The sequence below is a fragment of the Arachis stenosperma genome, chromosome 4, assembly GCF_014773155.1.
Source record: "Arachis stenosperma cultivar V10309 chromosome 4, arast.V10309.gnm1.PFL2, whole genome shotgun sequence".
Taxonomy (NCBI): Eukaryota; Viridiplantae; Streptophyta; class Magnoliopsida; order Fabales; family Fabaceae; genus Arachis; species Arachis stenosperma.
In genome coordinates this window covers 13,819,370-13,963,548 of record NC_080380.1, presented here as the reverse complement: position 1 = coordinate 13,963,548, position 144,179 = coordinate 13,819,370, and the positions used below count along the sequence as shown (strand labels likewise).

The following is a 144,179-nucleotide window of genomic DNA, read 5'->3' as shown; positions in this document are numbered from 1 at the left end:
ACCAGAATTTGGAGCTTTTATGTGAAAGTCACCATTATGCCAGATCTAAGAAACAGATTTACACAAAAGTCACCATTATGGATTGGGATTTGGAATTTGCTGAAGTAAGTTGAGGAGTGCTTCTTTTTTAGTTATTACCAGCATCTGATGATGATGTTGCTTGGAACTCTATTATCTACAAAGTTGTGTAATTATAAATAAATTTTAATTTTAATTAATATATAAATTTCAAAAAATAGATCTAACAGTAATTTATCATAATACAAACTGTTTGGTTACAGCTGCCTCTGAATCAAATGCAAGAAAGCGAAAGCAAATAGAGCAGTGAGGGAGAAAGAAGAAGGTTAGATTGAGAAAGAAAGGAGGAGGAATGAGGCAATGGCAGTAATGGAGGCCACTGCTTATGCTGGATCTCCCACCAAAGTAGAAAGTCGTTTGAGAGAGGGGAGCTTCGAACGAGGCATATGCTACTCTGTTGTACGGAGAGAAAATTTTTTTTTGGAAAATTGATTCGCAACAGTGGATCCAAGAATTACATGTTTGTTGTGGTGTCCGATGAAGTCTCTGATTGCCTGCAACCTCCTCCAGGTAACACTATCCTTTATAATTTTTTTTCATTGCGTTTTGCATTTATGTTGTTATTAGAGGAAGAAAAATATTTCTGCACTTTATGCCTCATTTGGCATGATTGATAACATTTTTATCAAGTCCAAATATATTTCATCTTGGAGTTTAATTTAACATTATCTAGACCTTCTCAATTATACCGGTACTTTGATCAAAAGTTCAAAGCAATTTTTTTCTCTATCATGATTTCCATGGTTCCTTTGAAAGAAGTGGTTAGTTTAGTAATGTCATCTATTAGGATCCTAATTGCTTTTGCTTGACCCTGTAGGCTTAAAAATAATACTTGAGTCGCATCAAATGTAACAGTCAATTCAACCTGGTGTTTTAACTATACCATATATCTTTTTCTTCTATCTTTCTTTTCAGAATTTGAATGAATTGAATATTTTATCTTATTTTTATGGCTTTCCTGGCTATATGTCTTTAGATTATTGTATATTTTTTTAAGCTTTACTCATTTTGATCAGTATTCGAAATGTTACAAGCGCTTTTACTACTATCTCCGACCTCTTTTGTCTAAACTGAAGAGGTCGGAGATGGTAGTGAGAGTGCTTGTAGTATCTTCAATCTAGCCCATTTACACACAACGAAAACGTGTATTTCATAAAAAAATATTTATTTTAATTATTGATTTCTTATTAAAAACACATATTTTTTGATAAAAAAATGTGTCTAATCAATCATATGATTCTTTTTTTTATAATAACATACTTATATATTACAAAATTTACTAATGTTAAATTATTATAGAAAAAATTATATAATTAAAACTAAAATTTTAAATTTTTTTATGAAAACACTTGTATTTAAACAATATATAAAAAAACAGAATTGAAATTAGTGCATCCAAAATATTAAAAATTTTAAATTTAAAAAAAATAAAAAAATTAATGAAGGGACTAGTTTGGTGTACGACATTCAATTTCAGGGACAAAAATGAGTCACTTAATGCAAAGTGAGGAACTAATTTGGTGCATCTACAGTGATGACATAATGGACGACACATGGCACAAACGGACACGTGGCCAAATAGCATTGTGACACATGGGACAACAATCCACATCAGCATGCCATGTGTCACTAGTCACCACATCATCATACCATTACACGTGGCCAAATCATGGAACGACACGTGTCACTAATAGCTCACATCATCAAGTCATGTCATCACGTCGTTAATAGAAAATGGGTCAAGGACTAACATTGTGCACTTTTATCAATTTCAGGGACGTAATTAGTGCAATTGAAATCTCAGGGACGATTTTAGTGCACGACGCCAATTTTAGAGACCATTTTGGGGTTTAACTCCAACAGACACTGATAAAATTAACGATGAATCATTTAAACAAGTATTGTAAATGTTTATATTCATTTGACAGTTGTAACTAAATGTTAATTTAGTGAGAAATATCATTAGTTCTGATCTTATGTAACAATAAACTTTTATAATAAGTGGCCAATAATGATGTTAGTAATATCATTTAATTTTTTTCTCCTTCTATTAATATTTTTATTCTTCTTCGCATTTTCTTCATCACCAAATCACAACTCTCAGCAAGACAAGTTTGACGAGAGACCATAAATAATTTTGAAGAAAGTGTCAAGACGTTAAATGATGAACTCGCCTACATCAAATCGAATGCAAGTTTTAGTATCGCAAAAATTCAATTGCAACGAGAAAGAAAGAGAAGAAAAATATAGACAAACAAAAAAGAACCACGTTATAACACAAATTTCCGTAATCTTAACGTAGCAATGACAAAAATTCTTAGCTTTTTAATCTCCCTAATTGTGATAACACAAATAGGGGAAAAAAAATAAAATCAAAACATAGTCTTAATGCAAAAAACATTCACAACACAAAAAAAAAAAAATGAAAACAGACTGAAAATACAAAAGAACACCTCAAGTAAACCAGCATAGAAAGAAAAAAAATGGTTTAAGAACTGTCAAAAAATTGCAAATAATGAAAACACAAATCCTAACTTCATAGTCACAAAAGCAACAATAAACTAGCATATGCAAAATCAGACCATAATATTCAAATATCCATGTTTGTGCGAGTGCATACCTTTCAAAATCTAATCGCTAATGTCTCCAACTGGGTCTTCCTCCTCTGTGGTGATGCTACAACAGTTCAAGACTGCACTTGCGACAGTGAGCGACACCCAAACTCGCGCACGATGAAGGCTTGGGAACGATCATGTTTCACTGAAGTTAACAGCGACTATGGATCACCAATGTGTTCATCACTTTCTATTTCGCGCGAAACTCACACTCACTCAGTCACTCTCACCTACCATTTTGAAAGAGGGGTTAGGGATAACTAAACATTTTTTTTTTCAACTCCGCTAGGTAGACAATAGAGAATATGAACAACGTGAACAATGGGCTACACTTTTAGCCCACAGAAGGTGAAAAAAAAAGTCCATCACAAAATACCCTCCCAAAAATTCTACTTTCACCTTTTACACTTTACCATCCACCTTCTAACCCTTTTACCACTGCATACCTCTCTCCAAACCCTCACCGCGCCGTCGGTCTCTTCCTCACTAGCCAGCCTCAGCGTCGCTGAACTTTTTCTCCATCAAGTCATCGGTTTAGAATGAAAATAACCCTCCACATACCTAGTAAAATGAACATCCATCAAAATTTATTATATCTACTTAAATCCAATCCAAATTAAATAAACATCCACTTTAGAATGAAAAATAACCATTCACATACCTAATAAAATGAACATCCAATAAATTTTATTATACCTAATTAAATCCAATCCAATTAAATAAACATCTACTTTAGAATGAAAATAACCATCTGCATACCTAATAAAATGAATAACAATTCAAAGAGAGAAGAGGACGTGAACAACAATCATCTATCACTATCAGCATCACCTATCATTCTCATTTCTCTATAAGAAAGAAAGAAATAAAGAGTTTTATTTTATTATTTCCGAAGGAAAAGAAATGGGTACCTTTGTTGTAGCGTAGTTTTTGGTTTGAGTACCTATCATTATTCATGCACATATCATATTTCCTAAGTTCGTTATATTGATCTCACGCCGATCCACGTTATTAACAAACAATTGTATGTGTTTTTGATATCTTCTTCTCCTAAATGCTTCCTCGCTTTTCACAATCACAGAAGAATCTCGTTCGTAAGAGGACAAACGGCGGTTTCAGTGTGAGACAAACGGCAGCGTCGACGTGAGGCTGCGGCAGCGGCACAGGCTGCTGTGAGATAGTGGGCTTCTACTGCGTTTGAACGGGGTGATGAAAAAAGGCGGCGTTCTGCTACGTCTGAATGGCTTCCTCCTACGACGACAGCAAGTTGTGATGGGGTACTGGAGAGGGACCATATGGCTATGTCGCAAACATAAAAATGAGGTTATAACAGAATTGCGAGTAACCGGACGCAATATGAATGTATTTATGTGCTAATCCTAATTTTTTAAATTTTAAAATCTATTAATAATTATTTAATTAATTAAGAATCTAAAATTTAATTTTAAATTTACCTTTTTTTTAAATCGTTGTTCACATTATTCATAGTATGTATTGTTTATCTATACTTTCTCTTTTTTTCACTTATTAATATTTTAATTTCCAAAATAAAATTAATTATTGCCACATAAAAGAGTAACGGTCGGTTAGGATCATAACTAACGACGTTTTTCACCAAATTAACATTTAATAGTACTGTTAAACGAATATAATTATTTATAGGCACAATATTAATTAAAGGATAAAACATATTTTTTTGTTTTTAAAAGTATTTTTAAATTTTATTTTATTTTAATTTTGTCCTAAAATTTTTTAATTTGAATCAAATATATTTTTGATAGCTAATTTTTTAAAAAAACTAAAAAAACTATTTACTTATTTAAATTATTTATAATTAGTTTTATCAGTAAATTAATTTTTTATAGTTAAAAATGAATATTTACTATAAGCTTTATGTTTTGGGTTTTATATGTTAATAAAATATTATTAATTAATTTTAATAAACTATTATAATAATTTTAGGCACACTATTAATCTATAAATATGTGATAACAAACAAAAATAGAAGTCAGCAAAGAATCCACAGAAAAAAAAAGTTAATAAATTAATATTAAATAATATGAGATCTTTACCTATGATCTATATCATATTTAATAATATAACAATATATACGGGCTAAATGAATTGTCCCTTTATTATATATATATATATATATATATATATATATATATATATATATATATATATATATAAATACGAGATTTGTTGAAATGAAGAAGTTTATAGATTAATTAAAAAATCTGGAGTAATTTGAGTACTAAAAATAATAAAAATGTATTTTTTAATGGATATATAGGACGAAAATGATATTATGAAGATAAAAGTCATACACTAAAATTCTTCTTATTCACTATGGCTTTATTTGGTAATAAAAACACAAAAGAATAGACAGAATACAATACATAAACATAAAAATATACACAACTTTTTTATTGTATTTACTAATAATTTACATAACAGTATACTAAATTTTTATTCATATCAAAATATTAAATTTATCATCATCAATAACACTACTATCACCACCATCCTCAACATCAACTATCACCATCATCTACAACCATCGATCTCTATTACTGTTATCATCATCATCATCATCTTCTATAATTAACAAAAAATCTTAAAATAAATTTCTTAACAGTAACCAATTATCTACTTAAAAAAAAAGACTGACAAAGAAAGGCAGCCAGTAATCACAATAACAATCAATTAAAATTAAAAAAATCAAGAGAATGAGAGAGATGGGATGACGCCAATAGAAAGGAAAAAGAAGGCAATGGTGGTTGCGAGTTGCTGGAAGGCGATGACAGTTGCGAAATAGAGGAAGACGGATATGCATGTCGCACGAGTGTTCTTATGTCGGAAGGGGTGGGCGCTGCGAGTTGTTGGGTCGCGAGGGGTGGACGATGACTGTTCTGTGACGGTGCGGCAATTTGCTATCTCGTGAGGGTTGGACGGCGACAACACTGCGATTTATTGTTTTGCGAGAGCTGCGTGGCAATAGCGCAACAATTATTTCGGTAGTCGGTGACAAATTTAGACAAATGACAAAGAGGCGCGAGCAGTGACGGTAGTAGAAGGAGGAGTGATTGAGGGAAAAAAATAATGGCAGAAAAAGGAAGAGAAAAGATGAAAGAGAAAAAGAAAGAGAAATACACTATATTAAAGTTTAGGGTAAAAATTAAAATTTAAAATTATTAAAAAAATAAGTGTTTAGTGTTTTTTTTTATTTAAATAAATAAAGAAAATAGATTAATTTTTTAAATATCCACGGATAAAAATTATTATTAAAATGCGCATAGCTATTTCAGCTGCAGCACACGTGAAATAGATTATACCTTCAATTCAAGCATAGAACCCACGAAATAGTCCTGATATGGCAGAGTCACTTCTCTCCCGACTAACACGAAATGGAGAAAGGGATCCAAATTAATGTTGGTACCCACGAAATGGGAGTCAAATCTTTGATACTTCACACATAGAGAAGATTGATCTTCCAGAGTTTAATAAAGCTTGCTTTACTCATTGTTGGGTACCTGACTGATAAATAAAATGTATAAATTCATTGATTATATATATATATATATATCCCATTAATTAATACCTCTTTTTTGGGGATTATATTATTGTTGTTACAACTATCATACTTTAGGTAGTCAGTTGCCTAAAATAACATTGAAAACATGTTAATTATACATACATGAATCAAAATAAATTTTTTTATATAAGTGTAAAATGACTTTCAAATGAATATATTACCGAAGAAGCAAATGTCTTTGCATCTTGGATTTCATGTTCCAGTGATCCAGGCATAATTTTGCTATCTGATCTCTACAAAGATATTATTGTAATTAAAAAATTAAAAATAATAAATTTTTAATATTAATATTAATATTGTGTTTAATCTGAGATACATATCTAGCACCGGAATAAATTTTCAACTTTAAATTTTTGCTATGAACATAATAAACTAGAGCCTTAATTCTTGAAGGAAATGTTAAAGTTTTTGCAACCAAATTGCCCTGCCACAAAAAAATGAAATGAAACATTTTATCATGTGAATTTTCTCGTGATACTTGATATATTTAAGTAAGTGTAATTTTTTAGCATTAATTTTTGGATCAAGACTCAAGAGTCATATTTGGTTTCACAAATTAAATTACTCAGTTCATCATAAAAAATTACACATTTACATATATTTTATACAAAAAAGGTCAATGTCATAATGGAATTGTGACTTACAATTAACTATGGTGGAAATTTAGGTGCAGTCGATTTTTAAAAACTCTCAAGTATCAACTTCATGTAAAGTCGACTGCACCTGAGTTTTCACTATTAACTATTAAGATACCTATTTAATTTATTCAAGAATGAAAGACCTTATTATTACGATGAATTTCGAGCTCCAACTAATCTCAATTAATGTTAACATCAGCATTCTATATTTTATTTTTATATTTTTGTTTTTTTCTTTTATCATTAACTTCATATATAGCTTACTTGCAATTTCCAAGCATAACAATTTTTTTTAATTTTAATAATAATAATAAATAATAAATAATATTATTCATTACCTGTGAATCTCGGTTCAATTCTTCCCAGTAATCATCTAAAAAAAATATTAATATTTTTCTAGTATACAGTAGATGAATTGAATAATAGTTATTGGTAATCACATATAATAATGTTTACTCCTGTATAATAATAATAATAATAATAATGTTCACCAAAAAAAATAACAATAATAACTATAAATTTTTGTCGTACCTATGTTGATATAATGGTATCCCAAAGCAGAAAGACCCGTTGACACCATTGCATCAGCTGCATATTGACAGATACACAACATATGTTATTGGTTTCTAATTCTATCTAAAATACGTCCAACTGTGTTAGAAATAAAATATTTTGCATTGATTTAATTTAATTTAAAATCATTTGAAATGAAAATAAAACATTATATTTGGAATTAATTATATAAAATAAAAATATTTAATTTAAAAATTGATATAATAACTTAATTTATAATTTTATTATTATTTCACAAAAAGATAGGCATAAATTCGCGGCGGTTTTTTTATGATTAGCAGCGGTATTAAATTGCCGCAAAATTAAAAGCTTGCGGCTCACCAGATCATCCTGGTTATGAGCTCAGGGATTAGGTTTGTCGGCGGTTTCCAGCAACCGCTGGTATAAACGCCACAAAAGGGGAGTGCCACGATGACTAGTATGTTTACTGGCGGTTTTAAAACCGCCACTCTTTACTGCAATAATTTTAAGTTTGTGCCTGGCAGTTTTAAAAACGCCGCAATCCCGGACAGACTTTTCAATTTTTGAGACACTTTTCGGCGATTTAAAACCGCCGCTAAATTAAGAAAAATAAAAAATGCAAAATTTAGGTTTTTCTTTAAAAATCGCATAATTATTTTAAAATATTATAGAAATTTTTTTTGCTTTTTGGATTTATAATTATTATAAGAGTTATTATTTTCAACCTTAGAATCTAAACTTGTGGCAAAAACAAAAAAATTATCTACAAAACAAAATATATTTACGAAAATATCAAGAAAACAAATCTCTTACAAAAAATTGCATAGTCTACTTCAAAAAAATATTTGCTTTAATCCAAAATATCTCCAATCCTAATATACTATATTTCACTCTATCATTCCACTGAACTCATTCCTGCAGCGATGTCTGGTGGCAGCTCCTCACCCTACCGTTGAAATAGATAAATCTAAGCACTCTCTGTCACCTTCCTCCTTTTCTTCTCTGTTGCTGCTTCATCCTCCATCGCCTTCTTTTAATTTTCAACTTCTCGACTTCCAGCTCTGCCTGTAGTTCATTCATCAGCTTCCTCTAGGTCTCCTCTACTTAGACTCCGTTGCTCGACGGATGCGAATTTGGATCGAAGAGTTGATTAGGAGTTGGTCTAAAACCCACACCACGCACTCTACCCGGTTTCTCTTTTTCGAGAACTTAAGCAATGGAATCATTTTGAGACAACACTCTGGAAGACTCATCCTGTTGCTCAATCTCCTCAAGTCTTTCCTATAGACATAAATCAACAATATGGATCCGATACAAATACATTCAATTTAATTAAAACTAAAAATATAGCTCAGCATACAAGGAAGAGGCAACTAAGAAGCATCAATTGAAAAAGAAACAAACACGGATATTTTCACTATCTATGTATAGATAAGAATCTAAACCCCAAACTTTGTAGCCTTATTCCACTCGTAGCAAAAGATTTTTAGTATAACGCTACTGAAGTGAATTTCGAAATCAATTCCTTTAATCTAATTCAAACTGTAGCCTCAGAATTTCACACAATTTGTGGACAACCAACAGAAACTTCTTTGGGTCCAATTTGACATAGAAGATGAAATTGTGGTGAAAAGATGATGAATTAGGACTAATAGAAACTCATCTTTGAATATTTTATTGATGTTTCCAATCCAATACAAACCAATTTATGAAGTAAACTATTCAGTAAAGAAATAAAAAACAAAATAAAATATAGAGAAGTAAACTGTTAACCCATTTGAGATCATAATTTTGAAGATCAATTATAATTAGTACTTACACCAATTGCTCTTGCTTCATCATTGATATAGGAGCCATCCTTTTTTTGTGCACTTTGATCCATAACTCTCCTTCCTTATTGTTCCGAATGTAACAACAAAGTTTATGCCATTACTGTATTCCACACAATCAAGGAGAATGTAGAGATAGAGATAGTCTAAAGAGTGAATAAAAAAAGTAAAGTACAAGTCCAAAGAGTGAATAAAAAAGTAAAGTACCTCTTTTTTCCTCCACCATGCGAAGCTTTTCGAACCGCCAATGTAGGTATAAAGTTGTTTTGATCGATTTATCGTTTTTTTTTGCACTTCTCCTATTAGTCCATCAGAGATAAAGGGGGATTAGAAACTGATTTAAGAAGACTCAATGCAATTGTGATTGTATTGTTGTGTACCAATGATATACTATTTTTACCTGCATCTTAGCTTTGGCGCGATAGTCAAGGAACCATCTCCAATGCTTTCGATCAATTCCCGGCGGACGGTTCTCAATACTTTGTTCAGTCGTTGATGTTGGCTCGTAATGAGCATCATACAACCTCAGCCTTGTATCCTTCCAAGAGTTCCCTATACTTTTCAAAATATTTTTATTGATAGTTCTTTCACTATCTTCATCAAAGTGGAAAATTTGCTACATAGATAATACAATTTGTTAATACTTGTAACAAATAAGCAGATTTAATTCAACACGGATATAAACTTTTACCTTGACACATTCTTTATAAACCTTGTCTTTAGTGGTAATCTTACGCCAACTTTCCTCACAAATAGAAAATTTTTCATAGTCAGATCTTAGCAGACTAAGAACGCCACTCAACAGTCCGCCTTTGTCTCCAATTGCCTGCTTTTCGTTGTTGAACTTAAGCATGATCCTTCTACCGTTAGGCCGTTCCATAGCCTCCCTCACACTTAATTTTTCCGGCTTAATTGTGCCATCAAAATCTATAAGCCAAATATAAATTTTGCCGGCTTGATTGTGCCATCGAAATCTATAAGCCAAATATAATACCTTATATGTGTCTCCATTATGGACAGCATGCACGAAGACTAATAAATAACATAGAGTCTAGCGTAAATTGATCAAAGAAAAATTATTAAATACGTTACTGATGATCTTAACCATCAAAAACTCTGTAGTCTTGCGTCTTTTGCGACTCTGAGCATCAAAAGCAACAAAGAGGTCATCAACTTTTTGATTAAGAAAATCTACCTCGTTTGCATTAGCGTCCAAGTTTACGTGGCCTATCTCTGAGTTCTGATTGCTATTTGTGCTCGTCTGTGGAGCAGGCCTTGGTTCACTGCGCGATAAACGAAACGGGCGTGAGGTTGTAAGAACACCATCACCGTTGGCCGGGGAAATTTGAGAGTCATCGTGGTGAAAAGCTGAAGCCAGAGACGGAGTCGTTTGAGGTTGCTGACATCCTGATCCCAATTTTGGTTTTTTCGTGTAACGACCTTTCCTAGTCATTTTAAATTCCTAATAACAGGATGCAGAAAAAAAAATCAATCACATTATCTCCAATAATACATAATGCTGGTAAGTTATGTTTATACAAATTAACCAGAAAAATACAATTATACAATGTAAGGAGTTAACCAGCACAACACATAGTTATAAGCATGTATACTCTTTATGTTATTTTTAAAGGAAACTAAAACGGAAACAATAAGGAAAAAGAAGCCTAACAACCCAAATAAGCATATAACCGTGTACTTAGACTATTTTTTCAGTATCTTCGAGAATTTGTTTTGCTAGTTAATTATTAGTTGTCTCGCATTTTCTCCATGGTAGGCAGTGGGCACCTCAATTTTTTTTTCCGCTATTCTTAATCATCCCCACAATTGATTTGGATTTTGAATCCTACTTAAGATGATTTTCAAAAAATGACAGAAGGACAAGTAATCACAAATTGACCAAATATACAAATCAAAGAAATAGATGGGCGATGTTGCTTTCGGTTATAGAGGAGATGATTAATTGGAGTATGCTTTCATCAAAATCATCTGTGTATGTTGGTGAAGTTAATGGAGTAGGATTTCATAAAAAAATGAGACTTGATTAATTGAAAGGTTCATAATAGCATTGGTTATCATAATAGGAATTTGTTCAACTGTCTCAACTCTCTAAATATTACCAATTTTGATCAAAAGATAGAGGAGCATCGTACAAAGATCGATATATGCACAAAGTTCATTGACTATAAGAACACCTACCATAATCACATTTTAACATCACAAATTGAAAGAAATATTGGTGCTTATTGGAGAAGAGAGGACGGGCCAGCAGTAGATCGGAACCGACGATGACCACGCGGGCAGAGACGGCGATGCGACAGACAACTTCTAGAGACCGAGATGGTGACGGGAGATGAGCAGTTCTCATCGGTGACAATAAAGACAGGCAAGAGCACAAGAGGTGAGAGCTTCTCTGGGTGAAAGGTTGGTTCACTGGATTCATGGCTGAGTTAGGGATGTGGTGGAAGACAGAGTATAATGATTGGGGCGCACTGAGGCTTATTTCAAAACAGAAATAGCATATATATATATATATATATATATATATATATATATATATATATATATATATATAAATAAAAGGCTGTTGTTATTAACTGTGTTAGTGTTTTAATAATAATAATAATAATAATAATAATAATAATAATAATTACTGAGATAATATAAGACACCATACTAAAAAGTTATAATACCAATGGTTTAGATTGCTATAACATTTATTTGATTTTAGTTTTGATTCTTATTAAATAAGATTATTTTCAATTTTTATTTTGGTTTTGTTATTTTATTTTAACCTTTTATAAGCAGCTTTTGTCATATTTTATTTCATTTTACTTCAACTTTAACAATTAAATTTAGTCCCCTTCAACTTTTGATCCCTTTAAAATTAGCAATTTATGGTTTTAGTTTCTGAACATATATTCAGATCATCCCTAAAATTGATCTCTACCATCATCTTCAATAATAATTCAAAACTATAACCTACTAATTTTACATGACCAAAAAACTCATTTAATCCTTTTCGATTTCTTGCCATGGCTACTTGCTACATGCTTATAATCTTGTACAGTAATGATAATAGTATCTATTTTCTTTTTCTTATGATGATTAGCTGGTCCTAAGAAAATACATGAGTATATGAATGTGCCAGGAGTCACAAAACAGCATGTTTCAAGCTATTTACAGGTTTGCTCTGTTCTAAAGTACAACACTCTTCCTAAGTTTGTTTTTAATATGCAGTATGTTTTTGGAACATGATTTATGCATATTCAACTAGTTTTGGTGCATTAAAATTGCCATGGGAAGGATAGCATGACTACTCAGAGAGGTACTATTGGTAATATTGCCCTTTGTTATATTTTCCTTTGTCAGGGAATGAGGGAAGTGTTTTCAAACATGGATTATCTTATTACATTGAAATTTTCATTTAGTTTGATTTCAGTAATTTTGATGTTAATATTTCTATAAGTCATGATCCTGACATAACAATTGAGCCTAAATTCAACCTTGGTCAAAGCTAGATATGCACTGCAGTGGGAGTTCCAAGAATCTGATTGCTGTGAGCACTGGAATTCAGGATTGGCTTACTTCAAGTAATGGTTTATGGGGCTATAATCTTGTACAGTAATGATAAAATGGCTAAACAAATTATTAGTATTTAAGTTGTGCTGGATATGCTGAAAATGCTCTTCAATTGGCAATAGGACTTGCAATGGAGTAGTTGATGAAATGAGGGGCAATGATGACTGTTCTGAGCACACTTTTAACTCCAATATCTTTTTTTAGTTTATCACCTCTGCAATGCAATTCAAAGAGTTTGAGTTTTGAAATATAGGGATTTTTTAATTTTTTTCATGAATTTAGAATTGAATATATTTACTTCTTTTTTATTTTGCTGAATTTTGTAACTAAAAAAGGATTCTGAAGAGGCTACCCTGATAATGGAAGGAATCACTCTGAATAATGCAGTTACTTGAAAAGGTGGAAAGGGTTGAAAGAGTATAAAAAGTTAACCAATACCTTATGATGTTTCAATGTTCATTTGTTATTATTTTCATTAATTTTGTACTTTGGAGTTGACAAAATTGTCATACTGATTCATTGCTGGTTTTTACTTAATTTTGATCTTTAAATATAACTTTCCTATTATCATCAAAACCTGGCTGTTTAGGCATCACTTGCACAGACCATAAGGAAATTATTCGCATCAGAAAATTACTTCCTGAAACTGATAGCAAGACATTAGTAGTTAAAACAACTTCATTTCTTCATGGCAGGTCAAGGTATACATTAATTAGGAGCTCCACGGTAATAATAATAATAATAATAATAATAATAATAATAATAATAATAATAATAATAATAATAATAGTGTTTTAACAAATTGCAAAAATAGGTTAAACGGTAGACCAATGGTCTTCAATGAAGCATAATAACAATCCCTAATAATAGACTGAACAGTTATAAAGTCAAGACAAATTCAACAAACAAGTCTCAGCTATTCTATACAACCTAGACCAAAATTCTTCATCTAAACTACTGCACTATCCTCAAGGTTCAAGTATTGTTTAGCCCATATAGCCAAGTGCCACACACTCTTTTTCTCAGGAGACATTCCACTATAAGGATATTCATTCTCTTCAGGCGTTTTATTGAAGTCATATGACAGTATAAAAACCTTTCGTCCAGCAGAATCAGCCTCATCAAAACTATCGGAAGAGACAATGTCCTCTTTCTCCATTAAATCTGGAACCACCTCCTCTGGTTCTTCAGATTTCTATTGAATCTTGTCTTGAGACATTCTTGAGAGTTACATCATAGACAAACAAACTCGGGATAAGAGGAATTAGTGTGTGAACATAATCAGATTACATAAACATCGTAAAAGTAATGTCTTTCTTACTGTCTCATAGACACATAGTCATTCAAAACCATGTTCTATGAGTTTGAATTCCTCTCGTGCTACAATATCTAGCTCAACAACAAGAGAGTTTTCATAGCATTCCTGCACAATATACCATAATTAATGTATAAATACTGTCTGAAAAAAAATTCATATTCGAATCTTGATATGATAATTGGCATAAAAAAGAATCAATAATAATAATAATAATAATAATAATAATAATAATAATAATAAGAAAAACACACAGAGACCAATTATCAAATAAAAAGAGATTATAATTTGATAATACTCAAAGGTTTAAGAAATTGCTCAGTGATAACTACATAGTTTTAGAAGCCTTTATGATACAAGAACAATTTCATAATCCAAGGCTGGATTGAATATGTAATTCTAGCCCGTTATAAAGTAAGATACATTGTCTGAATGTTGAATAAACAAAAGATAAATTACAATAAACTTCAATTACAAAAAAAAAGTACAACAAACAATTAGCTCCTAGCTTAAGTCAAAATATAATGACAGTCACTCAGTCAAAACAAACTACTTTTCTTTTTTTGTTTGAGAAAGTTTTAATTGAAAAATAGAATACTTCTGCAAATGCAAAAATTGGTCCCTTCAGGTCTGAATTTTTCCTGTCATCAACCCACTAAAGCCCCTTAGCAAGGATATATTGTTAATCTTTCACAATTCAATATGATTAAATAAGTCACCGTTAAGGCAAAATTGGGAGCTTACTTTGAGCAACCTCACATCATGCTAATACAAGCAATTTAGCAAGAGTATATTTATAAACCAATAGATTTTTAGAGGATAGAGACATGCAGGCATTTTAAAGGAGCAAAGACCAACCATTTTTGTCTTCCACAAAAAGATTTCTATTTTATGCCATTAAGTTTCTTCCAGCAAGGGCAAATAGAGTTTATCTTGTTCTATAATATACAATTAAATTATCCCACCTCAATGGTGATTTGGCTTGTATTTTTATTATCAATATTTGTTGTTATTTTTGCACTTAAACATAGCAAAATAAATCTAATGTATTAATTTTACAAAACTGAAATTAAAATTTAACTATATAGTTAAAGAACTTTTATATACGCTAGACATAGATAAATACAAAAGTAAAACATGAATATTTACCTTCACCTTCTCAAGTATTTTCTGTGAGAACTACATGTCTGTACTTGTTATAAACTCATCCAAATTTAGTCCTGTATCTTCGGTCCCATTGAAGCAATTCCTAAAATTTTAACATAACCACCTGAAATGGTTTTCATCCAAAAATATGAAAAGGATGTCAAAATTAAATTGGGCAGCAGCAATCAAACCTTCATCATTGAAGCAGGCGCATGACGAATGGCATTAGTGAGGTGTATGTGTTCAGAGAAGGCATCCAGCCATGATTGTATACTTGACTCTTTAAACCACAGCTGTCATGCAAAGGATGTTGCATGGTCCAATGAAGAGAATGGAGATGCATCTATCATCTTCTCTGTGAACCTGATGCTTTTGCAAACCAAAAAGAAGTCTCGACTCTCCAATTTTTCTGATAGGCCACAGACATAAAAAGAATGTACAAGGATAGAAGAAAAATGTGGTTGCGCGAAGATTTGAATAAAAAATCACAGCACTATAAAACACGAGATAAGTTCTCCGCTTATGTCTGCAACACTCTACTATCCTAAATTCAAATTCTTGGTCTGATTTAGACAAAGTTTGAGAAGATGCATGATCACATAATCAAATTTGTAAGTGATACTATATTATTGTGCTATAACTCTCTAAATGTTCTTACGTCCATCACTCTCTTAAATATATATTTTTTGCCAAAATTTAGATAAAAGAGCTTTTTATGAAAGAAAAAAATTTTTAAATATCTAAAATATATTGATCAATTCAATCTATTGTCTAATGATGTGACTAAAATACAATCCACTGTACATCATTGTTGAAGCATGATAGTAATATATATGCAGAATCTCCTATGAATATGAGCTACATGCATGATGGAGAAATGTATTTATGAATCGGCGGCCTCATCACAATCTTCAATGCCGTCATTAGTGGATTCTTCTAAATCACCATCTCTTGTCAACTGTAGGCCTTCGACATCAAATTCAGGCAAGCTAGTCATACAAGGCTGGGGATGAAGGTCGACCCACAATGTTCATAATCTTTACCCATGTCAAACAAATCTCTTGGCTTCACATGGACTACTACACTCCATCCGTTGTCAACTTCATCATCCACGTAGAGCACAATACATGCCTCAGATGCTAAGATGTATGGCTCGTCGTCTTCTCGATCACCGGTGTGAATCAGAGTGGCAAAGTTGACACAGGTGTAGCCCAAAACGTCTTGTCGTATGCCTCTGCCCGACGTGATGTTTGCCCAAAGACACTTGAACAAGACTACCGTGAATTGACTACTGTAATTTAGCTCAATAATGTCTACTAATCTCCCATAATACGAGACACCACCAACGGCAACATTGCTATCCTATTTGCTTGCATAATTTCTAGTATCTGAAGTGACATAAACCCCACTATTTTGTGTTTTCATCCTTTCCTCCCTCGACATGGTTCTAAATTTAAATCCATTGATGTTGTAAGCCTTAAAACGTCTGGCCTGAGTGATGGGACCACAGGCAAGCCACTGCAACTTGTTCGAATGACTAGTGCTTCCAAATGGGACCTGGCATGGAACAATTAGCCGCAAGATAGCATCAAATGGTCGTAGGATCCTGAGATATAAGGGATTATCTCATGCCTGAACCAGTTGAAAAATTCTCAGTACACAACACTATCTATGTGAGATTGGGACCTTGTTTCATTTCGTAGCTTTCTCTTTGTGATGGCTCTGAACTCACTGTGCACATAAAAAGTTGATTCAAGGTCAATACTCTCAATACCATATTGTCTCACTTCATACTTTTAGATCTTACACTCCATACTTACTCCAATAATTTCTCTACAGTAATGCAATTAACTAGTACATGACGATGTGCTTGAAGGTTTTCGGTTGCTCTTAGAGTAAAAAATGAAGTAGCCCCGACTGCCTTTCCAACCTTTGGGAACATGCTAAATCTCGCTCGGTACAGCTTTGCTCGGCTGATCATCAACGCGCGTCGGCCGGTTGATCCTAGTCTTGACATTATCTAGGTACCTTGAATAGAATATGAGATTCTCCTCAGATAAGTAGCCCTCTGCAATTGAGCATTCTGATTGTTCCCTATTACGCACGTAATGCTTAAAACGACATAAGTACCTTCGAGAACATAACAAGTAAACTAGTAGGTTTAGGCTATCTTAATAAGACAGATCGAAAATGCTTATTTATACGATTACCTTTTAATTGGGTACATCCACCAGTAATGCACTGGGCCACCTCGACCAGATGCACCGTTAGATGAACCATGACTGTGAACAAGGAAGGTGAAAAAATCATCTTCAGGTGGCACAAGGTATGGACCACATGATCTTAAAGAAGAGGAAGTTGCTGAAGCTCTATGGATTTACTGCATATTTGTAAAAAAAAATGAGGATAACTCTGCCAAGATGGCGGACATTGGGGTGGGCAATACATGTTTTGACGTAATTAGCAATAGATGTTCCATTAGAATGTGGCAGTCATGACTCTTCAAGTCCAACAACTTGTGCTTTTTTAAATCAACACAGCGAGAGATGTTGCTAGAGTACCCATCTAGAAAGACTACATTCTTGATAGTCCTCAAAAAGACATCCTTCTGTGGATTGGACATGGAAAAGACTGCAGAGAGATACTTTTCATCACCTTCAAGTGGCCACATATCATGCCTGATTCCCATCAACTGAAGATCTTTTCGAGCTTTTAGGTGGTCTTTGGATTTACCACTCACGTTCAACATGGTGAAAATAATATTGTCACACACATTCTTTTCTATGTGCATCACGTCAAGGTTGTGACGTAATTCATTGTTCTTCCAGTATGGGAGATCAAAGAATATACTCCTTTTTTTCCAAGGAGACTCGTCTTGCATTACAGTTTTCTATCCGCACCTTCTTTTACCGTCCATTACTTGCACCTTGCCAAGTGAGACGTGCACACCCTCCAACTGTCTCAAGATATCCTTGCTAGTCAATTTGACAGGTGGGGATCTATCATCTACCTTACCATCAAACCTACTCCGGTCCTGTTTATATCCGTGATCATGATTCAAGAAGTGATAATGACCCATGAAACACCATTTCTTACTGAAGGTGAGTTGCTTAGTCTCGGTATCCAAATTGCACGTGGGACAAGCTCTCCCACCGTACGTATTCCAGCCAGATAAATTGCCCAAGCCCAAAAAATCACTAATAGTCCATAGCAACGCAGCATACATCTTGAATATTTTCTTCTCACTAGCATCGTACGTATCAACACCAGCCCACAACTGCTTCAACTCATCGATCAGGGGCTGTAGGTAGACATCTATGTTATTGCCAGGCATTTTAGGACTAGGAATAATCATGGAGAGAATATATTTGGTTTGTTTCATGCAAATCTAGGGGGTAAGTTGTATGGAATAAGAATAATTGGTCATATTGAGTACTTTGAACTCAGATTTCCAAAAGGATTGAATCTATCACTGGCCAAGGCTAAGTGAACACTGCACGGACCGCCAGAAAAGTCAGTATATCTCCTATCAAATACTTTCCAGGCCTTGCCATCCTTGGGATGCCTCAAAGAACCATTAGAATTAGTTCCTCTCATGTGCCACAACATGTCCACAGATGTCTTGTTGGACATGAATAATCGCTGCAACCGTGAAGTCAGAGGAAAGTAACGAAGAATCTTCGCCGCTTGAGGTTTCCCATTCTTCTTGACAACAACGTTGATCCTTACTGAAGAATTCTTCCTGGTCTTTTGCTTCTACTTAGATGTCCCACACCGTTTGCATCTAGACAGGTCTTGGTCGGAGCCCTGGTATAACATGCAGTCATTCGGACATGCATCCATCTTCTTGTACTTAATATCGAGCTTCCTTATAATCCTCTTGGCATCGTGCAAGGTCTTCGGAATCTTTGCATACTCAAAGGCATCCCCCAATAGCTCTAGAATCAAACCGAAATCCTTGTCGCTCACTCTATACATGCACTTTACATAGTACAGCCTCACCAAGAGAGACAGCTTCGAGAATCTTGAGCATCCCGGATATAATTCTTGCTCGCTATCCTCAAGCAAGTCATAAAAGCCATGAGCCTCGTGGCTAGGTTGGTTAGATAAGCATAGCAACCCCTCCGCACCATCTCCGACATGTTCATTCATTGAGTCTTCATCATCACCCTGCAGTCCTGGGAAGTTGAATGCCTCGTGGACCATATCGCGCCTTGGATCTCCTGAGTTTCCAATGGGTTCCAATTCTTCTCTACCGTTGGAGCTCTCATCTACGATCTTCTCACCGTGATGTAACCAAAATGTATAATTAGGGGAAAAGGTTTCATCAAGCAGATGATCGTACGTATCCTCTCTAGTTTGGAAAATCTGGAACCCACACAAAGGACATGGATAATGTATCATTCCATCGGACGATGCATTGGCAAATGCGAAGTCAAGAAATCTATTTAGACATTCCCTTTATTCTGCACTATCTCGTGGCTTTTTAATCCAACTCTTATCAATATCTAATTTAATGAAATAGTACAAACAAATGAATGAACAGTAAATCAGCACATAAAACTAAATTTTTTTTTAAAAAAATGGGCTGTGTCAGAAGAACCAATCACAGTTTATCACAATTATGAGATGGGAGAATAATATACGAGTTAAATTCGATAATTTATTACAAGCAAAACCATGTAGGGAGCGACCGAATAACTCAAAACAGAAACAGAAACAAAGTTACTTGCATCTCGGATAACATGTAGCACACAAAAGGTATTAGGGAGGAGGCTTACTCATTGCAAAATTCTGTGCTTTCTAAAAAATGAAAAGATAAAGAAAAGCTTCCTTAAAAAATGAAAAAGAAAACAAGAATAAAAGTTAGAATTAAAAAATACTTAAAACAAAAATATAACTAAACAATCATAATGTACAAAGAATAGAATCTTCAAAATATCTTCAAAATGAAAAAGAAAACAGGAGTGAAATTTAGATTTAAAAAATAATTAAAACAAAAAAATAACTAAACAATTGTAATGGATAGAGAATAGAATCTTGAAATTGTAGATATATGATTTTAAATATGCTTCTAAGAAATTCATATTATAGTTTCTCTGTCCTGTCTTCTACCGTGTAAGTACAAATAATTGGTTCAATGAAAAAGAACATAAAACATAAGAATAAAAAAGGCATGGCAAGAAGAGTTAGACAAAAAAAAAAGGAACAAAAAATGGTAGCAGGTTTTTAGTATCTTTTTCTTCATAAGTTGTAGCCCCAAAAGCATACAAAATGTAGAAACAAGCCAAAAGACACTACCTAAGCCAAAAGGTTCATCAAAATAATAAGAACACTTAAACAAAAAGGTCCAAAACATCAACATTGATAACTCCCCAACAAATCAGGCTAGTCCATCAACATAAAACACATCATTGATATAATTTACTCATTTAATATTTTTTTCTAACCCAAAAAAATAAAAAGAAGAAAGCCCTTGAGTTGGTCTTTGATGATAACAGAGCGCACAACCAAGGAATTAAAACTAGAGAGCGATGCTGCTTGTGAGTGACACATTGTCATAGTAATTAATGCTTAAGGGTCCATCTCTTCTTGCTTTTTGGACATGACAAAATTACAAAGGCTTGTCTATCATCATAATTATTGGAACATTACTTCTTAGTTAAAGAAGGGAACATTCATCACTCCAACAAAATTCACATATCGGTATGTTGACATGCATGCCTTTAATCAATGAACTTTACTCAACTTCTTTATTCTGTACCATTTTGTTAAACATAACAGTTACCAATCAGACAAATAGAAATGGGATAAAGGGTCAAGTGTCTATATGTTAGTTAGAACTTAGAAACTCCTCTTCACTTTAACATTCCATTCATCAATCAGATGATAACATGCATGAATGCTGCAAAACATGGAATAGAACGAGGTTCACAATATACACAAAGTATAATCAATAAGTTTCCATATTTTCAATGAACCGGACACAATAAACCAAATACTCTGATAATGCAGCTATCTTAGAAATTACGCAGCAAGAAGAAATAAAAATTGTACAATGACAGGTAAAAGCTTCAAAGAGATTCAACTAAGCAAGTGGTGCGCGAAAATTAAACTCGCACAACTTCGCCGGCAAGTGCATCGGGTCGTCTAAGTAATACCTCAGGTGAGTGAGGGTCGATCTCACGAAGATTGTTGAATTGAGCAAGCAGTAGTTGTCTTGCAGGACTTAGTCAGGCAAATAGAAAAAGAGTTGTTGTTGAATTCGTATAAAACAAGAAAATAAAGAAAAGCAATTAAAGATTGGTAAAGAGATAATATATGGAAGCAGTTAAGGCCTCAGAGATGTTTATCTTTTCGGATTAATACTTCTTACTAACTATTTTAATAATGAATGATTCATTCCATGGCAAACCATAAGTGGTTAAAACCTAATGTCTTAGCGAGTTAATCTCCCCAAATCTTACTAAAACGCCACAGACAAAGTCAATTCTTTCAGATCAGGGGGTGAAGTTCAAAGATCTAGTTTAGTGCCACAGAAACCTTCATTACCCAAAATTGACAGGATTTCATGTCACATATCCCAATCAGCCGCAGGTAACCCTCAGTTTAGGAGGAGTGTTTTCAAGCTTTAGTTTAAGCGAAATAGCTCTGTCGAGAATCACAAGTGCTCATGTAGAATGGAGGTTATACTGTCGTTCCACCCCAGATTCATAGGATTAAGAACGAAAACAACACCTTAAAATAGAATTAAACATTCATTAAAATAGAAGAATAATAATATTAATCCATAGAAATAAACAAAGCTCCTAACCTTAACCAGGAGGTTTAGTTACTCATACTTTACAGAGAAAATAGAATAAACGTAAAAGAAGATCTGAAGTAATATTTCTCCTCTCCTGGGAGGTGTGACTCTCAGGAGGGAGGAAGTCCCTTATTTATAGTAAAAACCTCTCAGACTAAACATAAAAGATGTTAATTTAATTTAAGAATTACAAAAATATAATAAAATAAGTCTAATGAGTGCTAAAATCCACTTTGGGGTCCACTTGGTGAGTGTTTGGGCTGATGCCTAGCATTCAACTTGGGATTCGGGCGTTGAACACGGAGAAGGGGATGAATTTGCTGGCTTCTGATCCCTGGCTGGCGTTGAACGCCCAAGCTTGGGGTTTAATGCCAGTTTTGGCAATCATTCTAGAAAAGAAGTATAGACTATCATATATCGTTGGAAATCTCTGGAAGTTAACTTTTTAACGCCGTTGAGACTGTATCAATTGGATCTCTATAGCTCAAGATATGCTCGTTAGAATGCACGAAGGTTAGGATTGACAGCATCTGCTGTTCTTTTTTTGTCTTTGAACAAGACTTTGCCAAATTCGCCCAAAATTCATCTAAAATCATAAAAATAACAAAACACTCAAAGTAGTATCCAAAGATGAATTTTGCACTAAAAACATAGTAAAACTTAGTAAAATATAACTAAAAACACTATGAAAACAACTAGAAAAAGGGTATAAGATGCTCACGCATCACAACACCAAACTTAAACTGTTGCTTGTCCTCAAGCAACCAAACACAAGATAGGATTAATTAGAAGAGAAAAATACATCAGGTTTTAGAGTTGTCAATAAAGTTGAGTTCCAATTACTGATGGGGCTATTAGCTCTTTATCTTTGAATAGTTTTGACATCTCACTTTTCCTTGGAGCTCAGAAATATTGGCATCCTTTAGAACTAGAATCCGGATGATATTATTGACTCTCTTCTTTAAGTTTTTCTTGATTCTTGAACATAGCTTTTGCTTTCTTTTGGTGCTTTTAACCTTTGAGCCTTGCCGTGACTCTAAGTGTTATTTTTTTCAAGTATTACCACCTGATACATAAACAACAAAAGCACTTAACTGGGGGAACCCTTTGGATTCGAATTTAGCTTTACTAAAATTCCCAGACAGTGGTGCTCAAAGCCTTAAATGTACTCTTTATAGCATTGAATCACGACTTTAAATGTTCAGTCTCAAGATTTACTTGACACCTTTACACCACAAGCATATAGTTAGGGATAGCAACTCTTTTGAGCTTTTTAGGCCAATTTTGACCCTCTTAACCATTGATACTCAAAGCCTTGGACCTTTTTCTTTTGTTCTTTTTCTTTTTATTTTTTTTGCTGCTTCTTTTGCTTCGAGAATCAATCTTTTTTATTTTTCAGAGAATCAATAATACTTCTCTAAATTCCTGTTCCTTAAGAGTCAATATGCCCAACCCCAACATCAAGTATGCTCAGTTAATTCATACATTCCTAAAATAAAGATCAAGCCACCACATCAAAGTAATCAAAATAACTGATAATATAACTCAAGATCTTATGTATTTTACTACTTCTTTTTTTTCAGAAATTTTCTTTTTAAGCTTTAGTGAGTAATGAATGAGACATCTTCTAACCATAAAATTTTTGAAATTGAACTACTAGACTAGAAAGCAAAGAAAATTCTAATAGTGATCATGCAAAAACTAGAATAGGAACAGGAAATAAGATAAAGGAAGGGATAATGAAACTTAACCACCTCAGTTATGGTGGCTACTGATCTTCCATGAAGATGATTTACCTTCCTTGAGTGCCATTGATGATAATATAAATCCAGAGCTCGCTCTGCAACACCAAACTTAAAAAGTTTGCTTGTCCCCAGGCAAAGAAAACTTGGTCCCTTGTTGGCGTTAAACGCCAGGACTACTTGCCTCCTTGCTGGCGCTAAACTCCCAACCTGGCGTTTAGTGCCAGAGCATTCTTGCTCAAGGGCACTCTGTTCTTCCATTCTGAGTTCTTCTGTCCCTGTTCTAAGCACTGTATATGATCACAAACATTAGAAAACCTAGGAAAAACTTTGAAAATTAAGACAAAAAAGAATAGAATAAAAAAAATAAAACTGAGATAAAACTGAAATAAACTAAAAGATACTTATGGTTGGGTTACCTCCCAACAAGCGCTTCTTTAATGTCGTTAGCTTGACACTTGATTATTGAATTTTCTTCCTCTTCTTCTAGTTGGTTAAAAGAAATGACTCCAAGGGAAAAAAGGAGAAGATAAGTGCCCTCGGATTTGATCCTCCTAACAAGCTTTCTTTTATTGTTATCACCTTGATTTTCTTTGCTTGTTAGGGTAGGGGTTGTATTGTTTCTTGCTGGCCTTCTCTTTTTCATAGATATCATCTTTTGTTCCTTGGTCATGATCCCCTTTTCAGTACATTCCTTGATTATCTCTACTACTCTGGATTCAGGATTTGGGTGTTGTGTGATGGGTGGAGTGTACCCTTCATCAGGAACCTCTGGAATTGGTGGTTCAATGAACTCACCTCTATGTAGCTCTCTGCTTCATTGGAGTGTAAATTTCCATAATTGTTTTTCTCCCCTACAACCTTCTTTGTTCGTGCATCTTCTTTTTCTTCCATGTGTGAGGGTAGAGAGTTCTCTAATTCACTGGGGTATGGACTCCTTTGAATGGTTCCCCCACATTCTTTTGTAGGAATTTGCATTGCTTCTCTTGTGAGGGAGTTTGCTTGCTCCTCTGCGCAACACTTGGTAATCACCTCCACATGTCCCTCTACATTTTTGACACTCATTCTCATATCATGTATGCAACTTTGAGCGGCCTCACTTAATTCTTTCATGGTAAGCTTTAAAGCTGATAGTTCTGAATAAGGAGATGATGATTCTTGATATGAATAATAAGATGGTGGCTCTTGATATGAGTAAAAGAAGCATGGTTCTTGGTATGGATAGAGAGATGGTGGTTTTTGGTATGAGTAAACAGGGGATGAGGATGAAAATTTTTGCAAAATTTTCTCTGTTATTTGCTCCAGTTCTTGGCAGGCAAGATCAAAAGATAATGGTTCTTGATATGAACAAGAAGATGATTGTTCTTGATAGATGGAATATGGGACATTGACATCTTTTTGCTCTTGACCTTGCTAACCAAAATTCGAGTAGTTCCTCTATCCACAATAATATGAATCACTTCTTGAATGTGAGTAATAACCCATGTTATCCCTCTCCATAATTGTTCCTCAGCACAAAACACCAAACAAGATTAAATGCACCATGTGGTAAACAGAAAGGCAAGGAAGACATTTTTTTAATTCGAAAATAAATAAAAAAAGTAAAATACTAATTCAAAAATTAAAAAGAATAGCTAGCAATTTCGAAAAAGTTTTAGAAAAATTTAGAAAGAAAGGGGTTTAAAAATTTTTGAAATTTAAAAAGAAAGAAAAGGAAAAATTAAAGAGACACCAAACTTAAAAATAAAATAAGTTAAATCAAACAATTAACTAAGAAGATTTGAAAATAAAAATGGAAGATTTGAATTGAAAATTTTCGAAAATTAGAAAGAAAAGCTCAAATAAAAATTTTGAAATTCAAAATGGAAGAAAGAAAAACTAAAGAAACACCAAACTTAAAAATTGAATTTAAAATAAAGATAAGATAAGATAAGATAACAAAATTTCAAAATCAAGAAAAAGATAAATAAGATAAAGATCAAGAATAAAGAAAGATAAACAAGATATGATTTGAAAATTTAAAAAGAAAATTAATTAAAAAGAAAAAGAAAAGATTTGAAAATTTCGAAATTTAAAAAGAAAAAGGAAATATTAAAAGACACCAAACTTAAAATTTAAAATTAAATCAAAATAAGATAACAAGAAAAATTCAAAAATTAAAAAGGGAAAGACAAACAATATTAATTTTAAAAAAATTTAAAGGAAAAACACCAAAGGAACACCAAACTTAAAAAATTTGAAATGAAATAAGAGATAATAAGTAAAAATTTGAACAAGAAGAAATTAAACAAGATCAATTTTCAAAAATCAGGAAGAACAATAATTAAACAAAAACTACTAAGAAACACCAAACTTAAAACTTTGAAAATAAGAGAAAATTAATAATGAAAATTTTTGAATGAAAAACAGAGAAATAAGTAAACCTCAAAAGTTAGAAACTCAAAAGGAAATACATAGTCAAAAACTGATAAAAGTACCTGATCTAAGTAACAAGACAACTGGTAGTTGTCAATCACGAACAATCGCCAGCAACGGCGCTAAAAACTTAGTGCGCGAAAATTAAACTCGCACAACTTCACCGGCAAGTGCACCGGGTCGTCCAAGTAATACCTCAGGTGAGTGAGGGTCGATCCCACGAGGATTGTTAGATTGAGCAAGCAATAGTTGTCTTTCAAGACTTAGTCAGGCAAATAGAAAAAGAGTTGTTGTTGAATTCGCATAAAATAAGAAAATAAAGAAAAGCAATTAAAGATTGGTAAAGAGATTAGTCACAAAAAAAAAGATTGGTAAAGAGATCATATATGGAAGCAGTTAAGGCCTGAGAGATATTTATCTTTTCGGATTAATACTTCTTACTAACTATTTTAACAATGAATGATTCATTCCATGGCAAACCATAAGTGATTAAAACCTAATGTCTTAGCGAGTTAATCTCGCCAAATCGTACTAAAATGCCACAGACAAGGTCAATTCTATCAGGTCAGGGGGTGAAATTCAGAGATCTAGTTTAGCGCCACAGAAACCTTAATTACCTAAAACTGACAGGATTTCATGTCACATATCCCAATCATCCACAGGTAACCCTCAGTTTAGGAGGAGTGTTTTCAAGCTGTAGCTCAAACAAGATAGCTCTGTCGAGAATCACAAGTGCTAATGTAGAATAAGGGTCATACTGTCGTTCCACCCCAGATTCATAGGATTAAGAAAAAAACACCTTAGAATATAATCAAACATTAATTAAAATAGAAGAGTAATAATATTAATCCCTAGAAATAAGCAGATCTCCTAACCTTAACCAGGAGGTTTAGTTACTTATACTTTACAGAGAAAACAAAATAAACGTAAAAAAAGATCTAAAGTAATGTTTCTCCCCTCCTGGGAGGCGTGATCCTCAGGAGGGAGGAAGTCCCTTATTTATAGTAAAAATCTCTCACACTAAACCTAAAAGATGTTAATTTAATTTAAGAATTACAAAAATAAAATAAGAAAAGCATAAGGAGTGCTAAAATCCACTTTGGGGCCCACTTGGTGAGTGTTTGGGCTGATGCCTAGCGTTCAACTTGGGATATGGGCATTGAAAGTGGAGAAGGGAGTGAATTCGTTGGCTTCTGATCCCTGGCTGGTATTGAACAGCAGTTCTGGGCGTTCAACTTGGGAGGTCAGTCCTTCTTGGGCGTTAAACACCCAAGCTTGGCGTTTAACGCTAGTTTTGGCAGTATTCTGGAAGAGAAGTATAAACTATCATATACCGTTGGAAAGATCTGGAAGTTAGCTTTCTAACTTCATTGAGTTTGCATCAATTGAACTTCTATAACTCAAGATATGCTCGTTGAAATGCACAAAAGTCAGGATTGACAGTATCTGCTATCCTTTCTTCGTCTCTGAATGTCCAAAATTCACCTAAAATCATAAAAATAACACAAAAACTCAAAGTAGCATCCAAAGATGAATTTTTCACTAAAAACATAGTAAAACTTAGTAAAATATAACTAAAAACACTATGAAAATAACTAGAAAAAGGGTTTAAGATACTCACGCATCAGCAAATAAATTTAAAAATATTCCATCAATGCCATTTGGATGTATCAAAGTTATCCTATATAAATTTTGCTGAAATAAAAACTTCTCCTTTTCTAGCAAATTTGTTTAAAATAAAAACCAAGGTGTAAAGCACAAATAACCTACCAGCAACACAAAATATGAAATTTTAAAAGACCAACGTTCAATTGTCACTTGGAAGAGTCAAATACAAAGTGCTAGTTCTTGTAAAAATTGATGTGATTAAATATGTATTCTCTATATCCCATTCATCCTTTGTTTATGAAGCATTATTAGAATTTTAGTCTTCTTAACTCCCACCCTTCCCATATTAACGTCCCCATCAAGAAATTTATTATTTTCTCAACTTCTGCTAATAACGAATCTAAAATCTAGGTTACCAACCCAATAATTCCCAATATACTATATTGTCAACTATCCAACAATACCTAAAACCCCCAGAATATTGTTTGTAACACTTTAATAATACTGATAATAAAGCCAAGTTGTAGTGTTGAGAAGTCGCCAATGCTGAATATTGCTTATAACACTTTAAAAATATTATAGTTTGTATCAGTCTCAATTCCTTCTTATAATTTTTCTTTTCCTAACCATGAGAATGATCAATTCTACATCTCACATAGGCAAAAGATCAAAAGAACAATAATAATAAATCACAATCATCATACTCATAACAAATTACAAAGTTGAAAGAAAATTAACTTTGATCATCAGGTATGCTCTAGAAGCTTCTCTGCTGCCCACAATTTCGCAATTCTTATCAACAGCGAAAACAGAGACACACTTTGGCAATTTCTTTGCGCCGTACTTAGCAACCAACATCGACGAACGGATTGTATGCTACGTCGCCGAAGTTTCGAGAATCACAATCTTGACACCAAACAACGTCGCTTCTTGCACCAGAACCTTCTTCGTTGAAGAGTCTCTAAACACTTTTAGTTTCAAATTGATCTGCATTAAAACAGCACAAATTTAGTTCCCAAAACTCTCTCTAGAATGTATTTTATATACATGCTTCAAAGTTTCAAGCTCAGAAGCAGAACATAGATGGTAGTAGTATACAAAGAGCATAATGGAGATCAGCATGAATACCTTAGCATTTCTTTGTTTTGATCTATCCACGCACCTAAGTCCCTCTTGTTTAATGATTTCAATTCCAAAAATGGGAAGCACGATCCATGACCAATTGACCATTCCTCTTATAATGATAATGACCCTTTTTTTCATTTATTTACTCTAACTATCAATTTCAATACAAAGCACCCATTAAATAAAAAAAGTGGTACCTTCAAATCCCTAACTATAAACAGCAACAATTTACCTCAATTAATAGAAGATATAGACAAATTTTGAATCAAATTTTTGAACCAAGAATGAAAATAAGAAAGAAAGATCAATGTGGAAGAATGAACCAGTGACAGGGGAGAGGCCATGATAGCTTAGATCGGTGCACAGTGGAGGAGGGTGTAACAATGTCATGCACGATCAAGGAGATGGGAAACTTTGACGCCGGTGAGAGAAGCATGGATGGCAGCTACACGACTTAACAACCCACATAGAGGCGCAGGGTGGAGTAGAGGTTAGGGATTTCACAGACCGTAGATGAGGTGGTATAGGTTTCAGGAATTGTGGATGGGAGGCAAAAGCTCGACGCTAGGGAGAGGAGGATGGATCGGCAGCTAGGTTCGACGGTATGTCTTTCGCGCGCTACCAGGCTCACTTTGCGGGTTTCTGCAATTTCAGGTGGAATCAATTACTGGTTATAACATAAAAATGGGAGTTGAAAAATTGACTTATGATAAGATCCTCACTTAGCGGCATTTCATGGTGCAGCCGCTGCTGATGTTGCGGTACACGAAAGGACCCTTCTTCCACAGGCTTGTTTTACGACGGAAAGGAGAAATGCTGGAAATTTTTTGCCGCCACCCTCCGTGTGTCTTGTATTGTTTATTTACTGTAAAATCTTCATTCAACCATCAGACTTCTAAATTTTTTCCTCTTTTCAAATCATTTTCTTATATATTAATAGTTTAATACTATTTCAAAGATTTGGCTCCCATTTCGCATCTACCCCCTTGGATTGCCAATTTTGTGGGCACCAGCAACAACTTGGATCATTTGCCCTATTTCGTGTTCGCCGGGGGAGAAGTTGTTCAGCTATGTCAGGATCATTTCGTGGGCGCCATGCTTGAATTGAAGGCATAACCCATTTTGCGTGTGCAGCAGTTAAAATGGGTATGCGCATTTTGATAACGGTTTTTATCCCCGCGTATTTAGAGAATTAATCTATTTTCTTTATTTATTTAAATAAAAAAGCTATTTTGTGTCTATGTCTTAGTGTCTCAATTTAAAGGTGGAACACAAATTTTTTGTATTTATATCCATCTATATCTTTCCGTGTCCATTAAATTTTTGTCTCATCAAATCCAATGAAGGACGTATATTACCATGTCCATGTCTTAGAGGGACATGGACAGTAACCAAACGCTATCTATATTATATACAGTGGTAGTAAAGCTTCAGTCATGGATCCAATGACTATGATGCATGAATACTAATACAGATATGATACAATATAGAATATACGAATTTTAAATTCTTATAAGATACAAGGACACAATATATAAATAATGATAAATTATAATGATATTTTGATATTTTATTGATATTAAAATATAAATTAATTTTTAATTATAATGCATTTTTTAATTATATAAAATATTTAAAATGTTTTAATAAATAATAATAATATATACTATTTTTAAACTTATTTCAAGAATACATATTAAGAATAAGTTTAAACACGCTAACACGTGATGGTATTTAAGTGTCCAAGTGTGTGTTGAGTAAATTTTTTTTATTTTTTATTAAGACACGGTTTGACACAGAAGATATACATGTCAGATAAGTGTTGTGTTCAAAATGTATCTGACATGCGACACGATAACTTAGCAAAATATCTGCCTTTCACTACAACAAAACAACACTTTTGCAACGTTTTGTTTTTAATGCTCACTAAATATTTTTGCGACGGTTAAAAAAACATCATGGATTTGAGCATCGCCAATTAACATAGTGACAAATTTGGACCACCGTTGGTAAAGAGTGTTGTTAAACTATTTGTGATGGTTTTTGAAGTATAAAACTGTCACTAATTTGTAACACTTATCAATGAGTTTTTTATATTGTATTTCGCGAGTTACAAAATCTTGTGACAATTTTTCTTATATTTTGTGATTATTTTAAACTGTCATGAAATTTTTAGCGACGATTTGAAACCGTTACTAAATTGCTAATTCTTATGACAACTTTTAAGTATATTTAGTGACGATTTTTTTTATTTAAAATCTTCACTAAGTTACTAATTCCTGTAACAGTTTTTTCTGTATTTAGTAACTGTTTTAAACTGTTATAATCTCTCTAACATCAAAATTTTTTTTTATTATAAATAATAATTTATATGTGTCTACCAATAAAATAATAATTTATTTCTATTATCAAAAGTTGAATTCTCTAGAAATGGTATTGTATTTCAATAAAACCAAACTCAATTTCACAAGTTTTACAAAAATAGCAATAATGTATTTCAAAAGTTAAATTCTACAAGTTTTACATAGTCATAATCCATAAGATGTAAATTCAAAAAATTTCAACTTAATCCAAACATGTAAAGCTAGCAATTCAATCATAAAACTCCTTTAAATGTTCGATGGTCTATGTTGTTGAGTTTTATAATTGACAGAAGATGATCTTATCTGTGCCGGTGATTCAAAATCTGTATTCTACAATTAAAAATAAAAAATATTTTAGAGAATAGAAGAATACTTAACAAATCAACAAATGTCAAGAGGCTATAATTACAAACTATAATCATTTTAGAAGATATTGTTGATGATGAAAATTAAGTATGCAAGTCCATAAAATTAAATAATAGTATCCTTATCTTTACCTCAGTAGAAAAATTAGGTAGCAATTGACCTCCTTGACGATTCACAAGAAATTTACTTGTTCCTGTAGCAATTGTACTTATAACTTCAAGTTTTGATATTCAGTTCTTGATGGTTTACTAGTTGTAGCAGATTGCATAAACTCTCTTAAGTGGGATGAAGATCCAATCACCTGAGACGAACATCGAATCTTATATCTCTAATAATATAGTTTGAATTCTCTTTGTCAAATATTTTAATATATATGCTTCATTTTCATAAGTACCCTCACCAGTTTCTTTTTATAAGTCTTTATGGATGATATTTTATAAAATATATAATGATAAGGATAGAGATTTGGAAAAAGAAAAGATGTTTAATCAAAGTATATTTAAAAAATTTGTCTTTGAGAAAAAAAATAAAAATTTAAAAATAGAAAAAAAATAAAATAGAATTGTCAAGATTATCTTAATCACAGTAAAAAATAAAAAAAAATGAAAAAATAGTTTGTTTGGTCAGAAAATCCTACTGAATTTGAATTCAAACTAAAAATTACACATAGTAAAAAAGAGGATAACAAGAGATGTATTTAAAATTTAAATAAAGATCACAAAATAAGTATAGTTATTCTTCTAATAACTTGATACAGTGAATACAATGCGAGATGAGTTCGGTGTATGCAAGGGGAAGAGAAGATAGAGTAGAGGCAGGGGGTGAAAGATGAAAGGTGGCTGGATCTTGAGAAAGTGGGAGAAGTGGTCGCGACATTGCGAATGAAGATGACATGAATATTATTCTTTCTGTAAAATTAATTTTATTATATTCAAGCTTAGCTTGTATAATAATTAATAACGTAATAAAAGTTAGACAACAAAGTAACATTATTATATAATTTTATGGGATACTATGACACGCAATAATATAAAAACTACAAACATAATACTATCAAGCTTTACACTATCATAGCTAATACCTGTTTACTTTATTATATAATTGGAACCTCATACGAAGGTGCTTATCGTTGTTTTTAGATGAAAACGCACACCAAATATATATTGGTATGTGACATGTTGCTCAAAAGAAAATAATTTTTTGGCAAATTATTGATTTTATTAGAATTTTAAAAAATCGATAAGTTTAATAGTGACCATTTTTGTCGTCGATTTTTAATATTATCGATAGTTTAACTGTCGATTTGACCGTCAATTTTAATGATATTTTTTTGTAGTGTCCAACCCTAGTTTTCACCTGCATTTTGTTTGCAATACCTTGAAAAATGGAAGAAATTGGGGGTCGTTGGTCGAAGAAAGAAAAATAAAATAATATTAAATGTAGAGTCTAAATAATAATAATAATAATAATAATAATAATAATAATAATAATGATGATGATGATGAAAATGATGATGATGATGAAAGTTTGTTAATGGCGCAAAGAATGAGAATTGAATCTGTAACCTTCTTTTAGAACTTATTTGTTTTTGTTTTTTACTGAATTAAGAATTTTATTTGCCGTTGAGTCTGTCGAATTAGAGAATATTATGAGAAAAAAAATTCACCTGTAAATCAAATTGATTTCTCAAAATTTTATTGAATCAAACAAGTACATCAAATTTGCTAATGTGAACTACATTAATTTCAACACCAATTTTCGCTTGCAGTTTGTTTGCAATACGTACCTGGAAAAATAATGGACGAAATTGGAGGTAGTTTATGAAGAAAGAAAAATAACATAATATTAATTGTGGAGTCTAAATAATAATAATAATAACACATGTGTGGCTTCATATCACTACTAAAAAAATATTATTTTTATTGGTCATTTATTTGTTTTTAGTGACAATAAATTAAATATAAATAGCTTTATTTTCTCTCGTTATTTTATAAAAAGAAGAGTAAATTAATTATAATAGCCTTATTAAGAGATACTTTCTATTAAGTACCAATTACGATCCAAATCGGATCATGATATCGTTAGTCTCTCTAAATTTGATTACGATATATATATATATATACCAATTCATATTTCATAAAATTTAAAAAGTAAACCATTTTTGTTTTTTTATTTCTTTTCATACACTAGTTAGCAGTCTCATTACCATCTTTGCCTCTATATCATTAGTAGTGTTGCTGCCATCAACCGCCGCTAATTTTGAAAAAAATTGCCGCAAAGACGCGTCTATCTTGTAGTGCCTACCATAGCCACTAGCAGCAACAACAACCATCAATAACAATAATGTCTTCCAAATTGAAGACAACATCGTCCGATCTGCGAATCTGCGGCTTTGCAATAACTAGGATGACAAAATGCAAAATGAGTTCGGTGTATGTAAGGGTAAGAGAAGATGGGGTAGAGGCAGGGGGTTGGAGGGTAACTATATGGGATATTACGGCACACAATAATATAAAAGTTGCAAACATAATACTATCAAGTCTTATACTATCATAGCTAATATTTTTTTACTTTATTATAAATGGAACCTCATACGAAGGTACTTATAATTGTTTTTAGATGAAAATGCAAGCCAAATGTATATTGGTATGTGACATCATGTTGCTCAAAAGAAAAGAATTTGATTTATACTTTACTAACAGTTACAAATTTTGATGTTGAATCTTCTCATAAACAAATAACTATAGACAACTTTGTCTAAGTTTTCTCTCAATTAATATATGGGCCAATCATCAAGACCTTATTTTGGAGAAAAAAAAACTATTAAAAAATAACATAATCATATATTTGCAGAGATAGATATATAATTAAGTGTATCAGATGGTCACACTACGAAGAACAACGGTTTCAATGGTGAGACCAGGACCAAAGCCAAAAAGCACACCCCAATCAAGTCCTTCGCCGGTGGTTTTAAGTCCTTCTTCAAGAGACTTCTTTCTCATCAAATCCATGATGAAGAACACACATGCACTTGACATATTACCATAATTGCTAAGCACATCTCTAGTAGCTTTCATTTTTTCTGGTTTCAAGTTCACCTTCTGTTCAACCTGGTCCAAAATTGCACGTCCACCAGGGTGTGCAATCCAAAATATTGAGTTATAATCAGATATACCTAATGGATCAAAAGCTTTACTGAGTGCGTCGTTGATATTTTGCGAAATAATATCAGGAACACTCTTGTTAAGATAGAATGTAAGTCCAACTTCACGAAGGAGACCACCGATAGCTCCATGGCTGCCAGGGACAAGTTTTTGATCGGTCGAAACAATCTCAAAGAGAGGCTTCTCAACCTCTGGCACAGGATCAGAACCAATGATAATTGCAGCAGCTCCATCTGCAAACAATGCTTGTCCTACAAGACTATCCATGTCTGTCTCACTAGGACCACGAAAAGTGACTGCGGTATTCTCAGAACAAACAATAAGAACACGAGCATCCTTGTTGTTTTCAGCCAAGTCCTTAGCCAAACGAAGAACAGTGCCACCAGCGAAGCAGCCTTGGTGGTACATCATGTACCTCTTGACGCATGGGTCGAGTCCTAAGAGTACGATGAGTTCATAATCAACGCCAGGCAACGCAACACCGCTAGTGGTGCAGAAGATCAAATGTGTGATTTTAGACATTGGCTGTCCCCATTCTTTGATGGCCTTGGTTGCAGCCTCTTTTCCAACTCTTGGTACCTCCCTAATCATCATATCTTCCCTTGCATCCAACGATGGTGCCTTGTATGCACACATGTTAGGATTCTCTTTCAGTATCTCTTCCGTTAAGTACATATGTCTGTTCTTGATCTGTGTTCTTTCACCTGAAATAATAATTTGTAATTCACATCCATCATTACCTTTGATAGAGTCTAGAAAATGAAATATATAGCAATGATGTTATTCTTAAGTTATTTTCATAGTGACTTAAATCTTTAACTACCATTTGAAGATATAATTTATCCAAATTTGTAATTATAAAAGTAATGTTATTATTGAGTAGTTATTACTATTAATATCAAACGGTGAATATGATATGTTGTATAATATGTTAATTTTGCATTTTAATTAATATAAAAGTAAAATGATAATTTTTTTTAATAGATATTAAATAAAATAAAGTTAAAATACTTAATAAAAATACATACAAATGCGCTGAAATTTCTTCTTAAGATCAGTCATGTGCTCGCTATTGGTTACTCTGAAATAGTAATCAGCATATGTATTCTGATCAACACAATTTGATGGATTTGCTGTACCAATTGCCAATACAGTTGCAGGGCCTTCTGCTCTTTGAACGTTGCGGATCTCACTCACAGACACCATCTTTTCTTAGATGTGTTTTTTGGATAACAAAGCTTCGCTATGTTGTTTGGGATAGCAAAGCTTATTAGCTATGTGTTTGGTGAAGAATTAGGCACGGAGAGGGGGGATATTTATATGCATCAGATTAGGGGCATAAGTGGAATTAAATGGAGGAATTATTGGAACATATATATAAAAAGTGCTCAACAACTCAAAGTATAGTAAACTCGTAATAATGTTCATGGATTCAAACCGTCAGCAGATGTATTCTGACTTCTTCGTTGTTTTATTGTTTTACTTTGACTATCATTGATTGTTTTATATATGTGACGGCTATTTGAACAGATGCAGTAAGCAGTTGGACATCACGTGCTTCGTTAGTACCATTTATCCATGTCATGCTGAAATCTCTTCGAAGCAAAAATGTTTGTGTTTATTTATTAATTAACTAACTAGTACTTATTGTATATTCGTAAGTGATGTATGTTATCATTTTATATATAATTTTCATTATTCAAGTTTATAAGTTGTGAATTGCAATAGTTTTTTTATGAAAATTTCGATTGATAAAATGATGAGAGAGTGACCAGTAATAAAAATTATATATAGTACGTAGTAGTATATAAAATAATATAATTAATTATATTATTGTTTAACTTGTTCAAGCAAGACTAATTAATTAAGACCAGAGATATTTATGGTGGTAAACTCCAGTGTCATCCACCATACTCCTCACACACCCAGTCAAAGTAGTATACATCGTTTTGAATGTTAAAATTTTTATAAAAATATAACAATACAATTATGTGTCTTTTAAAAATTATTTTTTATTCAGTTTTTAAAAGAGAAAAAATAAAAATAAATAACTTTTTTAATTTTTTGAATAATCGTTATCATAAAAGTAGATATAAAAAGTTAAAATAATATATTATTAAATTCGAAGATAGACTAAAGACTAAAATTTAAAGAAAAAGTAATATTTCTAAAATAATAAGATCACTTAACTATAAATATACAATAATTAATTAAATACCACTAGTTAATAAGTAACACACAAACATTTTTAATTCGAGAGATTTAATTTCAACATGACATGGATATAATGTTAATAATAAGCACGTGTGCTCAGCTACCTACTGCATGCACCTAGCATATGCCCAAAACTACGATATTCCTAACAAACGCCAAACGGAATCAAAGTTGATTGCCATTACAAAATACGGATAAGTAGACAAAAAATCAAAATTTTTTTATTTAGCATTTATTAATTGTCGCAACAATTAATGAATATTAAATAAGACAAGTTATATCTGATTTTGAATGATTTTTTTTTGTTACCAAATATTTAAAAAAAAAATAAAGTAGAGAAATAAAAATACTACTATATTCTACCAAACACAAAATAAAAATAAAGGGTAAAAAACCTAATTAAACCACAATAAGAATGGTGTAATGTAATTACGCCAAACTGAAAATTGTTTCAGCAATAAGCCAGACTCAATTTTTATGTAATTCGAACCAGGACGGTTCGAACTAGAAACATGAATAAATCAAACCAGGGTGGTTCGAATTAGGGAGGTGGAGATTTCAACGTAATTCGAACCAAGGTGGTTCGAACTCCAATCCCACGTAATTCGAACTAGGCTAGTTCGAACTACGGCCAAGTTTGCGTTGCATATAATTCGAACCAAGCTGGTTCGAATTACCCTTGGAGAGATCCTTCATAAATCGAACCAAGGTTGTTCGAATTACCATTGATTCGGCTATATAAGGAGTTCGAATCACCCTCATTCGAACTATTATTCCTCCCCCCTACCCCACAAAATCTCAAAGAAAACGACCGAGATTCTCTCCGAATAATAGCTGAACGGAATACTCTGCTCATGGGGGACGATCCGGCACGGTTATATCGCTTGGACGGAGTCGCTCATATAGCCGGGGTCATCAACGAGGAGGTTAGTACGGAAATATTTTTTATTCTAGCGGTATTTGTGCCTTAGTGGTTTTGCATGTGGGTTAGATGGTGGTTTATGTTAGTGGTTTATGTAGGTGGTTTATGTTAGTGGTTTATGTTAGTGGTTTATGTAGGTGGTTTATGTTAGTGGTTTATGTTAGTGGTTTAAGTTAGCGGTTTAAGTTAGTGGTTTATGCTAGTGGTTTAAGTTAGTGGTTTCTGTTGGTGGTTTATGTAGGTGGTTTATGTTAGTGGTTTATGTTAGTGGTTTAAGTTAGCGGTTTATGCTAGTGGTTTAAGTTAGTGGTTTCTGTTGGTGGTTTATGTTGGTGGTTTGTGTTAGCGGTTTTTGCGAGTGGTTTATGCAAACGGTTTATGTTAGTGGTTTAGGGTAGGTGATTTCCGTTAGTGGTTTTATGTTGGTGATTTGTTTGACTTTTTTTATGCTAGTTGTTTTACCGTAGCTCTTTTACGTAAACCGGTTTAGTTAAGCTGTTTCTTGTTAGTGGATCTCGTTAGGCTGGTTTATTTTTGCGGTTTATTTGTGCGGTCTATGGATTTGTTTTCCAGTCGCTTATCTTTCAAGTAATGTTATGCGGTCTTATTTAGCAGAATGGTATGTTGATGATTTATCGTGCTGCTTATGGTTGTGGTTGGTTTTTAAGCCGGTTCTAACTGTGCGGTTCATTTTGTGAGCAGCCCCAGCGATGCATTAGGAGCATGCGGCGGCAGCAGGGCATGCGACTTGATGACAGATACGTTCCGTACTTGCAGATGGCAGGTCTATACCATCTTGCAAGGCTGAACGACCGATGGTTCCGGCTAGACGAGGCCCTTGTCAGTGCATTCGTAGAGCGATGGCGTCCCGAGACGCACACGTTCCACATGCCGTTCGGAGAGTGCACCATCACACTCCAGGACGTGGCATACCAGCTGGGTTTGCCAGTGGACGGCCGTTACGTAAGCGGGTGCTTGTCCGAGTTCCATATATACATCGAGGGTGGCCGTCCAGCCTGGGTCTGGTTCCAGGAGTTGCTCGGAGTTATACCTCCTCCCAGCCAGGTTCAGAAGTACGCAGTGAACTGCAGCTGGTTTCAGAAGACTTTCGGGGAGTGCCCTGAGGATGCAGATGATGAGACTGTGCGCCGATATGCCCGTGCGTACATCATGATGTTGTTGGGCACGCAGCTGTTTGCGGACAAGTCAGGGAACCGGATTCACATCAGATGGCTTCCATACGTAGCGAGGCTGGAGGAGCTGGGTACCTACAGCTGGGGTTCTGCCGCACTGGCTTGGTTGTACCGGTGCATGTGCCGAGTGGCGAACAGACATGTCGTCAAGTTAGCGGGCCCGCTTCAGCTACTCCAGTCTTAGATCTTTTGGCGCTTTCCTCGGTTTAGGCCTGCAGGATATGAGGAGTTGAGCTGGCCATTGGCCTCGAGGTACTATACTAGGCCTTCTCTATTTCAATTTGACATACATAACTGCGTAGTCATTAATATTCTATTGCATAGTTTGAACACATAAAGCGTTCGGCAACTCCCACTAAAGCGTTCGGCAAATTTTCCCTTTCCACTACCTCGTCGCCTTCGGTGCCATTGAGGTCAACAGCAAAAGACGGGGAGGCAACAGCTTGGACCACTGGTTCGTACACAGGGACGGACGAGGAAGCAACGGCAGGCCGGGAACTAGAACCTGCTGGATTCGCTATAGTGTTCGTATTCCTGTTCGAACCGCCGGAGCTGGATACAACATCAACCAGCCGTGCCAACAACTCCGGTGTCCTCACCTCCGAAAACTGTCGCCGACAAAGAAACATTACTTGCAAGTCCACATCATTATTAATCGTGAAGCAATCATACTTCACGGTATTCTGTAGCACCGTGACTGGAATGCGATAGAAAAACTTCTTTACGCGCTTCGCACCATCCAGACCGAGCTTCATTAGTACAGCGCTAACAAGGTCATCATAACTCGTCGTAGACGTTACGACAATACATAGAGGATTCTTATCTGTGAACTTTACTCCGGAACGAGTTTTTCTATTAACAGATCCTCTGTGGTGCACCAAAACCACAAAACTCTCCTCACTAGCCATCTTACTCCCTCTAATGAGACTAACTCACGTTTGGAACCATATATATACAGCTCAGTCTCACACTAATTCAAACCGGTCTGGTTCGAACTATGATTGGTGTAATTCGAACCAGCCCGGTTCGAATTACACGGAAACCTTCTCTCTCTATAATTCGAACCAGCTTGGTTCGAATTACGTTCATTCTTAATTCAAACCAGGCTGGTTCGATTTATTACCAACCAAAAAAACCTAATTCGAACTCACCTGGTTCGATTTACTAACAATTAGAGTTCGAACCAACCTGGTTCGAATTATATAAAAATACGATCTGGCTTATTGCTGAAACGATTTTTGCTTTGGCGTATTTACGTTATTTTTTGAGTCATTTGGCTTAATATGGTTTTTTACCCAAAAATAAACCAAAGTCAAAGTAGACCAACTAAGAAGTCAGAGAAACATCGTTTTCGAACACTGCTGACCGTTTGAGCACGCTTTCTATTTAATTCCACATATGCCCCTACTCTCAAGCATATAAATATCCCCCCACCCCTGTCTAAGTCTTCATCAAATCAAAATACATTTGTTATTCCAAAGAACATATCTGAGCTTTGCTATCCAAAGAACTTAGCTAAGAAAATATGGTGGCTGTGAATGACATCCGCAAGGTTCAACAAAGGGCAGAAGGCCCAGCAACTATGTTAGCAATTGGCACAGTAAATTTACCAAATTGTGTTAATCAGAGTATATATGCAGATTATTATTTTAGAGTAACCAATAATAAACACATGACTGACTTAAAGAAAAAATTCTAACGTATTTGTAAGTATTGTTATCAAATATATTGATGTTGTTTAATTTAATATTTATCAACCTAAAATTCATCATTTTACTTTGATATTAATTATTGATACACAACAATTAACATATTATATCGTGTACCATAATATGATATATATCCAACTCATAGTAATAACAATAACTACTTAACAAGTTACTATTTCCCTATGTTCCTAAACATACACAAATTTATTCTGGTCATATATACTTTCTTGATCTTTCACATACTCATTTATTTACTCATGTATAATTAGATTTAATACATTATATCTATAATTAAATTTGGATAAACTATTAAAATCAAACATATGAAAGTTTAAATTAAATCACTACATGAATAACTTGAAAGGTTTGATACGCGAACTGATCAGAATTTAAAATGTCAAAACCCAATTTTTTATATATATAAGTGGATGATGTTTTAAATTTGAAAAAGAGTATTGATAGATGTGAATTACATATCATTTTAGGTGAGAGGACAATGATAAAAAACAGACATATGTACTTAACAGAAGAGATATTAAAAGAGAATCCAAAATGTGCGCATACAAGGCACCATCGTTGGATGCAAGGGAAGATATGATGATCAGGGAGGTACCAAGAGTTGGAAAAGAGGCTGTAACCAAAGCCATCAAGGAATGGGGCCAGCCAATGTCTAAGATCACGCATTTGATCTTCTGTACCACCAGTGGCGTTGCGTTGTCTGGCGTTGATTACGAACTCATTGTACTTTTAGGACTCGACCCATGCATCAAGAGGTACATGATGTACCACCAAGGTTTCTTTGCTGGAGGCACTGTCCTTCGCTTGGCTAAGGACTTGGCTGAAAACAACAAGGATGCTCATGTGCTTATCGTTTGTTCTGAGAATACTACAGTCACTTTCCGTGGTCCTAGTGAGACAGACATGGATAGTCTTGTAGGGCAAGCATTGTTTGCAGATGGAGCTGCTGCGATTATCATTGGTTCTGATCCTGTGCCAGAGGTTGAGAAGCATATCTTTGAACTTATTTCGACTTACCAAAAACTTGTCCCTGGCAGCCATGGAGCCATCGGTGGTCTCCTTCGTGAAGTTGGGCTTATATTCTATCTTAACAAGAGTGTTCCTGATATTATTTCACAAAATATCAACGAAGCACTCAGTAAAGCTTTTGATCTGTTGGATATATCTGATTATAACTCAATATTTTGGATTGCACACCCTAGTGGACGTGCAATTCTAGACCAGGTTGAACAGAAGATGAATTTGAAGTCAGAGAAAATGAAAGCCACTAGAGATGTCCTTAGCAATTACGGTAACATGTCAAGTGCATGTGTGTTCTTTATTATGGATTTGATGAGGAAGAAGTCCCTTGAAAATGGACTTAAAACCACTGGAGAAGGACTTGATTGGGGTGTGCTTTTTGGATTTGGTACTGGTCTTACTATTGAAACCGTTGTTCTCCGCAGCGTGGCCATATGATGCGCATAGTTAGCTGTCTTTGCATATATACAATTATGTTATTTTTTAATAATTTTCTTTTACTCCAAAATATGGTTCTGATTGGTCCATATAGAATATTAGATGAGTAAAAATTTAGACAAAGATGTCTAAAGTTAATTCTTGATGCGAAGATTCAATGTCAAAATTTGTAATTGTTGGTAGAAAAAATATATCATATTCTTTTCAATTGAGGAACATGACACATACCAATATTTGGGTTGCATTTTAATCTAAATAAAAAATGCTATTTGTACACTAAAATCAGTCACTAAAATCAATCACCAATGTATTTGTGTATAAATACATGTGTGCTTTAATTTATTTTCAATGTATATTTGTATTCCAGTATACTTTGGTGGCTGATTTTAGTGTACACGTAGCATAACTCATTTATGCATTTGCAACAAATTTGGGTGTAAAACGAAGATATTTGGGTGTAACACAGATATTTGGGTGTAAAATGAAGATATTTGGGTGTATTTTTATTCTGATAAGTTATGCATAATTCAGGACTCTTTATCTTCCTCTTCCTCATCTTCTGTTGTTTCTTCTTCATCATCTTCTTATTTCATATTCTCATAATTCTTTTTGGGAGGAAAAATTCAAACAAAGAAGAAAAAAATATATAATGTTGCAAAATCAAAAAAAGAAGGAGGAGAAACACAACGATGAAGATGAAACACGCGAAGAAAAAGGAGGAGAAACACAAAGAAAAAGGAGAAGAAAAAGAAGAAAGAAGAGGAGGAGGAGAAGAAACGCGAAGAAAAAGAGTCGTTCATAATGGTGAGGAGTGCTTTGGAAACGTGATGCGCATTTTAACACGCTTTTGTGGGTGAGCGTAACCTCTATTGGGTTTGGCCCAACTTGTAAGACTTGTAAGCTAAAAAGACTTGTATGTATAGCATAACTGATATTCAGTATTAGGTTATGTGGTTATATACCTCTACAAGCAGAATACGTTTAGAACAATTATGTTGTATACAAAAATTAAGTTCTAAAGTCAATTATAAGTACAAAATACAATATACATATTAAAAATAAATTAAATTATATATGTATTTATACACAAATACATTAGTAACTAATTTTAGTGATTGATTTTAGTATATAAATAACATTTTTAATTTAAAAAACAGCAACATTTCTCGAAACCGCCGGTATCTACTACTTTTGTAATGAAATTCAAATTTTTATTTTTTTAATTCAATTAAACAACTTTATCTCTAAAAAAAGTAATTTTTAGTCTTTATATTGGGATAAATTAACAAAATCGTATTTAAACTTTAATTTTATTGACAAAAATAACCAAAAAATAACCTAAACAAATAACACTTCGAAAAAATAAAAAACGTGAAAACAAAATATATGTGACGAAAATCAACGAACAAAAATATCTTTTTTTAACAAGCAACAAAAACCGATTTTGTATTTAGCAAATAAAATACTTATATCCAAATTTTTGTCTGAATATTTAGATAAGTATTTAGAATTGCATGCAAATATCATAGCAAGCTTTGACCACAAGACTTCTTTTTCAGTTTTTCAAAAAAAAAAAGAGTTTATTTAGAATAAAATCATTAAATTTTAATAATGGAAATGTTTGATCATATATTTGTCATTTATATTTTTTAAAGTTTTTTTGTTGAGCAATATAAACTTTTGTATACGATTTGTGTGGTTTATCATTAAAATTAATCCTAAATGGGGGTGTTTTAGTCTTTCTAAAATGAAATTAATTAAAGAATATTAGTTTTAAAAGGGCATTTAAGTATCTTAAATTAATCTTAAATGGGGTATTTTTGTTTAATAAATTAACCAAACTTGTATTTTAAATTTTTTTATAATCAATGTGGTGATTCATCATGAATTCTGAAAGTCTATTTGCCTCAAGAAAGACGGCCTAAAATATCCCATCTTTGCTTTGCTGACGATCTCATTCTTTTCTCTGAAACTCGTCTAGATCAGGCAGAGGTCATTAAGAGATGTTTGAACGCCTTTTTGTGATAGCTCATGTCAAAAAGTTAATTAGGATAAGACTCGTGTCTTCTTCTCCAAGAATGTCAGTAACCCAATTCGTACGGAGATTAGTGACGCTCTTCAATTTTTTAGAACGGACGACTTAGGAAAGTACTTGAGAATCCCGCTCCTTCATTCTAAAGTAACCAAGCAAACTTACAAAGAAATCATTAGTAAGCTGAATTCGAGATTGAATTCTTGGAAGGCTTCTTGCGAGTAAGATGAACCATGCCTTTATGGTGAAGGCTGGGTGGGGTCTTGTTGAAAAGAAAGACTTGCTATGGGAACATGTTATCAGATCCAAATATAATGGAGGAAATGATATTATTCCAAGGGTTGATAGGAAGCAGAACGAATCCAATCTGTGGAGAGGAATTTGCAAGGCTTGGCCAGATGTGCAGAAAAATCATATATGGCGCATTGGGAACAGCTCTAAGATTAATTTCTAGAGTCACAATTGGGTGCCAGAACTGGGCCCTTTGAATCAATTCAGCGTTCGGGTAAGTAATAATTTTAATCCTTCTAGTCTTCTCACAAATTTTCTTACCGTTTCATAGAGCTGGGATGAGGAAAAACTGATGGCGCGATTACCAGAGGTGGTGGTCAAGAAGATTATGGCCCTTGCACCTCCATTGCCTTGGAAAAACAGTGATCAAATTGCTTGGAACGTTTCCTCGGATGGTGCCTTCAACCTCAAGATGACTTGTCAAAAGCTGGATGAAGAGCACTATAATCAGAATAAGCTATTTTCGTTGATTTGGAGATGGAGAGGCCCCAAACGTATACGCATGTTTCTCTAGTTGATTTCTCATGGTGCTATCCTCACTAACCTGGAAAGAATCAGATGCCATTTAACAACTATCGCAATTTGTCCAAGATGTAACAGGCAAGACGAGTCCATCTTGCTTGTTCTTCGAGATTGTCAGTTTGCAAGAAGGATCTGGGTACCTTTCCTCCGAAATTCAGGATTTATGAACTTCTTCAACCTTGGGCTCCATGAGTGGTTGACCCTAAACCTTACTAGATGCGATGACTGTCCTTGTCTTTTTGGGGTTGCAGCCCCATCCATTTCGAAATAAGTTTATCTTCGAAAATGATAATACCCCTGCTGTTATATGTCTTCAACAGGTGAAGGCTCGCTTTAATGAAATTATTGAGGTCTGCAGGAAGTTTTCTCATTCTCGTTTGAACAATTAAGGGACCAATATTCTTATGAGGTGGTACCCTCCCCCTGAGAATCTCATTAAATTGAATATTGATGGGTCCTTCATTACTCAGACAAACAGTGTCACATATGGTAGGATTTTCAAAAACCATCTTGGTGAATTTTTGAAAGGTTTTACCAGCAACCTTACAAATCGAATAATAAAAGGATTTGTCAGTGGAAAAAACGTAAGAATGAGGAAACAATGAGATGGTCCTGATTTTTCTTGTCTATCAAAAAATCTCACTATTTGAAGCTGCTCTATAATACAAGCTGAGCTTTAAGGCTTTGTCCAAGGACTACGAATTGTAATAGCAAATGGCATCTCGGATTTAATTGTAGAATTAGACTTTATATTTGCCCTGAATTTTATCAAAAAAGGGTGCCAATCTTTTCATCCTTGCTCCTCTCTAGTTGACGACATTAACATCCCTGCTAATCGCATTCCTAATATATAGTAGTTCCATACCATTACCATGCGTGAAGCAAATTTTGTAGTAGACAAGTTAGCAAAAAATAGCTATGCTCTCCCTTTTGGAACTCACGTATATGATGCAGCTCCTCCTAATATTATCTATAGTCTTATTCATGATGCTTCTAGTGTACCCCTTGTTAGAGGCTTTAGCTAATTTTTTTCTTTCTTGTTAGGATTTTTGACCCTTCTTGTCCATAAAAAAAAGCTAGTATACAATTAAACAACCTTAATTCTAAAAGAAAATTTTCATCTTTTCAAAATTAACTTACGTGGTTTATGTTAGTCTTTTTAATACTAAATTTAGATTTCTATTTTATTTATAAACAAATTAGTCAATCTTAATTCTAAAAAGATATTTTATTCTTTATATAATTAATTTTAAAAAGATATTTTTTCCTTTTATAATTAACATAAAAATAATATTTTAATATTTTATAATAAAATTTTATTTTTAAATACCTAACTTCGATCCTAAAAATAGCATTTTAGGCCTTTTAAACTTAATACAAAAGATATATTAGTTTTTTTTATTCAATTATGTTTTTTTCGGGAGCAAAAAATATAAATAAACTAAGTGAAAATTAAATTTACGTAGATCTCCTAAATTAAAAAGCGTTACGTGCATTTCAATTTATATATCTATATAAATCGACACAATTACCTTTGATTTAGCATTTTAACTAGTAAATCGAATTAGTGTTTGTCGAATTACTAAGATTTCATACAAATCGAATAGAACTGATTCGATTTATACCTACATAGTGACTTCCATAGTAAATCGAATGAGATTAATTAAATTTACATGTACGTGAATAAATAGTAAATCGAAGAAGGTTGTTTCGATTTACCTCTGTTTTTCTCCCCTAGTAAATCGAATTGGTTAAATTCGATTTGTAAGCAACGAGCTAAAAGACATAAATTGAATCCAATAGGTTTGATTTATCATGTATTTATTTAAGTCATTGGGATATTACAAATTTTTATAGTACTCCTAACATCTTTTAAGTCATTTTTTATAAATTGTTTTGCATGGAATAAAATATTTTTTGTGGTATAATTTAAATAAATTTATTAAAAAAATTTATTAAAAAATATATTTACTCAAATTACAAATGCAATACTCTTTTACATAATTAATAATTTAAAATTAAAAAAATATTTTATTTTATGCAAAGTAATTAAAAAAATTAAATTTAAATGTAAATATTTATACATGTATTTAAATTTTAAATAAAATACTTCACATAATCAATAATAATTTAAAAATTAAATAAATTATTTTATTTCATACATTAAAAAAATAAACTAATAAAATATTTAATTATGAGACTTTTTTAAAATTAATATTTATTTATTAAATTAATAATAACACATAAAAATAATCATGCATAATTCTGTTTGATTTGCATGTAACTTTAATAATTTGACTAACACTAATTCGATTTACTAACTAAAATGCATGCAATTTACTGGTAAATATATAAACTGGAACATGTACGTACTTTTTAATTTAGGAGATCTACATAAATTTGATCTCACTTGATTTATTTATATATTTTGTCCTTTTTCTCGTTTACCTGTAATTCTTAACAAGAAATATTACATATTGAGAAAAAACCGACATAATAATATTTATATAGTTGCCAATGAAGAATATGATAACGACATATGCCTCTTACTATACATACATTAGACTACTAGAGGGATGTATTATTGCATGCTGATGTGGACATAAATAGTGGAATATCTTAATCAAATATGTTTTAACTAACATGTTATATATCTTAATCAAATATGGTTGCGGCCATCTTAGTAAATTCATCTACTAAACTCATCTAATATAGTCAATTAATTAAGACCAGCAGACTCATATATGGTGGTAGACTCCACTCTCATCCACCAAACAACTCACACACCCAGTCAAACTACATCCTGTTTAATTTTAATAATGAAATTTATATAAGAATGATAAGATCACTTATAAATATACAATAAGTATCATTAATTATAATAACACACTAACATTTTGGTTTAAAGATATGATGATACTAGCGAGATCATCACGTGGTGCCCAACTACCTTTTTTTTTTTAATTGAAATAGCTATATAATTGTTGGAAAAAACTATTTAGATAAAAACTTTTTTATCAACGGAAAAATTAAAATAATTTTTTTATAACTGGTCCAATTAAATAGACAACACCAAAAATACTTTAAGCAACAAATATAATGACAGGAATTAAAATATCAAAGACTTAAATTTTGTCGTAAAATTTTTTTAAAAGAGACATAAAATTTATGGGATCTAGTCCAATAAAATTTTTCATTATCAAAATAATAAATATACAATCATTCTTTTTAGTAATATTAAAAAATCTCAATAATTAATATAATATATCATCAAAACTGATAGAATCAATATAAGTTATCCACAAAATAAGTATCCCAATTCAGACCAAAAAAAATCAATAAAAAAATAATAAATTATATTCTAGTATTTATCTCTATAGCAAGAACAACATATTAAAATTTTATAAAAAATAGAATAAATTTACTGATTCAATAATATTAAAATAGTATTATTCCTTTTTTTCTTTTTCTTTTTCATGTAAATTTTGTATTTTCACTAACATCTTTTTTTATATCTAAATTGAAAAAAAGGAATTCGATTAGTATGATCCACGGGTTATTCGCATATGCCTTAATAAAATCTTCATTCGGTATGAAATGATTTAATATTTTTTTATTTATTAGTATTCAATCTAAATATTTTTTATGCAGATTTTCTTCCATATCTATAATGTAATCTTTTACTATATATCTCTTCTATATATCTTTTTATAGAGATATCGCTCGTTAGATCAAATCCTTTTTATTTACATGTTTTATAATTATAAAAAAACCAATTTATTTACTTAGAATGATGATTTATATCTAAAAATATATGAGTCTTTCTTATTCGATGTTGTTCTCTCCTCTCTCACTCTGGCTCTTTTTCTCTTTTATTTTAAATGTGTTAATATACTTTTTTTTTTCTTTTTAATGTGACTAAAGTCACTTTTTTTTCTTTTTCTTTTTGTTTAGTTTGTGTATGCTCCACTTGAGTTGATGAAGATCCACCAACAATCATTAATTAAAAAATTCAAAATATTAAAAATGGTTAAATTATAGATTTTTGTTGATATTTTTTCTATCCACACTATACCTGATATAGTAAGGACAAATTTTACTAGAGAGTATACACTGAATTTTTTTTTTTCATTTCAAATGTGACATTTGACAAATTTTAAATGTGTGCAAAAGGACTTTAATTTACAATTAGATATAGAAAAAGTATAAGAAAATAATATTTTTTAAATAATTTAAATAATAGATTAAAAATGAAAATTATTTTTAATTTTAAAATTAAATTTTAAATAATTAATTAAATATAATATTTATTTTAAATGGTTAGTAAATCTAAAATATAGTCCATTATTTCAAATTGTTTATATGTTTCATTATTCACCTAAAGGGATTGTTAGTTTGTTCCTCTAGGACCTTTTGGACTTCAGTGTTGTCGGCCTCCACGTACAAGTCAATGTCAGGCTACTCGCCAACATGATGGACTACTTGCACTTATTCACATATGAAAATCTTATCTTCTCCCATCAATTAGAGCAGTTAAAACTACCTGCAACTCGTGAGACTTGATCGCTCGTGAAAATGAGCAAGTGAATCGAGTCAGTAAAATCACGAACTGTTTAAAACAGGTTAATAACTTAATATAGTTTAACTCGTATAACTCTCTAGTAATAAGCTAAACGGATTTGAGTCGAGTAAGATTAGATTGGCTCGTCTGATTTTTTTCTTTTAATTTGTGAGTATGTAAACTCTCTTTTTATTAATTAGTTTCTTTAAATTTAGATATATAATTTATTATGAAAATATATGAATGTATATATAAGGGTAAAAAACCTTAATAAGCCAAGTCAAGAATCATGTAACGTAAATACGTCAAAGTGAAAATCGTTTCAGCAATAAGCCAAATCATATTTTTATATAATTCGAACCATGCTGGTTCGAATTCCATTTCTACATAATTCGAACCAGCTTGGTTCGAATTATACACAAACACATGCATACACGTAATTCGAACCATCTTGGTTCGAATTACACACAAACACACGCACACACATAATTCGAACCAGCTTGGTTCGAAATACACACAAACACACGCACACACTAATTCGAACTAGCTTGGTTCGAATTACACACAGTAATTCATGGTATAATTCGAATTATGCTGTTAAAAAATTAATAATTTATTTAAAAAAATTTATTAAAAAAATTAATAATTTAAAAATTAAAAAAATATATATTTTTATTTCATACGTTAAAAAAAGCTAACAAAATATTTAATTACGAGACTTCTTTAAAATATTAATGAGCTATCAATTCGAATTCCATATAATACTTTTCTGTCCATTTTTAATAGTTTATGAATATTTTTTAATAAATTTTTTTAAATTATAGTACAAAAAATATTTTATCCTATGCAAAACAATTTAAAAAAAATGGCTTAAAAAATGTTAGGAGTACTATAAAAATTTGTAATGTTATAATAACTTAGGTAAATACATGCATGTACTCAAATTTTAAATAAAATACTCTACATAGTCAATAATAATTTAGAAATGAAAGAAAATATTTTATTCCATACAAAATAATTAAAAAATATATTTTATTCTATACAAAATAATTTTAAAAAATGGTTTAAAAGATGTTATGAGTACCATAAAAGTTTGTAATATTCTAGTGATTTAGGTAAATACATGATAAAAATATTTTTTCTTTAATTTCTAAATTAGTGACTATGTGGAGTATTTCTTTAATGTCCTAAGTCATTAGGACATTACAAATTTTTATAGTACTTCTAACATCTTTTAAGCCATTTTTTAAATTATTTTGCATAGAATAAAATATTTTTTTGTGGTATAATTTAAATAAATTTATTAAAAAATATTCATGAGCTATCAAGAATGGGCAGAAGAGTATTGTATAGAATTCGAATTGCTCACCATATTATTTGAATCAGAGTAATTCGAACTTCCCTATGCGTAATTCGAATCATGTAATATCTCACCATATAATTTAAATAATTTTATTAAAAAATTATCATGAATATTTTTTAATAAATTTATTCAAAATAATATCATAAAAAAATATTTTATTCTATGCAAAATAATTTAAAAAATGGCTTAAAAGATGTTAGAAGTACTATAAAAATTTGTAATGTCCTAATGACTTAAGACATTAAAGAAATACTCCACATAGTCACTAATAATTTAGAAATTAAAGAAAAAATATTTTTATCATGTATTTACCTAAATCACTAGAATATTACAATTTTTTATAGTACTCATAACATCTTTTAAGCCATTTTTTAAAATTATTTTGTATAGAATAAAATATATTTTTTAATTATTTTGTATGGAATAAAATATTTTCTTTCATTTCTAAATTATTATTGACTATGTAGAGTATTTTATTTAAAATTTGAGTACATGCATGTATTTACCTAAGTTATTATAACATTACAAATTTTTATAGTACTCCTAACATTTTTTAAGCCATTTTTTTTAATTATTTTGCATAGGATAAAATATTTTTTGTACTATAATTTAAAAAAATTTATTAAAAAATATTCATGAACTATTAAAAATGGACAGAAAAGTATTGTATGGAATTCGAATTGATAGCTCATTAATATTTTAAAGAAGTCTCGTAATTAAATATTTTGTTAGTTTTTTTTAATGTATGAAATAAAAATATATATTTTTTAATTTTTAAATTATTAATTTTTTTAATAAATTTTTTTAAATAAATTATTAATTTTTTAACAGCATAATTCGAATTATACCATGAATTATTGTGTGTAATTCGAACCAAGCTGGTTCGAATTAGTGTGTGCGTGTGTTTGTGTGTAATTCGAACCAAGCTGGTTCGAATTATGTGTGTGCGTGTGTTTGTGTGTAATTCGAACCAAGCTGGTTCGAATTATGTAGAAATGGAATTCGAACCAGCATGGTTCGAATTATATAAAAATATGATTTGGCTTATTGCTGAAACGATTTTCACTTTGGCGTATTTACGTTACATGATTCTTGACTTGGCTTATTAAGGTTTTTTACCCTATATATAATATATTTTTATTTGTATAGACATCAAGTAAAAAAATGTTAAAAAGATGTAGTAATACTTTTAAAAGAAAAAGAGAGAGTCAAATGGATCAATCTAGTTAATTCATTAGTCCGAAAAAGTCGAATTAAATTGATATTTTCTTGATTCGTTTAAAATTTAAATTATCTGTTTTATTTTTATTTTATTTTAACTCGATCCTTGTGAGTTGTGACAAACTCGACCTACTTACTTATATGATAGCCCTACTAATAATTCTGCAGGATATCCTCTAACTTGGATATTTACTATAAATAAATAATCACTACACCACATCTGGCAGTTAGTGACAGTTATGGAGACGAATAGTAGCAGTTTTTAAATATTATAGAACAAATAGTAACAGTTGTCAATCTGTTCGAAGATAGCGTACGATTAAACCTTTAGTAGTGATTAAATGTAACTGCTGAAATAATCGTTGTTAAATAATATTTTATCGCGATATATTTTTGTGGCGATTCTAATCGCTACTAAAACGTAAACAAGCCTACTTATAGATGGCAGCGGTTGTTAAATAGGTACTATAAATAAATAAATCCATATAAGTATTGACATTGTAAATATGGAAAAAAATGTGTTTATGTATAGGTATATTTTCGTTTCACTAAATAATTGATAAAAAATTTAAGAAAATACCTAAATATTAATACAACATATATGATAATTAGTGTATGTATTAATGTGTTATTAATTTACTTTTTATTCATTAAATATGTAGAATAACAACAAATATGATATATATTAGTCTAGATGGTAAATAAGTATTTTACACACTAAATCTTAAGAGGTCTTAGATTTTAGTTTTGGAATTAACAAAATATTGTTTTATATACATTATATATAATAAAAGATATCTTAAAAAATAAAATTTAGAAAGTACAAATTTCTTTTAATAAATTTATATACTAAAAGATATTTTAAGAATAAAAGATTATACGCTAAATCTGTTTACATTTATATTATATATAATAAAAAATAGATAACAAATAATAAATAATAGATAATTGAAAGCATAAATAATGTATAATAAAATTGAAAAATGAAAAATAGAAGGCAACAAGAAAATTCTCCAATAAATCACTGAATAAGAGAGTGATGTCCCCTGATAGAAATTTCCTCCCCGAGCCTCCAAATTATTGGTCCAGAATTGCAGCGGCTTTATCCTTTCAAAGTCAGAGAACATCGTTTTCGAATAGTGCTGACCTGGGACATTATCACGAGTTTACTATTCTTTCTTTGAGAACATCATTTTTGAAGTTAACTAACTAAATAAATAATAATCGTTGTCACTATCACGACACTTTTGAGTTGAGCACGTTTTCTATGTCCATTAAATTCCACATATGCCCCTACTCTCAAGCATATAAATATCCCCCCACCCCTGCCTAAGTCTTCATCAAATCAAAATACATTTGTTATTTCGAAGAACATATCTGAGCTTTGCTATCTCAAAGAACTTAGCTAAGAAAACATGGTGGCTGTGAATGACATCCGCAAGGTTCAACAAAGGGCAGAAGGTCCAGCAACTGTGTTGGCGATTGGCACAGCAAATCCACCAAATTATGTTGATCAGAGTATATATGCAGATTATTATTTTAGAGTAACCAATAGCGAACACATGACCGACCTAAAGAAAAAATTTCAACGTATTTGTAAGTATTGTTATCAAATATTTTAATGTTGTTCAATTTAATATTTATCAACCTAAATTCATCATTTTACTTTGATATTAATTATTGATGCACAACAATTAACATATTATACCGTGTACCATAATATGATATATATCCAACTCAGTAATAACAATAACTACTTAACAAGTTTATATTTCCCTATGTTCTTAAACATACACAAATTTATTTTGGTCATATATACTTTCTTGATCTTTCACATACTCATTTATTTACTCATATAATTAGATTTAATACATATCTATAATTAAATTTGGATTAACTATTAAAATCATACCTAAAAGTTCAAATTAAATTACTACATGAATAACTTGAAAGGTTTGATATGCGAACTGATCGGAATTTAAAATGTCAAAATCCAATTTTTTTGTATAAGTGGATGATGTTTTAAACTTAAAAAAAAGTATTGATAGATGTGAATTATATACCATTTTAGGTGAAAGGACAATGATCAAGAACAGATATATGTACTTAACAGAAGAGATATTAAAAGAAAACCCCAACATGTGTGCATATAAGGCACCGTCGTTGGATGCAAGGGAAGATATGATGATCAGGGAGGTACCAAAGGTTGGAAAAGAGGCTGCAACCAAAGCCATCAAGGAATGGGGCCAGCCAATGTCTAAGATCACGCATTTGATCTTCTGTACCACCAGTGGCGTTGCGTTACCTGGCGTTGATTACGAACTCATCGTACTCTTAGGGCTCGACCCATGCGTCAAGAGGTACATGATGTACCACCAAGGTTGCTTCGCTGGCGGCACTGTCCTTCGCTTGGCTAAGGACTTGGCTGAAAACAACAAGGATGCTCGTGTGCTTATCGTTTGTTCTGAGAATACTGCAGTCACTTTCCGTGGTCCTAGTGAGACAGACATGGATAGTCTTGTAGGGCAAGCATTATTTGCAGATGGAGCTGCTGCGATTATCATTGGTTCTGATCCTGTGCCAGAGGTTGAGAAGCCTATCTTTGAGCTTGTTTCGACCGATCAAAAACTTGTCCCTGGCAGCCATGGAGCCATCGGTGGTCTCCTTCGTGAAGTTGGGCTTACATTCTATCTTAACAAAAGTGTTCCTGATATTATTTCACAGAACATCAACGAAGCACTCAATAAAGCTTTTGATCCGTTGGGTATATCTGATTATAATTCAATATTTTGGATTGCACATCCTGGTGGACGTGCAATTCTGGACCAGGTTGAACAGAAGGTGAATTTGAAGCCAGAGAAGATGAAAGCCACTAGAGATGTGCTTAGCAATTACGGCAACATGTCAAGTGCATGTGTGTTCTTCATTATGGATTTGATGAGGAAGAATTCCCTTGAAAGAGGACTTAAAACCACCGGAGAAGGACTTGATTGGGGTGTGCTTTTTGGGTTTGGTCCTGGTCTTACTATTGAAACCGTTGTTCTTCGCAGCGTGGCCATATAGATGCGCGTAGTTATATGTCTTTGCATGTATACGACTAAGTTATTTTTTAATATTTTTCTTTTGCTGCAAAATATGGTCCTGATTGGCCCATATATAGAATATTAGATGAGTGAAAACTTAGACAAAGATATCAAAAGTTAATTCTTTATGCGAAGATTCAATATCAAAATTTGTAACTGTTGGTAAAAAATATATCATATTCTTTTCAACCGAGGAACATGACACATACGAAAATTTTGGTTGCATTTTTATCTAAATACAGCTATAAACACCTTCACGAGGTTCCATTTAAGAAAAAGTAAAAAAGTATATATTAGGTACGTTAGTGCAAGGCTTGGGAGTGTTATGTTTGTAGTTTTGTATATTATCGTGTGTTTGAAGTTTCTCATGTAATGATATAATAGATAATGTTACTTTCTTGTATAATTCTTAATATGTCATTATACAAGCTTAATATAATAATGGAAAAGTTTAAGGGCAACAATTTTATTAAATTTTGGCTAGCATGTAATCAACAAAAAAAAGTAAGTAATTCTACACTATTGGATGAAATCTCACACTATTAAAAACATCATTAATAACTATTTGATGGCTACAAATTATAAAAGTTGCTGACCCCTAACACTAAATTAACCTTATAGAAAATTCATATCATCTTGTGTTCATTACAATAAATTTAGACTGAGCTAATTCTTTAAAAACATTGTCTACGATAAAAAAAACGATGCCTTTGATTAAAGGTAATATTTTTCGAAAAAACACAATGTTTTTTGGATCGACTATATGGTCGTTACCTTTGGTCTAAGGCAACTTTTTTTACATCAAAGAGAACCTTTTCATAGTAATTTTTAAAAATAGTTGCATTTTTTACTAAAAAAAGTAACTTCATGTAAGAGTTACCTTAGAGGACCCAAACACAACGCATTAATAATGACTTTATTGCAACACTTTTACGGATTGTATTTTCTAATACATAAAACAACATCACTTGTCTAAGTTTTTCTAAGTTGCCTTTTCATATACCTAAAGCAACACTTGTATAATAAATTTTTCTGGTTATTTTTTCATGTACCTAAAACAACACTAGTCTAAGTTTATTTGGAGTTATCTTTTTCTAATATCTAAAGCAACACCTTATTGAATTTTTCTTAGGTTGTCTTTCTTTATATCTAAAGCAATTTTTTTTGTTTTTCTTAATTTATATGACATTTGAAGGATATATAAGACACACTAACAACATTTAAATATTTAAACTCAATTTAATCGATATATAGGAAGAATAAGCTAATATATTGTATATATATAAAAAGGTGTTTTAAATGGCAACTAAATAACTTTAAGATGCACATACTTGCTAAGTTACCAAGTCAAGTAAATAATAAAATAAATAAATAAAATATATATTTTTCTCATACGGACTTTAACAAAAAAAAAAGTATATATATATATATATATATATATATATATATATATATATATTTGAAATCAAGAATTTTGTATTTTATCATTGTGCCAAAAATTGCCTTTATCTCATTAAACTTCATCCAACCATAAACAAATTGCAGTCAAATCTGAATAGATAAAAAAAAACATTATCAAAAAGATTCTTAACAATAACATGTCTACATAAACATATTCAAGTGTTACAATAATTTAACACACACATATATATATACCTAATCATCATTTGGAGGATGATTCGATGGAGAAGAATGTCGACAATTCAAATTTGGATATTGTGCACTATTTGCAGACAATTGCTCAGATATCGCAATTAGAGAAAGTACTTCATCAATATTCATACTAGGAGAAATTTGTTGCAACATAAGTTTCACAATGTCTTCCATGAAATTCTCTCTACTTTGTCCATAAGTGTCTTATTTCTTCCTTCCATGAAATTCTCTCTACTTTATTTGTCTCTAATTTTTGAAATTTTTTTCTTAGAATCAGTGACAGATCTAAAAAATTTTGATAATGGGGACAAAATATATATAACATAATAATAATTTAGGTTTAGCTAATGTGTGTCCTAAAGATACATGATAAGCTTAGTATTACTAGAAGGTTTTAAATTTTTTCATTTAATAACTGTAAAATAAATACATTAAAAACTTAAATTTTTTATATTTCCAATAAAAATATTCTCAATTTGTAATCTTAATATGTACCTTTAGGATACAAAATAAATAAACTCTAATAATTTTTATAATAAAAATATTATATTGCATAAAAATTAGCTATAAAATTGTTCATTAACCATTATGTATTTGTGCATAAATATATTTATTGTTTAATTCATTTTCAATATATATTTTATATTTCAATATGTATTCTATATGGACAGTTATTTTTTATGTATATATAGCATATAATTATTGTTATAATTATATTTTATTATTGTAAAACATGATTAGTCTTCAAAATATATAATTTATAAATTAAAATACTAAAATAATAATTTAAATAATAATATATAAATTATAATTCTATTTTTTAGGTTTTATATTTTTCTAAAAAATTGAGTAATCTTTTTTTTAACAATACAATCGAAATGTCTCTTATATATGTAGAAATTCACTTCTCATACAATCAAAAGTCAACTCTCAGTAATATTCATAATTGAAAATTTTTTTCAATTAATATTGTTACTACAGAAAAAACTAAAACTAATTTTAAAAAAAGATAAATAATATCTTTTGAGTTCATTTTTAAAAAAGAACACTAATTTTATTTAAATTAAGAATTGATCATTCTAATAAATATCTAATATAAAATTCTTAAACTGACTATAAGTACTAAAAGTTGAATAAAAGATTATTATGGGATCAAATTCAATAATTTAATGAGGACAAATAAATATTATTATCATATACTACTAAAAAAAATTTCAAATTGTAGTGGGAGCACTTGCCCCCGCTACAATATATATAAATCCGTCCCTCTTACGATGTTGTACTATTTGGCTTGATTACTTCCTTTATTACCTTTGGATATAAAATTTCGAACTAGCTTTGCAGTAAAAGATACTTCCTTCATTTCAATTTCTTTAAATTTTGCATAAACTTGATACTTCTTTAATTTATTAGCCTTTTTCTCTTTGAAGTTCCTCCATTTTCTATTAAGTTGCTGTATAAAAATTTTAAATACCATCAGACACAATTGTATACACATTTAATAAGAGGAAAAGGTTACAAGAGAGTAGTGAACCATAACAAACAATAACCCCTTGCAATCGAGATATAGTTTTTTGCTAGCCTCTTCAATCAAGTTATAGAACTTCTTTGCATCTTCATTTATACCTTCTTTTATTCCTTCTGCTTGTGCCACATCCGTAAATTTATCGTTCAACATAAGGCCTCCATGTCGTAATACGAGTTAGTCTCGCTCTCACTCTCACTATCACTCTCACTATCACTATCACTATCATTATCACTATCACTATCCATGCCGACTACACTTTTCCTATGATGAATCCATCTCGTAGAACCATTAATAAATACAAAGGCAATCAAATGGATATAAATTGTTTTCTCTATTAGTGCCACAAAAAATTATAACACTTGCACAAGGGCATAAGATTTTCTCTCTTTGCGAATTTCCGATAGAGTAAGAATCAAACTCTAAGAAGTCATTGACACTATTATTAAACTCAGCTTTATCTCTCGGTAAACTCATCTGATCTTTCTCTAAGTTTTGGAAAAACCTAATTATTCATATATTGTTTCTACTATTTAACTAAGCATGTAAATAATACTGTTCATGCACATTCAGTATATAAATTCATCAAATGACATACAATAATATTATTATTAAAATTAAGAAAGAATTATATTAGTTATCCAAAAGTAGACTAAATATCAAAAGACCATCAATATGAAAAAAAACTGCACAAAAGTACATAATATACGTATGAAAGCAAATCTGTACAAGCAAGATAAAAAATTATGGGTCATGTCTTAACAAATTATAATATTCAAGTCCTAGAGTGTTCACCAATGTTTCACAAACTCCTCTGAAGCAAACTCTCTCTATAATGGAATAAAGAATAAAGTTTACATTATTCTCTATAAACTATTTAACTCAATCAAAGTGGCTAACAGAACAAACAAATAAAAAGCAATAATTGATTCTCTATGAACTAGTTAACTCAACGAATTACATAAATTAATCATTTTGTAATTTATATTGAAAATGAAGAAATCAAAGGGAAAACAATACAAGAATTAGCGTGGAAAATAAAAAATTACTGAATCAATAACAACCAGCGTCGAGAAGCGCACCTCAATGGAGAAGCCATGGAGAACCTAAAATTCAATAGAAAATAAATCAAGCCTCTCCAAACAAATTGAAATTCTAGACCCAAAATTCATAATAGCATGCTTAATTACCTATGAATTAAGATACATACTAATAAGAGAATCTTAATTTTAATCTAAATTAACCTAATCAGAAAAAATTAGTTTCACTAAATAAAATTACTAAGTAAAAATTAAAATCTAACTAAACTGTAATGAATTAAAAAGAGAAGATCAAAATGAGATTTTGCATAAACCTAAAAACTGAAGATCAGAGAAATAAGAATACAGGAAAGAGAAGGTTGTAGCTACGCTATAGTGTCTCCAAAATAATAGAACGACGGAGGGGTGATTGCCGGAATGCATTAGAGCTGGCCACAGGAACAAGGGTTGCTACGGTTCTGCAGTATGAGAGAGGGCGAGCTAGAAAAAGAGAGGTTGGGTGAGAGATAGAAGGAAAGAGGAGGGAGAGGAAGCGATACAAGGAAAATGGCTTTGATGGTCTCTGGTTCACGAAGAGGAGGAGGCAAGAAAAGAGAAGAAGAGGAAGAAGGAGCAAAGAAGGGAGAGAAGGGTTGCTCGCCGGTGGTGGTTGGGAGAAGGTGGAGGAGAAAATAGGTGGTCCACGGTGGTGGTTCCTCGCAAAACAAGGAGTGCACCACATAGTGGAGAAGCACACCGCACCGTGGAAGAGCGCACCATGCAGTGGAGAAGAGTCGTCAACTGTCACCGTTAGCTTCGAGTGTTTCAGCCTTTCTAGAGTTTAAAGGTATAGGATACACTATAAAAAATTACTAGAATAACAACTGATTTAGTGATGGTCTCATATGAGGGATGTACTACTCTAATAAATCGATCGCTATTCTAAAACTTTTTTGTAGTGATAGGGATTTCAATTGATAGTTTTGGTTCTCAGTGAACTGATGACCGAAACCCTTTTACAAGTTTTTTTTTTGTTCTTTTTCTATTTTATTTGGAGGAAAAAAATAAAATAGGCGTGGGAATATGATTAAAAGTTTCTCTCTAAAATTTTTAACTATGAATAATTTTAGGCAACTTTTTATAAACGTTATTTGTTATTTTGTTAAATTTTTTTTAACAATTCTTATAAAATGTATTTTTATTTAAAGATATTGTCTTAAATTTTTTATATTGCAATATTTTGTAAATATAGTTTTAGATATTCGAAAACAGCTATTTTTATGGGTTGTAAAAAAAATTTTATCTTTGCCCTATTTAAAGATAACATAACTGGCCAAAAGTAATTTTTATCTATCTAAAGCAACTTTTATTAAACACTTTTTCGAGTAAGAGTTACCTTAAACAAAAAATATTATAGTGGCATTGTAGCAAATACATAATAAAATTCAATTTCATATATACTATTGTGTATTGTTCTACTCGAAACTTGTGTTACACACATTGAATTAGCATATATAGTAGTTCAAATAGATCCAACTTCTCTAAAGTTGTATTGTCACTTTAGAAAAAAAAAAGTATATCATTAATCACCATTGATTTAAGATAGTAGGACTCACAGATAATAAATGTTACAAATTCAACGGTGATTAAAACATCACTTTACCAATCAATTTGGGTTGGTCGAGTGGTCAGCTCACTCGTTCGTTTAAGCAAGTGTTGGGGTTCGAATCCCGCCTTGTGTATGGAGCAACTCATTGGCCAACGACAGACCCTTAAATGGAGCTCAGATCCACGACGGATTAGTCCTTGACCTGTCGGGTTTGGGGATACCGTGGGAAACCAAAAAACATCACTTTACCACTTTAAAAGATCTTTTTTCAGTTCAAATATATTCAGTGCTTGTTTAGGTGTTATTATTTTGATAAAAAAAGATATTTTTTATTGAAAAAGAATTTTTTTTATTTTTTAGCGTGTTTGGTAAATTTTTAATAATAAAAGTAAAAGTACTAGAAAAATAAAAAAGATATCTTTTTTGAGAAGTTACAATTTACATATTTTTTTAAAAGATCTTTTTTTCTTAAAAAAATATTTTTTACATAATAAATAAACAAAAAAATATTTTTATCTTATTATACCCAAACATAATTAATAAATAAAAAAATCTTTTTACATGAGATATTTAAATATAAAATTACTTTTATTTTTTAAAAAATCTTTTAAAAAAGTAACTCAAAAACAAATCTTTTTCAAAAAGCTCATCAAAACAACCCCTCAATATCAGGTTATCTAGTTTTATACCTCTACAAAGCAAAATAAGTTTAGAAAACAACAACAGCATTTCTTGGAACCACCGGTATCTACTACACTTTTGAAATGAAATGAAATTTTGATTTTTTTTAATTCAATTAAACAACTTTAATTCTAAAAGAACGTACATTTTTAGTCTTTATATTGGGATAAATTATCAAGATCGTATCTAAAATTTAATTTTATTGACAAAAATAACCCAAAAAATAATAGAAAACAAATAAGACTTCAAAAAAATAAAAAATAAAAAACGTGACAACAAAATATGTGACGAAAACAACAAAAATATTATTTTTTAACAAGCAACAAACCAATTTTGTATTTAACAAAATACTTATATATTTGATTCAAAGTTTTGTCCGAACAAATATTTAGATAAGTATTTATTAGAATTGCATGCAAGTATCATAGCAAAATTTGATCACAAGACTTCTTTTTTAGTTTTTCACAAAAAAGTTTATTTAGAGTAAAATCACTAAATTTAAAAATAAAAATGTTCGACCATATATTTATCATTCATATCTTTTAAGACTTTTTTGTTGAGGAATATAAACTTTTGCATACTATTTGTGTGGATTATCATTAAAATTAATACTAAACGGAGTATTTTAGTATTTTTAAAATGACTTTCAACTTTCTACTTTTTAATTAATTTAAAGAATATTAATTTTATTATAAGGGCATTTAAGTCTCTTAAATTAATCTTCAATGGGGTATTTTAGTGTAATAATACATTAACCAAACTTATATTTAAACTTTTTATAATCAAACACAAATTTCTAATGTCTAATACAATTAAACAACCCTAATTCTAAAAGAAAACTTTCATCTTTCAAAATTAACTTACATGATATATGTTAGTCTTTTTAAAACTAAATTTAGATTTCTATTTTATAATACAAATTAAACGATCTTAATTTTAAAAGGATATTTTATTCTTTATAGAATTAATCTACTTTAAAAGGTATTTTGTCCTTTTATAATAAAAAATAGTATTTAGTCTTTTATAATATAATTTTATTTTTGAATACAAAACTTTAATACTAAAAAGAGCATTTTAATCCTTTTAACTTAATAAAAATAATATATTAATTTTTTTATTCAATTATGTTTTCTCGTTTACCTGTAAATTTTAACAAGAAAATATATTTTATATATTAAGAAAAAACCGACATAATAATATTTATATAGTTGCCAATGAAGAATATGTTAACTGACATATGCCTCTTACTATACATACACTAGACTACTAGAGGGGATGTATTATTGCATGCTGATGTGGACATAAATAGTGGAATATCTTAACAAATATATATGTTTTAACTAACATGTTATATATCTTAATCCAATCAAATATGGTTGCCGCCATCATAGTAAATTCATATACTAAACTCATCTAATATAGTCAATTAATTAAGACCAGCAGACTCATATATGGTGGTAGACTCCACTCTCATCCACCAAACTCCTCACACACCCAGTCCAACTACAATTACTACATCATGTTTAATTTTAATAATGAAATTTATGTAAGAATGATAAGATCACTTATAAATATACAATAAGTATAGTTAATTATAATAAAACACGAACATTTTGGTTCGAAGATATGATGATACTAGTGAGATCATTACGCATTACCAGAATTATTAATTTTAACGATAATAATATAATGACCGCGATTTTCTTAATTTAAGTTATATTTTGTCGCTATTATATATTTGTCACTAATAGTATAATTATAATAACAATTATTATTATTACCAATAAAAATATAAAAACAATTATTCTTAGTAAAAAAATTTTAGTAGTCATAACATCGTTATCAGTATTATTTTTATTAAAATATTTTTTTATAAGAGTTGGCCAATTGAAAAATAGAGGAAAAATATCACTAAAAAATATGAAAAGTCACTAAAAAATAGAAAAGAAAATGAGATAGAGACAGAGAGAGTGAGTGCGGGAAATAAAGATTCAGAAAAAAGGAAGAGTTCATTGCTGAAATTTTAAACTCAATGTCTTCGTCGTCACCACCTTAGGTCATCTCTTTTTTGCCGTTGCCATAAAACTTTCAGGATCAAGTAAAGGCATCTCTGCCAATGCATTCTAAATCAAGTAGCAACGCTCAAACCTTTTAGACTGAGAGAAAGTGCATTTATTTTCTGTCAATACATTTTTTCTGAGAACGACGTCGTTGCATTCGCTTCCTCTCCACAAACGATTGTTGCTACTTCTCTATTTCTTCTTGGTGGCCAAATTCATTGCTCAGCTTGCTCTTCATCGTTGCCATTTAAATTTTGAAGTAGGTAACAATCGTTACTTCTCCCTCTCGACCTTTTTTTCTTTTTATTTGTATTGGTTATTGTAACTAATTCATAATTTATTGTTTACTGTAATAGTTGCAATTAACTGTATTTTGTTTGTAATTTACATATTGTCAATTCTTATAATTCTATTTGTAATTGTTGAATTTTTTTTGCTCAATTAATTATTTAGTTTGAATATTCAATCTTTTATGCCAAAAATATAGTAAATTATATGTTGTCATGTACTGATAATATTCATTTCTTCAAATTCATATTCTCTTGCTGTAATTTTGTGTTTGGCTGATTCAATCGTTGGTTCTAATTCTAGGTTTGTGAATAAAAAAGAATGCCTTAATGCCTCTAACCCCTACTTTTGCAATGTACTTATTATGCTGTTGTTGATATGTAGCATTTTTTTTTTCAATTACTTCTAGTTGTCAGTTCTCTTTTGATACTTAAATTTCTCTTTTAAATGATGTGTAGTTTGAGTTCCACTAATGTTCAAACTCAGTTGTTGAAGCATTTAATAATGCAAAGGCAGTAAAAAATTCTAGTTCTAGGTAAGGACTTTCTAGTTTTTACTCTTGATTCTATTATTACATATTAGCAACTAGCAATTATAATTAATAAAGTTTACCGTGTTCTATTTTATTTTTACTCATTATTAACGATAGGTCCTCGTCTAGGTTATTAATTATGTCATATTCTCTCTTTCAATTAATTAACAATGAGAATGAATTAGTATTATTCTAATGATTATGTATATGTTTGTTTTTTGCAATGTAGGGATAGCAGTGGTGTTTGTAATGACATTAAGATATGCATTTTTAGTACTAATCATAATCATCATAATATGAAATACTCATTTTTTTTTATCATTAGCTATATACTAATTATTGATGTAACATAGACTTGTAGTATTTATGTTATATAAATTTATATTATGCTTTATTATTTTTCAAAAAAAATTGTAAATAAATATTTTGAATTTAATAAAATATTTTATTTTGTAATAATTAATTTTAGTATATCTATATTATGTACATAATAATAATTGTTAGTAAAAATAATTTTGAAATTTTAAAAAAAAAATAAGTTGCTATTTCTAAAAGAGTGAATATAATTAAAAAATGTCTTAAAATTTTAGCGGCAATAGTATTAACAACTAAAAGTGAATAACATTAAAATTTAGAATTATTTTTAATGACCGTATAAATAATTGGTAAAATAGATTTTGGCGGCAATAGTAATGGTCACTAAAAGTGAATAACATTGCAATCTTAGAATTACTTTTAGTGGTCATATCAATTGCCAAGAAAATGGCCGCTAAAAGTTATATACTTTTTGCGATCATTAAAAAGATTTTTAATGGCAATTATAATTTTAGCGACCCAGTATAAGACGTCTAATGTCTGATTGCCAGTAAATGCATTAGCAACCATTTTTATTGTAGCTAAAAGTAAAATAAATAGCCGTTAAAAGTAATATTTCTAGTAGTGATGTCACACCCAACTACCTTTTTTCGAATTGAAATAGCTATATAATTGTTGGAAAAAACTAAGATTCAGACAAGAACTTATCTATCAGTAAAGTACTCAAAATATATTTTTTTTACAATTTGTGCAATTAAATAAGCAATACCAAAAATACTCTAAGTAACAAATACAATGACAGAAATTAAAATATCAAAGACCAGAATTTTTGTCATAGAAAATTTCCTAAAAGAGGGACAAAAATACCTATGGGACCTAGTTCAGTAAAATTTTTCACTATCAGAATAATGAGTACACAATCACTCTTTTTAGTAACACTAAAGAATCTCAACAATCAACATAAAACTCCAATAACTTTGCTGACTCAACCTAACTAATTAACTTGAGCTGACTCAGCCTTTTCTAAAACTTTTAGAGAGTTCTTATCACGCACAACACCTTCACTTGGCTTTTTCTCATTATCCTTACTTACATTCTCCCTCAAACTCAAGGTGGAAAGAGTTTGTACTTTGAGTTTGTCCCTGAAGAATAGAAATACTTCTGAAGGGATATGTTTCGTTAAAATATCTGCAACTTGAACTTTTCCAAAAATATGACTTACATTAACAACCTTAGCAGTTACCAAATCTTGAACAAAATGCATATTGAGTTCAAAATGCTTTGATTTAGAATACAAAATGGGATTAGCAGCCAAGAGCACATCACTCAACGGACTGAAAGTTATGCGAAAACAAAATTTGGGAGAGAATGAGGGTTTGTATTCTTGATTTTCACCTTCTTCTCAACGTGCTTCTTAGGGAATAAAGGGGAAGAGTAACTGTGATAAGGTTTTATATGTTGGGCTTTGGACCCAATATGGGTCCGGTTCAGCCAATTTGGCCCAACTTTGCACCAAAATCTTTAAAATTAGTGTTTTAATTCGTGTTTTAATTCGTGTTTTTAAGATTTTTACTCCTTCTAATTATAAAATTTAATTTCCTAATTCCTTTGGCTCATAATTAATTTATTGATTCATTATTTATTAACTTACGGGATTTTACGCTTGGCATTTTAGACAACTTCTAACTTGTTGGAGGGAATCTCTTATGATAGTGGGACAGAAATATCCGGCTCGGATGATCTTTTGAGCTAGGGTATTCCCCCTAACATGATGGCCATAGCATCCTTCGTGAATTCATAAAGTATGTAGTCTGTGTCACCGGGTTCTATACATTCGAGGAGGAGTTGTGATAGTCCTCGTTTGTGTAGTTGTTCAGCTATTGTGGTGTATTTGGGGGCTTCTCGCTTTACACACTTCGCTTCCTTCGGATCCTCGGGTAGGCATCCGTCGGTGAGGTATCGAAGGATTGGGAAAGTCTAAGAGTGTCAGTCTAATACGGCAAGGTTTGTCGTGGTCGTGACCGATGGTGTTCTGATGACTTCGTGGATGAATGATCTGTTCGCTAGGACTGACTTGGTACTTGCAAGTTTGGAAAGGAGGTCCGCTCTTGCATTCTGTTTTCTAGGAATATGCCAAATGGTTACCTCGTGGAACTCCGAAGTTAACTCCTTAACTTTGGATAAGTATTGTTGTAATAAGGGGTCCCGTGTTTGGTAGTCCCCATTTTTTTGAGAGATGACTACCTAGAGTCACTGCAGACTTTTTAGCATTTTCGTGCCGACCTCTTTAGCCAGTGTCGAATGGATTGTTCGATTGCGATCCCGTACTCATTTTCCAGTATTGTTCCTGTTCCCCCCCGAGTTGGTGTTTGACGAGCTGTCAACGTGGAGCTTCCATATTTCTGTGGGTTCTCTCCCCAGGATCATTTTGGCTATGAAGTATGCCATATCCTGGGCCTTTATTGCGTTCTTGGGTTCCAACCTGATCTCGTATTGCAATAGCTCAATAGACTAGGCGAGCATCCGTCCTGCAAGGTCTTGTTTCTGTAGTACTTGCCTCACCATCTAATCAGTTTGGACCATGACAAGGTGGCCTTGGAAGTACTGTCGAAGACATCGGGATGCCATGAGTAGTGCAAAGGCGAGTTTCTCAAGTTTGGAGTATCGTGTCTCAACATTTTGGAAGACTTTACTTATGAAGTATACGAGGCTCTGTGTCCTTTGCTCGTCTTCTCGGATGAGTGTTGCAGCTAGCACTTCGTCTATTATGGCTAGGTAAAGGTAACATGTTTCTCCCCTTCTTGGTGTTGAGAGTATGGAGGCTCCGCTAGTACTCTTTTGAAGTGCTGGAAGGCTTCTTTGCATTTGGGTCCCATTTGGAGCTTATGCCCTTTTTCATGAGGGCGGCAAGTCATCCCGTTAGTCTTTGGACATCTTTGAGGTTTGTGGGGTTTTTCATCTCGAGGATAGCCTTATGCTTGTCTAGGTTTACCTTAACTTCTCATTGTGTACTCATGAAGTCCAGAAACTTCCGGGCCTCTATCCCGAAGGCGCACTTAGTTGGATTGAGGTGCATTTGGTATTTCCTTAGAGTACCTAGTATGAGCTTTAGGTCATCAATGAGTTCCTCGCCGACTTGTGTTTTGGCTAACATGTCATCAATGTAGACCTCCAGGTTGGTTCCCGAGAGATCTTTAAAAATCTTAGTGACGAGCTGTTGGTAGGTGGCCCCGGCGGTTTTCAATCCAAAGGGCATGACTGTATAGCAGTATGTTTATCAGGGGTTAAGAATGCTGTTTTTTCCTCGTTGGGTTGGTGCATTAATATCTGATTGCACCCAGAGTATGCATCCATGAAGCTAAGGTATTGGTATCCCAAGGCAGCATCTACTAGTCTGTCAATGTTTGGCAGAAGGAAGGCATCCTTTGGACAAGATTTGTTCAAGTCTGTGTAGTCAACACACATTCACTATTTGTCGTTTGCTTTTTTGAATAGGATGATGTTGGCCAGCTAGGTCGTATAGGAGAGTTCTTGGATGAAGCCTGCTTCGAGTAGGCTCTTTACTTGCTTTCTGATATCGGCTGCTCAATCTGCAGACATCTATCTTTCTTCTTCTTTGTGCTACTGGCTTGGCCTTGGGGTTTATGGCCAGCTAATGGGACATTAATTCTAGGTCTATCCCCGACCAAGAGGTCTCTGTTTTGCCTTAGGCTAAAGGGTAAGCTTTTATTGAAGAATGTGAATTCCTCCTTGGTCTGTCTTATTTGTAACTTTTCCATGTCTCCTTCCAGTTCCGATCTTGGATGGTCGTCTTGTCGTGCATTGAGGTCGGCTAGGAAGATCCCTACCGCATCTCGGGATTATTTCTGAAGAGCTAGACTTGTGTTGTCACATTCTGCTGTGACTTCATGGTCACCGTGTATGGTGCCAATGGTGCCGTTGTCAGCTTGAAACTTCATGATGAGGAACTTGGTGAATATGACGGCAGACAATTCGTTAATCATTTTCCTTCCTAGGATGATGTAGGTGGTAGAATCTTTGAGGACCACGTATTCAGAGAGTATGGTTTTTCTCTGGCTTCCAGTTCCGATGGTTACTCGTAACACCATGGAACCGTCCGGTTTGAGGAAGTTATCCCCGAATCCAATCAACCTGTTGTGATGGCTTTGCGGATTTTAATTTCAGAGGCCTAGCTTATAAAAGGCTCCTTTGAAGAGGATGTTAGAATTAGCCCGGTGTCAACCAATATTCTTTTCACTAGTCCGCTCCCGACCTTTTCTGAGATGACGAAGGGAGCATCTTCCGCCGAGGTGCTGTGCTGGCAATCATCGAGGGAGAACGTAATTGCTGCTAGAAAGGAAGAGGTTGATGCTTGGATTTTTACGACTAAGACTCTCAGATCCTTTTTCAATTCTGATATTGACTTTTTCAGTGCGTCTTTTTTCATGATTACGTTTACTATTGTGGTGGGGTCGGCTTTCAGACTTTCTTGGGGTTCCTGTCCTATCGTCCTGGGGTTGCGTACTTCCCATTTTGGTGATCTTTCTCTTTCAGTTTTTCTGAGTTCTCGGATGATTTTGGTGAACTCGGAGAGTTTGCCATCTCGGATGGCTTGTTCTAGAGCGTCCTTTCGATCGAAGCAATCTTGGGTCTTATGTTTGTATCCTCAATGGTAATCGTCGTATAGACTCTTGCTGCCACCAATTCGTTTCTTCAGTTGTCGTTCCTTTGGGAGGATTCCTCGCTCCGCTATCTGGTGATAGATCTCCGTGATTAGGACTGACAGAGGTGTGTAGTTTGTGAACTTTTCCACCCTAGGTAGCCGGTTGGTGGGGGTGGGCTTGAAGTGCTCCTTTAGAGTTTCTTTGAGTGGGGGTTACTTCGTGGTGCCGTGTTGGCGTGGTGCTGTTTATTGGAAGCCACAAATTGGCTCACCTCTTCGTCATTTATGTATTCTCTTGCCACGTTTTGGATCTTATTCATTGTCCACACTGGTTCGTTGTTAGGTGCTTCCGAAAATCTTCATTTATGAGTCCGTTGGTCAGACAAAGGTTGGCCACATAATTTGTGAGCCCGTCGATTGTTAGGCACTCATCGTTGAACCTGTCAAGGTACTTCCTTGTGGGTTCGTCTTGTCGTTAGGTGACTCCCAGTAGGTTGATCGGGTGTTTCGCTTTAGCAACCCTAGTGGTGAATTGTGCCATGAACTTCCTGGTGATATCGTCAAAAACCGTGATTGAGCCATTTGGGAGGGCGTTAAACCATTTGTTGCTGGGCCCGCCAGGGTTTCCAAGAATGCCCTAGACCCTACCGCATCGGTGACTCCTTCCAGGTTCATCCTGGCTACGAAGGTTGTCAGGTGTTCCTGGGGGTCTTTCGTACCGTCATATTTCATATCGGTTGGCTTGTCAAAGTTTTTCGGTAGTTTGGTCTTTAGGATCTTCTTGGTGAACAGGGTGGCTCTTATTATGACGTGTTCGTTCATTGTCCATTTGGGATCTCGATAGTACCTTCTGTCCTCCTCGTGTCATCGGCATTCTAGTTCGTGGGAGGCGCTGCGATTTTTGGCGTTTGCTATGATTCCGGTCAGGGAATTTTTCATTCTGGGTTTCAAGCCATGATCGGCTACGAGGGGTTGCTTGACTCATGTGTTCTGGCTGGTACCACTCTTTGGAAGCGATCCGGCCTTCCAGGGTTTGTACCCTTTCGAACAGTTCATGAATTATCCCCTAGAGATTGATTGGTGGTGCACTGCAATGGTTATTACTTTCTTGTGGGTTGGCAGGGGTATCATTTTGTGTTTTATGCGTTTGATTTGGCAAGTTGGGTTCATGGTGATGACTCGAGGATAGCTCATCGAATTCCTCTGTCATGCCATTAAGGCTTGGTTGATCCCACAGACAGTGTCAATGTACGAGATATTTCTCGTATGGGTTGTGAGAGGGATCGGGGACTAGCCGGTCTTGATGGTGACGGGTCAAACTTCTGGAGCAGCGAAAAGTGGTACCTGCAAAGACACTCCAACGCTCAAGTCAGAATGAATATGAGAGATGTATGTGAAGGTTAGGAATAAGTATCATACCTGAGGGAGCCCTTTAATCCCTTGATATAATTTTTTATCGTTATCTTATCTTACATTGTTAGCTAATATAAGGGAAGTATTTAAATTTGAATATCAATTAGGTGGTCATCAAGCTTGTTGGGCCAGTTCGAGCCACAGTTATAGTCTGGGCCTGAGTATCCGAGTTGTAGCTGATTCGAAGGGAACCCAAAAGCCGAGTCCAAAACACTAGCTATCAGATTTTAACTCCCTATTTTAACTATTGCAGTTTCTTGAAACTACATCAAACCTCACTGATGATTGGATTTTTGACGGTTTAGAATTTTCCAAATGAAATCTCGTCGAAGTATAGTCTCTAAACTAACAATAATCCTCTCATACAAAAATTTGTTTGTCACAAGTACAAACCCCTAAAATCTATAAACCGAAGTATTTAAACCTCGGGTCGTTCTCCTTAGGAATTACAATAAAGTGTCTTGTTATTGGTTTGAGTTGTTTTGGGGTTTTGATAAGAGGCATGAAAGTAAATGGCAATAAAAATAAACTAACAACTATAAAAGGGCTCTTGGCAAGGTATGAAAATTAGAAGTCCTATCCTAGTTATCCTTCTCAATTGTGATGAGAATTGTTCATTGCTACCACTTAGTTAACCCTTACTAGATAAAGGAAAGTCAAGTGGATGAATTGACTTGAGCCACAAGTTCTAGCCAACTCCCAAGGAAAGACTAGCTTTAGTGCACTCCAAACCAATTAGCAATCTCTCCAATTATCAATCAACAAAGGAATTAGATAACTCAAGTGTCACTAATTACTCTACCTAGGCTAAGAGAAACAAAATCTAACTAATAGCTATAAGAGACATTTCATCAAACACATAAAAGGCAATAAAAGTAAACAACATAAATTGCAAGAATTAAAGAGAGATCTAACTACAAAGGCAAGAGATCAAAAATAGAAAAGCAAAGAGGAACAATTATTATGAATTACCTCTTATTGAATTGGAAGAAAATGGGAGAAACAAAAGTAGATCTACAACAAAACACAAGAACAACATAAAGGAAATTACAACAAAAGAGTAGAAGAAGATGAATCTAACAACAAAGAATTGAGAAGATAGAAGTAGAAGAAGATGAATTAAAATCTAGATCTAAGAACTAAACCTAATCCTAATCCTAGAGAGAAGTGAGAGCTTCTCTCTCTAGAAACTACTTCTAAAACTAAACTATGACTAATGGTAACTAACATAAAGTATGAAAAGTATGTTGATTTCCCTTCAATCCTTGGCTTAAATAGCATCAGAAATGAGTTGGATTGGGCCCACAAGGCTTCTAAAATCGCTAGCCACGTGTTGCATTAAGTGGGTCATGTGCCACCATCGGCGCGTCCGCGTACTGTGCGCGTGCGCGCCCTTATGCGCGATGCAACTATGGCAAATCTTATATCGTTTCGAAGCCTCGGATGTTAGCTTTCTAACCTAACTGGAACCGCATCATTTGGACCTCTGTAGCTCAAGTTATGGTCATTTAAGTGCGAAGAGGTCGGCTTGACAGCTTTCCGGTTCTTTCATTTCTTCATGAGTTCTCCAACTTTTCATGCTTCTTTCTTCATTCCCTTGATCCAATCTTTGCCTCATAAACCTTAAATCACTTAACAAACATATCAAGGCATCTAATAGAATCAAGGAGAATTAGATTTAGCTATTTTAAGACCTAAAAAGCATGTTTTCACTCTTAAGCACAATTAAAGGAGAAGTTATAAAACCATGCTATTTCAATGGATAAATGTGGGTAAAAGGTTATAAAATCCCCTAAAATCAATACAAGATAAACCGTCAAAACGGGGTTTGTCAACCTCCCCACACTTAAACCAAGCATGTCCTTATGCTTAAGCCAAGAGAAAGCAAAGGGCATCAACATTTATTCAATGTAACCTATCTATATGCATCCTATCTACATGAATGCAACTAGATGCAAAATGGTTGTACCTACTTGGTTAAAAATAAATCAATCCTCCAAGTCATACATGCACAAGTAGGGTCAAGATCATATAACGATTCATGAATCCTACCAATTCAAATATAAAAATTGAAGTTCAAATAGACTTGCAAGAAGAACGCTCGTGAAAGCCGGGAATCAAGGATTGAGCATCGAACCCTCACCGGAAGTGTTTGCACTCTAGTCACTCGGTGTTTGGGGTTGATTCACTCAATTCTCCCCTAATCATGCCTCCCAAGATTTGTTTTTCTTCTAACAATCAACAATTATTCAATGCATGCATACATGTATCATGAGGTCTTTTCTTTAGGTTGTAATGGGGCTAGGGTTAAGGTAGGATGCATATTTGGTCAAGTGAGCTTGAAGTTTGAATCTTTGATAGGCTTAGACTTCCCACCTAACCTATGACATCCTATATTCTAACCTAACTACCCATTCTTCATTTTCCACATACTCATGCATTCTCTTTTCATCTCATAACACATATGCATTGACTTTTATTTGAGCTTTACTTTGGGGCATTTTGTCCCCTTTTTATGTTTTTTTTCTTTTTCTTTCTTTTCTATTTTTTTCTATATTTTTTTCTTTTCCATATTATTTTTCTTTTCTTTTTCTTTTGTTTTTCTCATTTTTTTCTATATACAAGAATCTCAATGCATAAGGTTTTACATTTGATCAATACATGAGTATGTACCCAATTCCCAATATTTTCAATAACAATACAAAATTACCCTTTTATTCACCCAATGTCCCAAGGTTCCCACACTTGAATGATACTCACATACACTAGCCTAAGCTAATCAAAGATCCAAATTAAGGACTTTTATTGTTTTTTGCTTTAAGGCTTGTAATGTGCTAAAATTAAGAACAAGTGGGTTAATCGTAGGCTCAAATTTGGCTAACAAAGGAAGATAAAAGGTAAGGCCATTTGGGTAAGTGAGCTAATGGAATGATGGCCTCAATCATATAAATGCATGAATACACAAAATAATGGATATAAAGAATCAAACAAATCGAAGATTACACTCATAGGAAGAGAATAATGCACACAAAAAAGAAAAATAAGTGGTTATAAGATGTAACCACACCATTAGGCTCAAATCTCACTTGCTTGTGTTCTTAGCTCAAAAGCCATGTTCCAAAATAAATTCTTTCAAGCAAGTTTCACAAATTTTCTTTTTCAAATTGGTAGGTTGCCCTAAAATGGTTTCTTGGGAAAGAAATCATCACTCTAACCAAGTAGTCCTAATAAGAAGAAGGTAGTAAAATATGTACAAATTCTAACTAACATGCAACCTATCATGCAATGCAATAACTAATCTAACAAAGAAAACTAAGAATTGGTGTTGAAAAGGAAATTGTTACCCATGGAGATCGGTCGAACGACCTCCCCACACTTGAAGATTGCACCGTCTTCGGTGCATGCAAAGAAGACCAGGGTGGACGGGTTGCTACAATTGATGAGTTTCTTCAAAGGGTTGTGCGGATGAACTTGTTTGTTGCCCCATTTAGAAGCTTTCTCATTCCTTTCCTTCTTGGTGGCCAACCTAGAAGGAGAGAAAAAGAAAGAAAATTAAGCCTATAACAAAGACATCAAAGCAATTAGAACATAGGCGGGGGCTAATGCCAAATAAGAGTATGGTTCTCTACTACATGGTAGCTACAACATGTGAGTAAGAAAACAATATAAGCAAAGGGCATATCAACTAATACTTGATGCAAGAGTAAAGTTAAAGCATGGAGAGTATATTGAGCATCAAGATCAAATAAGAATTGACACAAACAAGATTAGTGATACGAATGAAAGCATTTGATTCTATCCTAACTCAATGATGAAGCGGTACAAGAAAAAAAACAAAGGGTAATGAATTAGGAAGGACTAAAGCACTAATCTTGTGTGTTGACAAATATTACAATTAATGTAACAAGTCATGAAGTACCAAAATAAATGCAAGAAATTCTCAACAATTGAGTGAGAGAATTCAACACCATTATTAAAATGAGAAATTTAGAAAATAAAATGAGAACAAATTATAGAAACAAAATTAAAATGCAAAGAATAAAAGTATGCAAATGTAATAGACAAAAGAAAATGGAAGAAGAGAAAAATTTTTTTTTTATATTTTTAATTTTTTTATTTTTTTAGTATTTTATTTATTTATTTATTTATTATATATATATTTTTTTTATTATGAAAATTTTTTTTTCTTTTTTTTTTATATTAAAAGAGAAAAGAAAAAATCTTTCAAGAGAGGAAGAAAAAAAATGAGAAAGAAAGAAGAAGAGAAGAGGAAAGAAGGAGAAAGGAGGAAGGGGAAAAACAGGGAGCAAATCCGCGGGCGCGCGCACAGCGCGCTTACACGTGGATGAGGTTGGGACAATCCGCGCGCGCGCGCACAGCGCGTTCACGCGTGGATGCAGCAGGGACGATCCGCGCGCGCGCGCACAGCGCGCTTACGCGTGGATGAGCTTGTGCTCCCAGCACAATGCTGGCACAATGCGCGCACAACTCTCTGGTTTTTGTACCAGAAGTTGCAGAAGTGCAATGTGCGCGCGCGCGCACATCGTGCTCGCGCGCCGATGGCCGTTTTTTTTTTTTTTTTGCCCAAAAAGCAGAAAAAATGCCCAAGAGCTCCCTATAATGTCCAAAACTCTTCTTTATTCAATCAAATATCAAACAATTCACAAAAATGCAATTTGATTTTAGAATTTATTCATCTACTACTAATGAATACAACATACTAACAACCAATCTTTACAAACAAATCAATATGAAATGAAAATCTACCTACAATGGCAACTCAAATCACTTATTAAACAAAACTAAAAGAGGATGAAAAGAGTTTACCATGGTGGGGTGTCTCCCACCTAGCACTTTTAGTTTAAGTCCTTAAGTTGGACATTTTGAGAAGCTCTTTGTCATGGTGGCTTATGCTTGTACTCATCCTTGAATCTCCAAGGATCATTGTTCTTCAAATGGTTGACAGAAATTCCAACCAAATTCACCATCCTTGGGCAAAGTTCTACCCAAGAAATGAGCTCCCATAGTTGGTTGACATGCTTCGATCCGGGATCCCATATCTTATTCTCACACCCATCTTCTAGTTGATTATCATGATTCTTCCATCCGGGTGGTTGAGACATAGAATTCTCTTGAGTATACCAAGTCTTCCTCCTAGACCAACACAAGGTAGCATGCATCCAATCATAGTTCCCACATTTTGAAGCTTTGACCTCAATGAGCTTAATTCCAAACTTCCAACCACTACACAACTCATTCTTGCTTTTAATTCCACAAAGAGCTCTAAGTTGTCCATCTGTTTCAATCAAACCATATTCAAGCGAGAAAACAAAGCTTATGGATAAGAATTTTACCCACTTGAATGTTGTGTTGGATGGTAACTTGGGAAGGGAGGCTTCCCCACACTTAGACAATGCAAGGTCCACTTCCTTGTGCTCTTCTTTGTGTATTTTCACCTCTTTGCGAGCTTCCTCGATTTCAACCTTTCCCCTTTTATCACATGGCTTGGTGTTGTCTTCAAGAACTTTGATTTCTTGACTAATGGGAGGTGACTCAATTTTGGATAGAAATTCATTGATGAATAAATCCATCTTTTGATCAACCTCTTCATATTCTTCAATCTCAACATACACTGTGCCAACGTTTTCCTCTTGGTAGCTCTCTTTCTCATTGCTCCCCAAGGGTATGGAAGGTTGTGCACACTCTTCTATAACTTCAACTTCATGTCCAATGGGAGAGGATTCCATTGTAGAGAGAAATTCATCCATGATTGAATCCATCTCTTGATAAGCTTCTTCCAAGTCTCCAACGATGACATGCCTTGGAGGTTGCGCACCCTCCTTAACATCAATATCAAGCTTCTTGGAAGAGTTCTCCATGATGCTACATTCCCATGGACTTTCAACATCTCCTAAATTTTCAACCACGTCTCCCTTTTCTTCAATGATCATAGGCTCCTCCAATTGTTCCAACACAAAATTTGACTCCTCCTTTTCCACCGAACTTTCCAATTTCTCCTTCATGCTTTGCTCTTCTCTTGACCTTTCACATGTGGTCACGGGAGTACCTTGAGTATTCAAGCATTGGTAGGCTAAGGTGTGCACCACCTTGGTCAAATTGGTCACAAACTCAAGTGTATCCCGCTTCATGGCCTCTTGTCCTTGAAGTAACAAAGTGAGAGGATCGACTATTGGGGCTTGTGGTGGGTAGGAAAGTTCATCATTTTGGAGAGAGGGTTCATAATAGGAAGGTGGTTCTTCTTGGTAAGGTTGTGGAGGTTGTGTGTATTGAGGAGGTTCTTGGGAGTAGTCTTGATAGGGTTGTGGTGGTTCTAAGGGTCCTTGCTCATAATGGTCATAAAAGTATGGTATGGGGGTTTGGTCATATGATGGATATGGATTAGAGGAAGGTACTTGGTGTGGAGAGGCTTGTGAGTATGGTTGAGGTTCATGTTGAGGATAGGATTCATAGGCATATGGTGGTGGTGCTTGGAAGTCACAAGGTGATTCACCATAGCCGTTGGATTGATATGCATCATAGAATGGCTCTTCTTCATAGTGTATTGGTGGAGGTTGTTGCCATGAAGATTGATCATATGCATATGGCTCCTTCCACCTTTGATTGTCCCATCCTTGATACACATCCTCATTGTGGCTCTCATTTCCTACAACATAGTTGAAATCACACTCATAGCCAAAGTGAGAATTCATGGTGGAAAAGCAAAAAAATAAACTAACAAAACTAGAAAACAAGCAAAAGACAAGCTATTTACAATATTCACATATGTACAATAACCAATAACATAACACCATTGCAAATCCCCGGCAACGGCGCCATTTTGATGATTGGATTTTTGACGGTTTAGAATTTCCCTAATGAAATCTCGTTGTAAAGTATAGTTTCTAAACCAAACAATAATCCTTTCATACAAAAAGTTGTTTGTCACTAGTACAAACCCCTAAAATTTATAAACCGAAGTATTGGACCTCGGGTCGTTCTCCCTAAGATTTACAATAAAGTGTCTTGTTATTGGTTGTGAGTTATTTTGGGGTTTTTGAGCTTATAGACAAGAATTATAAATGGCAAAGGAAATAAACTAACAACTAACAAAGCTCTTGGCAAGATATGAGAACTAGAAGTCCTATCCTAGTTATCCTTCTCAATTGTGATGAGAATTGTTCATTGCTACCACTTAGTTAACCCTTACTAGATAAAGGAAAGTCAAGTGGATGAATTGACTTGAGCCACAAGTTCTAGCCAACTCCCAAGGAAAGACTAGCTTTAGTGCACTCCAAACCAATTAGCAATCTCTCCAATTATCAATCAACAAAGGAATTAGATAACTCAAGTGTCACTAATTACTCTACCTAGGCTAAGAGAAACAAAATCTAACTAATAGCTATAAGAGACATTTCATCAAACACATAAAAGGCAATAAAAGTAAACAACATAAATTGCAAGAATTAAAGAGAGATCTAACTACAAAGGCAAGAGATCAAAAATAGAAAAGCAAAGAGGAACAATTATTATGAATTACCTCTTATTGAATTGGAAGAAAATGGGAGAAACAAAAGTAGATCTACAACAAAACACAAGAACAACATAAAGGAAATTACAACAAAAGAGTAGAAGAAGATGAATCTAACAACAAAGAATTGAGAAGATAGAAGTAGAAGAAGATGAATTAAAATCTAGATCTAAGAACTAAACCTAATCCTAATCCTAGAGAGAAGTGAGAGCTTCTCTCTCTAGAAACTACTTCTAAAACTAAACTATGACTAATGGTAACTAACATATAAAGTATGAAAAGTATGTTGATTTCCCTTCAATCCTTGGCTTAAATAGCATCAGAAATGAGTTGGATTGGGCCCACAAGGCTTCTAAAATCGCTAGCCACGTGTTGCATTAAGTGGGTCATGTGCCACCATCGGCGCGTCCGCGTACCGTGCGCGTGCGCGCCCTTATGCGCGATGCAACTATGGCAAATCTTATATCGTTTCGAAGCCTCGGATGTTAGCTTTCTAACCTAACTGGAACCGCATCATTTGGACCTCTGTAGCTCAAGTTATGGTCATTTAAGTGCGAAGAGGTCGGCTTGACAGCTTTCCGGTTCTTTCATTTCTTCATGAGTTCTCCAACTTTTCATGCTTCTTTCTTCATTCCCTTGATCCAATCTTTGCCTCCTAAACCTTAAATCACTTAACAAACATATCAAGGCATCTAATAGAATCAAGGAGAATTAGATTTAGCTATTTTAAGACCTAAAAAGCATGTTTTCACTCTTAAGCACAATTAAAGGAGAAGTTATAAAACCATGCTATTTCAATGGATAAATGTGGGTAAAAAGTTATAAAATCCCCTAAAATCAATACAAGATAAACCGTCAAAACAGGGTTTGTCACTCACCTTTTGTACTTTTTTTTATTAATTTATATTTTATTATAAAATATCTATCTAATGATAAATATTTTATTATAAAATATCTATCAAAGTCTGTTTATATTTTATATTTTATTAATTATGTTATTGTTTAATTTAATTTGGTCAAGCAAGACTAATACCACTACTACTCCATTGTCATCCACCAAACTCCTCATACACAGTCAAACTAACATGTTCAATTTCAATAACGAAATTTATATAAAAAATGATAACATCACTTATAAATATACAATAAGTACTAGTTAATTAATAAAATAACACACACATTTTTGCTTCGAAGAGATTTCAGCATGACATGGATAAATGGGTAAAAAACCAATTTAAACTAATGGAAAAATTTTATTACCCAAATCAGTCAAAACCAAAATTTTTTCAGCAATCTACCAACGAACAAATATATATAATTCGAATCAACTTGATTCGAATTGCAAATGCAAGTAATTCGAAACAACTTGTTTCGAATTACCATTGAAATAAAAAGCATGTAATTCGAATCAAGTAGATTCGAATTATTCTTTATTAAATCGAATCAAGTAGATTCGAACTAGTAGCAAAATGGACCAATACGTAATTCGAATTAGGTCGACTCGAATTACTAAGGAAAACAAAGCATTAGTTAATTCGAATTCAGTTGATTCGAATTATGTGTATATAGTTCGAATTAGTGTGTTCCAGGCCTGTATATATATGTGATGAACGTGAGTTGCTCTCAACATTGAGGGGTGATATGGCTGGTGAGGACAGTTTTATAGTGTTGGTTCACCACAGAGGATCGATTAAGAGGAAAACTCGGTTAGGTGTCAAGTTCACCGATAAGGATCCTCTCTGTATTATCGTGAGTTCTACAACGAGCTATGATGACCTTGCTAGGTATGTACTGGAAAAACTTGGTCTGGAAGGTGTTAAAAGGGTAAAGAAGTTTTTCTATCGCATTCCAATCACGGTGCTCCAAGATAGCGTAAAGTATTATAGTTTCACGATCGGGAATGATGAGGACTTGCAGGTCATGTTTCTTTGTCGCCGGCAGTTTCCCGAAGTTCGGACACCGGAGCTGTTGGCAAAGCTGGTTAATGTGGTGTCCAGCTCAGGGGGTTCGAACCGGAACACCAACACTTTAGCGACGGTTGCTGGTTCTAGCTCAAGACCTGCCGTTGCATCTTCCTCAGTCCCTGCTTACGAGCCACCCGCCCCGCATGTTGCCTCCCCTTCGTTCGCTATTTATCTCAACGGCAGTGTTGGCGACGAAGTTGGAACAGCGGAATTTGTTCCTACCTCTGTACACTGTGCTGCACCGGCTGGGGCTGGAGATGGATTGTTTGATGATGTAGAGGACGATGATGTCGAGCCGGATATGATTGCTGATGATAGTGGCGATGAGATCGGAGCGAGTGAGCCTGCCAGTGCCGATGGTGGCTCTAGCTCTAGCACGCAGCAGTACCCTCCACATTTTTCATCTTTGGACTTGGATGCCATGAGGCAGGCGGGGGTACCTGCAGGATTTGGCACTAGAGATGCTGAAGGGTCAGTTGGTATGACAGAGTTTCAGGTTGGTCAGCAATTTCAGGATAAGGATGATGCCCTATTAAGTGTGAAGACTTACAGCATCCGCCGAGGTGTACAGTACAAGGTTGTGGAGTCTGATTATCGCCGTTTGATGAGCGGATAATTTGTACACTTTTTGGCATTGTTTTTAGTATGTTTTTAGTAGTTTTAGTTGAGTTCTTAGTATATTTTTATTAGTTTTTAGCTAAAATTTACTTTTCTGGACTTTACTATGAGTTTGTGTGTTTTTCTGTGATTTCAGGTATTTTCTGGCTGAAATTGAGGGACCTGAGCAAAAATCTGATTCAGAGACTGAAAAGGACTGCAGATGCTGTTGGATTCTGACCTCCCTGCACTCGAAGTGGATTTTCTGGAGCTACAGAAGCCCAATTGGCGCGCTCTCAACGGCGTTGGAAAGTAGACATCCTGGGCTTTCCAGCAATATATGATAGTCCATACTTTGCCCAAGATTTGATGGCCCAAACCGGCGTTCAAAGTCACCTACAGAAATTCCAGCGTTAAACGCCGGAACTAGCACCTAATTGGGAGTTAAACGCCCAAACTGGCATAAAAGCTGGCGTTTAACTCCAAGGAGAGTCTCTACACGAAAATGCTTCATTGCTCAGCCCAAGCACACACCAAGTGGGCCCGGAAGTGGATTTTTATGTCATTTACTCATCTCTGTACACCCTAGGCTACTAGTTTTCTATAAGTAGGACCTTTTACTATTGTATTTTCATCTTTGGATTATTTTTAGATCCTTTGATCATCTTTGGACCTCTAGTTCTTAGATCATTGGGAGGCTGGCCTCACGGCCATGCCTAGACCTTGTTCTTATGTATTTTCAACGGTGGGGTTTCTACACACCATAGATTAAGGTGTGGAGCTCTGCTGTACCTCGAGTATTAATGCAATTACTATTGTTCTTCTATTCAATTCCGCTTGTTCTTTGTCCAAGATATCACTTGTTCTTCAACTTGATGAATGTGATGATCCGTGACACTCATCATCATTCTCACTCATGAACAAGGTGACTGACAACCACTCTTGTTCTACAAGCATACGAGGCTTAGTGAATATCTCTTGGATTCCTGATACACGATGCATGGTTGATCGCCTGACAACCGAGTGCTCGCCTGACAAACGAGCCAGCCATTCCGTGAGATCAGAGTCTTCGTGGTATAGGCGAGAACTGATGGCGGCATTCAAGAGAATCCGGAAGGTCTAACCTTGTCTGTGGTATTCTGAGTAGGATTCAATGATTGAATGACTGTGACGTGCTTCAAACTCCTAGCAGGCGGGGCGTTAGTGACAGACGCAAAAGAATCGATGGATTTTATTCCGGCCTGACCGAGAACCGGCAGCTGATTACCCATGCTGTGACAGAACATAGGCAACGTTTTCACTGAGAGGATGGGAGGTAGCCACTGACAACGGTGAAACCCTACATGAGCTTGCCATGGAAAGGAGTAAGAAGGATTGGATGAAGACAGTAGGAAAGCAGAGAGACGGAAGGGAAGGCATCTTCATTCGCTTATCTGAAGCTCTCACCAATGATATACATAAGTATCTCTATCTTTATCTTTATGCTTTATTCGTTTATCACTATACCCATTTGAGTCTGCCTGACTGAGATTTACAAGGTGACCATAGCTTGCTTCATACCAACAATCTCCGTGGGATCGACCCTTACTCACGTAAGGTATTACTTGGACGACCCAGTGCACTTGCTGGTTAGTTGTGCGAAGTTGTAGTGATCACAATTTCGTGCACCACCGTTACGTTGGCAAGTGTTCTGAGTTCGGGAATGGGTGCACATGGTTGATTCGGCTGAGTCTCCGGCAGCGCAAGGGCATATGGGAGGTCAAACGGTACAATGGACCGCACACTTGTCTCGCCAGCTCTATCTCCAATGATCACAGGAGTTTGGATTATCATGTGATATCGGCATTCATTATGCCAATGGTTAGAGCTGATGCATCTATTAGCATCAAGGTGCTCCTAAATGCGACTGCGTCGCACTACGGATTCAGGCCGACCTACAGGAGGGTGTGGATGGCGAAGCAGAAGGCTGTTCCGCTCATTTATGGTGACTGGGATGAGTCTTACAACGAGATCCCAGGGTGGGTGTTAGGAGTGCAGGTGACAATGCCTGGTTCTATTGCAGTTCTTTGGACTAGCCTTGTTCGAGTTGGGGGACAGCTGGACGAATCTCAGGTATATTTTCACAGACTGTTCTGGACTTTCCCGCTGTGTATCGAGGCATTTCGTCATTGCAAGCCGTTGGTTAGTATTGATGGGACCCATCTCTATGGCAAGTATGGGGGTACTCTACTTGTGGCAATTGCACAGGACGGGAACTCCAACATACTCCCTGTTGCTTTCGCACTAGTCGAGGGTGAGAATGCTGAGTCTTGGTCATTCTTTCTCTCCCACCTCCGTCAGCACGTCACACCACAGCCAGGTCTGCTCGTTATCTCTGACAGGCATAACGGCATCAAGGCCGCCCTTGAGGCTCCCGACGGTGGCTGGCTACCTCCGGCTGCATACCGAGCTTTCTGCATTCTGCACGTAGCAGCAAATTTCGCCCTCACCTTCAAGGGTAAAGACGCAAGGAGGCTTCTCGTGAACGCTGCCTATGCTAAGACGGAGGTCGAGTTTCATTACTGGTTTGATATTCTTCGTTCGGAAGATCCGGCGATGTGTGACTGGGCAAACCGGATTGAGTATTCATTGTGGACACAGTATTGCGATGAGGGCCAAAGATTCGGTCACATGACCACAAATATATCTGAGTGTGTGAATTCAATCCTCAAGGGTGTGAGGAACCTTCCTGTATGCTCGTTGGTTAAAGCAACGTACGGTCGGTTGGCCGAACTTTTTGTTCGCAAGGGGAAAGAGGCGGAGGCCAAGCTGGGTACGGGAGAACAATTCAGTCAACACCTTGTTAAATGTATCGAGGCCAACTTGAAGACGGCAAGGTGCTTCACAGTTACGTTGTATGACAGGGACAACTCGGAGTACACGGTCGTAGAGACCACTCCTACTGGTTCTTTCTCCCTTGGTAGCTACAGGGTGTCACTTGGATCTCAGACATGTGATTGCGGATACTTTCAGGCACTGCATTTCCCTTGTCCGCACACACTGGCATGCTGTGCTTACTCACGAGTCACTTGGCACTCCTATGTCCACCCAGTCTATCGACTCAGTAACGTTTTTAGTGTTTATCAGATGTGATTCAGACCTCCAATCCCAGAGGGTTTCTAGCCACCATATGATGGGCCGACGGTAATACCGGACCCGAACAAGAGGCGTGCAAGCGAGGGTCGTCCCAGGTCTACTCGGATTCGGACGAACATGGACGAGGCAGATCCAAACCGGCCTAAGAGATGCGGCTTATGTCGGCTCTCCGTACACACTCGTCGGAGCTGCCCACAGGTCGGAGGTAGCCAGGGAGGACAGTGATAGATGGGTAGGGTTGGTTTTGAGTTGTTTGTTTTACTACTGTACTATATTTTGAATTTTATTTATGTAAGGTTAAAAAATTTCTTAGTTGCAAATGCTTTGTATGTCTGTTGTTTATAACAAACGTGAACTACCAAAAAATTTATTATTCCATCATAAAGTACACAGCATCAACATTAAAAAGGATTGTCTAATTTAACAGATTTTGCAAAGTTAGTAACGGAACTAATATAAATAACCAAGGTAACAAGTAAAAGTGATTCGAATGAGCTTGGTTCCAACTCCTTATATAGGGAACTAACAAGTAATTCGAATCAACTTAGTTCGAATTACCTTTCGAATCAACATGTGAATAATTCGAATCAACATTATTCGAATTCTATTGAGTCACTTTTCCATACTAATTCGAAACGATTCAATTCGATTTAGCAAGCATTAATTCGAATCTATTACATGCATTTGCAATTCGAATCTTATATATATTTGATCGTTGGTGGATTGGTGAAAAAAAATTTTTTTTAGCTGATTTGGGTAATTAAATTCTCCCATTGGTTTAAATTGGTTTTTTACCCTGGATAAATGGTACTAACGAAGCACGTGATGCCTAAACTGCCTACTGCATCTGTTCAAATAGGATAGCCGTCACATATATAAAATCTTATGTTCCCCTAATAACAATTCTGAGATAGCGTGCCAAAAATTGATACAGTATGATACAATAAAAAAATTAAAGGAAATTAAAGGAAAATTTTTACAAACAAATAAAAAATAAAACATATATTAAATAAGAACAATAATATTTAGAAGAATATAAAAAACAGCTCAAATAATCTAAAGTTATCTATTTAGTATTTATTAATTATTATTAAAATAATTATATAATTTTAGATGAAATAATATATAATTATAGATGTTATATATATATATATATATATATATATATATATATATATATAATAATTTTAAATATTATTTTTTTAATATTACTGCAATAACAAATGTTAGATTTATATTAGATCTTTTTATCAGTTTAAATTAAAAAGAAAAATAATATCATAAAAAATAATATATTCTGACAAGAAAAAGAAAATAGATACGTAAATCACCAGAGAAATATACGATGCCAATAATCTGAGCCGCCATCCACATATAATAATGACAATATCATGAATTATACTAAAAGTACAGAAATATATATGTACCATGATACATGCACAATCAATCATAGTCAAAGTAAACAATAAAACAACGAAGAAGTCAGAATACATCTGCTGACGGTTTGAATCCATGAACATTATTACGAGTTTACTATACTTTGAGTTGTTGAGCACTTTTTATATATATGTTCCAATAATTCCTCCATTTAATTCCACTTATGCCCCTAATCTGATGTATATAAATATCCCCCCACTCCGTGCCTAAGTCTTCACCAAAATAACAAACAACATAGCTAATAAGCTTTGCTCTCCCAAAGAACATAGCGAAGCTTTACTCTCAAAAAAACACAGCTAAGAAAAGATGGTGTCTGTGAGTGAGATCCGCAATGTTCAAAGGGCAGACGGCCCTGCAACTGTATTGGCAATTGGCACGGCAAATCCATCAAATTGTGTTGATCAGAGTAAATATGCTGATTACTACTTTAGAGTAACCAATAGCGAGCACATGACTGATCTCAAGAAGAAGTTTCAGCGCATTTGTATGTATTTTTATTAAGTGTTTTAGCTTTATTTTATTTAATATTTATTAAAAAAAATTATCATTTTACTTTTATATTAATTAAAATACAAAATTAACATATTATACACCATACCGTTTGATATTAATAGTAATAACTACTTAACAATAACATTACTTTTATAATTACAAATTTGGATAAACTATATATTCAAATGGTACTTAAAGATTTAAGTCACTACGAAAATAACTTAAGAATAACATTATTGCTATATATTTCCTTTTCTAGACTTTATCAAAGGTAATAATGGATGCGAATTACACATTATTATTTCAGGTGAAAGAACACAAATTAAGAACAGACATATGTACTTATCGGAAGAGATACTGAAAGAGAATCCTAACATGTGTGCATACAAGGCACCGTCGTTGGATGCAAGGGAAGATATGATGATTAGGGAGGTACCAAGGGTTGGAAAAGAGGCTGCAACCAAGGCCATCAAAGAATGGGGACAGCCAATGTCTAAAATCACACATTTGATCTTCTGCACCACTAGCGGTGTTGCGTTGCCTGGCGTTGATTATGAACTCATCGTACTCTTAGGACTCGACCCATGCGTCAAGAGGTACATGATGTACCACCAAGGCTGCTTCGCTGGTGGCACTGTTCTTCGTTTGGCTAAGGACTTGGCTGAAAACAACAAGGATGCTCGTGTTCTTATTGTTTGTTCTGAGAATACCGCAGTCACTTTTCGTGGTCCTAGTGAGACAGACATGGATAGTCTTGTAGGACAAGCATTGTTTGCAGATGGAGCTGCTGCGATTATCATTGGTTCTGATCCTGTGCCAGAGGTTGAGAAGCCTCTCTTTGAGATTGTTTCGACTGATCAAAAACTTGTCCCTGGCAGCCATGGAGCTATCGGTGGTCTCCTTCGTGAAGTTGGACTTACATTCTATCTTAACAAGAGTGTTCCTGATATTATTTCACAAAATATCAACGACGCGCTCAGCAAAGCTTTTGATCCATTGGGTATATTTGATTATAACTCAATATTTTGGATTGCACATCCTGGTGGGCGTGCAATTTTGGACCAGGTTGAACAGAAGGTGAACTTGAAACCAGAGAAAATGAAAGCTACTAGAGATGTGCTTAGCAATTATGGTAATATGTCAAGTGCATGTGTATTCTTCATCATGGATTTGATGAGGAAGAAATCTCTTGAAGAAGGACTTAAAACCACCGGTGAAGGACTTGATTGGGGTGTGCTTTTTGGCTTTGGTCCTGGTCTCACTATTGAAACAGTTGTTCTCCGCAGTGTGGCCATCTGATATGCTTAATTATATATCTCTGCATATATGTGATTGTGTTATTTTTTTATAGTTTTTTTTTCTTTAAAATAAGGTCTTGATATTAGTTGAGAGAAAACTTAGACAAAGTTGTCTATAGTTATTATTTGTTGATTCGAAGATTCAACATCAAAGTTTGTCACTGTTAGTAAAGTATGAATCAAATTCTTTTCTTTTGAGCAATATGTCACATACCAATATATATTTGGGTTGCATTTTCATCTAAAAACAACTATAACTACCTTCGTATGAGGTTCGATTTATAATAAAGCAAAAAAATATTAGCTAGGATAGTATAAGACTTGATAGTATCATGTTTGCAATTTTTATATTATTGTGTGTCGTAGTATCCCATATAATTACCCCCTAATCCCCTGCCTTTACTCCATCTTGCATTTTGTTATCCCTAGTTATTGCAAAGTCGCAAATGCGCAAATCGAACGATGTTGTCTTCCATTAGGAGGACATTATTGTTATTGTTTGTTGTTGCTGCTGCCAGTGGCTATGGTGGGGTTGGTGGCAGCAACACTATTAATGATAGAAAACAAAAGTGGTATATTTTTTAATTTTATGAAATATGAATTGGTGTATATTTTTTGTAATCAAATTTAAAAAGACTAACGTTGTCATAACCCGATTTGGATTGTAATCGGTACCTATAAGCACTTATCGGTACGCTTTTAAGTATTTTTCGACACGCTTTAAAAGCGTGGTAGAAAACTTATTTTTTTTGTAGTGTTAATAAAAAGTATCTCATAACAAAGCTATTAGCAATTTATTTACTCTTCTTTATATAAAATAACAAGAGATAAAAGAAGGCCATTGATATTTAATTTATTCCACACAAATCTAATTGCAAATAATTTTGTTCGATAATCCTGCTTCTGAAATATATTGACATATATAATAAGATCAATAGATATATTCTACTACTTTAACCAAATGTTCTTCTACAACCTGCATGGCTCTTGGCAAGTTAGGCTTATCAAAGTAGCTAGCAACTATAGCAGAGTTAGCTTATCAAATTATGATTAAACATCCGAAAAATATAAAGAAATAATGATAAGTTTCCCAACTCAACGAATGAATACTATATTTATAATCCATAGGAGATAATACAATTTATAAACTAAAACATATGTTGTTTGAGAACAAAGATGTGTTTAAATAGGGGAGTATTGTTACGACCCAATTAATATTGGATCACTTAATTAGTTGATTAGCACATTAGAATTTGTTAAAAATATAAATGAAAGTATTGAATGATTGTATTGTTAAATATGAAAAAAATTAATGAATTGGTGAATTCTTTAAAACTCTTTGGATATTGGTAACTTATCTCGAATAGAATTGCAATATCTTCTAATTCTTTACTTTTTTTAGAATTTTTTATTAATTTATATTATATTATAAAATATCTATCTAATAATAAATATAAAATAATATAGTCAATTATGTTAAGCAAGACTAATTTATTAATTAATACCAGACTCATATGTGGGTGGTAGACTCCGATCCATTGTCATCCACCAAACTCCTTATACACCCGATCAAACTAACATATGTTCAATTTCAATAATGAAATTTATATAAAAAATGATAGGACCACTTATAAATATACAATAAGTACTAGTTAATTAATAAACAATACACTAACAATTTTGTTTGAGAAAGATTTTAACATGACATGAATAAATGGTACTAATGAAGCAATAACTAATTCCAAACTACCTATTGCATCTATTCAAATAGCCGTCACATATAAAAAATCTTATGTTCCCCTAATAAACATTTCTGATGAGATAGCGTGCTAAAAGTTGCTATAGTATGATACAATAAAAAATTAAAGGAAATTTTTCACAGACAAATAAAAAAATAAAACAGACATTAAATAACAAATAGGTAAATTTTAGTATACAGAGCAAAATTAGTACAGATTTAAAGATTTGTTTACGCCACACTTTCTAAAGCCACACTTTAAACCGTAACTCTTCACAAAGAAAAGCGTCACCTAATAGAAAAAAGTAAATTAGAAGATTTAAGAGAAGAAATAATCAAGTTATCAAAATTAATAGATCAAAAATTAATGATTTTAACTAATGTTAACTGTAATGACACCGAATTCTTAAAATCAATACAAAATGATTTTTCTCAAAATCTTTATTTTACTATAAGTTTTATTGAATGACTTCAAAAACCTGAAAAAACTTATTTTTCACACGGAATTTCTAAGAAATGTTACCATGGAAATGATTCCCCACATCTTTATCATACTTTTAACCCACAATTAAATTCTATAGTAGATATGCTTGAAGAAATATTAGTATCCATAAAATTTCAAAGAAATAAAGAAAAAGAGAATCCCAAAGAAGAAAAATTTCAAATTATAATCAACATAACAGATCTAAAAGCAAAACCACCACTAAAATTATGAATATTGAAGAAAAATTAGAAGAAGTTACAATGCTTTTTAAACAATTAAAAATGGCTCAAGAAAATAATATTATGGAACAAGGATTTCAAATAGAAGAAGAATTAGTAAATTCTGAAAATATAGAAAATGAAGAACACATCCTAGATTATTCAAGTGACGAAGAACCAGCAATTCCAATACAAGTAAAAAATGAAGCTGGAACATCTAAAGATAACCAATCTCAATATAAATGGGAAACATGTTTTGATAATTATGCTTTTAAAAAAGGGTTTATAAATAAAGATTCAAAATATACAAAAATACCATCAAAATACGTTCCTAAAATCCAAGAAATGGAAGAAGAAAGAATGCTTGATTTAGACTGTAAAAAGAATGAAAAAGAAATTTTCGAAAATTGGTTGAATTCCTTTTTATTAGAAGCTTTTACTAATCCAAAGCTTAGTGAATTGTCTGGAAGAGATATTTGGAATTACATAGGATTTCATACTAAAGGAACTATAAGAGATTATATGACATCAATAGAAAACCAAAATAATAGAAGATTTAGCAACAAAAACAACAGCTTATGATAAGATATTATATATAATGATGATTCTATATAAAGAACTTTTTGGAAAAAATATTATAGATCATAGACAAGAAGTCTATGATAAGGAATATCAAGAAGTAAAAAACCATTTAGCTAATATCCAGATATATGATCTATGTAATGTGGAATCTTATATATGAATATAGAATACATTATTACAAATTAAAAGAAGAAGATAAAAATCATTATCTTAGTATGTATATAACAAAACTTCCATATCCTGCTAATGAATTTATAATGGGAAGATTTATAAGAGAAATAAATAGAGGGACAATTGAAAATAATTTTGGTGGAGCAACCGCTGCAATAAGAGAGGAAATAAAAGAACGTTGTATGCAAGAAGCCACTCAAAAAAGATTTGCAAATATAATTAGAATTTGCTGTCAGGATAATGAAGAGATACCCCAAAAATATGGGCTTAATAAAAATTTTCAGAGAAAAAGAAAATATCAATTTAGAAAAAGAAAATACTATCCAAACTGGAGAAAAAAGAGGTATTTTAGAACAAGAAATAACAATAAAAACAAAAGGCAAAAAAGTGACTATTGCCCAAATAAAAAAGAAAACTGTAAGTGTTGGTATTGCCAAGAAGAAGGATACTATGCAAATGAATGTCCGAAAAGAAGGAAAAAAGATCTTACTAAACAAATAGAAATTGCTAAGTCTTGGAACCTTTAGAGGAATCTGATGATAACCTAGACTATATTTTTGAATATGTCTCAGAAACAGACTCAGAGACTGAGTAATAATGCCACATTTATTACTATAAAAATAACAGAAAAATTTATAAATGCTTTTATAGATTCTGGAGCAACACAATGCTTTGCTAGTTCAAATATAAAACTTGATTGGAAAAAATTAAAGAAACCATTAAGAGTTAGAATAGCTGACAAATCAATACATAAAATTGACCAAAAAACAGAGATGACTGAAATTTTTATATGTTAGATCCTGGAATGGATTTTATCATAGGAAATAACTTTTTAAAACTATATCATCCATTCATTCAAGAATTAACATATATAGTTTTAAAAGCTCCACACGATTCTTCAATAAATCAAAAATCAAAACGTATAAAAATACAACTACTACTATAGATAAGATCTTAAAATTTAAAATATTTTCTATATTAGAAACATGTTATTTAAATTTATACCTTCAGATAAACATTCCAAAAAATAATCTTGAAATAAAGATAGAGGAACTTTTGGATGAAATTTGTGCTGAAAATCCTTTAGATATTAAAAATACAAATAACGAATTAGTAAGCATTAAATTAAAAGATCCTATAAAAGAGATAAATGTTCCAAATAAAATTCCTTATTCCGCAAGAGATAGAGAAGAGTTCTCTTTAGAATGTAGAGATCTTTTGGAAAAAGGAATTATAAGATTAAGTAAAAGTCCTCATGCGGCTCCAGCCTTTTATGTCGAAAACAATAATGAAATTAAAAGGGGAAAACGAAGAATGGTTATTAACTATAAGAAGATGAATGAAGCAACTATTGGTGATGCTTATAAACTTCCAAGAAAAGATTCTATTTTAGAAAAGATAAAAGGAGCAACTTGGTTTTCATCTCTTGATGCAAAATCAGGATATTGGCAACTTCGTTTAGACAAAGAAACAAAGAAATTAACTACTTTTACTTGCCCAACAAAAGAATCAACAAGTGTGTTACTCTATGAATGGAATGTATTACCATTCGGATTAAAACAAGCTCCAGGTATTTATCAAAGATTTATGGAAGAAAATCTAAAAGAGTTAAATGAATTTGTTTTAGTGTACATTGATGATATACTAATTTTTACAAAACAGGATAAAGAAGATCATCTTCAAAAATATTAATAGTTTTAGAAAGATGTAAAGAAAAAGGACTAGTTCTTAGCAAAAAGAAAGCAAGAATAGCAAAACAAGAAATAGAGTTTCTTGGATTAATTCTATCCACTCAAGGAAAGCTAAAACTTCAGCCAAATGTCCTAGAAAAGGTAAATTTATTTCCTAATAAAATAGAAGATAGAAAACAATTACAAAGATTTTTAGGATGTATAAATTATATTTCTGATAAAGGATTTTTAAAGAATATAACAGAATACACTAAAAACTTATTTCCAAAAATATGTACTAAAAAAGAATGGAAATGGGATGAAAAAGACAGTATGCAAATTCAAAGGATTAAAGAATTATGTAAAAAACTTCCAGAACTTTATATTCCAGAAGAAAATGACTACTTAATAGTAGAAACAGATGCTTCAGACATAACCTGGTCAGGATGTCTAAAAGCTAAGAAAGCTATAAAAAGTTTGGAACAAGAAAAAGAATCACTAGATTCTAAATATTCTCCAAAGGAATTACTTTGCAGGTATATTTCAGGGACTTTTACTCCAACAGAACGGAGATATACCACTCATAAAAAGGAAACTCTAGCAGGAATTAAATCTCTTAAGAAATGGAAAATTGATTTACTACACAGAGAATTTACATTAAGAACAGATTCAAGTTATCTAATAGGTTTCATACGATATAATTTAAAAGTTGATTATAATCATGGACGATTGGTAAGATGGCAATTATTTTTGTTACAATATCCAATAAAAATTGAATATATTAAGGGTGACAAAAATGTTATTGCAGATACATTAACAAGAGAATGGAGTTCGTCTGCAACGCATTAGATCAAGAAATTCAGAAATACGAACAAGAACTTGAAAAATGCAAGCATTGTCAGCAAATAAGGACACAGATCCAATCCCTAAAGAAGGCCATCGAAGCAATGAAATCAACACAACAACCAAAACCATCAGAGTTCAGCCAGCTAAGCGTGGTGGACAAATCAGGTGAAGAAAAAATTCCAGAAAATAAAACAATTGCTGAAATTATCAAAAAATCCACCCAAGATAAAAAATATTATGTAATTTATAATGGCCCCATGAAAGGAGTATATGATGCCTGGGAAAAAGCAGCACCATTTACACGTCAATCAAGGATAATTCATAAAGGAGGGTTTTTAACACTGGAAGAAGCAAATGAATCTTTCAGGGAATATGAAGCTCTTCATCCAGAGCAAACCCTAAAAAGGGCAGATAAAGCTCCAATTCAAACCCAGAGAACAGGAATAATAAGAAACATTCCTACAAGGGCTGAAATCAAGGAAAAGAAAAGGGTCTGTAGATCAAATCTCAGAGAAACCCTTAACATAGTCCTAAATTGGACTGAAGAAAAAAGGGCAATCTTGGGATATTATCCTATTGCCAAAGAACAGCTAACAAAGCTGGTTATATTTCCAGATGCTTCCCCATCTGACACCTATGAGTTTTTCCAGTATGGATTAATTAATACAATTTTAATTTTTAATGACTTGAAAATTATTAGTGAGTTTCCTGCAGGATTCATTGATGCAGTAAAGAGATTTAAAAATATGATTGACAACGTAAATCCAAGGAATATATCCCTAAAATTTACGAATAGTCAACCTATTTTTAATGAAGAAGAAGAATGCTTGGTTCCAGCACATCAAGTAATCTTCATGTCCGTCTTCCCAGGAAATTTTCAACCAATTGATCAAGTTCAAGATTTAACAATCTACAGTCATGAAGGAAGACTAGCCAGCACACTAGCAAGGGTCTTCGAAAGAACTCAAAAGATAACAAGAGAATCTCACACAAGAATCAATTATAAAAGCAGAAATACTTTGCTTGTGTCCAGTAAAAAGAATGAAATTGAAGAAAGAGAGATGAGACTCTTAGTGGAATTTGAATCAGCATTCTACAACTTATCTGGACGCTTAGAAAAGCTCTCCGAAGGGATAAAGAGGAATCTCTGCTATTTGATAAAAGACAGAGAAGACCACAAGTGCCAGCTATGTGTCTCAGAGTTATCTGAAGAAAGCAATAATGAAACGGAATCAACCCACATGATAAAGGAAGGAGACAACGCATCTGAAGGCCACATAATGAAAGAGGAGGACAGCATATCTGAAGCATCTCTCAACATTATTGCATAATGACGTAAGCGCTTAGGTCATAGAGCACCAACAATGTAGCTGGTGCAAGATAATAAACAATGACGTAAGCAATGACGTCATAAGAAGGGTAAGGATGGGAATTGTCCATCAGACCCAACCATTATAAATAGGTTGCTTAGGCAATTGTAGAAATCATCAAACCATAGAAAGCATGAGGCTAAGAGTACTCATATGCTAGGAGAGCAAGGAGGAAGCTGCCGAGGCGATTCTATAGTTTGAAGAAGAATTCCCTTAGGAAAAACCAATTCTAAACTCCCCTCTGGAGTTAGTATCTACAATCTCCCCTCTGGAGATAAAAACATCTTATGTAAAATATACTAAATAAAGGAAGTTTTTCTCCAGAAAGGTACGCCTTTATCCTAATTTCTTAGTTATGAATTATTTAGAAAGCTTAGAATTAACAGAAGAATCTGATTATTATAGATTAACTGCTTTATTAGATAATGAAAGACAGGCTGTTCTAAAAACAGAATTAAATCTCAAATCAAATGAAAATTTCAATAAACAAAATCTTTTAAAAGAAGTTTTTAATAGAAAAAATATAATATACTATGGAAAAATTCAACTTGAAGCCCCTATAAAGATAAAATCCGCCAACGGAGAACTTGAAATAGCTTTGATAAATGATGAAGAATTGAGTAAACAGATTGAGAAAATGAAGGATCAATAAAAAAGATCTAAAATTGGATGGATTCATATTAGTACTATACAAGTCTTAATCAAATCTACATATATGAAAGGAATTAATTCACCAATAAGCTTAGCAATCTGTGATAAAAGAATTACTGATGACCCAGTAGATCAAATAATTGGAATTGTTCATAGAAACTTGGCAAACGTAAATGTTAAATTCAATGCCCATCTTGGATATGCTATACCTTTATCAACTGAAAACCTTGGAAGATCTATAAGTTTGGCTTATAAATTTCATAGAAAGAATCTAATGGAACAAGACGATGAACCTTTTTCAATTACATATGCAATAAATTATGCTTTAACAAATAGCCATCATAGTATAATATTTAAAAACAGAGAAAGAATTTATGTTGATGAATTATTTCAGAAAATTGTAAAAACAGAAATACCAAAATATAAAGCTATTGAAAACCCAATTCTATTATTAAAAGAACCATCAGAAAAATTAGTTTCATCAAATTTTCAAATAAGAGAATCTAAAATTAATAGCCCTTTAAGTTTATCCAAGTTAAAGATTAAAGAAGAAAATTCTGAAATAAAAGAATTAACAAAAAAGGTCGAAAAATTAAATAAAACCCTAAACATTAAATTATGACAATAAATAAAGAAAAAATATATGTAACTTATCAAGACAAGAAACAAGAGCTCTTTGAAAGAGAAAATCGGTTGAATTATTTACAGTTTTCTGAAATAAATCAAAGAGCATTGAAGCTCTAAAAATAATTTATGACAAGTTAAAAAGAGAAGTCGAAGAACTAGAAAAATTAATAGAATCTCTAGAAAATAGTGATGAATCAATGATAGAATTTGCAGAAATTTTAAGATAAATAATGAAGCATACAAAGATTGAAAGACCAGAAAATAAAATAAATAGGAAAAGGGCGAAAAAATTAAAAAGTAAAATAAAGGAGTATAAAAGGGAATTAAATAATCTTCAGTTCGAAATTAATGACCTTATAATAAAAAGGATAGAAATAAGAATAAATATATACAAGTTGGAGCTAAACTTAAAAAATTTATAAATGCCTGGAAAACCATATTATGACTTAAAAGAATTAAAGCTGTTGAAAGAAAAAATGGAGAATGAAGTTGAAAAATTAAAAAGATATTTAGAAACAACAGAAAATGTAGAAATAAAAGAGGTTATTGAAGATTTGAAAAATTATATTAAAGAAAAAGACAAACAGATAAAAGATTTTATATACAATAATCCATGCAAAAAAGAATATTATAAACTAAAACAAGATTGAAAAACTATAAAAATGAAATCAGATTTAGTAGAAATTGTCAATACTTTTTATGAAATTGTAAACTATAAAGTACCACCAACCAAATCTATACAAATTATAAACTTATTCGAAGTAAAATATGAAGTGTTAATAGAAATTTTGAAAATAGAAATTTTGAAAAAGAAATTACATTTAAAAATTAGTATCAGAGCCAAGTTAACGATTAAGGGTAACACTTTCTCTTTAAGCAACACTTTTAATGACATGCTTTTTCAGCCACAAAAGGACAAAAATCTGTACAGACACATCTGTACACTAGATGGCCCCTAACAAATACTATATTCTACCAAGCACAAACAAATAAAAAATATTATTAGAAATATAATTATTTATATTTTTTATGAACTTAAATTTTTTAAAAAAATGATATCATAAAAAATATTATATTTTGGCGAGGGAAAAAAATTAAATACTACATAAATCACTAAAGAATTAAGCCAACAATCTGAGCCGCCATCCACATACAATAATCACTAGGAGAATTTTAGTATACAGAGCTAAAGTGGTACAGATTTAAAGATTTGTCTACACCACACTTTTTAAAGCCACACTTTAAACCGTAACTCTTCATAAAGAAAAGCGTCACCTAATGGAAAAAAGTAAATTAGAAGATTTAAGAGAAGAAATAATCAAGTTATCAAAATTAATAGATCAAAAATTAATGATTTTAACTAATGTTAACTGTAATGACACCGAATTCTTAAAATCAATACAAAATGATTTTTCTCAAAATCTTTATTTTACTATAAGTTTTATTGAAGGACTTCAAAAACCTGAAAAAACTTATTTTTTACACGGAATTTCTAAGAAATGTTATCATGGAAAAGATTCCCCACATCTTTATCATACTTTTAACCCACAATTAAATTCTATAGTAGATATGCTTGAAGAAATATTAGTATCCATAAAATTTCAAAGAAATAAAGAAAAGAGAATCCCAAAGAAGAAAATTTCAAAATATAATCAACATAACAGATCTAAAAGTAAAACCACCATTAAAATTATGAATATTGAAGAAAAATTAGAAGAAGTTACAATGTTTTTTAAACAATTAAAAATGGCTCAAGAAAATAATATTATGGAACAAGGATTTCAAATAGAAGAAGAATTAGTAAATTCTGAAAACATAGAAAATGAAGAACACATCCTAGATTATTCAAGTGACGAAGAACCAGCAATTCCAATACAAGTAAAAATGAAGCTGGAACATCTAAAGATAACCATCTCAATATAAATGGGAAACAGGTTTTGATAATTATGCTTTTAAAAAAGGGTTTATAAATAAAGATTCAAAATATACAAAGATACCATCAAAATACGTTCCTAAAATCCAGGAAATGGAAGGAGAAAGAATGCTTGATTTAGACTGTAAAAAAATGAAAAAGAAATTTTCGAAAATTGGTTGAATTCCTTTTTATTAGAAGCTTTTACTAATCCAAAGCTTAGTGAATTGTCTGGAAGAGATATTTGGAATTACATAGGATTTCATACTAAAGGAACTATAAGAGATTATATGACATCAATAGAAAATCAAATAATAGAAGATTTAGCAACAAAAATAACAGCTTATGATAAGATATTATATATAATGATGATTCTATATAAAGAATTTTTGGAAAAATATTATAGATCATAAACAAGAAGTCTATAATAAAGAATATCAAGAAGCAAAAAACCATTTAGCTAATATCCAGATATATGATCTATGTAATGTGGAATCTTATATATGTGAATATAGAATACATTATTACAAATTAAAAGAAGAAGATAAAAATCATTATCTTAGTATGTATATAACAAAACTTCCATATCCTGCTAATGAATTTATAATGGGAAGATTTATAAGAGAAATAAATAGAGGGACAATTGAAAATAATTTTGGCGGAGCAACCGCTGCAATAAGAGAGGAAATAAAAGAACGTTGTATGCAAGAAGCAACTCAAAAAAGATTTGCAAATATAATTAGAATCTGCTGTCAGGATAATGAAGAGATACCCCAAAAATATGGGCTTAGTAAAAATTTTCAGAGAAAGAGAAAATATCAATTTAGAAAAAGAAAATACTATCCAAACTGGAGAAAAAAGAGGTATTTTAGAACAAGAAATAACAATAAAAATAAAAGGCAAAAAAGTGACTATTGCCCAAATAAAAAAGAAAACTGTAAGTGTTGGTATTGCCAAGAAGAAGGACACTATGCAAATGAATGTCCGAAAAAGAAGGATAAAAAAGATCTGACTAAACAAATAGAAATTGCTAAGTCTTGTTTTATGGAACCTTTAGAAGAATCTGATGATAACCTAGACTATATTTTTGAATATGTCTCAGAAACAGACTCAGAGACCGAGTAATAATGCCACATTTATTACTATAAAAATAACAGAAAAATTTATAAATGCTTTTATAGATTCTGGAGCAACACAATGCTTTGCTAGTTCAAATATAAAACTTGATTGGAAAAAATTAAAGAAACCATTAAGAGTTAGAATAGCTGACAAATCAATACATAAAATTGACCAAAAAGCAGAGATGGTTGAAATTTTTATTCAAAATTATAGATTCATTGTTCCATCTATATATATGTTAGATTCTGGAATGGATTTTATCATAGGAAATAACTTTTTAAAGCTATATCATCCATTCATTCAAGAATTAACATATATAGTTTTAAAAGCTCCACACGATTCTTCAATAAATCAAAAATCAAAACGTATAAAAATACCAACTACTACTATAGAAAAGATCTTAAAATTTAAAATATTTTCTATATTAGAAACATGTTATTTAAATCTATACTTTCAGATAAATATTCCAAAAAATAATCTTGAAATAAAGATAGAAGAACTTTTGAATGAAATTTGTGCTGAAAATCCTTTAGATATTAAAAATACAAATAACGAATTAGTAAGCATTAAATTAAAAGATCCCACAAAAGAGATAAATGTTCCAAATAAAATTCCTTATTCCGCAAGAGATAGAGAAGAGTTCTCACTAGAATGTAAAGATCTTTTGGAAAAAGGAATTATAAGATTAAGTAAAAGTCCTCATGCGGCTCTAGCTTTTTACGTTGAAAACAGTAATGAAATTAAAAGGGGAAAACGAAGAATGGTAATAAACTATAAGAAAATGAATGAAGCAACTATTGGTGATGCTCATAAACTTCCAAGAAAAGATTCTATTTTAGAAAAAATCAAAGGAGCAACTTGGTTTTCATCTCTTGATGCAAAATCAGGATATTGGCAACTTCGTTTATACGAAGAAACAAAGAAATTAACTGCTTTTACTTGCCCAACAAAAGAATCAACAAGTGTGTTGCTCTATGAATTGAATGTATTACCATTCGGATTAAAACAAGCCCCAGGTATTTATCAAAGATTTATGGAAGAAAATCTAAAGGAGTTAAATGAATTTGTTTTAGTATACATTGATGATATACTAATTTTTACAAAACAGGATAAAGAAGATCATCTTCAAAAATTATTAATAGTTTTAGAAAGATGTAAAGAAAAAGGATTAGTTCTTAGCAAAAAGAAAGCAAGAATAGCAAAACAAGAAATAGAGTTTCTTGGATTAATTCTATCCACTGAAGGAAAGCTAAAACTACAACCAAATGTTCTAGAAAAAGTAAATTTATTTCCTAATAAAATAGAAGATAGAAAACAATTACAAAGATTTTTAGGGTGTATAAATTATATTTCTGATCAAGGATTTTTAAAGAATATAACAGAATACACTAAAAGCTTATTTCCAAAAATAAGTATTAAAAAAGAATGGAAATGGGATGAAAAAGATAGTATGCAAATTCAAAGAATTAAAAAATTATGTGAAAAACTTCCAGAACTTTATATTCCAGAAGAAAATAACTACTTAATAATAGAAACAGATGCCTCAGACATAACCTGGTCAGGATGTCTAAAAGCTAAGAAAGCTATAAAAAGCTTAGAACAAGAAAAAGAATCACTAGATTCTAAATATCCCCCAAAGGAATTACTTTGCAGGTATATTTCAGGAACTTTTACTCCAACAGAACAGAGATATACCACTCATGAAAAGGAAACTCTGGCAGCAATTAAATCTCTTAAGAAATGGAAAATCGATTTACTACCCAAAGAATTTACATTAAGGACAGATTCAAGTTACCTAACAGGTTTTATACGATATAATTTAAAAGTTGATTATAATCATGGACGATTGGTAAGATGGCAATTATTTTTGTTACAATATCCAATAAAAATTGAATATATTAAGGGTGACAAAAATGTTATTGCAGATACATTAACAAGAGAATGGAGTTCATCTACAACGCATTAGATCAAGAAATTCAAAAATACGAACAAGAACTCGAAAAATGCAAGCATTGTCAGCAAATAAGGACACAGATCCAAACCCTCAAGAAAGCCATCGAAGCAATGAAATCAACACAACAACCAAGACCATCAGAGTTCAGCCAGCTAAGCGTGGTGGACAAATCAGGTAAAGAAAAAATTCCAGAAAATAAAACAATTGCTGAAATTATCAAAAAATCCACCCAAGATAAAAAATATTATGTAATTTATAATGGCCCCATGAAAGGAGTATATGATGCCTGGGAAAAAGCAGCACCATTTACACATCAATCAAGGATAATTCATAAAGGAGGGTTTTTAACACTGGAAGAAGCAAAGGAATCTTTCAGGGAATATGAAGCTCTTCATCCAGAGCAAACCCTAAAAAGAGCAGATAAAGCTCCAATTCAAACCCAGAGAACAGGAATAATAAGAAACATTCCTACAAGGGCTGAAATCAAGGAAAAGAAAAGGGTCTGTAGATCAAATCTCAGAGAAACCCTTAACATAGTCCTAAATTGGACTGAAGAAAAAAGGGTAATCTTGGGATATTATCCTATTGCCAAAGAACAGTTAACAAAGCTGGTTATATTTCCAGAAGCTTCCCCATCTGACACCTATCAGTTTTTCCAGTATGGATTAATTGATACAATTTTAATTTTAATGATTTGAAAATTATTAGTGAGTTTCCTGCAGGATTTGTTGATGCAGTAAAGAGATTTAAAAAATGATTGACAACGTAAATCCAAGGGATATATCCCTAAAATTTACGAATAGTCAACCTATTTTTAATGAAGAAGAAGAATGCTTGGTTCCAGCACATCAAGTAATCTTCATGTCCGTCTTCCCAGGAAATTTTCAACCAATTGATCAAGTTCAAGATTTAGCAATCTACAGTCATGAAGGAAGACTAGCCAGCACACTAGCAAGGGTCTTCGAAAGAACTCAAAAGATAACAAGGGAATCTCACACAAGAATCAATTATAAAAGCAGAAATACTTTGCTTGTGTCCAGTAAAAAGAATGAAATTGAAGAAAGAGAGATGAGACTCTTAGTGGAATTTGAATCAGCATTCTATAACTTATCTGGACTCTTAGAAAAGCTCTCCGAAGGGATAAAGAGGAATCTCTGCTATTTGATAAAAGACAGAGAAGACCACAAGTGCCAGCTATGTGTCTCAGAGTTATCTGAAGAAAGCAATAATGAAACGGAATCAACCCACATGATAAAGGAAGGAGACAACGCATCTGAAGGCCACATAATGAAAGAGGAGGACAGCACATCTGAAGCATCTCTCAACATTATTGCATAATGACGTAAGCGCTTAGGTCATAGAGCACCAACAATGTAGCTGGTGCAAGATAATAAACAATGACGTAAGCAATGACGTCATAAGAAGGGTAAGGATGGGAATTGTCCATCAGACCCAACCATTATAAATAGGTTGCTTAGGCAATTGTAGAAATCATCAAACCATAGAAAGCAGGAGGCTAAGAGTACTCATATGCTAGGAGAGCAAGGAGGAAGCTGCCGAGGCGATTCTATAGTTTGAAGAAGAATTCCCTTAGGAAAAACCAATTCTAAACTCCCCTCTGGAGTTAGTATCTACAATCTCCCCTCTGGAGATAAAAAACATCTTATGTAAAATATTCTAAATAAAAGAAGTTTTTCTCCAGAAAGGTACGCCTTTATCCTAATCTCTTAGTTATGAATTATTTAGAAAGTTTAGAATTAACGGAAGAATCTGACTATTATAGATTATCTGCATTATTAGATAATGAAAAACAGGCTGTTCTAAAAACAGAATTAAATCTCAAATCAAATGAAAATTTTAATAAACAAAATCTTTTAAAAGAAGTTTTTAATAGAAAAAATATAATATACTATGGAAAAATTCAACTTGAAGCCCCTATAAAGATAAAATCTGCCAATGGAGAACTTGAAATAGCTTTGATAAATGATGAAGAGTTGAGTAAACAGATTGAGAAAATTAAGGATCAACAAAAAAGATCTAAAATTGGATGGATCCATATTAGTACTATACAAGTCTTAATCAAATCTACATATATGAAAGGAATTAATTCACCAATAAGCTTAGCAATCTGTGACAAAAGAATTACTGATGACCCAATAGATCAAATAATTGGAATTGTTCATGGAAACTTGGCAAACGTAAATGTTAAATTCAATGCCCATCTTGGATATGCTATACCTTTGTCAACTGAAAATCTTGGAAGATCTATAAGTTTGGCTTATAAATTTCATAGAAAGAATCTAATGGAACAAGACGATGAACCTTTTTCAATTACATATGCAATAAATTATGCTTTAACAAATAGCCATCATAGTATAATATTTAAAAACAGAGAAAGAATTTATGTTGATGAATTATTTCAGAAAATTGTAAAACAGAAATACCAAAATATAAAGCTATTGAAAACCCAGTTCTATTATTAAAAGAACCATCAGAAAAATTAGTTTCATCGAATTTTCAAATAAGAAAATCTAAAATTAATAGCCCTTTAAGTTTATCCAAGTTAAAAATTAAAGAAGAAAATTCTGAAATAAAAGAATTAACAAAAAAGGTTGAAAAATTAAATGAAACCCTAAACATTAAATTATGACAATAAATAAAAAAAATATATGTAACTTATCAAGACAAGAAACAAGAGCTCTTTGAAAGAGAAAATCGGTTGAATTATTTACAGTTTTCCGAAATAAATCAAAGAGCATTTGAAACTCTAAAATAATCTATGACAAATTAAAAAGAGAAGTTGAAGAGTTAGAAAAATTAATAGAATCGTTAGAAAATAGTGATGAATCGATGATAGAATTTGCAGAAATTCTAAGATAAATAATGAAGTATACAAAGATTGAAAGACCAGAAAACAAAATAAAAGAAAAAGGACGAAAAATTAAAAAGTAAAATAAAAGAGTATAAAAGGGAATTAAATAATCTTCAGTTCGAAATTAATGACCTTATAATAAAAAGGATAGAAATAAAAACAAATATAAACAAGTTGGAGCTAAACTTAAAAAGTATATAAATGCTTGAAATACCATATTATGACATAAAAGAATTAAAGCTGTTGAAAGAAAAAATGGAGGATGAAGTTGAAAAATTAAAAAGATATTTAGAGACAACAGAAAGTGTAGAAATAAAAGAAGTTTTTGAGGATTTGAAAAATTATATTAAAGAAAAAGACAAACATATAAAAGATTTTATATACAATAATCCATGCAAAAAAGAATATTATAAACTAAAACAAGATTGAAAAACTATAAAAATGAAATCAGAATTAGTAATAGTAATAGTAAAATTGGTATCAGAGCCAAGTTAACGGTTAAGGGTAACACTTTCTCTTTAAGCAACACTTTTAATGACACGCTTTTTCAACCACAAAAAGACAAAAATCTGTACAGGCACATCTGTACACTAGATGGCCCCTAATCACTATCATGAATTATACTAAAAGTACACAAATACATATATGTACCATGATACCTGCACAATAATCAATCAGAGTCAAAGTAAAACAATAAAACAACGAAGAAGTCAGAATACATCTGCTGACAGTTTGAATCCAGGAACATTTTATATATTACGAATTTACTACACTTTGAGTTGTTGAGCACGTTTTATATATATGTTCCAATAATTCCTCCCTTTAATTCCACATATGCCCCTAATCTGATGTATATAAATATCCCCCCTCTCCGTGCCTAATTCTTCACCAAAATACCAAACAACATAGCTAATAACCTTTGCTATCCCAAAGAACGTAGCGAAGCTTTGCTATAAGAAAAACACAGCTAAGAAAAGATGGTGTCTGTGAGTGAGATCCACAATGTTCAAAGGGCAGAAGGTCCTGCAACAGTATTGGCAATTGGCACAGCAAATCCACCGAATTGTGTTGATCAGAGCACATATGCTGATTATTATTTCAGAGTAACCAATAGCGAACACATGACTGATCTCAAGAAGAAATTTCAACGCATTTGTATGTATTTTTATTAAGTGTTTTAGTTTTATTTTATTTAATATTTATTAAAAAAATTATCATTTTACTTTTATATTAATTAAAATGTAAAATTAACATATTATACAACATAGCATATTCACCATTTGATATTAATAGTAATAACTACTTAATAATAACATTACTTTTATAATTACAAATTTAGATGAACTATTTATTCAAATAGTACTTAAAGATTTAAGTTACTACGAAACAAACTCAAGAATAACATTATTGCTATATATTTCATTTTCTAGACTTTATCAAAGGTAATAATGGATGTGAATTGCGCATTATTATTTCAGGTGAAAGAACACAGATCAAGAATAGACATATGTACTTAACAGAAGAGATACTGAAAGAGAATCCTAACATGTGTGCATACAAGGCACCATCGTTGGATGCAAGGGAAGATATGATGATTAGGGAGGTACCAAGGGTTGGAAAAGAAGCTGCAACCAAGGCCATCAAAGAATGGGGACAGCCAATGTCTAAAATCACACATTTGATCTTCTGCACCACCAGCGGTGTTGCGTTGCCTGGCGTTGATTACGAACTTATCGTACTCTTAGGGCTCGACCCATGCGTCAAGAGGTACATGATGTACCACCAAGGCTGCTTCGCTGGTGGCACTGTTCTTCGTTTGGCTAAGGACTTGGCTGAAAACAACAAGGATGCTCGTGTTCTTATCGTTTGTTCTGAGAATACCGCAGTCACTTTCCGTGGTCCTAGTGAGACAGATATGGATAGTCTTGTAGGACAAGCATTGTTTGCAGATGGAGCTGCTGCGATTATCATTGGTTCTGATCCTGTGCCAGATGTTGAGAAGCCTATCTTTGAGATTGTTTCGACCGATCAAAAACTCGTCCCTGGCAGCCATGGAGCTATCGGTGGTCTCCTTCGTGAAGTTGGGCTTACATTCTATCTTAACAAGAGTGTTCCTGATATTATTTCGCAAAATATCAATGACGCGCTCAGTAAAGCTTTTGATCCATTGGGTATATTTGATTATAACTCAATATTTTGGATTGCACACCCTGGTGGACGTGCAATTTTGGACCAGGTTGAACAGAAGGTGAACTTGAAACCAGAAAAAATGAAAGCTACTAGAGATGTACTTAGCAATTATGGTAATATGTCAAGTGCATGTGTGTTCTTCATCATGGATTTGATGAGGAAGAAATCTCTTGAAGAAGGACTTAAAACTACCGGTGAAGGACTTGATTGGGGTGTACTTTTTGGCTTTGGTCCTGGTCTCACCATTGAAACCATTGTTCTTCGCAGTGTGGCTATCTGATAAACTTAATTATATATCTTTCTCTATAAATATATGATTGTATTATTTTTTAATATTTTTTTTGCTCCAAAATAAGGTCTTGATTGCCCATATATTATTAATTGAGAGAAAACTTAGACAAAGTTGTCTATAGTTATTTATTTACGCGAAGATTCAACATCAAAATTTGTAACTGTTAGTAAAGTATAAATCAAATTCTTTTCTTTTGAGCAACATGTCACATACGAATATATATTTGGGTTGCATTTTCATCTAAAAACAATTATAAGCACCTTCGTATGAGTATCCATCTTGCAAACATTTAATGACCAGTAAAAATTTTTAAAAACAAAATTATAAAAAAATAAATTTATTTAAAATGAAAGTAATGGATTAAGTGTAATTTATTTAGATGTGATTAAAAAATAATTGAATAATTATGTACCCTAAAAAATTGATATTATTGAAGAATAAAATTAAAATTTAATTCTATGTATCGTTTTTGTTCCCAATGTTTTCATCCTATTTAAATCTCCAACGTTTCAAAATCATCTCAATTTTGTCCCGCCGTTAATTCTATTAACATATCCTTAACGGCAGGATAATATTGAATCAATTTTGAAACGTTAGGGACTTAAATAGGACGATTTAAACGTTATGGACAACTTTAAGATTTATCCCAAATGTTGATGACAAAAAACGATACTTTACTCCTATTTTAATTTTGCTATTTTATGGGTGGTTTGAAATTGTAGAAACCAAAAGGTGTTTGAAAATAAAGATATTCCATAGGAAACAGAATGGAAACGTATAAAAACTTTTGTTAGTCACTGGTATCTAACGAACAAGACACAAAAGGTGGTCTAGTGAAGCATCAAAATAGGAACGATGATAAAGAATGGATTTGGTGGCATTGTGCTGTATATAACCCACAAATAGGAGGGAAAACTATTATGTATCATGGGAGATGTGATTCAAGAAAAAATAAGTGGGGATGCGAATTTGGAAGGAATTATGGTAGCTATTCAGTTTCTCATGGAAGAAGCCAATATAAAAGTAGAAGAGGAATTGAAAGTGGTAACTGGTGATAGAAAATAAAAACTTAGTTAAGTAGATTAAAGGACAAACAAAAACTAATCGAGAACAAAGATTCTTGAGAAATAAAGTAATTGTAAACAAAGAGGTGTTCCAAAAATTGTCTTTAGAGGATAAAACTAGCAAGGAGTTCGTTTGAAAGAGGCAATGGGAAGCTAAGGCAAACATGAATGCGAACAAGTGGGTTCAATGGAGTTTATAGACATCACATCTATAACAAGAAAAGTTAGAAGCGTTACACTATGCAAGTCGAATGTAATGATTTAATTTTGTTTCTTAGTTTTGTTTATTTGAAGTTTATGTTTGGTTGTACTCTTGACTCTTGAAAAGTTTATGTTTGGTTGTTTGAATCAAATGTAGTTTGTAACTTTTTCTCTTATTGAGTCGAGTTGATACGGATTGATTGAAAAATGTTTTAAATGGTGATTGATTGAAAAATGTTTTAAATGGTGAGTAACTAATTCTTGACGGTAATGTCGAAGGGAATTGGTTATTTAATGTTTGGTACATAGTTGGTGATTTTGTTTTGTTTTGGATTTCAAAGAAACTGTTTAAAATGAGAGTGGATTTTTTTTTTTTAAAGGCATGGGTATGAGTATTCAAAGAGCATGTATTGGGTGTTGGAATATTCAAAATATATGTAGACATAGTTAGATATAGATTTCGTAATGTCAATAATTTTGTTATTATTTCTTGTAAGTTCGTAATGTTTAAATTTAAAACATTCAAAATATATGTAGATGCTGTATTACATTTTGTATTTTTTTTTTGGATCGAATTGTAGCAAACCATAAAAAAAGTATGAAATAATATAGTCATCAATTATATTATATATATATATATATATATATATATATTATTGTTTAATTTGGTCAAGAAAGACTAATTAATTAAGACCAGATTCATATATGTGGTGGTAGATATATATAGAGGCGTGGAGTGAGAGAAGCCTCCAACTCTCCATAGTCATCCACCAAACTCCTCACACACCCACTCAAATACATCGTCGTCTTTGAATATTGAAATTTCTATTAGAAAACATGATATAATAAGTTCCACCCACTAGTAGTAGAACACAAACATTTTTAATTCGAAGAGATTTCAGCATGACATGGATATAATGGTTAATACTAGTGAAGCACGTGATGCCCGGCTACCCACTTGCAGCTATCCATATCCTTAATAGTTCCTACTTTATGGTGCATATGTATGTAAGACAAAAATGTTTTATATATTAGCACTGAAAATCAGTTAATAAATAAATAAACCAATAGTCAAGTCGTCTCTAAATAGAAATAATAAGCGCAACATTTTTATTTCAAAATACCAACGGTCAAGCCATGTTTAACATTAATTTTATATTTACTGACGACTAAACAATCTCTAATTATATTTTAAAAATTAAATAAAAAATAAAAACTAAGATTAATTGTAACTTATTTCTTAATTTATAAGAAAACTTTTATTTATTTAAATATTGTCAATGACTCACTTGTCTAAAACATTAATTATATTATTTTTTTATTTATCAAAAATCAAATTCTAAATATTTTAAATATAAAATTTTAATATTATATCATAATATTATTTTTTTTCAAAATCTTAAACTAACAAAAAGAGATCGTATGAATGATTATGTCTCTAACACGTAAACAATATTATTCGCGATAATAGGTGCAGACATCATATAGGACAGTAAAATTGACTTGTCGGAAAAAAATAATTTCCAGTCACATTACCAATGACTTGTATTTTAGCAACGGCCGTCAATAACTTGTTAGTTCCCACACCAACTGTTAGTAAAGCCATCCATAATAGACTTGATGAGTGTAGTAGTGAAAGCATATTTGCATTAAAAAATGGAGTCTTAAATAATAATTTGACTATTCCTTGATGATGTATACTTAAATGAACATATGCTCAAATTTAAACAAAGTCATCTAAGAAAGACATCTCTAACTTCTAACTTATGGATTCGGAGGATTATAGAAATCACCTTTTTTTTAATAGGTTTTGTCAATAAATAAAAAATATAATATAAATAAAAAATATTAGACGACGACTAACATTTTTTATTATATTTGTCCTGCATTTAAACTATAATAATAATAATAATAATAATAATAATAATGTCTTGGGTTAAAACTTTAGAAACTACAAATTTCTTTCAATAAATTTATAAATTAAAAATATTTACGAATAAAAACTTTTACTACTACTAATAATAATAATAATACTTAATTAAAAAGTTTTGGGTTAAAATTTTAAAAACTACAAATTTCTTTCAATAAATTTATACATAAAAAAATTTTACGAATAAAAATTTGTACACTAAAGATTTTTATATCCCTATTTTATATAGATAATAAATAATAAATAATAAATAATATATAATAACTTATCTAAAATAATAAAAAATAGAAAATAATAGTAAGTTTTCCAATAAAGTACTGAACAAGAGAATGATGTCACCTAATAGAAATTTTCTCCCGATCGATGCCTCCAAATTACAGCGGGTTCATCCTTTCAAAGTCAAAATAAAACAATTAAGCAACGAATTAAGAAATTGGAGAACATCGTTTCGGAATACAGCTATGACCAGGAACATTATTACGAGTTTAATATACTTTTGATTGAGAACATGGTTTCTTATTCTACATATTCATCACCTACTCCCCCAAGCATATAAATACCCCCATCTCCATGCCCGTCTTCATCGATCAAAATATCTTTGTTATCCCAAAAAACATATCTAAGCTTTTCTATCCCAAAGAACATCGATAAGAAAACATGGTGTCTGTGAGCGAGATTCGTAAGGTTCAAAGGGCAGAAGGCCCTGCAGCTGTATTGGCAATTGGCACAGCAAATCCATCAAACTGTGTTGATCAGAGTACATATGCAGATTATTATTTTAGAGTTACTAACAGCGAACACATGACCGACTTAAAGAAGAAGTTTCAGCGTATTTGTATGTATTTTTTCAAGCGTTTTATTTTTATTTTAATTAATATTTATCAAAATAAAATTTATTTTACTTATATATTATTTAAACACAATAATTAACATTTCATTATAAATATCTCATATTCACTGCTTAATGACGACGACGACGACTATATATTAACATTATTTTTATAATTAAAATTTTTAATAAATTATTAAAATAGTACGAAAGTTCAAGTCACTACAAGAATAACTCGAAAGATTTAAAAACCTAATAAAAATTTTAAAAATATTATTTTTTAATAAGTGACAAACAACTTTTATATTTGACAAATTACTTGATGGATGTGAATTAAATATTATTTCAGGTGAGAGGACACAGATCAAGAACAGACATATGTACTTAACAGAAGATATACTGAAAGAGAATCCTAATATGTGTGCATACAAGGCACCGTCGTTGGATGCAAGAGAAGATATGATGATCAGGGAGGTACCAAGGGTTGGAAAAGAGGCTGCAACCAAGGCCATCAAAGAATGGGGACAGCCAATGTCTAAAATCACACATTTGATCTTCTGCACCACCAGCGGTGTTGCATTGCCTGGCGTTGATTATGAACTCATCGTACTCTTAGGACTCGACCCATGCGTCAAGAGGTACATGATGTACCACCAAGGCTGCTTCGCTGGCGGCACTGTTCTTCGTTTAGCTAAGGACCTGGCTGAAAACAACAAGGATGCTCGTGTTCTTATCGTTTGTTCTGAGAATACTGCAGTCACTTTCCGTGGTCCTAGTGAGACAGACATGGATAGTCTTGTAGGACAAGCATTGTTTGCGGATGGAGCTGCTGCGATTATCATTGGTTCTGATCCTGTGCCAGAGGTTGAGAAGCCTATCTTTGAGATTGTTTCGACCGATCAAAAACTCGTCCCTGGCAGCCATGGAGCTATCGGTGGTCTCCTTCGTGAAGTTGGGCTTACATTTTATCTTAATAAGAGTGTCCCTGATATTATTTCGCAAAATATCAACGACGCTCTCAGTAAAGCTTTTGATCCATTGGGTATATCTGATTATAACTCAATATTTTGGATTGCACACCCTGGTGGACGTGCAATTTTGGACCAGGTTGAACAAAAGGTAAACTTGAAACCAGAAAAGATGACAGCAACTAGAGATGTGCTTAGTAATTATGGTAACATGTCAAGTGCATGTGTGTTTTTCATTATGGATTTGATGAGAAAGAAGTCCCTTAAAGAAGGGCTTAAAACCACTGGAGAAGGACTTGATTGGGGTGTACTTTTTGGTTTTGGTCCTGGTCTCACCATTGAAACCGTTGTGCTCCGCAGCGTGACTATATGATACCCTTAATTATATATCCCTGGATATAAGCGATTGTGTTAACTTTTAAAGATTATCTTTTGTTCAAGAATAAGGACCTGATCAGCCAAAAATATCTAAAGTTATTCGTTTATACGAAAATTCAATCTCAAAGTTCAAAGTTGGTAACTGTTTGTAAGAATACTGATGCAATATGTCATCCTGTGTTGCAGCAAATACGTGATAAAATTCATTTTCATAGTATTTTGTCTTGTTCCAGTCATTGCTTAAGTTACACATTGAAATAGCTGGATTAAATGAGAAATTAAATGACTCGATTTCTTTTTACTTATTTAGCATGCACAACAATAATACATCTAAGATATCCATTAAGATCGTAAGTATATATTACGTTCTAATTAAACGTTTTGGATTTAAATTATATTAGAAATATCAAAGTGTGTTAGTGACGATTAACGAAATGTATTTTGATTTTTTCTATATATATATATATATATATATATATATATATAGTAAAATTTGATATTTGTTTTAATAAATATGAACAAAAGAAATTATTTAAAAATGCACAAATGCCTCAAATATGTACTGTAAACAGTATTTTAATCAAGACAATGCTGCTATAGGTTCTTGACCTTTTTTCGATAGACATTTTTGTCTTTAATCTTTTTCTCCGTGGACATTTTCGTCCCTGATTATTGAAAAATATTTTTAAGTCCTTGACCTCCTTAAAAAGTTAGACGGATCAGTCCCTCCGTCCAAATACCTCCGTCAGATTCAACGAAAAAGTCTGACATGGCTCCTGTAATGTTTGTCACGTGTACGTATGGGTCACGCGTACGCGTCGCCTGACAAATTTCCCTCTCATGCATACGCGTGCGTCGCCATAAATTTAGCAAATCCTCATTTCTTCATGAATTCTCCACTTTGCATACTTTTTTCCCATTTCTTTCAAGTCATTCTTACCTTCAAAACTTTAAATCACTCAAACAAACATATCAAGGCATCGAATGAGAGAAAAATAAATTAAATTTAGCAATTTAATAGCCTAGAAAGCATGTTTTCAATCATTAAGTCACTTAGGAGAAATTCACAAAACCATGCTATTTTAGTGAATAAATGTGGAAAAAGTTGATAAAAATCCACCAAATTCAATACAATATAAACCATAAAATTGTGGTTCATCAACTTTTTCACACTTAAACATTAGCATGTCCTCATGCTAAACTCTTGTGGTTCATCAACTAATATGCAAAATGCGTCTACCTACTTGGTTAAAAATGAATCAATCTCCAAGAACAAGTAGGGCTAAGATAGTATGATGATTTATGAATTCCACTAATTCAAATCTCAAAATGAAGTATAAATATACTTGCAAGAAGAAAACTCGTGAAAGCAAGGAACAACAGATTGAAAATCGAACCCTCACCGGAAGTATTTGCACTATAATCTCTCTAGTGTTTGAGGGTCGATTCTCTCAATTCTCTACTAATCTTGCTTTCTAAGGCTTGCTCTTCTTTTACCAATCAACATATATTTAATGCATGGATAAACATATCAAGAGGTCTTTTCAAGAGTTGTAACGGGGTTAGGACTCAATTTAATTTACTTTTCTCCCATTCGATACCTTGATATGTTTGTTTGAGTGATTTAAAGTTTTGAAGGCAAGAATGACTTGAAAGAAATGGAAAAAAAATATGCAAAGTGGAGAATTCATGAAGAAATGAGGATTTACTGAATTCATGGCGACGCGTACATGTGTGTCACGCGTACGCGTGAGAGGGAAGTCTGTCAGGCGACGCGTACGCGTGACAAGCATTACGGGAGCCACATCAAACTTTTTCGTTGGGTTTGACGGAGGCATTTGGACGGAGGGACGGATTCATCCAACTTTTAAAGACGTCAGGAACTTAAAAGTATTTTTCAATGGTCAGAAATAAAAATGTCTGCTAGAAAAAGTATTTTTCCGTTGATATAATCCGCCGGTATAACAGTTTAATGAAACACATCAGTTTTCTTTTCCTCTTTCTCTTCCTGATAATTTGGCAACATTGTGTATTTATTCTTTTTTTTATTTGATTTTTTTCTTCTTATGATGTTGATGATAAGGAGGAGGAGAAGAAGAGGAGAATGCTACATAGAGCCACCAAACTCAAGTCTATGACAAGAATCACACTTAATCTAAATCAAAATAACACCGAAATTTTAAAATGGTGACACAAAAAAAATTGAACACAAAACAAGCACATAGAAACATGAACCACGTTGAATCTTCTAACTCATGATAACACCAAAATTTAGAAACGATGACATCAGAAAACACGTCAATATGGTTTAAATTACATAAAAAATACTACAACTATATAGAGGCTCCAAATCTAAGCCTATGACAAGAATCACACTAAATTTAAATAAAAATAACATCAAAATTTTAAAATGGTGACACCATAAAAAACTAAACTCAAAACAAGTATAGAAACATAAATCACAATGAATCTAACTCATAATAACACTGAAACTTGAAAATGATGATACCAAAAAACTCATCAACATAGCTTAAATCACATAAGAAACACTACAACTACATAAAGATTTCAAATCCAAGCCTATGACAAGAATTACAATGATGATGATGATGATGATGATGATGATGATGATGATGATGATGATGATGATGATGGAAGAAAAAAAAAAGAAAAAAAGGAAAAAAATTCAAATTAAAAGGAAGGAGGAAGAAGAGGAGGAGATGGCGGCGGTGGTGGTGGTGATAGTGACAACAACGACAATGACGATAACGAATAAGAAAGATTAATTAAAATGAGGAGAAGGAGAAGAAGAAGAAAAAACAGTAGCTACGGCGGTATATGAAAGAAGAAGAACGCGTGAATATGAAAACCGGTTATACAACTTAGTTGGACTTAATTGAGTAAATTACTTGGTTGTAGAACTTTTTTTTTCCTTTTTTCTCTTAATTCTTCTTTTTAAAAAACAAAACAGTGAAGGTGTTTTTACTTCCCCTAATTCTTTTTCTTTTAAGCAAAACAGTGGGACATTTTTAGTTTTTATTTTATTCTTTTTTGGAACATAGAATTAGAGTTAATAGGATATTCTAAAAATGAGAGAACGTTTAGGTTTAGAGATTTATCTATTAAATGCAATATTCTGAAAATCTAATAGGACTGACCGGTTCGATCGGATTAATCGAGAACTGGTCTTCTGACCAATTCAGTTGATGTAGCGAATTGCTCTGCAAAAGAACGATAAAAAAACCGGCCGAAGTGATGGTTAATCGGTAAACTGTTAAAATTGGCCGGGTTTTTAGAGGATTAACCAGTTCAAATTTAAAAAAAAATCTCCCTCTATCCCAAAACGGGCCCATTTAAGTTTTTGGGGGAAAAAAAAGAAAAGAAACACTCCCGAATCCCAATTCCTCCTCTCTTAGGCACTCTTTCTCACAAGCAAAAGCAATAACCCTAACCCACTAACTCTGAATATCCTCTCTCTCTCTCTCTCTCTCTCCAAGCCCAACCAGTAGCGGCAGCCAGCGCCTAGCCCCGCAGTCGCCGAACTCTTCTCTTCACGCACGTTGCCGTCGGCAGTGATAGATAGAGGGTCAGATCGAAGTTCTTTTCCTTTACGTTGTTGCCTCTTGACTTGCAGATCGAAGCTTGTGGCCATCTTCTCTACATTCACGTCGTCTCCTCTTCAAGCCTAATCAGTTTGATTCCTCCCACGCTAGTCAATTTGCTCGATCCTCATCTCTGTCTCGCCTTTTCTCCCTTGCTGTCAGCTTGCGCTTTCTCTCTTGCGGTTTTGTTCCTTCCTCGCCCTCTGTTTCGTTTCTCCGTCACCATATGTTTGGTTCCTCTTTCGCTACCGATAAGCTTCAGCTTGTTCATTTTTTTGTTGTTGTTAATTTTTATGATTTTAAAATTTTGTTTTTTATGATTCAAAACCTGAAATATTCGATTAATGAGTTTCTGATTATTTTATATTTTTTATTTAATTTTGTATAAAACTGAAATAAATTATGATGATTGATCTCATATCATTTTTGTTGATACTATTCTGTTTGTTAAATGGCTGTGTTGATGGTGGTACTTTGTTAAACTTTTTGGAATAATTTTATTGATGGTTTTTTTTTTTTGCTGAGTTAATTTTCTGATTGTGGTGTTATGGATTTTGCTGAATTAATTTCTTTAAAACTATTTCTGATTGTGTTGTTGGTTGTATGTTGAAGATGGAATAACTTATTTAAAGTTTTAATGATAAATTATAAATAACTTATTTTGTAAAATTATAAAATTTTAAATTTTATCAGTTTAAAATTATTAAATTTAAATATTTAAAATTATATATCAAATTTTTAATAATTTTATTTTATATTTAACTAAACCAGTTGAACTCCGATTGAACCATTGAACTAGTTACCTTATCGATTTATTGACCAGTTCTGTTCTTGCAACCTTTGATTAAATGTGAGTATCTTCATTCTAAAAAAATATTCTATTAACTTTAATATTTTTTGCAAAACAAACATCTAATTATAAAATTTAAAATAGTGTGAAACTCAATCGAAAGCTTTTAAATTATAGAGACTTAATTATAAATTTAATAAAATTATAAAGACTAATAGAATAATTTAATCATTTGATTGTATTAAAAATCATTTTTTAAAAAACACTAAACTACTTATATAATTCATTTTATCAACAGACTAAAATACTCTTTAGCATTAATTTTTAAAAGACAAAAGTACCGTAAAATTAATTAAGATTGTATAACTTTATTTGAAAAGATTAAAATATTTTTATAGTTAATTTCTAAAAGATTGTAACCTTTTAGCTATAGGATTAGTCTTAAGAAAACTAATTATTTACTCTTTTAGATTTAAGGTTGTTCAATTGTATTACAAATTACAAATTTTGAAAATGAGTTAAACAACATATATATTTATATATAAATACATAATAATTAATAGATAATTTATACACAAATACATATATTTTATTCAATCGTTGATTGCTTCACCTATGACGACCATAAGGCAAGACAGCCATTCTTATTGAGTAATTGTGGATGGATTGAGGTTCGATTTTTGCGAACAAATGAAAAGTCCTTAACGACGATTTCTCTGATTGCATCACGAGCACAATTTATGTGTTTATCCAATGGCAGTGCTGAGTTTCGGTACTGTGGATAGAAGGATGGAGATTTGGAGAGAGATCTAATGAGAAAAGAATGAGTTTTTGAATTTTGAAATATACTGGTTTATAGAGAAGGTTGCCGTTAAATATCTGGAGTTTTATCATTCTACTTACACAATATAGTTTTGACATATAAATGACTGATATTAAATTTAAAATCTTTGTATGTCTTTTTACTACGCCACATGCCGTTTATACAGACTGTCACTAAAAGAAAATACTGGAATAGCGATCGATTTTAGCGACCGAAAAAATTAGTTACTAATAGCGACTGATACAGAATTTTCAGGACCAAATCAATATTAGTTGCTAAATTACATTCAGCGACCGATTTTAGTGATTGATAAGTTTTAAATACAACTAAAATAAATTCGATCACTAAAATTGGTCGCTATTTTTTTATTTAGCGACCGATTTAGCAACCAAAACAAAAAATAATGTCTTTGGAACTGTTGGTCACAAAAGCGGTCGCTATTTTTTATTTTAGCGACCGATTTTGCAACTGATAGTGAAATAGGGTGGACAACTATCTGGTAGCTAATTCAGTCGCTAAATTAATGGTCACTAAATCGGTTGCTAATTGTTAATTTAGCGACTGATTTTAGTGACTAACATAATCGGTCACTAATAGCCACCGAATCAGTAACTGACTAGTTTTATACAACTAGAATATAAACGGTCGCTAAAATCGGTTGCTATTTTTTAATTTAGCAACCGAATTAGCAACCAAAACAAAAGAAGGAATGTCTTTGGGACTCTTGGTCACAAAATCGATTGCTATTTTTTAATTTAGCGACCGATTTTGCAACTGATTTATAGGTAGATAGAATAACGTGGTTGGCTACTAATTCAGTCGCTAAAGTTATGGTCACTAAATTGGTTGCTAATTTTTAAATTAGCGACCGATTTTATAAATTAATCAGTCACAAAAGCGGTCGCTAAGTTTTTTTTCAGAAAGATATTATCTAAATTACCCTTACTAACCCTAGATCATCCACACCATTCTCATCTTCTCCAATCAGATATTGTAAGAACAAGAATTTTTCAAAAATCTTATTATGAGCCGATTTAAAATTTTATTTATTTATTAGAGATTTTATTTTCATAAATTATTTCATTGAAAATAATTTTTGATAATTAAATTATATTTTTATCTAATTTTATAATTATTAGATAATTTTCATATTCAAATTATAAAATTTGGTAATTGTTAAATAATAAGAATTTTACATGATTTGATTTAAATAATTGAGATTTGGAGTTTAATACTTTTATTTTTTATGAATAAAGAAAATTAAGTATATTATCTTATATTTTAAATTAGAATACTTATTTAAAAATAATTAGCAATCTGATAAATAAACAGTATTTTTATATATAATTATTGTTTGATTAATGTAATTTTCAATTACTCTATTATCCTAATTTTATTAAAATTACTAAACTACCCAAAATTCCCAAATTAGGACCCACTAACCTTAACCCCTCACCGCCACTCACATTCACCGCCACACTTTCCCTTTTTACCATCAACAGCCGCTAAACCCCCCAGCCATATTCCTCACTCAACGGCACTCAATAACATAAAACACACACACCGGGAATTAGGGAAGAGAGGGAGTTGCGCCACGAGGTAGAAGAAGGGAGGAGAAAGGAGGAAGCGCGCTATCGTACCGCCCCAGCTCACCGCCGCCGCGTCCTGTTGTTGCCGCTGTCGCAAATCAGATCTGAGGCGAGAGAGAGAGACGCGAATGAGGAGGGAAGCCACGCATTGCTGCCGCACCCAATCGCATCCTCACCGCGAAGCCATCATCGCCGGTGAGGAGCAGAGCCGTGAAGAGAGAGAAGGTCGCAGGCCTGGGACCGCCGCGCTGTCGACGAAGCCACTGCCTTGTTGCCGTAGTTGAGGTTGCCATCACCTCTGACGGGCTCCGCCACGGGGAGAAGCTCAAGTGGGAGTGAAGGAGACGCGACCAGCGTGAATGGAGGGAGAAGGCAGGCTCGCCAGAGAAAGAGGAGGCCTTGTGGCCGTGCCTGGCCGCCGGAAAACTTGATGTGACCGTCGGAACCACCACAATGACTGTCGCTGTTTGGTTCAGTCGTTACTCCTTAATACGGTAAGCGTTTTCATTCCAGAAATCTTTTTGGTCGCCGTTTTGTTATTTTACGCTGAATTTTTGTAGTGTTAATTGCTATAAAATTGAGTTTCGGTTATTATATATTGCGATTAGAGTTGCTGTGGTTGCTGTGAAAGTGCTTTGAGGCTGTGGTTGCGGCTACCGCCATTGCGGGCCGAGAGAAAACGAGCTTGTGGCGCGTTTTAGAGTTTCGTGTTCCGACAATCGAGGTAGGGGCGCTTTTCTTAAACTCATTTTATTTCTGAGAATTGTTATAAATCGATATTAATGCAATATATATATATATATATATATATATATATATATATATATATATATTTGTGATTTCGTAAGTCTTATGGATTGATTTGAGCTGCTTTGGATGATTGTAATTGTTTGTTGTTAAATTATTGATTATTTGAGAAGACTGAATACTTTGGGTTATTGAATGATTTGTTAAATTGGCGGTTGCTGAATTATTTTTTTTTAGATTTAGAAATAGTTTGATATTGGAAATGAGTCTGAGTTATGAAAAAGGGTTTGAGACATTGGATTTGGATTGTTGATTCATCGGAAATAATTTCTGAGAATTGAAATTGATTTGAGATATTGGAATTGGTGTGATTTGGTAATGATTTAAAGGAGTTTGAGGAATATTTGGATGGGACCCGAAAAGCGTGGTAAAGTCCAAGTTTTAGGGGAGGCGCTGCCAAAATTTCTATAAAATCTGGGACTTGTTTGAAATGTTATTTAGAAAATTATGAATTTAAGAATGATATTATTTTACTTGAATTATTTTAAGAAAATAATGAATTATGTTTTGAATTGAATTATTGGGAAGAGAATTATGATAAAGATTTGATAATAATGATGATTGAATTTGAATAAAGGATGATAAGGATTGATTTTAAAATATGATTTGTGAATGAATGTATGTTTATGATACCTGGGATGTAGCAAGGATTGTGGTTCGTCCCGCTCGTTCCAAGTTGAGCTTATAAACACCCACTTGGGTAGTAGCAGCAGTAGTGGTTATTCCACTTGCTCCAGGTTGACCGGGTAGTAGCAAAAGGGGGTTGTGGCTCAACCCTATTTGCTTCGCGAAGGATGTTTCTGTCCACGGTTAGCTACCAGGACATGTCGGAGTTGGCTATATAACCGACATATGATATCATCAGCCATAGGACAGGCATGCATCATATGCATTTGTATGCTTTGCTTGAATTTGAATTTGTTTTGGTTTGCCTAATTGTTAAACTGTTATTAACTGCTATCTGAGCTATATACTGTAACTGCTATCTATACATGTACTTTTCTTGTCTATTTTGTCTGTGTTTGTTCTGATGAGATACTTTTGAGATTATTGGTGATGAGATGATGATTGTGTTAATTGATTATGAGATGGGTTGTAGACTGTGATTGGTTTCTGATTGAGTTGTTAGTAAACTATGAAAAATCAAGTTAGTTCAGCATAAACTTAATTAACCTATGCTTGAAACAGGTTGGTCATTCATACAGTCTAGGAAACTGATTGTGATTTTTCTTACAAGAAAAGAAGGGTTTTGGATTTATGAAAAATTAAATATTGTTTCTTTGAAAAGGTTTTGGATGATTAACAATTGGTTTTAAAAAGATTCATAAGACGAGCGATAATCAGTGCAATCGAAAAATAGTTTTCTTTTAAATATCCTCTTATAACAATTCTTAAACCCTCTATTGAGAACCCTTTCGAGGACAATATTCTCACTCCCCTACAGAAATTCTTTTTCAGTGACAGGTTCAGGAAGCTTTAGCACGAAGCCACGACCGACTATAGAGCTTTAATGTATATATGTGTTTTCATTTTCTATATTTAGTTTAGTCCTAGAATTTATTTTTCCTCTCGACATTTGCTGTTTGGTTATTAAAGGGGTAGGATTTGTGATTAAAGAATTGAAAATAAGTCTATGTATTTATTTTTATGTGAATATGATATGTGACTATGTGATTTTAAAGTATAGACTTTTCGCATTAATAATTAAAGACTCGTTTCATATTTACAAAGACAAATTAAAGGATTAGAAGTAAGTAACACCTGAACTTTTAGTACGATCATGAAGTGTTAAAAATAAAGGTGTTACAGATACCGTCATCTATCTTCTGCGTGTGTTGTCGTCTTTTTCGCCGCCGTCTTTTGTGCGCGTCTCGCCACCGTCTCCTGAGGTCCCGTCGGCGCATCTTCTCTGGTCTCGGCGCCATCTCCTGAGGTCTCCTCACCGTCTTTTTCCTCCCACAGAAACCGTTGCCTCACCTCCTGCCTCCTCCACCCGCTCCAGACCTTTTAAGTGAAATAAAATGGTAAAAAGAGGTGATATCAGATTTTGGAATTGAATTTAGATACACTTGGGGTTGTTATTTTACAATAATAGATTTTTTGGATTTAGGATAAATTTATTTTGTTTTCACTATTAGAATAGGGCCTTATCATTCTAAGTTTACTTCCTTAACATCATATAAGACTACAATAATTTTATTTTTTGAAGTTAACCTCTTATATTGCAATCCGATTGATATTAAGTAATATCTACATATTTTTACCTTCACCTACCGTGGCTCATGCGATTTCGAACATTATTAAAGGACATTACTTTTAGCCGTGGCCTTCGTGCAAAAAAATACCAGATGCTACTAAAAAATTTTAGTGAAAAAAGTTTGAAGTAGGTTTTAGAGAAACATTTAATCTTTGGTAGATTAAGAATTTGTTCTAAGTTTGAAAATTTTAATATATATCAACTTATAACTATTCTTACTTGTGTTGATTATCCAGAGCAAATATCAGTTTGTTCCTCCAGATTTTCATTGGGCTCAAAAAAATTTTAAGAAGCGAGGTGTGGCTTTACTAAAAAATTTGTTGGAAAAAATTCGTGCAAGTCGTGTCAAACCTCAATAGATAGGAGAGGTTGTGTGGGATGCTCTTTGTGTTTATTGGAATACTGATGCTAAATTTCTACAAAAAAGTGCATAAGGCAAGTTAAATCGAGTATCTGATTGTAATGGGTTTGGAGCGGCTTTTGGCTCAATTTCTATTACCCAACACAAAACTAATATGATGATGTTATAGAAAAACTTAGATTTTTTATATTATAATTTTATACACTTCAATTGATAATTGATACTCATAGCTTTTTTAATTTATATGTTTGGTAGAAAAAATTATTAAAGAGGACTCCAACACGGTTAAAATTGTTTACGAAAATTCATAAACACAAGAATGAAATATAGGTGGATAAAAAATCAAAATATGTTGAGGTGAGTGTATCTTAATCATGCAAATTATCAAGTTGATGATAGAATTTGAAATAATAATTTGTCTTTGACAACTTGATTTGCTCATATTGCTCCTTGCAGCGAGTTACTCTTATTCTTGATCGGTGGGAGTTTGCCTCCACTAATACCCTTTTTTTTTTAATTAGTAACTGGTTATTGCTGTAAGATTTTGTTTAAGGATTTAAAATAAAAAATAAAAAATAAATTTTTTTAAAATGTAATAAGGTAGTATCCAGTAACTGATTTTGGTCTCCTATCTTGTTAGCACTTACCTCCATTTTCATCTTAATTACTTCTTCTATCTTTTCTTATTTAATGTCTTTGCTTGCTCACTTTCCCAATGCCAGATCACTTCATTGTTAGATTAACTAGTAGTATTGTATTTTTACTACTTAAGCTGCTTGTGACTTGTGTTTTTCTTTTTCAATATTGCACCACTTTTCTAGTTAAACTAACATCTTAATTTTAATTGAAATCTTTCATTTATTCTTGTAAAATCTCTCTCTCTAAGTAGGAAATGACTTATACTCTTTCGAAAATGAATGATTCCATTTTTCTATGTACATTGCTTACACTACTACATAATTGATTTTTATTAACATTTAAAAAAGTTACTAAATTATATTAAAATGTTAGCTATGTATATTAGTAATATTTTAACAAATGTTAAATATACCCTATGTTACTAAAGTGTTTTACTAATATTTTTCTAAAGATTTAATAACATTTAATAAAAATGTTACAATAGATCTTCTATAGTAATATTATGAGAAATATTACAATAGATCTTTCCTAGTAACACTTAAAGAAATGTTACAAATGATATATTTTGTAACACTTAGAAAAATGTTACCATAGATATTTTTTGTAACACTTAGAAAAATGTTACCATAGATATTTTATGTAATACTTAGAAAAATGTTACCATAGATATTTTTTGTAACACTTCAAAAAATGTTACAAAAGATCTTTAGTAATATTTTTTATTTATATTATACTATTTTTTATTTTATATTATACATAATATAAATATACTAAAATTAATTACTACAACATGAAATATTTCATTAAATTCACAAAATAAAATTTTTATAGCCTCTTTCATTAATCAATAATCATTGTACAAGTTTGCTTCGTGATGCAAATAAAATGAAAAAGAAAAAAAATACTTATAGCACTTAAATTCTATGAACATTCCATATAAAAAAGAAAAGAAAAAGTGATACAAAGTACATAAAAAACTTAGTCCTTATACTAATCCTAGAAAAATGTATTTATCTCCTTGACTAGCTCATCGCTGCACGACTTGTTACCATTCCCTTAAACTAGTCAACCAAGTTCTTCTGATGCTCATCAAATAAAAAGGCAACAAGAACTCATAGTGGGCAGAAATAAAACCTAAAGAAAAATAATCATGGAATCACCTCTGCAGTATGAAATTCCAAGTTTCCACCTTCAATTTCTACAGCATTGTTGTCATCCTGAACTTTGCTTAACACTCCTTACAATTTCATTATTGCGTAACTCTTCAGCAAGCAAAAAGGTATTGAGCCAATTGATGATTGGATTTTTGATGGTTTAGAATTTCACAAATGAATTCTCGTTGCAAGTATAGTTTCTAAACCAATAAAAAATCCTTTCATACAAAAGATTGTTTGTCACAAGTAACAAACCCCTAATTTTATAAACCGAAGTATTCAAACCTCGGGTCGTTCTCCCTAGGAATTACAATAAAGTGTCTTGTTATTGGTTGTGAGTTATATTTAGGGTTTTTAGGATTTTTAGACAAGAATTATAAATGGAAAGAAAAGTAAACTAACAACTATAAAAGGCTCTTGGCAAGGTATGAAAATTAGAAGTCCTATCCTAGTTATCCTTCTCAATTGTGATGAGAATTGTTCATTGCTACCACTTAGTTAACCCTTACTAAATAAAGGAAAGTCAAGTGGATGAATTGACTTGAGCCACAAGCCCTAGCCAACTCCCAAGGAAAGACTAGCTTTAGTGCACTCCAAACCAATTAGCAATCTCTCCAATTACTAATCAACAAAGGAATTAGATAACTCAAGTGTCACTAATTACTCTACCTAGGCCAAGAGGAACAAAATCTACACTAAAACTAAAAGAGACATTTCAACAAACACATAAAGTGCGATAAAAGTAAACAACATAAATTGCAAGAATTAAAGAGAGATCTAACTACAAAGGCAAGAGATTAACAATGGAAAAGCAAAGAAGAACAATTATTATGAATTACCTCTTATTGAATTGAAAGAATGTAGAGGGAACAATACTAGATCTACAACAAAATGTAAGAACAACATAAAGGAAATTACAACAAAAGAGTCGAAGAAGATGAATCTAACAACAAGGAATTGAGAAATAGAAGTAGAAGAAAGCAAAGATTAAAACCTAGATCTAAGAACTAATCCTAATCCTAATCCTAATTCTAGAGAGAAGTGAGAGCTTCTCTCTCTAGAAACTACTTCTAAACTAATCCTAATGTGTGTGTAATGAATGGAATCCCCTTTTCTCTTCAATCCTTGGCTTTAAATAGCATCTTTGGCGCCAAAGTTGGTTGCAATTGGGCCCCACAACCCTTCAGAATTTGTTGGTTGCAAATTCATAAAAAAATCATATATCAGCACCGACGCGTACGCGCACAGCACGCGTACGCGTCCATGGGGTGATTCGCAGGTGCGCGCGCGCGTCCATGGGAGAGTTCAACTTCTTTGACTTTTCATGATTTCTCCACTTTGCATGCTTTCCCTCTTTACTCCTTTGATCCATTCCTAGCCCTTTTCAATCTGAAATCACTAACAAACATATCAAGGCATCTAGTGGAATCAAAGGGAGATTAAAACCATCAAATTAAGGGTTGAAAAGCATGTTTTCACATCTAAGCACAAATAAGGAGACAATCACAAAACCATGCTATTTCAATGGATAAATGAGGGTAAAAGGTATTAAAATCTCTTAGAATCAATGCAAGATAAACCATCAAAATGGGGTTTATCAACCTCCCCACACTTAAACCAAGCATGTCCTCATGCTTAAACCAAGAATGAAGTAAAGGGTATGGTATTTATTCAATGGAACTAACTAAATGCAATCTACCTATATGCAACTATCTAAATGAATGCAATTGCTTGGTCAAAATAAATCAATTTCTCAAGAAGCATATATACACAAGGGCTAAGGACTAGCAGGTCTAATCCACAATTGAATTGAGTTATTAAATATTTTTACAAACTTGCATGAAAAGAGATGATCATAGGTAGAAACATGTAATTGAGCATCAAACCCTCACCGGTAGTGTTTGCACTCTATTCGCTCAAGTGTTTAGGGTCGATTCTCTCAATTCTCTCCTAATCATGCTTTCTAAGATTTGTTTTTTTTCTAACAATCAACAAATATTTCATGCATGCATACATATATCATGAGGTCTTTTCATAGGTTGTAATGGGACTAGGGTCAAGGTAGGATGCATATTTGGTTAAGTGAGCTTGAAATTTGAATCTTTGATAAGCCTAAACTTCCCACCTAGCCTATGACATCCTATACAAATTCAAAGCTAACCTAACTACCCATTTCTCACTTTTTCACATACTCATGCATTTCCTTTTCATTTCACAATACTTATGCATTGATCTTTATTGAGCTTCACGTTGCTTTGGGGCATTTTGTCCCCTTTTTATTTCTTTCTTTTTCTTCTTTTTCTTTCTTTTTCTATTTTTTTTCTTTTCCTTTTCCATATTATTTTTCTTTTCTTTTTCTTTTGTTTTTCTCATTTTTTTCTTTCTATATACAAGAACCTCAATGCATAAGGTTTTACATTTGATCAATATATGAGTATGTACCAAATTCCCAATATTTATACTAATAATACAAAACTACCCTTTTATTCACCCAATGTCCCAAGGTTCCCACACTTGAATGATACTCACATACACTAGCCTAAGCTAATCAAAGATCCAAATTAAGGACTTTTATTGTTTTCCGCTTTAAGGCTTGTAATGTGCTAAAATTAAGAACAAGTGGGTTAATCGTAGGCTCAAATTGGCTAACAAAGGAAGATAAAAGGTAAGGCTATTTGGGTAAGTGAGTTAAATGAAATGATGGCCTCAATCATATAAATGCATGAATACACAAAATAATGGACATAAAGGATCAAACAAATCAAAGATTACATTCATAGAAAGAGAATAATGCACACAAGAAGAAAAAATAAGTGGTTATAATATGTAACCACACCATTAGGCTCAAAACTCACTTGCTTGTGTTCTTAGCTAAAAAAAACATGATCCACAATATATATATTTCAAGCAAGTTCTATGAAAAGTTTTCACTCAAATCAATTGGTGTGCCCTATAGATAGAAATCTTGAAAATTCATTATTTTGACTAAGCTTATTTTGTATATATATGCAAAAACTAAGAAAATGCGAGTAAAAATCCTAAAATCCTAGAATGAAATGCAAAAGTGTTGGGATTAGAAATTTGTCACCCAAAATAGCCGACCGGTCGGACGACCTCCCCACACTTAAAAGTTTGCACTGTCCTCGGTGCACTCAAAGATGAGCAAGGGGGTACGGCGACTCTCCGGATTGCTACGTGTTCTTAGTCTTGCTTCCGTTATTGCTTGTGGTGCATCAATCATGAAAAACAAAAATATAACACCATAAGAGGAGAAGATATAAAAGCAAGGAAGCATACTCTGTTGGAATGAGGTAAATCACTAGAATTGAGTGAGTGAATTAGTGTGACATTAAGAAATATTAGGTGTGTGAATTCTAAATTGCGCGGTTTAGAACACACATTAGCATAAAAGGGCGATGTCACAAAAGAAGCATGCACTTCACTTGTCTTAGTGTGCTTGAGATGCTTTAAGTGAACTTGTAAGGTAAAACAAGCATTAGAGAAGCATGAAAGCATTCAAGTCAAACACATATGGATGCATATGATCATGAAATACAATGCATTAAGGTAAATGCACATCATCATCCATCAAGAGATTGCCTAATCACAAAATAGGGCTCAAATTACATGGTGGCCAAATCATGTAATTCAAAAAGAGTTACAAGTTCGAAGGCAATTCTCATCACTTGGTATTTTTCAAAAGATAAGCATGAAAAACTCAAAACCAAGTAGCAAAATATAACCTCAATCATAGGATCCAACAAAGATTATCTAAAAACATTAATGCTAAATTAGCATTTAGGCAATAAGGGGCAGCAATGTATAGTAAACAAAGTCAATAAACCAACACTTATGATGAAAAGAGAGAAAATAAAATGAAAACTAAACTAAAACTAACTAACAAACTAACCAACTAACTAATTAACTAACTAAAATAAATGGTTGTCCATGGTGTTTGGAAGTGTTGGATGAGGGATTGGAGAAGGGAAGAAGAAAGGAGAAGGAAAGAATTAGAAGGAGGAGAGGAAAATAAATGGATGAAAGAAGGGTCATCCGCGCGTACGCACGCATGGCGCGCGCGCGCGGGTGGTGGAACAGAGACGGAGGCGCGGCCGCGGACAGTGCGCTAGCGCGTATATGGGAATGTGGGCGTAGGCGCGGACGCGTACAATGCGCGTCTGCGTGGATAGTCAGCCAGGCCGTCGGCCCACTGTTGGCCCAGAGTTGGCACAACTCTTTGGTAAAAGTACCAGGAGTGAAGGTGGCATAAGCTGCGCAAGCGCGGCATGTGCGCTTGCGCGTACATTGCGAAATCAACATGATGGGCGCGTACGCGCCAGGTGCGCGCACGCGCGGATGGTGTTGGGCCTGAGGCTCAACATTCGCACAGTGAAGGCCTAACTCTCGGGTTTGCTAGCTGGGAGTGGAACTTCGGCATCTACGCACGCGCACCATGTACGCGGACGCGTAAGTGGTCGAAAATGCTTAAAGTGCGCGTGCGCACGCAGTGCGCGTACGCGCGGATGGTGCTCTGTTTTTTTCAAAATTTTCCTATGTTTTTGCACCAATCTAAGCATTCCAAACCTCCAAACAGCTACCAAAATACCATAAAACCTTATTCAACATATTATACTACCAAATATACTCAACTAACTAATCAAAACATGAATTTAAACTAATTCTATCAATATGTAAAAAAGAGAAAATGAAAGGATTTTACCATGGTGGGTTGTCTCCCACCTAGCACTTTTGTTTATTGTCCTTAAGTTGGACTTATGGGGAGCTCCTCATCAAGGTGGCTTGTGCTTGTACTCATCTTGGAACTCCCACCAATGCTTGGTTCTCTATTGTGCCCCAAGATTTCCTATGGGTTGAGCCAAGTGTTGATGGAGTTCTTCACAAGCTTGGGGCTCCCAATGTTGATCCTCTTTTTCTAATCCGGGATCCCACACTTTATTTTCACACCCGTCTTGAAGTTGATCATAATTATTAGTCCATCCAGGTGGTAAGAAAGGTGAATTCTCTATGAAGTGTCCAACAATCCTCTTAGACCCATCTATCTGAGCACTACTCCAACCTTTATATCTCATGTTTGATGCATCAACCATAATGAGCCTTGATTTGCAACGCCCACCACAAAACCTTTTCCGCTTACGCTTCATCCCACAAACTTCCCTAAGTTGGCCATCCGTTTCAAGCAAACCATATTCAAGTGGGATAATAAAACTAATAGAAATGAATTTCACCCACTCAAATGAAGGTGTAGATGGCAACCTAGGCAAAGATGCTTCCAAAGATCTTGACAAAGCATAACCAACCCTCGTTCTTCTATTTCTAGGGACTTCCACCTCTTCACAAGATCTCTTAATCTCAATCCTTTGTTCAACAATTTTATCAAAACCTTTTCCTTTACTCAAATCATAATAGGGAGGGTGAAAAAAATTTACCTCCTCAACGCTTTCAAATCCAATCGGAGAAGGTTCTTCATGCTCAAAGGATTCTTCACCACTAAGACTTGATGTTTGATCTTCAACACCAAGGGAACTCAATTCTTTCTCTATCCCATCCAAGTCTTCATATGGAATATGCCTTGGAAGGTGTGCACTTTCCTCTCTAGCATCAATTTCAATCATCTTGGAGGGGTTTTCTTCAACTCTATGTTCCCATGGAGGCTCCGCATCTCCTAAGTCTTCTACCACTTCTTCCTTGTCTTCAACAATTAAAGCTTCCTCCAATTGTTCCAATACAAAGCAACTTCCCTCATTTTCCACCGGAGTTTCCAATCTCTCCTTCATGCTATGTTCTTCATTTGATTCTCCACATGTAGCCATGGGAGTTCCTTGAGTGTTCAAGCATTGGGAGGCTAATTGATTTGTTACCGCATCCAAGGCGGCCATGAAATTTTGCACGTCCCTTTTCATCTCTTCTTGCCCTTGAACAAGAACACCAAGGGTTTCATCCATTAGAGATTGGGGTTGGTGGAAGGATTCATCATTTTGGGGGAAGGGTTCATAGTAGGAAGGTGGTTCTTCTTGGTAGAGTTGTGGTGGTTCAATGTTTTCCACTCTTTCCACTTGTTGCACAACACACTCCATGGTTGCTTGAAATTGATCCAATGCTTCCTTGAGACAATCCCTTGACTCTTGTTCCTCTTGGATAATATGATTAGGATCATGTGGCTCTTGGTTCAATGGATATGAGTATTCTTTCGTGGGAGGTTGTGGTGGAAAGTAGTATTCATCTTGTGGTTGAAAAATTTCGTATATTGGAGGTGGTTCATCTTGGTAATAATATGGAAGAGGTGGCTCTTGAAAAGATTGATGTTGGAATGGTGGTAGCTCTATGTGTGGTTCATATGGCTCATATGGTTGTTGGTAGGATGGATATGGGTTAGGGTCATATGAAGGTGGTTGGTGAAAATAGGCTTGTGAGTGTGGTTGAGGGCTATGTTGAGGATATGATTCATAGGCATATGGTGGTGGTTCTTGAAAATCACAAGGAGATTCACCATAGCCATTGGATTGATATGCATCATAGAATGGCTCTTCTTCATAGTGCATTGGTGGAGGTTGTTGCCATGAAGATTGATCATATGCATATGGCTCCTCCCACCTTTGAGTGTCCCATCCTTGATACACATCTTCATTATAGTCCTCATTTCCTACAACATTTTTATAACCAAACTCATAGCCAAGGTGAGAATTCATGATCGCAAGAGCAAATAAGAAACAAAAACTAATAAGAAATAATGAAACAAAATACTAAGACTAGCAAAAACTAACAAGCAATCAAAAAAATCAAGCTATTCACAATATTCACATATATACAATAATCAATAACACGACACCATTGCAAATCCCCGGCAACGGCGCCATTTTGATGATTTGGATTTTTGACGGTTTAGAATTCACAAATGAATTCTCGTTGCAAGTATAGTTTCTAAACCAATCACTAATCCTTTCATACAAAAAGTTGTTTGTCACTAAAACAAACCCCTAAATTTATAAACCGAAGTATTGAAACCTCGGGTCGTTATCCCTAGGAATTACAATAAAGTGTCTTGTTATTGGTTATGAATTATTTTTGGGGTTTTGATAAGAGGCATGAAAGATAAATGGCAAGAAAGTAAACTAATGGCTAAAAAGGTCTTGGCAAGGGTTGGTGGTCAAGGATCTCTATCCTAATCACTAACCACAATATGAGAATTGGCAAGGATTAATCTCATTAAATCATCCTCTAACTAGTAGTAAAGGAAAGTCAAATGAGCTATATCAATCCTAGTCCATAAGTCCTAACTCTCCACTAATTCAATTAGTGAGAACTAGAGTAAATGGCTCCCAATCATCAATTACTTGGATATTAGTAACTCAAGAGGTCCTAAGTTACCTTTCCAAGCCAAGAGCATAAAATTCTACTCTAAAATCCAACCAAGCATTTCATCAAACACTTGGAAGGCATAAAAAGAAAGCATAGTAAAATTACAAGAAAAGTAAATCTACACTACTCAATTGCAAGGAATTAACAACAACAAATCAAAAGGAACACAATTATTATGAATTACCTTGATTGAATTGAAAGAGGATAGAAGAAACAAAAGTAGATCTACAACAAAGTATAAGAACAACATAAAGGAAATTATAACAAAAGAATAGAGGAAGATGAATGTAACAACAAAGAATTGAAAGGTCGAAGTAGAAGAAAGCAAAGATTAAAACCTAGATCTAAGAACTAATCCTAATCCTAATCCTAGAGAGAAGTGAGAGCTTCTCTCTCTAGAAACTAACTCTAACTCCTAAACTAAGCTAATGGTCACTAACATGTGTTTCCCTCTTCATTCCTTGGGTTAAATAGCATCAGAAATGAGTTGGATTGGACCCACAAGGCTTTAGAATTCGCTGGCCACGTTTTGCTTTAAGTGAACAAGGTGGCAGCAACGGCGTGTGCGCGTACTATGCGCGTGCGCGCCACCATACATATAGCAACTATGACAAATCTTATATCGTTTCGAAGTCCCGGATGTTAGCTTTCTAACCCAACTGAAACCGCATCATTTGGACCTCTGTAGCTCAAGTTATGGTCGTTTAAGTACGAAGAGGTCGGCTTGACATCTTTCCGGTTCTTTCATTTCTTCATGAGTTCTCCAACTTTTCATGCTTTCTTTCTTCATTCCCTTGATCCAATCTTTGCCTCCTAAACCTTAAATCACTTAACAAACATATCAAGGCATCTAATGGAATCAAGAAGAATTAGATTTAGCTATTTTAAGACCTAAAAAACATGTTTTCACTCTTAAGCACAATTAAAGGAGAAGTTATAAAACCATGCTATTTCATTGAATAAATGTGGGTAAAAGGTCATAAAATCCCTTAAATGAAGCATAAGATAAACCCTACAAATGGGGTTTATCACCGATCAAAAGATGCCACAACTTGGATAAGAATAGAGAGAGCCTCAGGGGTCATGCTAACTGGTTCTGACATGATCTTCAATGTTGCAAGAATTGTGAAAATTGTCCCTGCTCCAATGGAGCACTATGGAACAGAACACATCCTAGGAAGACAACAACATAAGCAATTGTCCTATATACAAATTCATGTAGCCTATTTACAATTTTAAAACTGAAAATTGTTCGAAATCCTATCAAAGCTCACTTTTTGGATAACGATAACACCAAAACCCACAAGATGCCAACATATATACTCATACCTAAAATTCTCCAATATCAAAAGCTGTGTGATTTCCTTAAACAATTCTTCATTAAAAGTAGCAGACACTTTCAAATCCTTTACTAAGATTTCTACAGTCTTAGACCGGTCAAGACTACCAAAAAGCAGTCAACAACAATCTTATGAATTTGGGAAACAAATTTTGGAAAAACAAACTCCTATGTTCTACATGCTTTTTTATGTAAAAGTCTCTGAATTTCAAACTTCAAATTTGCAAGTTATTTTTGTGATTCCAGTTTTCCTATTCCCTTTCTAAGAACATTATTGATAAGAAAATTTATTAATTTTTCATTTCTAAGATATAAATTAGTGCAAATTTATTAATTTCTCCTACTAAGATATAAAATAGATCTATTTCCCTTTTAGTTTTGACATTTTGTTCTGTAAGTTTATTAAGAATATTAAATATTCTATATATGTTTTTTATTTTAAGTATTTACTTATTATTAAATATTTGGGTCTATCTTTTTCAATGGAAAAATAATTGAACTTACATCAACAGAGACACAGTTCATTATGCTTTTGCATTTGAAAAGATACACCTAAGAAAATAAAGTTGTATGGGTCAATCTTGTGATTTTATTTTGTCTCGCTCCCTCAGATGACCCCTTCCATTTTCTTTAAAGTAAAAAACAAAAGCTAAAACCAGAAAAGTGAACCATACATTTCAGAAACATTCCTTTATTTATTTCCTCAGTCCCTTTAGCCTTCTGAAGAAGCTTTTAGTATCAAATTAACTTCTATTAAGTTTGCTGACGAAGTAACCATACAAGTTCAGTATAGCATCTAGTACTAGTAACTAAGCCAATAAATCAGGAGGAAGGGATTTAACAAGAGCATACCGACATTTCATTCCAGTTGGTAACTGAATCTGTCAGAAATGTACTTTCAAGTTTCAAATCAACACAACTGGCCAACTCACCAATGACGTGTCACTGGGACTGCTAGGAATTAAACACTGTCAGTCTTCCATAAAACCAAACTGCAATATTTTATCAATCATTCAGAAAATCATGTTCAGGTCATGGAGCAAGAAGAACAAAATAAAAGCTATATTCAAACTGCAATTTCAGGCGACTCAGGTAACACTCACTAAGGCATAACAAAGTTTTTATGCCATCTTATCTTATACTAAATCGAAAAATGGGGTTTGTCCCAGCTTTTACTCAAAACATATTTACCAGGAAGTTTGAAAAATACAGTGGATCTCATAGATAGTTAAGGAGTATGAAAGCTAAGATACACTGGGCTGTCTGGGCATGTCATGCCTATGAACAGATTCTGTATACAATATCTTACCTTGTTCTCTTCTCCTTTCTATCAGGTGCCAAAGATGAAAAAGGCAGCACTGATGATAGCTTTGGTTCCAGATGGTGCTGGGAAGCCAACAGTTAAACTAGAAAAAGTTTCTATCCAGGGTGGATCATGTTTATGGGATAAACCATTTGAAACAATTAAATTCGTTAGAGACACAAAATCAGGAAAACTACAGGAAAAAATCTATCATTTTGTCATTTCAACTTTAACCTGTAGACTTGTAATTGCATACTATATAGTCTACCAGACTAGGACGTCGAATAGAGGGTCTAACTTTTAACCTCCCCTGCAGGAATTTTCAAAATCTGGATTTCTTGGAGAAGCCTCAGTTGACTTCCCTGATTTTGCTGCAGAAACTAAGCCACTGACTATATCTCTACCCTTGAATCATTAACTTGTTGCTAGTGACTTTCAAAGTACACTTGTAAATTTTTAGATAAAAAAAATATATATAATGCTTAAAGGAAGTTAATATTTAATATCATACCTGTCAAAATTGGATAATTACAACTATTCTGCACCAGCTTGTGCAACATGTTCATTTGATCCTAATGAAGTACCTTGCTCAATGCACTGGAAGACATCAAATTATAAGACCTTACTGATGAAAAGGAAAATAAGAGTAATTTATGATGTCAAGGAAACGCTTTCAGAAACTTTTGAAATATCAGCGACTCACTTGTGCAATGTCGAAGAGAGACAAAATTTACTAAGCAAAGATAAATTGCAGCATATGATTCCAAGCTTAGACAAAAATTCTGCAGTCATTTCTTCTTGGTTCCCTCTTGTCAGCTTCTTAATGGCAACAAAGGTTCCATCTTCCAATTTTCCTAAGTATACCTCTGCATACCCTCCCTCCCCAATTACATTATCTGCCAATAACAACAATAATTTTTTATTTAACGAGTAAACTACCATTTCTGACCATGAAAAATGTAATAAACTAACACAATCATACCATGGCTGAAGTCATCAGTTGCAGCCTGGAGTTCAGAGAGAGTGAAATTCTTCCATGAAGATTTGAAGTTAGCAAACTGAATCCTATCTAACCCTCTTACTCTTCCTTCTAGTTAACTTAGGAACATTCTTTTTAAGAAGGTGAAATGGTTGAAATGGCATTTGTGAGCCTTTCTTGAGAAGCTTGAAGAAACCACGCCATTAGTTGTTAGCATTAGAACCACCACTTCCTGGTAGAGCCTCAGAATTAGAAGTTTAACTGGTTCTGACATGATCCTCAATGTTGCAAGAACTTTCCTAAAATTCTTTGAGGCATTTCATCAAACAATTTAAATGCACTCCCAAAAGCACAAACACAAGAATGTGGTATAAGAATGTTGATTGATTAAGTGATTAATTAAAAAGAAAAATGTGGTATAAGAATGTTGATATAATAATAGAAACCTTGACTTTTTGGCTTTTCCTGAAGTAAACGAGATTTTTAAAGAACACAAACACAAGAAACATTAAACACAATTTTTTATTGTATCACTTAATCCAATTTAACAGTTATTTTGAAATGGAGATAGTGTTGAAATAAGAAATTTACCAATATGTATCTTCTGGAACAGATTAAAACGTCAATTAATAGGACAAGCGAACAATTAATCAATCAAGCAATTACAATTCACAATCAGAAAGAGAGATAGAGAATCATGATCTTAGCAAGGAAGGGAAGTTTGAAGTATTACCGTGATGGAATGGCAAGGGGAATTCAGTCCAACAATCAAGTCGCGTGGAAATTTCCTTGACGAAACAAACAACCTCCTCCATTGTACCAGGCACCGCGTCGCCATCGCCGTCGACGTCACCTTGCCGTTTGTGGTCGGGCTCCAGCTAGAACAGCTGAGAGGTGAGTTTGGAGATCCTCGTGACGGCTCTGTTGGATGAGAGAAGCGATAGAAAATTCTTGAAGCTACTACTGATCTCCTCCAGGTCGTTCCAAATTCCAGTGAGAGCCTGCGACGGTGGCGAAGACGAGGAATCACGCGATTGTGGTTTCGATTTACGAATTGTGAGATCGATGAGGCGGAGTGAGGGATCGGAGAGGCAAAACAAGAGATGACTGAGGAAGAGCAAGAGGTGGTTTCACAACATGAGAGTGAGAGTGAGAGTGAGAACGATTGTGAGTGGTTTTTGCAAGGGGATTTCATGGCATAAGGGTTTCGATTTTGAGAGCTATCTAAGAATAGGTAACGGTTTTTGTAAATTTTTTAAAAATTTAATGGTATTTACTAACGTTTGAATATAATTGTTACCTAAAATTTAATTTTATGATAATTACTAATATTTATTAAAATGTTAACGGATAAATGTTACTAAATGTTTATAGTGTAGTAGTGTTATATTTTACTTTATCAAAATCATTTGTGAAGACTTGGAAACATAGCAGAATAATACTCTTATGGCTTGTGGTTGTAGTTGTTAATTATTTTGTTGCATTATTTTGTATATTTTAATGAAAAGAGAATAGTACACTAGTTATATGGTTAATTCTATGCTGCTCTTTTAATTTCTATATGCAAATTATATATATTGTTATCTATTTCTCTTTTTCACCAGACAGGCTTCTTTACATTCTCCTATTGAGATTGTTGGTACAGTGTGAAAAATTCATTTTTGTATTTATAAGCTAAGATACATATGATGATTGAACTCTTTGCAAGTTAAAATGCTGGTTATTGAAGTTAGTGGCTTAATGCAATGCGTGATCCAACTGACACATTTCTATTGTATGATGATGATAACAAGTAAACCAGTTAGTCTAAAATTATGTAGAATCTGTTCTTCATTTCTTTTTTCATATTTTACCTATTTTCTCGTTCTATTTTTTGTAACAGGATGAATTTAAGAATGCTATAGAATAGGCTACGCCAAAAGCATTTGAAGAAGGAAGTAATACATTAAATGAGATGGATGTGTCGTGTAAAATAATCGGAGTTAACAAGGGAAGAATTTATGGACTTCGAATAGAATCCACTGCGGTTGAGAAAAGACCTAGTTATCGTGGCTCCAGTTCTCAGTCATTCGATTGGTTGCAAAGGTTAGAACATGAAAAAATAATAAAGAAAATATAAGAAGAGAACGATGACTTGAAAACTAGGTTGGAAAAGACAAAAAAAGGACTTGAGTTCAATAAACGTATGCTTCAACAAATGATGAACAAGCTTAGTTTTAAAATTTCGATTCCTCAACTAGAAAGTGGAGAAATAAATATAGGAAAGGATGAAGATGGTTAACGTACGTCTGAAGAGTGATTATTTCATTGTAGTTGTGATTCTAGTTAGTTAATAAATTTTAAATGATGTGATTGTGATGCTAGTTAGTTAATAGATTTTAAATGGTGAACATACTTATTATTGTTATTGTTTATGATATTGAATTGATGAGTTATTTATGGGTTGGCTTTTTATGTGTTAAGGTGTAGGTTTTGTGTCGATGATTTTTCAATATTTAATAGCCTAGATGTAAAAATTTAGTAAAAATTGATAATTAAAAATTAGGATTAGCCATGGAAATCTGGTCACTAAAATGTTTGATTGCCAATTAGAGACCGATTTAACGACTAAAATGTTGGTTGCTAAAACACAGGTCCCCACTTAGCGGCAGATTTTGCGACTGAAAAGTTGGTCGCTATTTAACGACCGATTTACTCAGAGATCGATTTAGCGACGAAAACTTTAGTCACTAATTAGCGACCGATTCTTTTAGCGACCAATAATTTTTGGTGAGGTTGGGTGGTCATGTTCAGAAATCGGTCGCTAATGTTAGCGACTAAAGTCAGTTGCTATTTTCTTATTAGCGACCAAGGTATTAGCGATCGATTTTCAAGAAAAATCGGTCGCTAAATCGGTCGCTATTCTGGTAACTTCTTGTATATATACACTTGTCGAGTATAGAATCTACTACTACTCTCTTATTATATATTAATAGATAAATATTGAAATATAAATTAAAATACACATTAAAAATGAGTTGAACAACACATGTATTTAGAATTTTTTATTTAAATAAATAAAATAAAAGTAATAATTACCGAAATAAATAATTTTAAAAATATTTATCGTTTTGCATTTCCTAGTCATATCTCGTTTACACTGTACACGAGATGAAATTTCATGTAAGTGTAAACGAGATATGACACGTCAGCTGCAACGTGTCTATCTCGTTTACACTGTAAACGAGATACATGAAATGTTCATCTCGTGTACAGTGTAAATGAGATATATAGAAGACAATCCCAGCGGCTATAAAAGAATGTGTAACCCTTGGTATTCTTCACAAACTTTTCCTATCCTTTATGTGTCTCATATTTCTCACAAATACAAGGCATTAATGGCCAGTAATAGTCCATACATAGTTGTGCTTGTGTATCCCATTTGTCGTCTGAGAAATGGCGACAACGGGGTGACATTTGAGTGTGAGGATCCAATATTGTTTCGCACTCAGTGTGTGGAGACGTTTTAGGATTTGAAGAGTTTGATAATGAGCAAGCTCGGTGGTATACAGGCGAGAAAAATCGGAAGGGTGGCGTATAGGTTGCTGGCACCCATGGGTAACAGTGTCTCCTGGTTTTGACTATTCCGACTTCTTAGGGACGAGCATGTGCGACTGATGTTCGACATCCATGGAAGGATCATGGTGGAGCAGGTAATGGAGCTTTCAACAGAGATGGGACACAATGGTGGTGGAAGTTCTGTACACTCGACCTATGTACAGGACAACTGACCCCTCGCACCACCGCTCATTCATGTAGCCATTCTAATGGATGAGGCAGAGGAGGGCGAGGAGGAGTCAGACGAGGATTACGTGGCGGACAGTATGGACAGCCAATTATCCGATAGTGGGGTTGAGGATGAATGTGTTTCGGAGACACCTGTTCAGACTGTGGTGCGCCATGTCCTACCTCCACCTCTTCCAATTCCAGTGCTTTCGGCAGTTCCATCTCACTATCACAGTCTGGATCTGGACTCCATGCACGAGAGGGCTCTGTTTCTTGACACGGGGGAAGAGGATTAATCTGGTAGGCCTAGTGTCAAACATATGGTGCACGGTAATCCTACGACCGGGGTCAAACCTCTGCCTCCAACCGTCGTACCACTGCTGGAGTCGCTCCGGCCACCAGACATCTTCATCGCGGCCAGTGGTGGTCAGATACCTGTTGTTCAACATAGTAAGTAAATAAACTCGTATCACTATCAGAACAACAAACAACTACAGTCATATAACTTTCAAAAAATTATCAACCATTCATAGTTGTCGAGATTCATTGGAGTGCCTGGCACTTGCTGCTCCCCATGAACTGCCATTTCACCCGATCAACGTGGTGAAACCGGACAATGTTGAAGCAGACCAGCGGGACGGCCAACAACCAGGTACCCCATTCCTCCTCCTCACGGAACCAGTGCGGGCACAGGGCCTACATCACATGGTCATCATAGACTCTCCATGAAAACTGAATAAAAAATATATCAGACATCAGTAACCATACACTATCAATATAACTGTCAAAATTATACCATAATACAACACAGCTAGTAAATAAAATCACAATATATTTTTTCATGACTAACCTCATCAAACCGTAACCGGTCGATCGATACCCTCTAAAGTAGGACCCTGGTCTGATGCTGATCCCTACTCTGCTATTGCAATCCAACCAACTTGACAATAACATTTAACACAAATACAAAAAAATATTTGGTTACCTCGCAGCTAGCGGATACTGGTAGATTCCTCTATCTGGTGGACATCACTGAGGAAATCTCTGATATGTCCAGCTCATCAAAAGCAGGTAATGGAGCTTTCAACAGAGATGGGACACAATGGTGGTGGAAGTTTCGTACACTCGTCCTTTGTACAGGACAACTAATCCCTCGCACCACCGCCCATTCATGTTGCCATTCTAATGAATGAGGCAGAGGAGGGCGAGGAGAAGTCAGACAAGGATTACATGGTGGACAGTGCGGACAGCCACTTGTCCGATAGTGGGGATGAGGATGAATGTGTTTTGGAGACACCTGTTCAGGCTGTGGCGCGCCATGTTCTGCCTCCACCTCTCCCAATTTCGGTGCTTTCGGCAGTTACATCTCACTATCACAGTCTGGATCTGAACTCCATGCACGAGAGGGCTCTGTTTCTTGACACGGGGAAAGAGGATTACTCTGATAGGCCTAGTGTCAAACGTATGGTGCACGGTAATCCTGCGATCAGGGTCAAACCTCTGCCTTCAACCGTCGTACCACTGCTGGAGTCGCTCTGGCCACCAGACATCTTCACCGCGGCCAGTGGTGGTCAGATACCTGTTGTTCAACACAGTAAGTAAATAAACTCGTATCACTATCAGAATAACAAACAACTACAGTCATATAACTTTCAAAAAATTCTCAACCATTCATACCTGTCAAGATTCAATGGAGTGCCTGGCACTTGCTGCTCCCTATTGAACTGCCATTTCACCCGATCAACATGGTAAAACCGGACAATGTTGAAGTAGACCAGTGGGACGGCCGACAACCAGGTACCCCATTCCTCCTCCTCTCAGAACCAGTGCGGGCACAGGGCCTGCATCACATGGTCATCATAGACTCTCCATGAAAACTGAATAAAAAATATATCCGACATCAGTAACCATACACTATCAATATAACTGTCGAAAATATACCGTAATATAACACAGCGAGTAAATAAAATCACAATATATTTTTTCATGACTAACCTCATCGAATCGTAACCGGTCGATCGATACCCTCTAAAGCAGGACCTTGGCCTGATGCTGATCCCTACTCTGCTACTGCAATCCAACCAACCTGACAATAACATTTAATGCCAATACAAAAAAATATTTGGTTACCTCGCAGCTAGCGGATACTGGTAGATTCCTCTATTTGGTGGACATCACTGAGAAAATCTCTTATATGTCCAGCTCATTAAAAGCAGGTAATGGAGCTTTTAGCAAAGATGAGACACAATGGTGGTGGAAGTTTCGTACACTCGACCTTTGTACAGGACAATTGACCCCTCGCACCACCGCCCATTTATGTCGCCATTCTAATGGATGAGGCAGAGGAGGGCGAGGAGGAGTCAGACGAGGATTACGTGGCGGATAGTGCGGACAGCCACTTGTCCGATAGTGAGGATGAGGATGAATGTGTTTCAGAGACACCTGTTCAGACTTTGGCGCGCCATGTCCTGCCTCCACCTCTCCCAATTCCGGTGCTTTCTGTAGTTCCATCTCACTATCACAGTCTGGATATGGACTCCATGCATGAGAGGGCTCTGTTTCTTGACACGGGGAAGAGGATTACTCCGGTAGGCCTAGTGTCAAACGTATGGTGCACGGTAATCCTGCGACCGGGGTCAAATCTCTGCTTCCAACCGTCGTACCACTGCTGGAGTCGCTCCAGCCACCAGACATCCTTATCGCTGCCAGTGGTGGTCAGATACCTGTTGTTCAACACAGTAAGTAAATAAACTCGTATCACTATCAGAATAACAAACAACTACAATCATATAACTTTCAAAAAATTATCAACCATTCATACCTGTCAAGATTCACTGGAGTGCCTGGCACTTGCTGCTCTCCATTGAACTGCCGTTTTACCCGATCAACGTGGTAAAACTGGACAATGTTGAAGCAGACCAGCGGGACGGCCGACAACCAGGTACCCCATTCCTCCTCCTCACGGAACCAGTGCGGGCACAGGGCCTGCATCACATGGTCATCATAGACTCTCCATGAAAACTGAATAAAAAATATATCCGACATTAGTAACCATATACTATCAATCTAACTATCAAAAATATACCGTAATACAACACAGCGATTAAATAAAATCACAATATATTTTTTTCATGACTAACCTCATCGAACCATAACCGGTCGGTCGATACCTTCTAAAGCAGGACCCTGGCCTGATGCTGATCCTTACTCTGCTGCTGCAATCCAACCAACCTGACAATAACATTTAACGCAAATACAAAAATAATATTTGGTTACTTCGCAGCTAGCGGATACTGGTATATTCCTCTATCTGGTGGACATCACTGAGAAAATCTCTGATAAATCTAGCTCATCAAAAACGGAGTGCAATCGGCGATGTCCGTGACTCCTCGCTGTGCCGCCAAAAAGAGTGACTGGTACGTCTAAGCCAGCACAGCCGAGCTCCGAGATAACGCCCTACACTCCCCGAAGTCTCGGAGAAGCGGTAGCCAACGTACGTGCACCATGTTGTTGGACTTGTCTGTCAACAGATACCCTCCGATTAGTTGCATAATATAGCACCGGGCATACTATCGGAGGGTCTCTGGGTCATCAGTCGAGGGCATCTGGCGGACACGATCACCCAACCACACCAGCTTCAGCGTGAAAGACTCCTTCCTCTGCGCAGTCTACTATGCTGCCACTGGAGGCCTGGCACCAAGCAGCTACTCCATCATGGCCCACATCTCCGTGCCGTACCACCTACCGAAGTCACGAAAGCACCCCCAACGGGGTTTCCGTTTGCGCGTAGGCCTAGGTGGTATGCCACGTCCTACAGGGTGATAGTGACCTCACCCCACGGGAGATGAAACGTGTGTATCTCCGGACGCCATCACTCCACGAGTGCCAAAATCAGAGAATTGTCAAAAGTGAAGTTTCTGAAGGGCACCGTGTCGCCGAATCCAGCTTCAGCCAGATACGGGACGATGGCATCCGGTGGAGGAAGGGTATGGCTGACTCACCAGGACAGTAGAAGGCGAGGCTTCTGCGGAATAAAAAAAATTAACTTATAAAGAGATAATCATAAATTTTTGTAGTCTACTTAAGAACATAGAGCTACTTCTACTTAAGAACATATACTTCCATGTCTCTAGTCTACATATGTCTCTAAATTACATATGTCGGTAAGCAATACAGTTCTAAATTCATTATATAGTCCAATCCCTAAAGTATTTGACTCGGCGCTTGTCACTATAGGACTACCCTAACAATATCCACATACTTAGATTAACTGAACAAAACGCAACTAACCTCGAAGTCGGCCGTCCCGGCGTAATGCGACGTCTAGTTCAGTCTGTTGATTTTCCCGTCGTTCCCCGCCTGGCGTGCCATCACCGTTTCAGTCTCATATATGGTAGGAAAGGGTAAAAAGAGGGGAGAAATAGGTTGACTACGTCAAAATGGGGCCCAGAGTCACGCTGTAAACGACATATACTTATAGGCGCAGTACGGCCTTATCTCGTTTACAGTGTAAACGAGATAAGGGATCTATCTCGTTTATAATGTAAACAAGATAGACGTGGTTTGGCTAACGTGTCTTATCTCGTTTACACTGTAAATAAGATACAAGTAATGTCATCTTATTTACATTATAAATGAGATAAGACTAAAAAATTTAAATCGGTAAATATTTTTTAAATGATTTATTTTAGTCATTATTATTTTTATTTTATTTATTTAAATAAAAATCCTATGTATTTACAAACAAATACATTATTATTATTATTATTATTATTATTATTATTATTATTATTATTATTATTATTATTATTATTATTTCCACTATTAAAATTTTTTAGATTCTTCACTATCGCCAATACATTATCATTTTAAGCTTATATGTCAAGAATATGTAAGCGTAAAATTATCATGTCATGTATTATTTACATTTAAAAATATAATAAAATATATTATAACGTATTGGATCGGAGGAATAAAATTAAACTAAAATATTAATAATAAAATTAGAACCATACGTATAAAGGTATAAAATTTGTTAACTTCTAACCAATTCTCTTTTAAATAAAGGATATATTATTTTTTATGACACGTTTTATATGATTATTGAAAAAATTTAATTCTCATCATTATTAAAATTAACTATTTTTAGAATTTGGATAACCACATAATCATCTATAATATTGACTTTATTTTTTTTAAATTAACCATTAACAACTTAAACAACGCTAATATATAATCTATTTGGCGTAAAATATGTGTGTGGATTACACAGAATTTTAATTCAAAACAAATCAATGTGAGCTTGAATTAAATTAGCCACACAAGGTCATCATAAAATTTAAATGGAAAATTAGTTGGATAAGTATCATTGAAAAACAAATTGTAGAAGTTTATTATCGCAACTTATATAAGATTTCTTGAGTAGTAGTTGAAAAATTAATCTCTTTACAAAGAAGATTCCTATAAAATGGAGAGGATGTCAACCAAGGGTTTTTTTAGTAAAGTGGAAAATTATCTAAACTCAAAAACGGCTAAAAGATTTAGAAGTAGGTGATGCAATTGTTTGAAATGCAACATAATTGTTTAAGTAATGGTGACAATTTTCGAAA

At 33.3% G+C, this 144,179-nt stretch overlaps 9 protein-coding genes and 1 long non-coding RNA gene across 13 annotated transcripts; 8 read left to right on the top strand and 2 right to left on the bottom strand.

Moving 5' to 3' along the window:
• Positions 1–8,253: 8,253 nt before the first annotated feature.
• LOC130973402 (uncharacterized) lies at positions 8,254–11,789 on the bottom strand. 4 transcript variants are annotated; one of them, XR_009084129.1, is made up of 6 exons: positions 11,492–11,789; positions 9,984–10,754; positions 9,693–9,908; positions 9,500–9,591; positions 9,283–9,395; positions 8,254–8,744 (listed from the first exon to the last, which is right to left on the bottom strand). It is a non-coding gene; the product is annotated as an uncharacterized LOC130973402 (long non-coding RNA). The 4 variants fall into 4 exon arrangements; XR_009084128.1 differs by having other exon boundaries at positions 9,693–10,266; positions 10,488–10,754; XR_009084130.1 differs by having other exon boundaries at positions 9,693–10,219; positions 10,488–10,754.
• Positions 11,790–34,420: 22,631 nt separating this feature from the next.
• On the bottom strand, positions 34,421–36,228 carry LOC130976354 (stilbene synthase 3-like). The gene is made up of 2 exons (XM_057901204.1): positions 35,952–36,228; positions 34,421–35,627 (listed from the first exon to the last, which is right to left on the bottom strand). Exons 1-2 carry the CDS (start codon positions 36,127–36,129, stop codon positions 34,636–34,638), a joined length of 1,170 nt encoding a protein of 389 aa, XP_057757187.1. The 5' UTR covers positions 36,130–36,228; the 3' UTR covers positions 34,421–34,635.
• A 2,554-nt stretch (positions 36,229–38,782) lies between these two features.
• Positions 38,783–39,436, top strand: LOC130974653 (protein MAIN-LIKE 1-like). The gene has a single exon (XM_057899515.1). It carries the CDS (start codon positions 38,783–38,785, stop codon positions 39,434–39,436), a length of 654 nt encoding a protein of 217 aa, XP_057755498.1.
• A 2,077-nt stretch (positions 39,437–41,513) lies between these two features.
• Positions 41,514–42,437, top strand: LOC130974652 (stilbene synthase 3-like). Its single transcript, XM_057899514.1, has one exon. It carries the CDS (start codon positions 41,514–41,516, stop codon positions 42,435–42,437), a length of 924 nt encoding a protein of 307 aa, XP_057755497.1.
• Positions 42,438–53,770: 11,333 nt separating this feature from the next.
• On the top strand, positions 53,771–55,699 carry LOC130974085 (stilbene synthase 3-like). The gene is made up of 2 exons (XM_057898836.1): positions 53,771–54,023; positions 54,499–55,699. Exons 1-2 carry the CDS (start codon positions 53,843–53,845, stop codon positions 55,488–55,490), a joined length of 1,173 nt encoding a protein of 390 aa, XP_057754819.1. The 5' UTR covers positions 53,771–53,842; the 3' UTR covers positions 55,491–55,699.
• A 24,738-nt stretch (positions 55,700–80,437) lies between these two features.
• On the top strand, positions 80,438–81,376 carry LOC130974651 (uncharacterized). The gene has a single exon (XM_057899513.1). The coding sequence runs from the start codon at positions 80,438–80,440 to the stop codon at positions 81,374–81,376; it is 939 nt and encodes a 312-aa protein (XP_057755496.1).
• A 1,838-nt stretch (positions 81,377–83,214) lies between these two features.
• On the top strand, positions 83,215–84,489 carry LOC130974650 (uncharacterized). The gene has a single exon (XM_057899512.1). It carries the CDS (start codon positions 83,215–83,217, stop codon positions 84,487–84,489), a length of 1,275 nt encoding a protein of 424 aa, XP_057755495.1.
• Positions 84,490–86,129: 1,640 nt separating this feature from the next.
• Positions 86,130–87,923, top strand: LOC130973918 (stilbene synthase 3-like). The gene is made up of 2 exons (XM_057898615.1): positions 86,130–86,413; positions 86,729–87,923. The coding sequence occupies exons 1-2, from the start codon at positions 86,236–86,238 to the stop codon at positions 87,718–87,720; spliced, it is 1,170 nt and encodes a 389-aa protein (XP_057754598.1). The 5' UTR covers positions 86,130–86,235; the 3' UTR covers positions 87,721–87,923.
• Positions 87,924–104,803: 16,880 nt separating this feature from the next.
• On the top strand, positions 104,804–106,547 carry LOC130976732 (stilbene synthase 3-like). The gene is made up of 2 exons (XM_057901651.1): positions 104,804–105,088; positions 105,412–106,547. The coding sequence occupies exons 1-2, from the start codon at positions 104,911–104,913 to the stop codon at positions 106,401–106,403; spliced, it is 1,170 nt and encodes a 389-aa protein (XP_057757634.1). The 5' UTR covers positions 104,804–104,910; the 3' UTR covers positions 106,404–106,547.
• A 3,629-nt stretch (positions 106,548–110,176) lies between these two features.
• LOC130976259 (stilbene synthase 3-like) lies at positions 110,177–112,002 on the top strand. Its single transcript, XM_057901074.1, has 2 exons — positions 110,177–110,445; positions 110,789–112,002. Exons 1-2 carry the CDS (start codon positions 110,268–110,270, stop codon positions 111,778–111,780), a joined length of 1,170 nt encoding a protein of 389 aa, XP_057757057.1. The 5' UTR covers positions 110,177–110,267; the 3' UTR covers positions 111,781–112,002.
• The last annotated feature ends 32,177 nt before the right edge of the window (positions 112,003–144,179 follow it).

Excerpts from the sequence above, each read along its gene's own strand:
- LOC130974650 (XM_057899512.1), top strand. The coding sequence starts at position 83,215 with ATGGTTAGAGCTGATGCATCTATTAGCATCAAGGTGCTCCTAAATGCG.
- LOC130974653 (XM_057899515.1), top strand. The coding sequence starts at position 38,783 with ATGCGGCGGCAGCAGGGCATGCGACTTGATGACAGATACGTTCCGTAC.
- LOC130976732 (XM_057901651.1), top strand. The coding sequence starts at position 104,911 with ATGGTGTCTGTGAGTGAGATCCACAATGTTCAAAGGGCAGAAGGTCCT. Across the intron at positions 105,089-105,411 it reads GAAGAAATTTCAACGCATTT|GTGAAAGAACACAGATCAAG; the intron begins GTATGTATTTTT and ends TTATTATTTCAG.
- LOC130974652 (XM_057899514.1), top strand. The coding sequence starts at position 41,514 with ATGTGCGCATACAAGGCACCATCGTTGGATGCAAGGGAAGATATGATG.
- LOC130974085 (XM_057898836.1), top strand. The coding sequence starts at position 53,843 with ATGGTGGCTGTGAATGACATCCGCAAGGTTCAACAAAGGGCAGAAGGT. Across the intron at positions 54,024-54,498 it reads GAAAAAATTTCAACGTATTT|GTGAAAGGACAATGATCAAG; the intron begins GTAAGTATTGTT and ends ATACCATTTTAG.
- LOC130976259 (XM_057901074.1), top strand. The coding sequence starts at position 110,268 with ATGGTGTCTGTGAGCGAGATTCGTAAGGTTCAAAGGGCAGAAGGCCCT. Across the intron at positions 110,446-110,788 it reads GAAGAAGTTTCAGCGTATTT|GTGAGAGGACACAGATCAAG; the intron begins GTATGTATTTTT and ends ATATTATTTCAG.
- LOC130976354 (XM_057901204.1), bottom strand. The coding sequence starts at position 36,129 with ATGGTGTCTGTGAGTGAGATCCGCAACGTTCAAAGAGCAGAAGGCCCT. Across the intron at positions 35,628-35,951 it reads GAAGAAATTTCAGCGCATTT|GTGAAAGAACACAGATCAAG; the intron begins GTATGTATTTTT and ends TTATTATTTCAG.
- LOC130974651 (XM_057899513.1), top strand. The coding sequence starts at position 80,438 with ATGGCTGGTGAGGACAGTTTTATAGTGTTGGTTCACCACAGAGGATCG.
- LOC130973918 (XM_057898615.1), top strand. The coding sequence starts at position 86,236 with ATGGTGTCTGTGAGTGAGATCCGCAATGTTCAAAGGGCAGACGGCCCT. Across the intron at positions 86,414-86,728 it reads GAAGAAGTTTCAGCGCATTT|GTGAAAGAACACAAATTAAG; the intron begins GTATGTATTTTT and ends TTATTATTTCAG.